This window comes from Dromaius novaehollandiae, chromosome 1, assembly GCF_036370855.1.
Source record: "Dromaius novaehollandiae isolate bDroNov1 chromosome 1, bDroNov1.hap1, whole genome shotgun sequence".
Lineage (NCBI taxonomy): Eukaryota > Metazoa > Chordata > Aves > Casuariiformes > Dromaiidae > Dromaius > Dromaius novaehollandiae.
The window spans coordinates 48171026-48315204 of record NC_088098.1 but is presented as its reverse complement, the minus strand read 5'-3'; the positions used below and the strand labels follow the sequence as shown (position 1 = coordinate 48315204).

General features: G+C 37.7%; 1 long non-coding RNA gene across 1 annotated transcript; it reads right to left on the bottom strand.

Moving 5' to 3' along the window:
* Window positions 1-38025: 38025 nt before the first annotated feature.
* LOC112997289 (uncharacterized) lies at window positions 38026-89977 on the bottom strand. Its single transcript, XR_010389475.1, has 7 exons — window positions 89848-89977; window positions 60397-60600; window positions 57958-58144; window positions 42103-42200; window positions 41499-41578; window positions 38771-38930; window positions 38026-38671 (listed from the first exon to the last, which is right to left on the bottom strand). It is a non-coding gene; the product is annotated as an uncharacterized LOC112997289 (long non-coding RNA).
* Window positions 89978-144179: the final 54202 nt, after the last annotated feature.

The window sequence follows — 144179 nt, the reverse complement described above, 5'->3', positions numbered from 1 at the left end:
ACATTTTAAAGGAACTATGAACATATATCACCAGTTCAGCGCATTCAAAAATCACACATGCATGAGTGTGTCCAGAAGTCACACATGACCTTCAGGAATCATAAATTTAGCCTAAACATCTGAGATGATGACTTATCTCACTGAAGTAGATGGTAGTTTTGGTTTCAGTGGAGTATGGGTTTCACAAAAACAGATTACCTAAAAAGTTTCATGCTGATTTTATTTGCAGGTCTGGTTTCTGAGCCTGCAAGGTACATTCAGGTTACATTTTCAATGTTTTCCCTGCAGAAGAGCTTAAAAAGAATACTCAGATTTTGGAAGAATTGAGACTCTCATTAAAAAAAAATTAAGAGACACAGGAAGGAAGGGACAAGCATTGCCAACTCTCTCGAAACCTGTTTTTGGGGGTGATTTTGTTGTTGTTGTTTTTAATCCCAGGTTCTAAATTAGCATGGTTAAATAAAAAGCTTAGACCTCATTTCAAGAAAAGTTGTTTTGGGGTACGGGAATGGAGCCTGACTAGCATACACCAGGGCCTGGCGTTTTTGAAATGAGCCACAGATTCTACTATCCCTCCAAACAGAAAAGGATTTTGCATGGGTATAATTCCTCTTCTACTCAGGCAGGTTATTTCTGCCAGCAACCTTTCTGAATAGAAGCTGTGCAGTGATAAAAATAATAAAATCACAAGCTACTGCATTTATCAATGATCAGATTCAGTGACAGGGAGCACAGTTTGTGCAGAGTAGTCAAATTTAGAGAATGAAGAGTGTAAGGGGCTCTAATAAATTTTTCTTGGGAATATCAACTATATGCACATACACACAAATGTAGGTCACTTGGGAAACCAGATAAATATAGCCTATCAAAACGGAATTTTTGTAGACTATTAAGAGCAACAGGTGACCGGCCTTGCAAAAGCTCTGAAAAGAGAAAGAAAACCCTTAAAAAAATGAAAGGAATAAAATATATTAATTGGTCCACTCAAAACATTACTTGACCTAATAACTTACAGCCCAATAGGTTACACGAGGAAATACAAGCTCTCCCCAAAATTGGCTCACTTTGGCTGCGAGATGCACTGGTAACCTATAATCATGCTGAATTGCTTCTCTTCACTATTTCTCAATTTCTGCTTTTATATCTCTCAATAAGTCTGATTAAATTGTGCCTGTTTATTGAAGGGCAAAGGAGAGAGGAGACACAACTGGCTAGGATGGAAAAGGAAAGCAAGGAAATGAGAAAGAGAGGAAAGAGAAGCCTGCTTGGACTTTTTATAAAACTTCCTATCCCCTATGACACAGAGATGTACATCTAACACTGTGCAGCTTAAAACAGGGAGGTTTTTTGGAAAAGCTCAAAACAAATATTATGAAACAAAGGAAAAAAAGTCAGTTCCATATAAAACATTTTTTTAAGCTTCATGCCCACATTACACTGTACATTACATTACACTGCCTTAAGCAGAGGCAGAAGTTGGTTTCTAAGCTACCTGTTAGACCCCAGACTAATCAGCTGTGCAACTAGCTTAAGGATGCGGAAGCTTTTCTCTGTTTTGAAGAGTTACAGAAGTAGACATCAGTTCTTCAGACTGCTTGTATAAGCTCTTATGTCATGACCACTCAAAAGAGTTCTTCTGAATACACTTCAGACACAGGCATGGAAACCCAATAAAGAAAAGAGTTTTTTGTTTTAATCCTCTGAACAAGAAATCATAGGCAGAGAGGAGAGTCAAAACTCAGTTTTCAAATCCCACATTCGTTCAGGGTGCAATGCTACTGTCAATTGTGTTGATGGCTGCACTGTAAAGGCATTTGCTAAGGGTTTGTTTTTTTTTTTTACAGAAAACTAATAAAGAAAAATCCCTGCCACTTGATCAGGTTCACCACACTTTTTAGCTGACTACTCCATATGATCTTTTGTCTGCCTCCACTCCTCTCCGTCTGTTCAGATGGAACAGTGCCCACTCACAAATTGGACAGTCCCTGTTGCAGAGATGCCAGATGCAGAATGAATGCTTGAACAACAGAAAAAAAGTAGCTTACAGACACTTTTGACTGCCGGCGAGACACGGCTGCATTGCAGAAAGCACGTACAAAAAAGCCAACTGTGGCTAACTTTTCAAAAAGATGTAGCTGAATTACAGTTGCAAAATAGACAACTGCCTCCCCGGTCATGAGCATGAATGCATTGGCTGCCCTGCAGATATTGCCAGCACATTAGTAAGAGTTAAGATTTGCTAGATGCATTAGTCAGAGAAAAGAAAACATTAGGTGGATCAGCTTGGAGGGTGCATTATTTTCAATATGTGTCTCAATGCTAGAGCAAGCTGTGGCTAGTAATTGTTTGTCACTGCTAACATTTCTCATGGCTTTTGCTGATAATCTAGTCGTAGGTTGCAAACACCATTAGATCCAGTGAGTAACATTTCTTACATTTTTGACTGTACTAGAGCCCCAGGAAATGTTATTTATCTGCACATTTACTTCAGCAAATGGTGAGACTGGCATTTTATTCACATCTATCCCATATGTTTGTCAATAATTACATAGCAGTACATTCTGCTGCACAATAGAGACACGACGCGAGACAGAGCTGTTGAAAAGTGCATCCAACAAAATTCCAAACACAGAGATGCTCCCTCCATCTTTCAAGAGTTTGCACCTATAAAAATATTTTTATTTTCAGATTTCTTCTGGTCTTTGTAGAAACGGGTTCAGGGAAACACAAAAAGCATACAGTCAGGTAAATAACCAGGGTCAAGTCCTGTCAGCAGTTCAGGGAAAGACCTCTAAAAGAAGAGAGCAGCTTTTGCTGAGGGCTGAAAAGGTGGTGGTACTCCACTGAACTGCTGCCTTGCCAGGAGGAGAGGTGAACTTGCAGGCACCATTTGACTGTTTTATGACCGCAGTGTAACTTCTTGTAAACAGCCGAGATACCTCTTAAGTTCCAGGTTAGACGATAAAACTTTTACACCCAGTCCTACAAGCGTGAGAACACAGTCCCAACTGAATTCGGTGGCCCAGCAAAAAGCTCAGCCATCCCCCCCCAGTTACGGTTTCAATTCTATGTCCTTTTGCCCAAATTGCAATGAAAGTGAATAGATAGGGAATACATTTTTAAACAGAGGCCGGTTATTAAGTGCTAAATTTCCACCAGTGTAAGTCTTTTAGTATTAATAACTTCACTTCATAATTAACTTTGCATAACAATAGTTGCTGGATCCCCTCATACTGTGATAAGCAACAGGCTAATAGCAAGCTGCCTCTGCCCTGGGGAGAGTACAATCAAAGCTGACAAAAGAGAAATACGGATAATGTACGGAGAGATGAGGTGAATGTCCAAGGTCACATAGTCTGTTTGCCATAGAGGCTGGAGCCGAACCTAGAGATTGGGAGTTATGCTGGCAATTGCTCTTATTTTAATGCTCCTAATGGACACAGCTCTGAGAGGGCACTGCAAAGGAAGGTGGATTAGGGATCTAACTTTCACCGGAGGATTAGTTACCCCTGAGGTCAACTAACCTGACCAGCAGAGCTGGAGCTAATCTGTTTGCAATTTAGAAAATGGCCCTCTGGCAGGCATAGCTCTACAGCAAGTGCTGAAATAGTTAACAAACCTGTACAGCGGCATCATTTAATCTGATATTATAGACTGAGTCTATTATGAATGTTACTGAGACAATGCAAGAGTAGATGGATGTTAATATCAATATTAATGTGGAGTGATGTTAATGTTTATTAACCTGAAAAGATTTGGGGAGCAATAAGGAATAACAGCAGCTGGGTGTCCCGCAAAATGTCTTTCCCTGCCAAAGCCTTCTCTCACTTGACTGTCTGCCACTGTGAGTGTCACCTGAATTGCTCTTTCTGGGTTTTGTCCCTGAATGTCTAAGCATTTTAAATATCCGGTGAGATAAGGACACTTCTTTATTTACGTGATGACAAAGAAAAGACAGGACAGGGTGGCACTGCTTATCTGCTTTTTTGTTGTTGAAGCAGTAGCAGGTTATCAGTATCTCTTAACGCCATAGCAATTTGATTTCAAAATTGGTTTCATTGCTGCCCTCTTCACCTCATTTCTCAGAAGATTTGGAGTCACATTCTCCATTGATTCTGATCCTCTGACCCAAGGTAGATTGAAGAGATACTTAGATTCAGGTATAATGTTCACTAAAAACTCAAGAAAATCTGCTCACTCAAAGCATCAAGGCTTTGTTTTGATCAGTCTGCCAGCCAATTTGTCATCTACTCAGCAAGTTACATAGATAGATGTGATGGTGATTTTTGGTCTATTTATTTCAGGAACTATCAGAGGGCTGATTATTAAGGTGTGTTTAAACAATCATCTGCTACCAAAATTCAATCATAAATGCATATAAAACTTCAACAAACAAATTCACCTATATTCCTTCTCCCATTGCTGTAAGCAATTCGATATTGTTTTTATTCTTCCATTGACTGAATTTCTCATTACAGATAACCACAAAAGAAAGTTCATTCTTCATCAGCCCAGACAGAGCTTTAAGGACACAACACACAGCAACAGTAACCTCATTGCACTGATATACTCTTTTTCCTTGGTGCCATCTTTATACTTAAATTTAAATCATGAAAGACAGACAGACAGACAATAGACTAGGGAAGAACCTGATTCTCTGCAAATGAGAAACTCTGCTATTCCACCAGTTCAGCTAGGAGCAAACTGAGGCTTTTTAACTCCGATTGCTCGATTTGAGGTGAGTTACCATCTCTAATGAGACATTTGCTAAGCTTCTGCCTATACACAGACAGCTAATTTACTTCTTGAGAGATCAGTCATGTTACCATCTCAATCTAATTAGAGCAAATTGTCTTTAAAACAATATTGAATTTAGATTAAAGTTTTCCATTGTAATACCAGCAGGCAATGTTTCCCTTATTTAACTTTGGTGATAGATAATGTCAAATTCAACAAAAAAAAATACTTACTAAAGAGCATAGTCAAAGCAATTTTGACTCTTAAAAGAGAAAATTAGTTAAATTGTGCTAATTGCTCTATCAAATAAATATAATGCATTCTATTATAAGGAGAAAAGATGCATATGCTTCTTATTTTTCTTAGAAAATGTTTCTGCTGCACATACTTGGTTTATTGCTTGTTACTATACCTTAAGATCATGATTTGAAGCCCCTGCTATGTGTCAAAGGGAAACCTGTTAACGATCACATTTCATTGTTAAGCCTTACAGTCGTTCTTAAAGGTAGGTAGTAACGAGTATTTATTCATCCATTGTAATGGCCGCCTAGGAATCTATTTTCTGCTTTCCTGAAGCCTGCTGGCATCAAAGGTAATGCGTCCTTCTGAAAGGGACAGGCTAAACCCGAACAAAAACACTTCACTCAGCCAGAGCATATGAACTTTGGAAAGTTAAAGTTGGCACATTTATGAACAAAAACCCAACTGCCTCAGCCCTCGTAGTTTGAAGAAATGAGAGAAGTTGCTTCAGTGTACCAGGAGAAGGGCTGCAGAGCTATTCCCGCTTCCATCTCCAAAAGCAGAGCAGACATGGACAAATGGGAAGCTGAAGACTGGCACTAGGCTGAGATCATTTATTCACACCAGACTTCTGCCAAAAGACTGCAGGTGGTCAGCATAGATAGATACTTGCCCATGGTTGTAAACAAGTCCTTATTTGAAGCAGCAGTTAAAAAATTTACAAAAGGGGGAAAAAAATTCAGCTTACTGGCCCATTTGCAGATTCAATAGCTGGCAGCCCAAACTGTGAATGCACACAGCCTCGATGATAGGATTGTGATCCATGAGTGTGTCAACTTCCTCTAGCACCAAGGCTGGATGGGGGAGGAAGCCTGGAAAAAGCACGAGTAGGAGAAAATGAGGTGAAAGAAATGAGCAAGGAGAAAATGAGGAGAGCAGTAGCAGTCAAGAGGGAAGAATATTTTGTTTGATTGTTACCTGAATATTTTAGCACTACTAGAGAAAACAAGACATTCAAGAGCAGCAGTTTTTCGGAAGTATGTTTGTAGGACACCCAATCTTGAAATTGCTTTGTGTATTCATGGCATGTCTACATCTCAGCTACCCTCATCACAGTAGACTGCAATAACTGCACTCTTGCAGGTAATGAGTAAATTCCAGTTATTTTGGTAATGTTGTTTTCAGTTCATCGTGGTTACAACCCATATTTTCTTGCCGCAGCCTATACGAATGATGGAGAATGTTGACAATTTTACATTTACTATCATTTTGGATATTGTTTTTGTGGTATTACAGGGACTTAGAGTAATAAGAGCAGTCACTGGGTATTGAATGTTTGTATTCGGGACAAATTAGTGGGTGTCTGATTCCCCAGAGAGGGTCTGGGAAGCTAAACCTGTCTTGAATGAACATGTGCAGATTACCCTTCCTTCCTGAGACCCTAAAATTCTTATGCATTAAAAAAAGTTACGAAGGGAATGCTTTCATATTTTTCCATGGCTGACCGCCTTTGTGAGTTACACAGGAAATGCTTCATGCAGCCAGGACACATGTAGCTACAGGGTGAACAGGCGCGTGATCACAGCCACGCTACTGTAGACGGTCCACAGGACAGAGAATGAGAACTGCACTGGTAAAACAGCGATGCTGTACCTGGGGGTAGGGATGAGAGCTGTGACATTTGGAGTCCTTCCTATGATCTTTGGAGTCTGATTATCATCATTCCTGATTCTCAGTGGCTTCATTTCCTCCCCTACACACTTAGAGTTTCACTAAGATAAGACAATTTTGGAGGCTGTTTATTATCTGAAGTTTGCTTTCTCCTCCATTAAAAGAAAAAAGAGGGACATTCCTCTTGAAGGGGTTTTTAGCAGAAAGCAAAATTTGATTATGGCCCTGCTATTTAATTTGGATGGCTCAACATTATTTTTTGTTTTAAGAAAAAGCATCTTCTGTAAAATCCAAATGTCCTGATCCACGTTATTAAAATTATATTATACTACAAATAGAAAGGACTAGAAGATCTTCTAAAGATCAAATCTTTACCAGGATCTTGAAGTGTATTTGCATGCTGCCCACCAAGAGCCCATCCTGAATGACTGACTGAGCCATCCAAGTTGCCTTGTCTTGCAACACTAAGTAACGACTAAGATTTAAAAAAATCTAGGCCTTAGATGTTAACTCTGTCATGGACTGGGCTAGATCCTCTTTTGTAACTTCTCCAGCACCAAGTATATTTTGCAGCATTTCTTTAACTTGCTGCCAGGCATTGATTAGCAGCAATAGGCCTTGTTAATTCCTAGCAGTCTTCGCTAAATGTTAGCCGAGTCCCCACACAAAAATCCAGAAAAATTAAATAAATGGTCTGAGTATTCAGTGAGCTCAACTTCTGCTTATCATTTCCAAATAATAAATGAGTAGGCTTAAACAGGCAATCCCTTCTTGCGGGTGAGAAGACAACACCATCTGCAACATAGACAAAACCAACATTTAACTCTTGTTTCTCTTTTGGAGTGACAACTGGGACCCCAACTACTGTAGAAACCAAGTCAAATCTTCTCACTCTTCTCGCCACAGCATAGGCTGAGTCAGGAGGTGTCCCTGCACCAGAGCTCACCCTGCAACATGACTGCTGGTTGCTCACCTCTGTTGCCTATTCTGGCTGTGCTAAACTGGTTCAGGTCTGGACCAGTTCCCTGTCTTCAGTGGCTCCCCATCCCCACAAGCTGACAAAGAGCTGCCTGCCCCGTGGCGCTGCTGTCCTGATGCCCTCTGAGGGAAACTACCCTTTGGTCCTAAGAAGAAAACGCAGTTACGCGGGAAACGAACTGGCCACTGAACCTGGATGAGGACGTCGGTGGAGTGTGACACCAAGAGAAGTTCCAGAATAAAATGAAACACATCGTCATGCAAAACAATATAGCTAAAACGTAGCATCATTTTTTAAAAGAACTTTTGAAAGACTTCAGTGCAAACAACTGAAAAGTTACTGGTGTTTCACAAAACAACAATAGGTGGAGCAGGCAGCAGATAGACTTTAATCACAGCATTTAACATTGGAAGATACTGTTCTACTTACAGCTAGGAAACCAGTCTTGCAGAATGGAGAATTTTACCTGGAGATGGACTGCAGATCAGACATCATGGGAGTACATTGTATTAATTCTTTCAAAATTTCCACTTACTACACTTACTACAATGTCTTTATTGAAAATAATTGTGGATGTTCTAGTGCCAATACAATTACTTTTAAATAGTCAAAAGACAAGGAAGTATTGTGCTGAAATTCCCTTTTAAAAGATATTTTCAAGCACTATATAGTCTTGCATTTAGTATTAATTTCTTTATTCCCTTCCAAATCTTCCAAAATTTTTCACAGCCAAACACTGGTAAAATTTTTCAGATTCTGAGTAGATACTATATGTATAATGAAGCAAGTTTTTCTTCCTAAAGGAGCAATATCTTCTAAAAGGAATATTAAGCAACTTAACAAGCAAAATTAAGAAACCTGAAAATCAGTTTTAGCACCAATCTTTTCCCTTCCAGTAGCAGCTGCTGTTCTTTCTACCCTAAATATACTTGTGGGTAAACTTTTGGACCAGTAGACACTGGATACTGTTTTCAGAATGACTGAAGTATACTAAATCTCATTGACTTTCCATTTTTGCTTAGTGTGGAATGGCCCCCTGAACAGTAAGTGACAGATAGGTCTATTGTCCTCAGTAGGACTTTAAAAGGCATCAGTGCTTTTTTGACAGGATTAATTTTCCCACCTAAAACATTCTGTCAAACAGAAGTTGGCAGAGTTGCTATGAAAATTCCTTCTTCTTGAATCAGAGCTGTTGAAACGGAGCTTCTGGAAAGATATCTGGAGGGCCCCCAGACATGGTATGTCATCACACGGCCAAGAAAATTGATGCATTTTTCTTGCTGATAGATTCAGGAAGAATCCAAATCTTCTGAACTCTGTCCTGTGAAAAAAAAGGACTAAGCCACAGCATTACTGCCATTTAGACTAATTACCAAGAAGGAGTAAGTCACCTTTGTTTTATCTCTGTGATACCATGTCAATCTATTCTGAAATAATGTGTCTATTTCTGGAATGACCGGGGATTTTCATGTCTATTAACAGGCAGCAAAGGGTTTTGTCTTTTTCACCAACCAGCAGCAAAAAGAAGAAGAGGAGAGTTTTTGCAAATTTTCTTGCACTAAGCAATTATCATGAACATTGTACAGATACAGCAAAGAGTGGCCACAGTAAGGAGCCAGGTTCAGCTCCACTGAATGGCCCCAGCAGAGGTTAGGACCACAACAGGGCTTCCTGATGCTGCTGGCAGAGCAAAGTGTGGCTCATCATACCTCCTAGTGCTTCTGGTTCAAGCATTAACCAGGCTGTCACTGCCAGCTTTATGCCCATATTGAGACCTTCTATACCTAGAAAGACAGGATTCTTCTCAGGAAATTTCTGGAGCGTATAATGCTCCTTAGCACAGGTTAATCAATCCAACACTATAGACTAATAAATTCAGCTTAAAAAAGTGAATTTGTGTGGCTATGACATTTTTCGTTGGAAGTAGGCTATACTGCAAATCCCAAACCTTGTGCGCTAGATTCTGCATGTAAAATAGCCAGATCTCCATAGAAAAAGGTTTTGTTCTGCAAAAAGTTTTTAACAGCAGAGGCAGAAAAGAAAACAATGGTACCTGGCAACTGACCTGCCTATAAATGTTTCTTCTTTCAAGTTGGATCTTCTAGCAAAGTTCCCTTTTAAGTTTGATGAGCAAATGCTGATTGCACCATGGAGACAGTTACTACAAGTTACTTTAAGTAAGGAAGAAGACAAAAATGTGCAGTATTCAGGGCATGGCTTCTTCTGCTAATCAGAGAAAGCTGGAAGATCAAATAGTTGTTCAGTGGGCAGTTGTTACTGGCTTTTCTTTTTAGCTGAGTTTGATGAATTTATTTGCCCACTTGCTACTGAAGTAGATTATTATTAATAGGCTTCTTGGCAATATTTTGGGCAACAGCACCTCTTGTTAATATTTTAATTAAAATGAGTATGTGTCACGTTTATTTTGGGGGGTCTAATACGTAATACTTTTGAACACTGACAGTGTTAAATGCCATTTTCTTCAATTAATTAGTACATAATTATATACAAATGGCTGGAAAGAGTGCAACTTTTTCCTTCATGTCACACTTATTACTTTGATCCTCACTCCACTGATTGCACCTAGTGCAAAAGTCACACTTTCCCCTATGAGAGGGGAGATTGTGTCGAACTCACACTGGCCAGCTGTGCACTTCTAGCTCCAAATGGTGAAGGGGCAATGCCAGGCACCAAGGGGACACACCTGCCCCAGGCTTCTCCCCGGAGGACTTAATGGTGGAAGTGGGCAGGGTTATCGCAGTCGCAGCTCAGCCTGGGACAGTTCTGGCCAGACTGGGCAACGTGGTGTACAGTGGTCCCAACTGGTTATAGAAGTGGAGAATACCATTATCACATTAAGTAGGATCAACACAGGCTTGTGAGGAAGAAGGAAATAAAAACACTTACCCAAAACAAATGTAGCCAGGCTCTCTAATCTTTTCTTCCCTAAGAGGTCTAACAGGAACACTCTGCTGAGCTGGAGCACCTAAGGGGCCACTGTTGCAAGGCACTCAGATACTCAGACTTTAATGTATTTAAACTGACACTACTGCATTTAGGAAAGTGGGTGCTATCTTCTCTATTTTACATGAAGGGAACTGAAGTACAGAGACTAGCTCAAAGTCACAAAGGTAATCTGGGCAAGAGCAGCAAAAGGACATGGGCCTTATGCGTTTCAGGCTAACACAAAAATCACTGCCTCACATTTCCTTTCAGCAATAATGACAAGCGGTCAGAATCACTGTTTTAGATCTCATACCACACATCTCTCTCCTGTAAAAATACATCTAATTGCTATAAATGATTGACGATCTTCTCTGGACCTATTCACAGAAGGGGGACCATTCTTTCCCCTTTGTACTCATCGTGCTATGCTAAGAACTAATGATCAAAAAACAGGGAGATCGTCTTGCTTGTTTAGTCCTGACATCCCACCATCATTACAAATATTTTTTCTATACTGTTGCTGTTACACAGACTCTGTAATGAACTTTTTTGTTCATCAGCGAGCCATCTTGTAAGCTGTAAAGATCAGAGCCTTATTTCAAAGGGAAGGGAAAAAGTATAGCATTTAATCTCATCCACATTTAGGTGAATTTGTAACTCATGAAACAAGTTACATGAGCTTACTTGAAAGGCGCTGATGCACAGAAGCGGTGCAGCAGAATTTAGAGATTTTAGATCCCTGAAAGAGGCTTGAAAGAGGAGTAGACTCCATTTTGCAACACGCATCTCCAATGATCAGAGAAGTTATTCTGTTTTCCATGCCCATAAACTGTCCTCTGCTGCAACCTTCTATTTGTGCAGGTGATTTTTTTGTTTTGCAGACACCTGTCTGCTTGGAAACATTTAAGCCACAAAACAGCTGTCAGACAGTAGCAACTTTGGTTATTATGAACCAGGGCTGGATGCAACCCAGCAATGACTGAGAGGTGAGAGATTTGGTATCATCTTATCAATTTTCTGAGCCATCTGGTTCCAAATGTGCAATTTAACAGTGAAATATTACCAAGAAGAATCTAACAGCATTTGTGAAGTTTAAGATTAGAATTATCCTTCAAATGATAGATACAATCCTACAGATACTGTGATGATAGACACTATTCTATAACATGCTTCAGGATACTATGCATTTAAAATATAGCTACCATTCACAGTGAAGCAAACATAACTGTGTATCATTAAATCTAATGAAATACAGAATGATCTTTGAGTATAAGTGAAATCTCCTCTAAATATCTGATCTGATGTCAGAGTAACACATGTAAATGCACCCAGGATAAAGAAGCTAGTAAGAACATCTATACTAACTTCCATTAGAGTATTTCACTTTTCCTACATGAGGTAGAAAGCATCATGTTGTGCATCATATTATCTGTGTGCAGTGACATGAACTGCAGGGGAGAGTTATAGTCTTGAAAAATTGAAAGAAAGAATTTAACAGATTGCTTCTATCAATCTCACTGCTACGACAGCCAAGTCCAACAAACTTCAACTTAGTTACAGCACTTTCTGCAAGGATATAATCTTTTAGCCTTCCTTCTTCCATATCCCCTTCTGCTCATTTCCCAAATGGAGAAATGAAGCCCAGACACCTACCAAGACCTGCTGATGATCACACAAAAAACCTCTAGCAGAGGACTAAGCCTATAGATTTCCTCCAGTTCCAGGTCTGCATCCTTGCTGGATGACTATGCATTGTAAAAGGATAAGGAAAAGTAGTATACATTATTTTTAGGACACATACTTCCTAGTAAATTTAGAAGCTTGGACATCACACCGGGTAGACAGTCCTTATGGTCATTAGGAAGCTCTGTTAAAGTTAATACAGATCTAGGAAGGGGACTGCTAACCTCCAGATTGGACTCTTGAAATAGTATTTTAATATTTTTTAAGATTTTATTTCAACTTTCAGTAAAATATTCATTCATATCCTGATCCTAATATAAAATTCTTTATTATGTGGGAATATTGACTTTCAGGCTCTTGCAGTTTTAAAGTAGGCCAAACGTTAGGTTTAAATACCCTGAAAATGTCTTCCTAGCACATAATAATCAGTCAAATGTAAAAATTGAGCTTGAAAGTTAACAGGTCAGTATGGATCAGCACAATTTTTTAAAACTAAATTATAACTAATTAACTAGGCTGTGATAGCAGCTTTTTTCCCCAATTCATGTTTCATTCAGTTGTTAAAAGTCATAATCTATACACCAACCAGCTCTCCAGCTAGAATATATGGTAATACTGCTTGCAAAAGGTTTCAAAATTGGACCTAAGATGTCAGACTGTGCAGTTCCTTACAGCTAAGAAATATGTCAAATGCTGCTCTCTGTTGTATCACATCCCTGACATTGGCTTTCAAGGAAGGATTCAGCCTGAAAACCCCTTTGAAGTGGAACATAAACTTTGAAGGCAGCATCAGAACAAAATCACGTTCCCTTCTTCACATCTGTCTGTGCACTTGGCAGATGCCGCACACCAGTAATTTAAATTAAGGCATTTTTCATTCTCGGGCTTTGTGATAATTCCAGGGCATTTCCTCCATCATGTTTGTAACCTATTCATTATACCATTTTACTGCATAATGAAGACAAATGCCAACAGTTTAGCAACAGATTTGGATAATGACAAGATGTACAGTAATACAGAGTAATATGACCAGGCCTGCAAGTCCTAATTGAATATTTTTCTGATCCTGATTCCATTAATCTTTCCTCCTGCTCCATTTCTCTAGCCATTTTACGTGTCCCCTGCCCCCTTCCCTCCTCAAAGTGCACGCTCACAGCATTTTCAAGAAATAGGTTCTGCTTCCACTGCGGAATCAGGTTTTCTCCTTATCAATAGACACTGTTTACTTGACGATGAGCCATTGAGCTTCTGGTGGAGGAAACAGAACATAACCCAGGCACGGTACTTAATTGGTATGCTGGCCCATGCAAAGCTATCTGATTGCATTCAGTAACTGGCAGGGACAGAAAGCATTTCCAAGGGAAATAATATCTAGCTGTGAATGTGGGAATATGTGTGTAAGAACTGAACAGTAAACACCAGCCTTAATTTTAATATCTCACATTATGCAGAACTTAAAAAAGATGAGTGCTCTGATATTCAAGCAGACCCCTGCGGGATGGGAACGTTATCATAAGAATATTATAGAAACCAATGTAAAATACCCAGCTGCTGTGAGAGCTTTAGGGGCATCAAACATTCTTGAATCACCATTTCCCTTCCACAAATGAAAGTATTTACCTATTAACACTAGCAGAAGTGTATTATTTCACTGGGCCATATGACCACAGGCAACATCGCCTTTCAGTTTAGGCTTTGATAGGTTAGGATTTAATGTTCTAAATAGCCCTTAAAAGCTGCAAGGTGAAAATGTAAAACCATAATCCAGCTCTAAATGGTCATTTAAAAAATGATCATCCCAAAGCTCAGGAGTGCCTTTATCTGTTTATGAGCCATTCCATTTAAAATAGTTACACTAGGAATGTGGGGAGGATGATACCTATTTAATTTTATGGTGTTTTTCTCTCTCTACAATGATAAAAGGTGGCTGGAACCGCAGCAAGAGCCAAATTCTGTTCGCCTTATTCACACAGCTAATCACATTGACTACAGTGGGACTGTTTGTGGAAGGGATTTGGCCTGAACTCTTACTGTGTCAATTATCTTTCTTTACAAGCAGGTTTCTCTTTTTGTCCTGCTCTCCAGCCAAACTGTTACTCATACGTTTCCAGATGAAATGTGTGACAGACAACAGCAAAGATGTGAAAGCAGCAAAAAGAAACCTCAATTCACATTTGTGAGTTCAGATTAAAAACAAAACAAAATACAAAGCACCTTGCTGACACATTTTTTAGGGAATTGGTCAAGGAAGATTTACGCAGGACTGTTCAGACAATACCTGCATTGTTCATCCCTTAGGATTTACATCTGCTTTCCCAGAAATGAGAAGGCAGGAAAGAATTTGTGATATTCTGAGACAATCCGTGTGCAAATCCTGACCTTCATAAAGATGTCCAAAAGTTTGCAAGTTGGGGGGTTTTTTTGTCCCCCCCCCCCCCCCCCAAGAAGCATGTGACAGAAAGAGAATTAACTGCCTATCTGGTCAGGCAGGTCACCGAAGCTCAGGCAATAAGCAAGCACAGACTGCCTGCGATGCACAGGTCGTGATTTGAACCCTGCCTGAAACGCAGCCTGGTGAGCTCGTGCCGAGAGCTTTCCGCACCTGGAAGCTAAATCCCGTCAGTCCTGATCAGCTCCTAGGTCAGGCGCCTTCAGAAACACGCTTGGAGCACGGGGCTGAGAGACAGTTGTTGCCCTGGATTTACTGGAGCGGCTGCTGTTATTGAAAAGGACCTTTGCCGCTTCAGACAGGTGTCCCCATTTTCTCAGCCTGGCTCCAGCTCTGCCTGCTAATTTCTTTCAGGGTTGCTACTGGAAATGAAAAATCCATTCTCCAGCTCTGCATCCAGGGCTCTCCACTAGTCCAGCATCCATTTGCTGAGGGTGAGGAAGAGGAGCTCGCTCGCTTCCTGGGCTTTTCTCAAATTCCCTGCTTTTGAGGGACAAGGGTTGTTCAGTTAACTCGCTTTTCAGGAGGTGGCTGAAGAAACCTCAACAACCTGGGTCGGCTAGCTTCTTGCAGATCCCTGTGAGAGGAGGGGAGCTCAGAATCACCTTCCTCTGGGATATACCTCAACAAGAAGGAAGAAAAATTTCTCTCCAAGAGCCCACACCTTCATCCTGAGAGACTGACGAGTCTGACAAAATGCCAGATCCTTTTCCGAGCACCTGGAAGTAGTGCAAAGAGGACTCAGGAAACTGGCAGGTCTAGGAATTGCCAGATTCACGCTGCTTAAAATCAGAAGTCTTGACACCTCCAAAAAAAGAAAAAAAAAGCCAAAATGAAAAAAATAGTTTATTATTTCCAGTGCATTAATATAATAATTTAAACATCTGTGATTATTGATTCTTCCATGAAAGATGTGGCTTGTGTATTTCTTGGCAAGCAGGTCTCAGTCATCCTCAGACCCTGCAGATCCCTTCTTTCCTACAGAATAGTAGTGGGGAAGGGTACAAACCCTAAGTGATATTTTAGCACTGGAGATAATAGCAGTAAATTCCTAGCGAATGGCATAAATCTTCAATTTCCCGTATTTAACCATTTAATTTTCTTCAGTGCTACATGTTAACAGACATGTGGGACAAAAGATTTGATAAACAGTTCTGCGCCCTTTGTGCCCTATTCTAGATGTGAGTGAATGCTGCAGCAATTCAAGATGTCAAGTCTAGCTGTCAAGCAAAAAAAGAACAGAGATAAATGGTCACCCTGTCACACAGCCATGCTTACTGCAAATGAAACACAAACATGGTATTCAGAGCCCTAACATTTGAATAGGTTACATTACAGTGGTGAATGAAAGAAAGTTTCCATAATTAGAGGATAAAGCTGACAATAGAAATCCTTAGCCTACTTGTGTAACACCTCTTTTCTAGAAGGTGGAATTTGAGGGAGCTGGGATTTGTCTCAGCCAGGTATACTGCACATTGAATTGTCTGATGCTTCCCCTGGTACATTTTGCCAATTTGATCACCAGTAGTAAATTGGGAGAACTTTTGAATTTCAATGCATGAAACTCCTCATGCGTCAAGATGAGATAATTCTGCTACTTGGATGATTACTTCTGAAGGCAAAAGGCCAAGGTTTTCTCCTTGAACTTTACATATGAATTGATCAAGTCAATGCATTTTACATAGTGTAAGGTACCTCCCTGCTTTGCCTAGCCAGATCAAGGGAACCCAGTGCTAAAAAGCCATTTTCTTTCTACTTGCAGAACATATTAGCATTTGAGAGGAAAATATCTATAAAAGGCCTTATAAAAGTCTTCAGAAAATCCATTAATCCCAGACATTTTGTCCATAGTTCCTTGCAGTGTTATCAGAGTGTCTAGGCTATTGACCTATAATCCATTAATAGGATTTTTAAGAGTTCTGTTATGGTTAATCTTCAGGAGATGAGTGAACAGATGGATAGGATGGTCACCCCCTTGCTGTAACCTTTGCCTAACAAAGCTGATTAATTCAGTCTTTCTAGTTGATAAGGTACCAAGTGTGGCTTTGTCTACAGATAATTAACTAAGATACAAGGCGGAGGGAGTCAGAGGAGGTGAACAGCAATGTGAACTCTAGGCTAAATCCTGGAGATTGAGGACTAGAATCAGAGGTGAGGTAAATGATGCTGTAAATTATACACCAGTAACCCACCATGAGTTAGCACAAGCATATGCAAGCAGAAGCAAGGTACAATAACCTAGAAAATAAACAAGAAGTAGCCAGGGTCCAGTGCTATGAGCACTAACTGGAGCTCCCACACTGTATCATTACTGCAGCCCGGCATTTTACTTACTGCTCATTACACTTACCTTGCCAACACTTTGAAGCCACCTGAAGGTAGTCTTTCTATGTTAGGTACAGCTGAACATGTGCCATACAGCAACAGTTCCTGCCCAGTGGAGTGTACTATCTATACGGGACAGGCCAGGAGCAAGCAGGGAGGCTGAGCAAACAAAACAGTAGCTGCAGACACCCTGCAAACCCCTACAGACGTGGTTTCCCTTCCTTTCCCACTTGCTTTTTTTCATTTTTTTTGGCTCTTTGGAGCCATTCAGTGGGCCTGCGTTAGACTGGAGGCTAAAAGCTGTATGCCTTGCCTCGTTAGATGTGAGCAGTAGGGGTTGCAGGCCTCTACCACACTTAGGACATTCAGAAGCTCCCAGACACATAATTGACTCTTAGCTCCTTTCAGCCCCAAAGAAAGCTTAATACAGCCAACAATGATGAAAAGAGAAAGGATTCAGGCCTGGTAAATAACCTGAAGTAGAACAGCTGCAACAGGAAGGGCAGAAGCCAAGTGAATTAAGCCTCCTATGTGCCTTGCTTTGCCTGTTTCTTTTTCTCGCTCTGACCTACAGCTGAATACTGTCTTTTATCACCGCCCCTTGCAGCTTGCAGCTGCACAGCTCCCAGCCTGCCAGGAGCCTCTTAGCTCTCTGCTGGTCATTAATAGGGAGGCTGCGTCACCAAAGCAGGTTCAGGTGCTGCCCCTTTACCTGCTGCTCCCCCCCTCCAGGGCCACAGCTGCCTTCCTAGCCTCCTCCACAGGCCAGCGCATTGCACTTCAGCATGTTCCTAAATCTTTCGTCCTGGTCAGGACACCCTAGGAGGCCGCCCCAGCAACCGCATTGCAGCAAGGATGATATTGCTGGGATGATGATGCATTGCCGCTCAGTTGACACTGCAAAATGTTAGCTGCTTCGTTGCCTCGCATTGCAGTGGGGAGCAGAAGGAACAGCAAATTCCTGCCTTGTCAGAAAACTGGAGGGCAAGCTGGTTTTCACATCTTCAGTTTTGAACTAACAGTACAAGCGTTGCACCTTACGAGCAGCTCCGTACAGGTTTTTCATTCTGTTTCTGAATGGAAAAAAAAAAAAGGAAATCATTGCACCAGAACCCCAGCTTTTAAATAGGCTGAAATTTCTTCAGTGCTGAAATAGGCAGTTATGTAAAAACTTGGGGCCACAATCCGCAGGGGATTTTCATGCATGAATCCCAAATTCTGATTTATAAACTTTTGATCCAGATGCCAAATAGCACTGTAGCTACAGAAGCGGCAGCCTGGGAGATGCAGAATTTTGCCTCAGGGAACTCCCAGAGACGTCTCAGCGCTGACAGGACCACCCAGCTCTGCGCCCGTCTCGCGCTCGTGCCTCTTCAGACGGCACAGACGCATCCCTCTTCTCCCAGGCTAGCATCCTAATTGCCGCAGTGAAGGCTCTTCTGGGCTGGCACCATGCTAAAGCCTGCTCACAAGCAATGAATTAAGTGTCAGTCCCAAGATCTGTTTCTGTATTTTATTCTGTCTCTATTTAAGGTACACTATGTAAGCAGCCCATAGCAGAGACGAGAAACCAAGCAGGTGCTCCAAAGCATGGCCACACTGACACACACTCCCTTCATGAGAAACGAAGATTGCCCCTCTGGAATAGGTTATACCTTTTTAGAGCATTTTCTTAGAAGCTGGAAGATACAGGTTCAGCTGCAAGCAGGCGGAGAAGAAACCTGAACTCAGGTCTCCCCTGCCCTCGAGGAGCACACTGGACACGGAAATGATGTATAAGAAGGTGCTAATGGCAGCAGTACCTACGCAACGTTTTATAGGTAGGCATGGAATCTCATTTTAGACACATTTGAAAATTTTATATATACACATACAAACTTATATCCGTGATATTATAGAGGCTGGATTTCAGGAGAAAGAATTTCCAGGAACATGCATAGTTAAGCAATCTTGACCAGTCAGTTATGAATGTTTAATGCATTCCTGTCCAGCAAAGGTGTGCTTGCTCTCCTCACTCAAATGAGCCGTACCACCAAAGACACTACTCATGTGAGCACAGCAACATGATTTAGCCCTCTCTGATTTTTAAAACTCGTAGTAATCATGATATGAGCTTGAAAATCAGGGCTGACGTGGATATTTATTAGCACAATTATGTGTGCAACCATTCATAGATGAACACAATTTTTGTGGCAATTTTCAAATCATTAGCACACAGTTTTAGTAACATCTTATCTCAGCTATTAGACGGGCTCTCTTTAAATGGAAGTCATTAGCAAACCCTCCACTACTATATTGTTTTGCAGTATGCATTCGGCATATTGGGCTATTTTGTAAAGTAAATAGCCTCTGCATATGAAACAAATCAACATATATCTAGAAAATGTAATTATAAGGCTTAACTAATCCACTTAATTTTGCGTTATATTACAAATATTTTCAACTTTTCTATGAAGTAGCTTCTAAATAATAGAGTTTATTGTACATGATTAATTATAGCAATGATGGCCATCTATCTGTGCTAAAATATGACAGCTTAATCTTCTAAATCACATCAGGAATGAAACAATTCTGATATCTCTTTATGCGTTTTAAGTACAGCTCATAAATTATTGTGGCTTTTAAATCTCGTCTAGATTTCTGCAGCAGAAAGGCAAACCAATATGATGCCCAATTCTGCAGTCTTCTTCAGGTAAAATTCCTGTCCGTTAAAATATTTTTAAGGTGTTTTCACAAGAACACTGTCGTATGACTACATATGACTTCTGGAAGAACAACTTCAATTTGTCAGAGATTTTTCCAGTGCAGGTAATTCATTTGTTGGCAATTTTTACAGAATGTCAGTGCAGTGTTTGCATCACACCCAACTCTTGTCTCTCTCACAAGGACCAATTTCTGAATCACGACTGGGTACTCTCTAAGCCCATCAGTCACTTCAAATTTTTCCCCACCTGAACCCCCAAGATACCCAAACAGCGCCCGTATCTCTCTCTACCTCTTTCCCACTTAACAGATTGAGAAGATTATGAGTTTGTTGGCCAAGGCAAGATGGCAGGCTGGTTAGGAGCGCAGTAGTTGAATGCTGGGGTTATTCTGTTAGCAAGTCACTGGGCTATCTTAATGAAAGAATATTTTCACCAGTGCACTGGGGAAGAAGATGGTTCACTTACATAGGCGAAGAGCTTTGTTTCCTGCCCCACAAGCTCTGCCACACATGTGGGCCAGTCCTGCCTCCCAGCACCAGCTGGGGGCAGCAGCAAGAGGCCACCTTTCCGCTGCTGGTTCCTGATGGGCACTGCATTCAAAAAAATATGCTAGCCTTTCTTTCGCAGAATCGGTGCGTTGTTACCCAGCAGGTTCACAGTGCATCTCCAGGCAATGACCACAGCCCCTCAGACGAGATGCCATGTCATGCAGGGTGGGACCTGCCTGCCCTGAGATGGATGCTGGTACAGATTAAGTCACCTGAGTGTCATCGTAAATCAGGTCTGGTTTTGGAGCCTGAAGCCTTTTGGAGCCTCAGTAGCCCAAGGGACCCAAAGTGTGATGGGTGCTGCAAGCTTTGCCTCAACCTGCTCCTCTGCCTAGCACAGTCTTTCCCCTAGCCTTCCCCAACCTGCCTCATCTTGAGAAGGACCCCTCAGACGGCAGCTTCACTGCAGCGTACAGAGCAGATCTTTTCTGAGAAACCTCTGTAAGATAAACCTTGGGTGTTTGGTTCCCCTTCATGCTGTTACTGCCTTTTCACTAGCATAAAAAGCTTATAGAAGAAGCAAGGATCTCATGCCTCCTGAGCGTCCTCGACTGTGATTTTTCCCTCTGGACCACTGCTGCCTATTGCTACCCATCTTTCCAGCTCTAATCTGGAGGGCGGGAGCCAACACTGACTGCAGCTGCAGGTAGCTGTGCAGCTAAACTCAGGAATACCCCGTCTCTGTGCCTAGGCTGCTGTCTGAGAACGTGCTCTATAAAGTGGTGCTTATATGTCAATTTGATGATCAGCTGAGAACCAGGGAAGTCTGCAAAGGAGACTGCTGTCTAGTGGCTACACGCAAAGGAAATAAGCACATATATTTGGTTCTTTCATTCGGAAAGAATAGTTGGCTAAAACCTGCCACGCTACAACCTCGGTTCTAGTTTTATCAAAATAATGCTGAATATTCTCTGGATTAATTTAGTCTGATAGCATAAAGCAGAGCAGCATAATAACTTTGATGAAATGCAAAGAAACAACATCGGACCACGGAACAATGCAAATTGGGAAAAAAATGGAAATCAACCTGGGATTTCTCAGCAACTTGTAGGCAAAACAGGAGCAAAGAGATGGGAAGTGGCCTCCCTGTGTGTGCACTTCTTGTGCTTTCCTATTCAAGCTTGGGTGACAGGGGAGCGCGCAGAGCGCGGCTGGCGTGTAGGGCCACCCAGGCTGGGTGCAAGTTCGGTGCAGACGGAATTCGCCAGAGTATCAGCACAGTTGTCTTCATTTGCAAATCTTTGCTCACATGCTACTGATATGAGAAAGACTGGTTTAAAGACAAGGCTGGATAATGTTTTTTTTTTTTAACTATAGCAAACCTATTTAGCTTTTATTAACCTTTCCCCAGGACGTGACTGTATCATTCACCAAAACAGTCACTTTCCCCCACAGGGAAAAAAATAATAATAATAAGTCTTGGAATTACAGACAAGTTCAATAGTGATATTTACAGCAAGTGTTAACCAACTGAGCCACTGACTTTCCACTCCATCTATAAAAATGTAAAAGACCAGCATGTAGCTGGTCAGAGAAATAACATTCACCACACAAATATTTGGCTGTAAAATATGAAAAATAGGTTGTCACATCAGAAATTCTTATCAGGGTGATGCAGAGGAAGTGCTCTGTAAGAGTTTGTTTTACAGCTCTTGGAATAGTAAGGACATTTCTCTGCCTCATGCAATGCAGACAAGGAATGCTGCTGCAGCTGCATATCAGAAGAACAACTTCCTATCACTTTGATCACCTTTCAAAATATTTTAACGCACACGTCATGCTCAGTAAGACGCTTGGCTGAAAGTTTTGGCTGGGCCTAAATTTTCATAATATGAATCAAATGAAGTTTCCATGTACTAAAACTTGAAATGGTTCTCAGCCATCACACTTTTATTTACAATTTTCTTCTCCAAGGTCAGAAGAACTACTGGCTCTATGCATAAATTTGCCACCTACCAGCTTTCCTCATGGCTCTCAGTAAAAAATTATGTTTCTGTTAAACAAACAGACTGCGTGAAGGTAACTTCCTAACCACAAGAGAAAAAAGTAGGTTTTTTTGTTTAAAAATGTTTTTTAAAGAAAACTAACATTGCTTCCTGAGAGGTTTTCAATGAGAATAACATATTCCAAAGCAACACTCTCTTTAGTGTTTTCATTTGGCTGTGTACTTTTACTGCTTTCAGCAGTCTCCTCCAAGTCATCCCTGATTTGAAAGCAATCACAAAGGAAGAGGAGACTGTAAAAAATGGGAGGGAAAGTGAGGCCTTGAGATGAAAAATCGCTGAAAGGGAAAAAAGTTGTTTTTTTCTAATCCAACCTGCATTGCTTTGTCTAAGAGATTCGTGAGAAACTAGCACAGTTCACTAATGCAATTTACCATTATGTGAAGTGCCCAAACACATAATCCTACACTGCTGCAAATGTGATTATTGTCTTAGAAGAAGAAGTTGGTTATTTTGCATTCCAGGCTATTTTTAAGACTTTTCTTTGCACTTCTATACTGCAGCTCTTGAATTAGCTTCAATTTTTGTTTTGTAATCTGCTGTGGCATAAGTTCATAGTGATCATTATTCCTTATTTCAGCATTCTGTATTCAGCTTCCCCCACCGAGGGCGTCCCCTTGAACTCTCCAAAGCAGCAGGGGAATAACTGTGAACGAGCCACCGAGTGTCACTCAGCAGACAGGGTCTAGGAGCAGAGTGTCCTCTGGACAACCTCAAGCGCTCGCTCCAACTTTGGCAGCTCTCACTATATTCCAACCAGCAAGATTTTGCACGAAGAGAAACACATTAAAAATGGCATTTTTGCTTCTTTACCCACTCAGCTTTAGGCAGACCCATTCTCAAACCAGCTGAAAGCTGATGGATGTTGATTCGGGAATTCAGGCTCTGCCAATTAACATCACAAGATCTATTTCTACCCTCTTCTATCTGCTGTAGCCAACAGATCTGGGGAATTCCTGTAATCAGGAATTTGGAAATCTGTCACAGTTTCCATCTCTTTGGGAATTTTCTGCTTTTCCCTAGATCTTCCTACCTAACATCAGTTTGAGAGATCAATATTGTTATTGTACATGTTATTAATGTCTGAACATACAACGTCTGAATGATGCTTGGCTGGAGAGGCTCCTTTGATTTATTGTCCTGAAGATAAAGCATCAGCTATCAAAGTTTGTGCTAGCTTAATCAGATATACATCTCTTTAGTGTATTAGCCACAGACGTAGGAACACCATGATAAATATCCACATGCCAGGGATAATCCCAAATGAACCATTACACACAAACTTACTGAGGTTTTCTAATAACGTAAGTACAGTATTCATTCTTAGTTTAGCACATTTTGAAAGCTACTGAGTGGTGATCTATGTATTTACTGAATAAATTGCACGTGATGTTCCTCATGCTGCTTCTTTGTGGTACTTCATTTTTCTTGGCACATCCTCTGCTACACCTCCTGATGTTGCTCTCTCCTCTGCACTATCTGGAATCTCATCTTTGATACACTATTTTAATTATTGTTTATGATTGTGTATAGAAAAATACACAGATTTTAAAAAGTTTTAAAATATACATTGTTTATGAGAACTGCATATTTTAATCATGAGGAGCTCAAATTTTCATCAGAGTGAAACCTGAGAGCCAGAAGATCCCATGCTACGCTAATACAGCAAGGAAAAAAGGACACTTTCTCAAATGGGATGAATGCCTCTGGATGTCAGTGTGTTCTGGCCAGCTGCATCATAGGTCTAAATATAGTGAATATGAAGGAGAATTTGTGTGTAAAAGAAAGAAGGTACCTATTCAACTCAAATGTGTCTACTCTGCCATCAGATTTAAGGCCAGTTGGGGATATAGAGTAATTTAAACTGAGACAAATTAAGAGCTATCTATAACTTGGTGTAAACAGAGATCAGTGGGGTCTGCAGATACGACAGGACGGAGCTGACAACCTCACTGGCTGAACTTGTGGTGTGAATGACTACAGCTTCCATCTCTCTTACTAGGAAATCACCTGTAGTTTTCCCTCCCTCTGCCTCCATTCAAAATTATTTGCACAGTTCCCACACATGGAATATGACATAGCAGGACATACCACTGTTGTCATATAACTCCTCAGGAGAAGTGTCTGAAACATAGGTTGCCCAGATGAGGAACAGAAATCACTGTTTTGGCACCTGGTTTTAGAATCATGTGGGATAAAACCTCAGCTAAGAGTATTAACTTGCACACACCTCAAGACTTACCTTCCCCTGCCCAGTAGCAGCTCCCCAGTAAGCGCCAAGTTAGAAATGGGGCTCTCATTGATGTCTCTGCAATGGCTTAGGTCTCACAAGTGACTACAGCAGAGCTGCCCAGCCAGCCCAGCTTCCTGCAGCACAGAAAAAGCAGGGCGTCCCGAGATGCCGGGCTCCCGGCTGCCCGGCATGAAGCTGGTACACCCCTGGTCCCTTGATGCAAGCACCCTAAAAGCTCCAGCACAGCTGGGCTCCCCAGAGGTGACAAACCTGAAAACTGGGGCATCGCCTGCACCCCATCAGGAACAAGTCAAGGGTCTCAGAAAATTCTGCCTTTGATTAATCATAGATTTGACAACAACAGCAAAATCTAAAAAAAAACCCTCAAACCTTTTCAGTCCAATAAATACATGTTTTTGTCAGAAAACTGTCAGACAGCAGCAGTTCCAAAGTCATAGGCATATTTGACTCTTGGCTTCAAACAGTGAAGAGGGGACAATTTTCTTGCACCTACCCCAGGATCAGATGCATGATATTATTTTCAGTGAACAAGCACTTGCAGGGCTGCAGTATTCTGCATTTGCAAAAGACATCACTGAAACATCAATAGAAAAGATGGTATCAGAGGCTAAGGAAGTAGTACACATTAAAATTACTGACCTGCAAAATTGAGAAATCTGTTACCTTTGGTAGGTAGGCATAGCTAGGAGAACCTGAAGAATGGCAGCTTATTGGGACTGGCACAGGAGATGATAGGATCAAATGACACGGTGTACTTTCACATCTCATCTTTCAGTATGTCCTGACAGTGCTCTAGAATGACACTCAGCATCTTCCTTGATACCAGGTAGAGTCTCATTACAAAGAGAACTAAACTAGCCTCAACACGAGAAAAAAATCACTGTGGAAAAAAAAAAAAAAAAAAAAAAAAGCCTTAAATGCAAATATTGCATGTTGGCTTGACATTTGAAGCTCTCTGCAGGTGCTGCTCCAAAAAAGCAGTATCCCTGGAGAATTAATAACATATGATCATTAAAATAACTTTTTGCAAGTCCTTTGAGCGTCTGTAATTAACGTGTTAAGCTGTACTTAAAGTGAATAAAGTATCATTATACACATAATAAATCATTTCAAATTACTGAATTATTTGCCTGTAAAATTACCAAGGTAATTATCTAAACTTTACAAATAAAAGGTTTCATTCACTACCACTTACACTGGATAGAACTAACCCATTGAGCTTTCACAGTCAAATATATCCACAATGCAAAGTGTTATGTACAATGCAAATGCTACTGCCATTTTAAAATAAAACCCAAAGTATATATGCTGGGATCAGTTAGTTCTAAGGCTGTATTTTTGTAACATAGGGTGCATTTCTAAACTTAGCTAGCTAGAGATAGGCATCGCAATGTAAAACATAAGAAAGGAACCTGAATTTTTACTGAAGTGTAACCAGCCAAAGTGAATCTCTGGTCTAGTATATAGAGTTGGAATTGAAGACAAGTGATCTGTGATACATTCAAGTAAGATTTCTTACTGACATGGCTATTTCGGTTTAAAACCACAGCCTTTTTTCAGCAACTTTACAGCCTAATAGAGGCTATCTTCATGATAGCAGAAAGTTTTATGCTAATACAGAGATGACAGAATAAAGCAGGAACTAAAACTGACAACCAGGTAGCATTGCCCAAAGGGCTAGAACTGATCCCGAAGCAGGGGCTTTCTGAATAGCACATTTGGCTCCCCATATCCATGTCACTGCTCTGTGGGCAAGGAAAGCTGAGGGTCTTGCTCTTTCTAGAGCTAAGGACACAAATATATGGCCAGCCGTCGAACGAGAATGAATTTAGCTCTAGAGAAATGGCTGTTATGCAGAAGAGACATATTTTTCATTTCCGTTCACAAGCTTTGGAGAAAAAATTTCTGCAAGTATTGGCTTAAATAAGTCTGACACAAAACTGCTGTATGATCTGATTATAGGTAAGATGTAAAAGCTTTGGGGGATTGTCCTTTTAAACCAAGCCAGTAATGATTTTGTCACAGCTAGAACATATTACATATGCAGGATTCAGATGTGCACTCGATATTCCAGCTATGACCCCAGGTTCAGCCCCACAGTCAAGCTGCCACACATCAGCTGAGCTGCCATAGCTGCTGCCAGCCCACAGCAAACGCAGATTAAAATGATTGAGATGGGATGTGTGTCCCTGTAAGTGCCAAGTCATATTTCCTTCCATTTGCAGCAGACTGCAAGCATGCGTGTGGACAGCTACAACACTACCACGGTCAGCTCTGCAGCTAGTTCAGCCACAATTCAAGCACAGTTATAAAACCTCAAATGTTACTGCGCAGCCAGGGACCCCCTATGTCTGGTCCTCAGGATTGCACTTCCAAGGTGCGCAACCATGGGTTTTTGCCACAGAGGAATTTATCCCACTCCTGCTTAGGTGGTCCTTAGGAATCAGGCACTGAAATGCCTTTGTTTTTCTGGCCGAGAAGCCTGCCTTTTCGTAAACTTTCTTGGGAGTCACAAACCAGCTGTTGCCCTCTGAGATGTTCCAAGTTCAGCTGCACAACTAGACACACTCAGAATATGCCAATCCCTCTGACTCAGCACCAAAACCCAGAGGTGGTACTAGTCGTGTTCACATTGTTTTTTATCCAGCTGATGAGCTACTAAGATGCTCAGGACTTTACCAAAGTGCTCCTGACCTCACTTCTCTCACACTAGATACTTGAGGTGGGACATCCTCAGTCTTTCCAGCTGGAGTTATTCCACTTCAGTTATTCCACTTTACTTGCCCTTTTAGCTGTGGGACAGGTTAGGACTTGATTGCCAGTCTTCACTGGCTTTATTATGTAAACTGGGACAGGCGATTAATGTGTAACTGAAGCCTGCATAAAAATACATGTAAAAGATGGCATCTCCCTTCTTCTGAGATATGTAGGGGAGTTTTTTTACACTCTTTGAACACAGAATTGGGCACCTTTGTTTTCTTCTTTGGTTTCGTTTATGTCAAATACTAAGTTTTTTTAATAACAAATTCCATCATAAGAACCATACATCGTCCAGTAATAGTGTTGGAAAGGTGGTATTTGGTGCACAGGTCCCTACCTCTTGAACTAGCATAGCAACACTGAAACATTTTTTTTTCTCAAATTGAGTTGTGGTTTTTGTGTTTTGTTTTTGTTTTGGAGGTTCTAAAATCAGCATTAAGATGACTCCAGCCATGGAAAATTTTCAGCCTGAACAACTTACCAGCAATTGAAAGCAACATCTTGTAATATAAAGTACTGCACAACCTTGACTCCAAGAATCACTACTTCCGATAAATAAAATTATAATCACACTTAGACTTACACAGTGTTTTTTCATCTTTGGAGTTCAAACCACCTTATAACAGAGGACTATGAGAAGCACTTTTCTAGCTTTATCTCAGCCAGAAAAATTGTCAAATTCAGGACAGACTTTGCTAACGCTTTCAAGCTATCAAGCCTCAGATTGCTGATTACAGGGATACTGCTGATTATAGTGACATTGCTCCTCACTCTCAGGAAGTAAGTATGACAGGTGAGAGCATGAGCTCTGAACCAGTGCTGGTGAACTGGAAACAAACTGAGATTCTCATGCACGCGAGCAGAATTTTGCTCCTTGGAAATGCATTTGTAGGTGCTGGGAGGCTGCACAGGTCTCTTGTCCCTGTTCTGTTTGGTTTTGGAAAATGAAAGGAATGAGGTCTTCACCTTTGTAGGGTTTTGACACACAGTCTTCCCTACTCAGAGATACTTCTTTGTTTTGAAAAGCACTGGCGATAGAGGTGGAGCACAACAAGTGGTGGTTTGCAAGGAAAGTTTTATTTCAGGCATAGCAAGTGGTTTGTATCATCCCAGCTGTTTGCAAACCCACCACATTTCAGAAACCCAGTCTAGACCTCCCAGAAACCTACATTAATGTTTTATTGCATGCTAGCAGCAGCCTGGAGAGCTGCCCCCCCGTTATCATGCAGGCACATGGAGGTGTTTTTTTTAGAATAGAAATCTTGTCATGATGACAGGATCATTGGAGCCATGTCCTCGCACTTGTGTAGCCCCAGACTGCTGTCCACAGATGTAAGGGAGGACACACGCCCCTCTCAGGGCAACTGTCAGAGCAATTTGACTAAATTCTATTTGTAGTATTAGAAAAGACACAAGTTTGAAATCAGGAGCCTCCTATCTACCACTGCCAAGGACCTCTGTTATTAAAATGCCCGATTATGAGATACTGAAGGTCTCACTTCAGGTACTTGCTACCTACCTAGCTTCCCCAAACTCATGCTGACAAGCAATGTGAAGCAGACCAGCCTATAATGTTCTAGGCATCCTCATGAGCTGTTTTTTCAATGGAGAGGACTATGCAGTTATGTTGAGAGTAGGATTGTGTTATCCAGCTCATTACTTGCCATTAAATGCAGTTAGATTATGCATTTGCTCACTGATGTCAAGCTAATAAAGGAAAATGACCTCCAATCTACCTGGCTATATCTGAGCTATGCCCAAACATTTTCTGCATCACATGGCCTACTTCCACCCGGGGCAGCAGAAAAGTGAACACTGCCACAAACTGGACAAAATCTGCAGAGATACCCATCATTCAGCTCAGCTTCCTTCACTCCACAGCCTAGAACACACCAGCAATGTAAGGGTTAAGAACCTCTCTGATAGCAAACTAGTCACATTGAATTCTTCAGTCATACCGTTGTGAGGTATATAAAAGTGTTTTTCAAGATTACATATCTGCATAGGTTATGCTGTCATTATAAAGAACTGCATTTACACAATAGGGGAACTTAAGTTGGAAATCTGACACTGCTAGTAAAAATGTGAACTGGAACAAAAATTACCCAGGAAAGAAGCACCTTAAACCTTTCATTTCAAAGAATCTGCACTAAGCCTGAAGAGAGCAAATAATGAGCAATGAAAGGAGTCTTTGTTATGCTGTGATTTCAAAGCTCTGCCAAAATGTCAAATAATCCATTTAATCAATCAGAAAATTAAAGAATGTGGTAAATTCCCAAGGTAGTTGAGGTTTTAGCTGTGCCAAGTAATTCAGCTACTGCATAAAGCTTATGTCACAATAGCAATTACTTAATAAGTCATTTTTGTCTAACCGTGTTGATGTAAAAATACAATTTAGTTTTCAAATTATTTGCAGCTGTGCTCTTATTGGGATACAGCATGCAATACCTCAGGAGATGTTTACATTTGTCGCTTCAACCACTGCTCTAATTTAATATTTATCACACTATATCCTTCAAAAAGTTCCTATTATCTCAACACACTAAGAAATTGATTTCTCAAAATGTACCTTCACAAGATCATATAAGAAAAGGTACTATCTGTTGATTCAGATACTAGACTCATTACATGCCTCTGACACCAATAGCAGAACTACCATTTAAAATAAAGATTCTTTATCCCGTTTATATTTCAAATTTGATAATTTATTTTAGGACAGACTTTAATGCTGTTGAGAAGCCTAAATTATCACCAGTTAAATTCCGGAAATCTAGAAGAGGCTACACTGAATATTTTTTAGATTATATACTATTTATTTTTCTGTCCTCTCAAAGGACGGACTGGTCACAAATGTAGGGTTTTTGCTTCCAAATACCCTAATAAAATTACAGATCCATTTTATCAATGTGAAATTAAATAATACAAATGCTTTATTAAAGTAAAAGGTTCAATGAGTATTTAGATGTAAAGTGTTAGGTTAGAAAAATTGTGAATTCATATATTTTCCACCAAAATAATTCACTATTGTTGCATACAAATGATGATATTCAGCTTAATTTTTGTAAGTCTTAATTTTAAATCAGACTATTTTAGATTTGGCTCTATTATCTACACATTTGCATACAGATTTCCATGGATCTCCTCCGAATGCTACCTTGTGTTAGTGGCAAGAGACACAGACTACGTCTACCTATAACAATACGGATAATATGTGTCTTTCCTCCTCATCGTTTAAAAAATTATGGCAAAAATGAAACTGAAAACTTGACAGGGAAGAGCTCCACCAACGGTACACTTACACTCCAGTTTTAAAGCGAAAAAAGCATTCAGCACACCAAACAAAGCCTGACCTGCGTTCATCTCAGCAGGTGGTGAGTGTCTTTGTGATCCTGCAGCCTATTAGCATGATCTCCTTCAGTGGCCACATTAATAGGGACCTTCCTTTCAGAAGCCACAGCGAGTTTCACAAAAGCTGGTGTGCAGCGGAGGGCTGGAATGAATCCAGAGTCATGCAGCTTTCTCTAACTCACTGGTCTTTTCTTCTGCTCTGTATCTTCACAGCTAATCCACCTCTCCCCATTCCCTCTCCTCATGTTTTCTGGACTAGTCTCATTTGCTACGGACAAAGACTATATTGAGAATAGCAAAAGCACCCTACAGAAATGAACTGAAATGGGCTGGCCACAGGTTGAGACCTCCTCAGGGTGACTGGGACTCACACTCGCAGCTTCTTCGAAAATTCAAGAACTTTGACCAAGCAGTAAACACCACATTTTATCAACTCTGACTACTGCTAGTCTCTGGATTTTATCAGATCAAGACATCTTTACACCACTCCCCTCCCAGTTTCCTTCAGGAGTACAAGCACCTCCATAGCTGAAGAACAAATGAGATGCCTTTGTCATTCTGTTTTCTTGTGTGTGTGGGTGGGGGGAGATTAACATAAAGAGCACGAAGAATCAGTGACGTATGAACAACAAAAATACTATCTATCCCAAGTAGTTTTACCCAATTAACTACTTTTTGCTATCCTCATTCTTCTAATTTCATCACTTGCTAAAGTGACAAAAGTAACCAAGTTTACTCATTAAAAATGTCGATCCAGGTTGACCAAATCAATAAAATATGTAGGTCCAATCAAAGTGTTTTTATTACAAGAATAAAAGATGAGAAAATGCCCCCAAAATGTTCAGCCACCCAAGGAAATAATTAGGAACATCATGCCACCTGGAATTATTCATAAAAGATAATGACATCATGAGAAGCAAGTCTGTAAGGATATGTATTATCTTTAAATAATATGATGGAGTTGGAAAAATGGGCAAGCTTCTGGTCATATTGTGCCTCTTCCCATGGAAAGAAAATTCTAGTTTTATGCTGGCAAGACTGGTAAAGAGTAGCAGACTAGAAACAAAGGCCACCCCTGTCAACAAGACAGGGGAATGCCAGAAATGCCAGAAATAATGTTTGCTATATGGTCACACAACATGTGATAGTCTGTAATTAAAAAGAGAGTGAGAGAGATGGCAAATAACACACTGTGTACAATTTTTTATAAGAAATCAAGAAAAAGTAAGTATTAAATATTGCAAAGGGTAGTAAAGCACTGGGTTGACAAGACACCTTTCAAACTAATCCTGGTTATTAAATATAATAATATACAATGCAGTACTTATTTTTGAAAAAAACAACATGGTGTTGTGGATGAACAGTCAACTGACACATCAGCAAGACAGTGATGATGCTAGGAGAACAGCTAAGTGCCAGTGTCCAGAAATAGCCTCTCCAATTTTGTATTTATATGGCTATTCCAAACTCACCTTCTCCTCCAGTGGCATGGCCCTCCCAACAGTTGACAAAGCCTTTCTTATATCCAGATAAAATTGCTGTAATTTATTCTCCATGAAGCTACCCGTGAAGACTGCCTTAAAGCACTACCTAGAGCAGAAAACAACCGTCCTTGATTTTAATTTTTCTGGCCTTGGAAAACACATTGCACTTGTTTTCAGATGCCTACACCCTTTCAGAGGTGACACTCAAGCTGTTTGCGTTGTCCTCGAATGACTTACAAAAGCCTGCTTGCAGCCCAGATTCCCAAGGGGCTGCCTCGCATGAAAGCTGGTATGCTACCTAAATCAGTATTTCAAATAGTGCCAGGCATAAGTGGCATGTTGTCTTGCTCTTCGTTTAGACTGCTAATAAATAAAGAATGTATACACCATGGACATTTACAAAATATTACACAAAATAGTAACTTTAACATTTCATCGCTGCGACAAGACCCTGCTTTTTTCTGACAAGAGACTACATTTTAGACACACACACACACATTTTTTACTCAAATTGACACTGACAAGAAAAATACTCTCTTTGCTATCAAGGCAAGGTGTCACTTAGGACTTGATTGTCAAGTTCTTATAACCCATAATTCAAAGAGAGATTTCTGATGTCATGTTGCACGATTTGTAAAAAAGCATCTCTCTTGCTCAGAAAAAAAGCTGATAAACAGATCAGCTCCATCGTGGAGGCAGAAGGAAGGAGAAATAATTAGGCAAGAAATAATGAAATATTCTGGAAAGAAGTGACTAAAAAAGAAATCTACAATCCCTACGGCTGAAGCACTACGAAAAACAGTAACAAAACAAAAGCACACCATAAACCTCCTAAAAAAGCATTTAGGGCATGAGGACTCCAAGACAGGTCATTCCTGGGTCACAACACCATGGCAGTTGGAGTTAGTTATAAAGTGAGGTCAGTGGAGTTACATCAGCAGACACACTTGCCAAGAAGAAGAAGTACAACGGGGAAATAGCACTATTAGGCCATTTTGGTGCCTAGTTTACAGGCATATATTTATATGGATGTTATTTCAGATGATCATAACTTTCCTGGCATTTTTCTCCATCTACTTCCTTGTATGGCTTTGCAACTTCCATTTTGATTTTATTTAGGCAGCTTCCAAAAGGCACGCTTCAATTTTTCAGTCTTATCCTAGTGGTAGTAAGTTTAGTCTTATCTCTGTGTTAGTAAGTCAGCAAAATTAAACCTCCTACAGGTGTGCTGACAGGCCTTCTTCTGGCAGACAGGAGCTGGCCCTGCTCGTGCTCCAAAGGAAGATGTTTCCTCTGGGCAGACACAGAGAGGTGTAGCTGCATTAGCACAACAGGCAAATCCTGTATTTTCAGCACCTCCCCCTGGCCACGCAGATAGAGTAAGCCCACATCTGTGATCAAAAGGCCAGGCAGGCAGCCTATATGGCTGACCAGGAAAAGAAAAATCAATTTTTCTTTACTGGCCAACCTGCTTCAGATCATGGAAAGTACGTATATTATTCCCTGAGTGAGCATATCACACTGTTTTGTAGTATTAAATTTCCCACACAAAAACACAGGTCTGACAGTGGCCCCAATGATAGCATTTGCCTCGTCAAGCTCAGTTCTGGGGGTCCCTCCTTCAATCCTTCCTATTAGCCAAGATGGACACAACTGTTTGCAAAGTGGAGTTTATGCTGTGCTAATAAAGTGCCTCAATCTTATTTTGCAGTACACCAAGGTTTAAAAACAGCATCAACATATTCAATAAATATGCACGTTGTATTTTCAGAATAATTTCTGCTTAAATGAACAGTGCTTGTTTGCTTCCTTTGGCCACTGCAGGATCAAAACTACTCAGGGGGAATGAGCTGGATTCTGCTCAACTGTTAACAATTAATAAATTATTTACCAAGTTCCAGTCACACCTGTGTAAATTCATTGAAAGCAATGGCATTGCAATCTGGAAAGAATGGTGGCTTGGTAGTGTTGAAACTGAAGACATAATTTTTGGTCAGTAGAGCCCTTCCAAACTGGTGTTGACTTACAGGAAAAGGGCTCAGCTTTGCTTTAAGATCTCAGGTTCAACCTTTTGGACTGGCATTTAAAAACAGTACTTCAACATGGAGAACATTTGACTCTGGAAATAATTTGGAGAAAAAATACAGGCTCCCACAGTTCCACCTGTAGAGTACTTTTCAAAGTATAGTCTGCAGTAAAGATGAATTGCATATTATTTAGGAATGACAACAATAAGTTTAACTGCAATTTATCTTTAGCTGAGAAACAGAGGGAAAAAAGTACAGGGGCCCATTTGAAACTATTTAAAAAACTCTGCCCCAGGTTTCTGAAAAGTAATTACCATATCCAAAGTAAACACTGAAAACATTTGGGGGCAAATGATGAAGACAATTTTTATCTTAACTAAATAGAAAGTTGAAAAACAAGCCCAGTTTATTCTCTTGGCAGTACATCCTGGGTACTCTTGGAAGCAATTTTGTTAAAACATAAGGAAGCAGATACTTTGTGTTTTAATAGAAGTGTGAAGGTAATTTGTTTTGCAGAGCTTTACAAATTTTGCTTCAGGTGGCAATATTGGTGCAAACAGGTATCTACCATCTTTGTAAACCAAAGTAACATTGAAATAATTCCCACACTGCATTTCTGAATTTAATCAAGGTTAAACCCAGGTGCTGTTGTATTTAAATAGGCAATTTAAATTTATAATATAGGTGAGAAAGATATTGAAATAAAGTGGGAAATACACCTCCTGCCTAATTACTGCTGGGGCTTTTCACCAGAAGATGTTCCTATTTATAATATTAAAAAATATATTTTTAACAGACAAAAGATTCACACCTGAGAGAAACAATAAAGGAGTCAAAGTACCCAAAATCAATACATTTTTATTAATGTGTGCTTCAAAGAAAGAATACAGAAAGAAAATTGTAAATAGTTGTATCAGAATAAGTCACATTCCCCAAAATATTCCCATAGGAAACGGATACCCAAGAGCGAAGCAGCTGGAGCAGTAAAGCTGTTTCCTGTCCCCAATACTATCAGCCTACATCTTGGTTCCAGAAAGAGAAGAGATCATGCACTTGAGAAAGACAAGTAGTGAAAAAGAACTCTTTTCTTAATCTCCTAAAAGTGATATGTTCTTGAACATGGAAACAAAGAAGCTGGACTACTTCCCACCAGGGTAGACCTTGCTTTGTTTCAATCTTAATTTTCATACTTTTAGAAATTCATTGGCTTTTCTTTGCATTCATTTCGGCATGAGTTTGTCAGCTATATTAAATTCTTAGCTTAGCGTTTCATATACAGTGTTATCTTTAGCAGAAAATGAAAAATGTATGAACAATTTAAACACTGAACACTGATGTAAAGATGGATCAGCTTATTACAAACTGAATTCCTCTCATCAAACTATGAGGGTGAGCGAGGAAGAACCAAAATGCAAAAACATGGTAGTCAACACGGTGACATACTAAATCATCTTCCAATCATTCTCAATAACTCTACAACTACAGCATGCTATCCTGATGGCCCCATCTGAGTTGATGATTTTTCACAATGTATTTCATGGCTTCCATCCCTACATGAGACTTTATTACTATCACATAGGAATAAAAAGCCATAAAACACTAGAGTGAATTTATCTTGATCAGATGCAATACTTATTTTCTTCACATGATTTCACCACCATTCCAAAACTAACCGATAATTTCATGCCACATTACTGAACATTTTAAACTACATTTCAATGACAAGAAACACACTGAAATGGTTACATCACAAATTAACAGAGCTTTAGCCTTTAAACACATTCCTACCTACGAGAATCAGGAAACAATCACAACACACAACCATTTAATTCACTGATAAAAGACAGGACATCACAGAGAAATATCACTTCCACATACATCTTTCAACACATAGGGAAAGACAAGAGACAAAAAAGAAACTGGCATAGATTAAAGCTATGAAAGAACCACTACCAGCATCTTATTAAAACTCTTTTCCATAGAAGCTTCCTGGCACGCATTATAAAAAATGCAGACACCATCGCTATGGATCTCTAAGACATCTGAGCTTAATCGGAGAAACAAAGCAAAGTTCCCTACTTCTAGCACTGAAACGGCTACTACCACAGAGCTGCTAGCTAATATGGCTCACTCTTCTCCAGGACTTATATATTCTGGGCTATGATAAATTTGCTATAGTTCCAAAGTCCCTATTTCTCCTGATCAAAGACCAAATGAGACAAATTATAATGTACCCTTATTTTCTAAGCCAGACTATGACTCTGAGGTCCTGGTCTGAATACAGTTATTTATTAACGTAATTACTATTCATCTTCTTATTACTACTAATTGGCCAAGTTGAAACACAAGTCTCTAGGGTCATTGAAAAGTCAATACAATAATTTAACTGCCATTTCAAAATAATTTTGCTTGTACACTTGCACACAAACTAAGCTGCATCAGAAATGTCTAAGTAAGCTAAAAGCCTCTGCTTTACCATAAATATTGTACTTTTTCCCAGCAATCTACTCCACTGGCATGATACCAATGTTAATTCTGATGTACTGTTGATATTAGAACTAAAAATTAACTCAAGTTTGATTTATATACTGCTATCCTTTCTTGCCTACCAAATCCTATTTCTTGCATAATATAATGTTGATAGCATAGAAAAGAGCAAGAAATCATTAAATGAAAGGAAGTGCATAAATAAATTCAATTATCATGCATAAAACATGCAAATGATTTAAAGACTGCATATGAAACTCTAGTTTATATTCATTAATCTCAGGTTGCACTTTTGACGGAGAAAGAGACACTAATTGGGTCCAGATTAATGCACTCCCAAACCTTCCAATTTGTTTTTAGGTGAGGGTTAAATGAGACGTATTAAAATAAACACAGCTGCTCACCTCCCCAACCCTTTCATTTGTGGGAGAAAGTGAAAACTAAAAAGTATATTGCAGGCTTGATACACTAAGAATTTAGGGTTTTCCTGGGCTCCCGACTGCTGCAGGACTTACCCACTGGCAGCTCTTTTTTTTCTAGGAAAGTAACTGTGATTCAGAAACTAGTCCCAAAATCAAGTTAGTCATTTAATGTGGAGCAGAGGGAGGGGAGTGTTTGCGCTTACCTAAATTCTGCACTATTTTCATTCCTCCCTTACCCCTAAACAGTTCTCACGACAGACCGTTTTAAATGGTGGGCTGTCTTTTTACATAAAAAAAAAAATTTGTCCAAAGTTGGTGCATCGGTGTGGCTCAGTTCTGTGGGAAATGTGGGCTCGTGAGAGGACCTGAGCTGTTTTGCTTCGCTCACGCAGCCAGTGGAAACTCGACACGTAACAGAAGAAAAGCTCTAAAGCCAGGGCTGCTCCGGGTTTCTCCGCCTACCCTCTCCCCTCCGCGCCCGGGGAATTAGCCCCACCGTCCACAGAATCGGCTTGGGATAAAAATAAGGCTCCCCCCTCCCCGGCCCCGACTTTCCCTCTCCTTTCACGCAGAGCATATTGCCGGTCCCCGCTGCACGCCCTGCTGGCTGACAGCCTGACGAGACACAAGAGGGACCGAGGGACAGAATAGCTGGAGAGAAATCAGTGCCCACAACAGCAAGTGAAAGGGAAGCTGTGTACCTGGGGCTGATCCTGCCTGAAAAGAAAGGGAGGCACAGAGAAAGGAAAACGGATTTTGGCCTAGAAACAAAAGCCAAGGGAAGGACCCATTCTCATCCGCTGGCAGGCGAAGGTTAAACAAAGCAAACAAAAAAGGTCGCCAAACTAATTTCATACTGAAGCCAATGAATTTGGATGAGAGGCCGAAAGGGGAAAGGTTAGGATGTTATCAATGAAATAATTTCTCTTTCCTTTTGTTCAAATGTCTTGGAAATTAAACCCCTTCGACACAATGGAACACACTTGCTGCAGGGTGGGAAGCACTCAAAATCTTATGTTTCTCCGATTATATTTTAAATGTTATCTTCCTAAACTGCAGACATTACACACCATGAAAGCACAAAAACACATACATGTAGACGCAAACATATATTCACATATATGCTTTCAGACACAGACCCACTTCTGCCAACAGCCCGACTCCGAGAGATTTTTATTAAAATTAATTTTTGCATGTTTGCAGATGCTAAATTAGTTGCAATAAATAACAACAATAAGGCTGAGATCTGTCAACATCTTGACAAGTATTCAGAGAGCCATTTAGTCAGGAAATATGCTTATGATATTCATTGCTCCTAAAAGAGAAAATGATTATACAGTAACTAAACCCTAGGTAAGAGCTAAAGATATTCACCTCATGAAGCCATTTCTCAACTAGCCCCTTGGCACTTGCTAGAATTATTCGCAGCACGAGCTCTACTTTTTCATTTTCTGCTGACTCCATGTGGGTAATTTCTTTCTCATGATTAAAAGTGAGCTTGGCAATTCCTTCAAAGCATTTCTTTAGGTGTGGCTGGACGTGGAGTGGATCCTTTGTGTCAAAAAGGATTCCTGAGTGATCATTGTTGCATCAAGAGAAAAACCTAAAAAATGATTTAAAAAAAGAAAAGAAATTTATAGGTATTTATATAAACATATTTTAAACCAACACCTACAACAGACAGATGAAATGGACTGTTTACCTTGGAAAGAATAGTCTTTTCTTCGCCAAATAATCATTCAAGGCCTTCCTGAATGTCATCCAAAAGCGAGTCTGCCTCCTTCAACTTATCCAGCATCTGGGGCTGCGAGATAACCCTCATGGCATTGGTCTCCTTCACTGACTCCTTCGTTATTAGCCTCCTGGTGGGTGAGATAGAATACAGTGAATGTAATAACCATACTTCACACAACAGGCTCTCTCTCTTTTAAATTGAAAATCCCCTTATTACAAAACAAGGGGTGTTCTTTTTCTTCTACCTTTAAGTAGGACTGCCACATTCATTGCTTTTCACAAAAACGCAGCTGCTTTTTAAGCTACAGATAAATAGAATCTGCTAGGCGGTAATTCTACTCAGTCTGAATGCATTATTTTCTAAGTCACTTTGGCAAGGGACTTTTTATTATAAACTGGAATGAACAAGGAAAGTCCTTTTCTCAACTAATTATGACCACGCTTTGTTCTATACTATTAACCTACAATGCCAGATTGATCAGCTACTTTTTGCTTCAGCCAGTTCAACAAATTAGTATGTTTTTTTCTGGGAAATTAGAGAGCTAATTATTAAGACTTTATAGGCGAATGATGAAAATATAAATAACACAGAACAATAAAGAATGGTGTATCAATAACATTCACACAGTCCCTTTGATGGGCACAATGCATCCTCCCATTTTAACACCACTGATGTATGGATGCGAGTTACTTTGACGTGATCTGCAGAATTTTCTTAGAAAGATTTGTTATATTGGATATTTTCTAGCAAGTGAAGAAAAATGGCAAAGCTGAAAGACCGTATTTTTCATATACCTATGCCTGCTCATTTTGCTTTGTTACTCTTGTACTTTCAATCCATAAAAATCAAGAATAGCAAAATAAAAGGCAATGCTATACAGATGTCAAAACAGACCACAATCAGGGCTTCTCATATTACTTTTTTCCTCTCTAAGATGTATAATATAGTATGTAGGATTTTAAAAACAGTATAAAATTTTTTTCTAAATCAGCTTGTTTCAAGGACAGCTTAGTTTGTAAAGAAAAGCTTGATATTCCCCAGTAATACCACAAAATAGAAAATAACCTTGAGGTTTCTGGGCCCTGTGTGATCCAGAACGTTTGCCTTTGACAAAGAAAAAGCTGTTCAGCTTCATTCCAAGTGCACAAAACCACATTTTGCTCAACTGTTGTCAACAACTCATAGCTACTGGTACACAAGCACTCCAACAAATGAATTTTAAACATTTATATATCACCACGTTTTCCTTTATGCAACATACACTGTGAGGAACTTCATGGGAAAAAAAAAATCCTTTCTACTTATTAGTTTGAATTCACTTTCAGTTAGTTGAAAACTATTGGAATTTTAGAAAGACCTGAAGAATTGACAAAACTGCATCTGTACAGCATTCAGAGTTACGAAAAAACAATCCTGGAAACAAGCACATGTGCAGTATAAGGAAACTCACACTGCCACCATCTCAATATCCTACCTGCATTCAAAATAATCTCATTCCTGTGTATTTCTGTCGGAAATACGATGAGAGGGGTTACTTGTTATACATTTTTCAAGGTGCCTACTGTAAGAAGATATATGCACGCAGCGAACAACAGTGACACTGCTTTGAGGTTTTAAAGCTTGCTAAGGCCATGGGGCATTTTTCAGCCCTCCAATACCCTTGGCAAACAACGGATCCTTTTAGGTTGCTGGTTTCAGGATCTGGAGGCCAACCTAGATACTCAAGTGCCAAGAGAAGCCTGATTCCTGTAGAATAAAGAACAGCAAAAACTGTTCTATGATGAAATAACTCTAAGTTTATCAGTGGAGCTCCCAAGATATGAGAGTAAACAAACACATCAACACAGTCATTTAACTGGCTACACTCTTTAGATATAATTTTAAAGCAGACCACTTACTACACTGTTTAAAAAGGAGCTCTATTTTAGTATAGAATTGTATGTGTCCACCTAAATTATGTCCTTTCATATTGTCTCTGAAACAAGGGCACTATCTACCATCGTGCCAATCTAGCCAAGTTATCCTTTGTACTGAGAGAATACAGGAATTCAGAACTGTTTATTCCTGTTTACTTAAACATGTATCTGGCTCTGCCCATTTAGCAACACTTGACACTAAGACAATGGAATAGTGAGATTATACTCCACGCTTTATGCCGAGTATCAGCCGAGAATTTTTCACAGAAGCAAAGGTTATGGTGCAAAATGATAACTGGACAAATATTATAGCACTGCAAGATGTCCATCTACATACAGGGTCAAGACCCATAAACTCCCAATTCTGTACATTACGCAGCTGACCAAGTTTCCCTTTGCTTCAGAAAGGAAAATCAAAGTACCACGAAGATGACTTCAGGAAAAAAAAATAAAAAAAAAAAATCACTGCATAATTTTACAAAACTTTAGCGTAGCCACTGCTTTGCCTTGAATCTACATGTAAGTTAGCTGCATCTCTTCCAAAATATTTCTCACATGGTTAAAAGCAAGTGCTTTACAGGTGCTTTTTGATATGCATACATTTTCAACACTCTGGTATGTCATTCAATAGCGTAACTCATATAACTAAACACAAATCTAGAGCCCTGGAAAAGCTACAGCAGCAAGGACCAATTTTTCCTACCTTTCCCTGCCTGAAATGAAAGGAAACTAAGTCCTAATCATATGGGGAGTAAGACATTTAACAGCCATGACCTTACCATTTCTTATTGACAGCTCTCCTTGTACTGTCACGGAGTCTCCTGTGAACTGGAACTTGAAGCCACTACTCCATAATTCCCTGCGTAAGTCACAAAAATGAAACTTCAGGTATTCAAAGCAATAAATTACTGTATCTGGCCCTTTACCATGTTATATCATATGACCCATATGAGTTTAAAAGAAAGCAATTTTTTCCTAGATATAAAAGTATTTGACATCAAAATATCCTTATAAAATTTTTTTTAAAATGTTCTTTACCTGTTTCCAGTTCTACTCCATGGAGCACAATGAAAAACAAGCCATGCACAAAAGCCTGTTTTTCTTTCTCACTTGAATGATTCACTGACTTACTGGGAGGCTGTCTCTATTGTTTCTGGCCTCGCATCATTATAACAGAAATCAATTTAAGACAATGAACTTTAAACTTTACTTTCCCCTTCAATATTCTATAGAGCAAAAGTGGCACCGCTAAGTTGGAAAAGTTTTAAATAATGAAAGTCACTGAAGCCTAAATCACATACAATAGTGAAAGCTGAGATGTGAGATGGAGATGAAATCTAAAAGCTAATTAAATTCAACAAGAGCCTCTCAAAGGCAACATACCAGCTTAGCCTCCCATGCTAATATTTCGTTTTGAAGGATGCAATAAATGGAAGGCCTTTCATGGCTGCAGATTTCACAATGTGATCCACCAGCTAAACCTGAGAGGGGAGAGGAACAAAAAAAAAAAAAAAAAAAAAAAAAAAAAAAGATTAGATGCATGGATTACTGTACTGAATAGATGCCAAGGCCAAGATAAAAAGAATAGATAAGTTAGGGCTTCTGAGGAACTAAATTTGAAGCCAACCGGCAAAACGGATTGAACCTTATTACCTCTAGTCACTGAGAAATTCCCTAGACAGTTGGATGTAATTTGAAAAGGTCAGAAAAAAATTTCCTTCACAGTATTATTGCTTCATGGTTTAAGGGTGTACATTTGTGAGATGCCAACTCCAATCATTTTTATTGACTGGCTCTAGAGAGACAGACAGATGCACAAGGAGGCAAGACAGATGGATAAGACATATCCTACCTTTGTTTCCACTTCTAAAACATATCACAGTATTAGGTAAGTTTTAATCATTTCAGTTTGTCCTTTGCCATCACTGAGAAGAATGTGCCTTGTTTCTCTCAGTTGGACGCAAAGGGGGGAAAAAACTGCATATCATTGAAAACTTACTACAATTTTTCATATTTGATCTGAGAGTTCATTGAATTCCATGTGAATCTGAAATGTATAACTGAAACTCAGTAAGTGTAATAGGATTTTCTAGACAATTTTAGGTATGCTTAGTTGGGTTTTTTTTTCACCTAAAGGGGAGCAGTTTTCACTGCACAGATTATAAGAATGACCTTCAACATACTGACAATACAAGCTTTGTTATCAATGTGGCTGTCCTGGGAAAAAAAGAAAAAGCACCCCAATTAAAAGCATTTAATTCTTTGACTTAGCATACACAGAAGCTTGTAATCAATACGAACATTTGCTAGCATTACAATTACAGTCAATTTTTTGTCATGCAATTAAAATCAAAGGAGATTTAACAGCATAAAGTGGAATTATCTGCCCAACCCCTAGAAAAGTTTAATTAACATTAGATTTGCTTTTACTCAAAAGACATTCGTCTTCCATTCGTAATACAAACATCAGTACTCACTATATCCTGGCTCTGAATGCACTGCAGAGGCAATTTTAATGGCCGTTAAAGTATGGCTGTGTGAGTGTCTCTACTGTATTATGTTTATGGACCCTGCCTGACAGCTGACTAAAACTGTTTCCACTTGGGTAAGAAAGCCATTTCCATATGGTCATATTCCCTCCCCGTAAGCCCTACACATTCAAAGCAACAAGAAATTGCAGCAGAATTGTTGCACATATATTCAGTCCTGCGGAATTTTATAGCTCTAAAGCAAATCGGAAAGGGTTAGTTGTAGCAAGGAATAAAAAGGACTGGGAATTGTTCCACTAGTGGAAGCTGATATTTTCAATTGAAATGGGAATGTTCCCCAGCAGAAAAGATACATGGACCTCTTAAACATAACACTTTCTTCAACAATTTAGGAAGGTTTCAAAAGAAGACAAGCATATGTGCATATTCAGAAAGGGGGCTGAGGAGACTGAACGACATCCTAGGTCTATAACAATTAATTTAGACCCCTTTACTACTCAAGCAATTTTTTTGTTTTTAATCAGATTTCCACTGTCATCTTCAGGATGATGCTGAAACAGAATGGGAATTTAGTATTTTAAGGTAACAGGTGTGTAAATACATACGAACTCTCCAGTTTCTGTGGCCACACAACAACATTTTGTTTTTTATTCCTCTAACATTTTTCCAACAGAAGGACCAACAGAGAAATTAAGGTCTGTCTCTCTCCTGATCTGAACTCAAAGATGAGCTCATCTACTCTATGAATCTTTCTGCCAAAAGAATGCCTGGATAATGAAAATAGGGAATGTTCAAGATGCAAAAATTTAATGGTAGAGACTCCATTTACAAAATAATATTCCTCCAATGTATTTTGATGCCATTTCTGTTTCCCCAACTTATTCCATCTCTGCAAGACCCTCACTTCTTTCGTTTCCTTTTTTTTCCGTCTCCTCAAGAGCAGCACAGGGCAAGTAACTTAAATTCTGATTCATCATACCAGAGGTACAAAGGAAGAGCAGCACGAATAAAAGCATTTTTGTTGCACTGTTAGGAAAGTCTGCTGTTTGGAGGACTCGAGTAACACTAGTGTGGACACGCTAGCTTGTCTTTAAATTCAGCAGCTCTGTTTTCTGTCAGAAAAAAAGATTCTGCTTTTTGGTGTTTTTTTCTCCCCTTGCTGATCATTTCTTAATAGCGGCATGGGACATTTCAACGAGCTTCCTGAAAGTGATGTTGCATGATCTTACTGATCGTCTTCTCTCCTAAATCAGCCAGCATGTAAGAATCATTTAAAGAATGGAGAGAGAGTCCTTAAGATTTTTACTACATTTATGACATCCTCCTCTCTATCTGAGCCAACCAACATGTGGGAGAAACTGGGACTTTCATGCAACAACCAACTCTTGAAGCTCTGTTCAGAGAAATCCAAGCTGCCACCATTACATGTGGGGGATACTACCCTCCCTCTCTTGATAAGAGGGTTTGCCTACCATCTGTGACTTTTATTAGCCTTACTGATGGTAGAATTACACAAAATTCAAACTGTTGCTAACTCTCACTCTTTAACAATAAGGCTAATCACTGAAACATTACTCAGAAAGGTGAGAGATTTTCAATTACTTCTAATCAGAACTGGATGTCTATTTTTAAAAATATTCCTGTACTTCAACCACAAGTTGTTTGGATAGGTGCAGAAATCATACTTATCTCCTTGCTAGCCTTGAAGTCTACAGCGTTAGGACACTACAGACTAGGAGACAGGTACTCCTTGTCCATCTTCCATCAACTGATTTGAATGTGTCACCTGCTCCATTTCAGATGCAAAGCCCCTCCTCCCTACACATCTGATATAAAAATGAAATCCCATCTGTCAGCACCAGCTGACAGCCAGTGTCTTCACAGAACTTAGGGGAGGGCTGGATTCTTGTTGCTATTTTACAAAATTTGGAGGTTGCCCCTGCCCGCTTCGATTTCATTCTGATCAGCAAAGATACCCAAGCTACACCCCTCCTAAAAAAAAAAAAAAAAAGATCTTGGCTATAGAGCATGTCTCAGACACAATCTTAGTATTAAATGAGCCTCAATCTCACTTAAGCCTTGTCCAGGTCGAGTTGCTCATCTATATATGACATACAGAACAATTAGCTAACTATTTTACAGATAGCGGGAAAGGCTCAAGGGATGGATATGGGGATAAAATCATTACTAGGATTAACTTAAATAAGCAGAGGTAGCTGGTACCTACCAGTTTTATTACTTCCAAGGTATTCCAACAGGTCCTCTCCTTTCAGAATAGACCATCTATCGGAATAGACTGACTTTTCTTTTTTATTTAGCACTACATAAAGATGCTGTTGAAAAAAGCTTAAAAAAATCTTTCAACTTCTTACATCATATTGGGGCAGCTAAGGCTGTTTTGCATCCTTCAGAATGGGTCAGTTAGACATTTGCTAACAATTAGCTCCATCTTAAAAGCCACTCTGTGAAACGTGGAATTTGAACTTGTCATTATTTGCTACACAGAAAAATGAAAGCCCTCTCAAAAAAGTTACAATTCATTTATTAGATGTAATGTTTCTGTCTTAAATACCAACTCATTCTTAAAATAAATTAGACCTTCCTAAAGACATAATAAAAAAAACAGCTTGTGGATTTATTATGTATAAAAGTCCATTTTGCCAAAATCTCACCTGTGAACACTGATTCAGCTTCCAGCTCTAATATCATTAAAATTAACTTCCAACAAATTAGGTTTGGGAACAATGAAATACAATTAAAATACTGTATGTACTGCAGCAGAAACAGATAACAGTTTACACATATTTAGTCAGAAGAACGAAAGAGAATTTCTCTTGTTATTAAAGGCACTAATGAAAGAATCTCTCCAAAAATATGTAAGTACAATAACAATTTATAACAGAAGTTTTATCTCAGCATTTCAACTAGAAATTCAATGTTGGTTGATCATATGGAGAATGCAAACTGGAATGTCATCAACAGCTGCTAACACACGAATTCCTGTGTCTTTACGAGATGAAAAGTGGAAATATCTTTCCAATCAGCAGTCATTTTAAGAGCATTCTCTGAAACACAGCTCTTAACAATTTGGGAATTGCACTTCAAACTTTACGTCTTCCAGATATTTTTCAAGACCAATATTTAACTCATCAGCCAGAAACAACCTTTCTTCAGTGTATTGTTGACTCCTATCCAAATTGTACACACTACAAATAATTATTTAACAAAACTGAATCTCAATTTTTGTACATTTGTTTTTTATTATTAGAACTGATTTCGAACCTGGAACATATGGGAGAGTAAGCTACTTGGCTGCCATACAAAAATAAAAAAGGGATGCAGCCAAGTTTCTCCTCATGATATTCATAATCTCATCAAGCAATGTAAAGTTTATATAACGCAAAGCAGAAACCATAGATTTCTTTTTTTAAATTTTATATTGATAAGATGCATGTCTTCTTCGGGCCTCAGACTTTGAGTTCATTCTCTGTGTGTTCAACTCTAAAAATTTAACTATAATGTCATTTATAATAGCTATGGTAAAAAAACAAAAAACAACTCTGTTTAAAGCCAGGCTTTCTTTAATGTCTAATGTTGAACTTACGAGTTTGATCATTTTATACTTTAACACAAACTAAATGAACTGCTTTTTGGCTTTCTGAGCTAGTAGAAGACTGATTCTTCTCCAGCCACATCAAAGCTATAGTAATATGCATTTTCTTTATGTTGGACTCCCTTTTTTGTCAATTCACAGCCTCTGATCTTTCAATTATGTAATATTTAATAAGGCCCAGAATCAATGATCAGGACCAAGGACTTATTGTACTTTTCACTGTAAAAACAAGAGTGGACATGGCTGTTGCCCTGAAGAGCCTTTCACAAAATTAAAAATTATGGTGTTTTGATTAGTTTTCCACTGTCCCTTGAAGTCTTGTGACATTTAATATTTGTTCATCTACAGTACATTTGTCACTGACAAACAAGCACAAAGCTTAAAATGGTACTGTTGATATTTAAAGATCTTTATGCCTCCCCTTGGTGACTCCTTAATTATATGATGGGATCATTATTTTTCATTACGTGTAACACAGTAGTGCCTGGAGCCCCCAGCTGAGAGCACCACATTGCAGTGCAAACTCGAACCCCCCAAATTCTTCTGCCTGCTCTCTCACAAAGCTTCCAGACTATCCAGATGAAACAAAAGTTAGAAATGCAAGAAAAATTAAATGACTTGCCTGAAAACTTCCTTTTAGCCCTCCTTCACACACACAAACATGCACACTTTTTTAAACAAGTGAAAGAGAGCTTACCGGGAAATGTATTGTGCAATTAAATAATTAAAGTTTGTATCATAACAAGGAAATGGGGAAAGAACTAAGATTGTGCTTAACATCTTACAGCACGCAGAGGTCATGGAAGGAAAACCGAAGTTGTACAGGTCTGAAAGGAAAAGTACAATCATAGCAAAAACATTTAAAATGCTATGATATAACTAAAAAAAAAAAAAAAAGAAAAAAGCAGATAACAATACCACCAAGATTTTGTTTTATATATCTGAGAGCTAATGAGTCTGAAAGCAAACATTTTGTTCTACAGGGAATCTGGCAAAGCCTTCTTCCTTCTTTCCAAAAGTATAATTTCCATTCTCATACCCAGAGAGAAAATTAACATAAAAATGGTCTTTGATTTAAACATGGTCTGATACTACTCTGGAGACTAATAAGCATACAGAAAATTTGCATCTAAGAGAGAAAAAACTTTTTTCAAGGTATTTGTAAAAAGAAACTGGTAATATTGGAAAATAATTCAAATTTTGGAACGATGGTCACCCAAAATGGAAATAGTAGGAAAAACAAAGGAGAGGTAGTGAGAGCCTTCATATATTCTCTGTATAACCTTCACAGCTGTTTTGATGGGCTATGCATTTATGCATACACATGTATATTGTGCAAAACCAAACTTTTCAGCCAGCTCCTTTCACTAGACTAAATACACTTGAGCATATTTTTATCTAGTCATGCAATTTTCATTTTATGAGTCTGTGTGCTTGGAAAAGACACTATCCAAAAACTACTGGAGTAGATATTCACCCAAATGGAATGGCCTGGGTTTATCACAACATTAAAATGCCACACTAAGTTCATAACTACCACACAGATGTCAGTCTGCACATAGCTATGTACTTGGGGAAGAATCCAACTAAATGCAAGTATGCATACTGCTGATTCTACTTCCCAGTTCACACAGTTGACAATTGATAACAGTTCATTAATGGACATTATAACACAGCAACACCTATTTATGGACGCTTCCAGTGATCAATTACATTAAATACCTAGATCATGGGATCTCTTCTGCTCTGTCTTGTGCTGAGGCTTTATTCATTTCAGGACAGCTCTGTTTGAAATGCGAACTAGCTCAAGTATACAAATATCATATGTTCAGACCCACTCATGCTCACACAAATGCACATATTTGCTAAAAGAGAGGACTGTATTGGGATCAATGGCCAACGCAGATGGAGAAAACGCAGTAATAAATGAGATGCCACTGGAGAAGATCTACTGAGAGTGGAGCTATGAAAGGACTAAAAGAAGACAAGAACTTCCAACCTGACGTGATTGACAAAGAAGCTAACAGAATGAAATGAGAAAGGAATTTACTTCCGTAGCTGAGTCCTCCTTTGTGAGCATTCCTCCCACACAGACATGGACAACCACAAGAAAAGCAGAGTAGCTGTAATCTGATAAAGACTCAAAACAGCTCTATTTTTCCTTCTCTTACTGTTTTATATATCTTCAGTTGAAAATAATTTTAGATTAGAAGTGCAGTGGATTGTACAAATGGGTAATAGGCATGATGTAGTGTGGATTACAGGATAGAGAAAATTTAGGAACTCCATTTTAAAAGTTGTAGCCAAGACCAGTGAGTGCAGAAAGAAGAATTTTCTTCATAATCAGTACGGAAAACAGTCTTTATTTGAAGGAATTTTGCAGATGACACAGAGTTGCACTTACCTTTTTGGACATACATACTATTGTGGTGGCTCATAGTTTATACATGAAGTAAACTAATAGGCAAAGAACAGTGGATTGAATCTGAATCTGAGCAGAACAGAGGTGACAGTCTCAGGCAGAGAAAAGCATTTGGAAGAGTTTACACTCAAAGTGACTGTGACTGAAAATATCCAGAAGTAGTTGATTAAGTAGGTGTTTGCAAGCCTTTTGAAATCCACGCTCATGACAAGACTCTTAGTCATTATTAATCATTGGTGCTAGTACTTCCAGATGTCTACCAGGTTGATGCACTTTGATTTTGCCTATCCAAAGGTCTTTTTGAGTTGACTTTTTGAAGATATTTTTTTCAGATGCCTAGCACCATTAGCATGCTATTAGAAATAAACAGGAAGAGCAATAAAGCAAGAGAGGTTACTAATGGCCAGCCAAAAGACCTTAAAGTAGAAGGGAAAGATGATCAACAAAGGAGATCATAAATCCAAGTTGTGTAAGAAGAATAAGAAGAAAGAGACAGAGAGAAAGAGTTTCAGGGAAAATAAAGGGCTAAGATATACACAGAAACATAAATTCTCTTTCTACTACAGAAACATAAATCTGGCTAAATGTAAAGATAGCATCGAGGCTATAAAACAAAGGGAGCCTGAAGGAGGAAACACACAGAGCCTAGACGAGACTAGAGCACTTAGCTTCTGCAATGGTCCTGAAAGAAGAGTTTCTAAACAGAGACCTATATACCAACAAACACTTAGAGATGGAATGACAATATAAAGAGAAAGAACATTTTCTAAATGCTGCTGTTATTTTGAGAGTGTCAATTGCAAAAAGCTTTGAAGACCAAAAATAAGTTAGCAACAGCAGAAACCTTGAATCCAGTGGAAATATCAGAACAGAGCGGATGAATATGTATCATCCATCAACCCACCTATTCACAAAGCAAGTAGTTGTATGCAGCACAATATAGTGCCTGAACCTTCCTCCCAAGCCAACTCGATATTACAAGAATTACAATAATGCAGACTGCACATGGCAAAAGAACATCTCACATACATTTGAGGAGGAGATGAAGACGGTCTTTCGGCATTAGTCACCGGTTGGCCTTTGTGCTGTAGAAAAGTCAAGCGGATTTCAGTATGAATTGTTGAGTAGGGAGCAAGACAGGTGAGCTGAAAAAGGAGGATATATATATGGAAAAATGTTTTAAAATATTTCTGTTCCTGGACGGGTTTCAACCTAACCACAGCTCTCACTGCACTGTTTGATGCGGGAATATAAGACTTGTGAAGGCAGTATTAGGTGAGGAAAAGCTAGGAATTCCTTTACTTTTCTTCCCCCTTGGTCGATGTCTACAGTTTTTATTAGGTACATTTCATGAAAACCAAATCTCTCATATACTTTAGGGATGTTCTTATTATAGTGATTATATCCATAGCTTTCACATATCTCCTGCTTTAAAGCACCTCAGTTACATTACTCCCAAATGTATCTATTTTCCATAGGAACATGATGACAACTCACTTTTACTGTTGAAAATTCTTTGTGAGAAATAATAATGAAACAGGGAAAACAGACATAGCACTTACTTTTCCTACATGATCTTTTGTGTCCTTCATGTTTTGGGATTGACCACATACTGTATCTCATAAGACACTGGGTAACTGTGGAGTAACAGTGCCAAACCCAAAGAACAAGATAATGCAGTTTTATCCCAAGGGATAGCAGAATGTTTCCTGTTTCATAACTTTCTTCAGCAATCTTGTGCACAAATTGTGAAATACATAGTTTGGACACCACAGGTGACAGCTTTTGGGCATCGGAAGATACCAAACACACCTTTGACTTGTTGGATGGAAACAAGAACTCAGTGTAATGCTGTGCCAACTCTTCTAGCTGTATCACGTAGATGCCCTGGGTAGCAGCTTATCAACCAACTGAATTAAAAGTTACAGAGAGATAGCAACAGTACTTGGGTTCTGTATGTTTTCAGAGATACTTCAGCTGCTTTGCTGCCCCTAGGATGTTGGCCTGAACTCCTGTTCTTAAGGCTGAAAGCAAATGCCACATACAGCGCCATTCCCTTCTCGCTGATTTTGAGATCCAGAAAGGATGGCTGAAGAAAAGACAAAGTTTGGAGAAATTTATTGCATCAAGTGTTGGCTTTCTCAGGATCTTTTACATGGAAGTTACTACTTTATTTTCTTTGAAAAGGTGTTGATAGCTTCTTTTAAACAATGGATTAATCTGTTCTTCCTTTCATCTACGAGTCTACGTGAAAATCATCACCTGCTCAGAACTTCTCTAGATGATTTGTTACAGTGTTTATTAGTAAAAACAATCATAGGGTGCAATTTCTTGTGAATTTTTCAAGCCCCATCTTAAAACTAGTTTGGATTTTGGTATCCCTCTTTCCCCATTCCAAATCCTAGAACATGATAATTCATTTATTCTTCCAGCTGCAATACATGTTGCATAAGGAAATCAAGCTCCATTAAGAGTGGTGGAATACATGTCATGAAATGGTCTGGCATAACATTTTCTGATGCAAAACTCCTGCTAAATATGACTTGTTCAGGATAAAAGCTCTTTACTTGGTCAGATTTCTGAACTGAAGAGACAACTCATGATAAAGGATCACTCATATTTTGCAACTGTAACGGGAACGCAGCAATTCTTTGATAAAAGTGATCCAAATCTTTGACTTGTATCACTACTGTTCTCCTCTTTAGCCTAAGTTAATTGTCAACTGAACAATGGAGGTATCTGTCATTGGTTTATTTAGGAATATTTAAGCACAATATATTCCATCTGAAAAGCCAACACCAGACTAAAGCATTCTAGTATAAAGCTTAGAAAATGGCTTGCAGAAAATATGATCATCAGCTGTCCACATTAACTTACACAAAAACAGAGCTACTGAACCTTTTGAAAAGGGGCATTGTGTTCCCAAACTAAGTAACCAGGCCAAATTCTATTCACTAAATCTGCATTAACAGAGACAAGGGAGTTCTCCCATTGCAACACATACACCCGCACACAAATTCTGGTTAGGTCAGAATATTTGACAGCACGTTTTATAACTATAACCATAGCTACCTATATAGAATTAGAGCTATTACAGGTATCTAGAGAAAGTTTCTGCAAGCACTGTCTAAACATGAAAATTAGAATATTACAACTGTAACTATTTCGGCACAAATAGTTCGGCACACTACTTTAAATCTTTGCTTTGCATTTTGACAAGACATTATGGGAAAAGCTTCTGGTGGAATTACTGAGTTTCACAGGGGAGCTGACCTCTGAATATTTAAGCTTTGGAGGAAAAGAAAGAATAAATGGATTGAAGAATGGGCATATGCAGTACAGATACTAATCTTTATTAAGAGCATGAGTTTATGTTAATGTATATGCTCTAAATATTCTTTTATACAACATTCAAACACATTTATAGTTTTGCATCCAACAAAATGATTAGGAGGGATAAAGTACATTACCTGTATACCTGAACTTGTACTGTTCTTAATAAAATTGAGAAAATCATTTTATATTTACATTTTACAATATAGCTTAATGTAATTAATAGCCTTTCCACAATAATTTGAAATACAAAGCACAGCATTTTTCAGTCTTCCTCTTCTTATATCCAAAACTGACATTTTTGTTCTTGTTGCAAAAGTAAAGATTTCTGTTGTTACAAAAGATCTCTCTGTTACTGAGATCTTTTTAACCTTTCTGTTATTTGGGTTGATTATACTCACTATCTAGTTTTATTAAATTTGCAAAATAGTCTGTTTATCTTCATTCTGGGAAAGTAGGTGGCTATAATTTGCAAATATGTTGGTCAAAAATAGACCAGTTAGATGTTCTTGGCTGGCATGTTGTCAACACACACAGTGAGTTCCTCCCTCCTCTCTCTCTCACACACTTTTCTCTCTCACATACACACACTCAAAAATGTCTCCAGTAGAGTAAAATATTCACATTAATACAGGAAGCGATGGAGAAGAACCCCGGCCGACATCCCATCTGTTCCCATGAATTAAATTTAGAAATCATATGTAATATAGACATTTCTGTCTGAATATCATAAAGCCCTGACACATTCAGGCTTTCATTAAAAAGCTCTGAGATGTGACTTGAATAACAATCTGTCTTAGCTAATTAGTATTTTCAGTTTAGCATATTCACTTTCAGACGTATTGCTGTTTGCACATGGTAATTTAGGTAAACAGAGCCCATCCACAGCTGCATCAATTAACACTGCTAATCAAAACTGAATTCAGGTAATTAGGCACATTTATGCAAAAAGTGTGTAATTTGTGGGGAAAGCTAGATTCTTCACTAATATTTCAATAAGTAGGAGTCTCTTTTTGCAAATAAGACAAGGAAATAATGGTAAATCAGCTCTAACATATACATGATGCACACTCAGTGACAAATATCTAAATTAAATCTCACTAATTGGTCTGTATTTTCAGAAATTGGACTGTATTTTTTCATATAAATGTTTTCCTCAATGTTTCTACATGCAGAAGTGGATTCATTTCTGACTAAAGGTTTAGTGAATATTTAAACAGGACTTAAAAAGTTAACGTTTCCCCAAGCATTTTCAGAACTGTTGAACATGAGGGTCCAACTTATTTTCAGAGAGGCAGTTTTTAAGGAAGATGGCCTCACTTCATTTTCAATTGAATTTCTTCAAAGGCTTATTTTGGCTTACTTTACAGAAAGCTTCTAGAAATTTCTCTCACCACCTCATTTTAGGAGTGTGAAGTAGTAAATACCAGGTTACTTCAAAAACTTTCTGCCTTATGCTACCAGCTTTAAAGCTTTTCCGTCCCCCTCACACCAAAAAAAAGAAAAAAAACCTCTCCAAAACCACACAAAAATTAAAACAGGGGAAGAAACTGTACATTCATAACAGAATTTTCATTTGTATTAAAATTCAAAGAAGAAATGCTCATTGTAACAATATATTCCAAGAGTTTGCATACGTAGCTATTGAAGTTATTCAAATTTAGCTCTCTCTGTTATGTGCACTTTCAAAAGGCTACACAGATCTGATGATTGACAAAAATATCATTGTCAACTTGTAGCTAGTCTACCATAAATTGTAAGATTGACAAAAAAACTGCACGGGTAATTACCGATTTTTAACAGGAACCTGAAATGAATCTACCATTTTTGCCTACTTCCAGCTAATTTATTCTTCTCATAACAAATAAGACAAAATAGCTTTATCCCCAAACTAGAGTAATACATTTACTCAGACGAATCAGGTTGTATCTTCTGCCCTGGTTTCAGGGTTACTTCTGGGGAGAGGGAGATACATTTTCTTAACGTGTAGATTTGTACATGGAGTGCACAGCTTTTGCTAAAAACTTCAAATTTTTTGATTTTTGGTTTTTAGGTTTTTTACAACTTTAAAGATAAAATATAACCCCATAAGGGCTGTTGAAACTGCACAGTGCATTTTGCAGTCATACACAGTACACTGCGTGTATCTGTATTTTCTCTATTTAGAAAAGCGTGATTTGCTCTATTATGAGCAAATATATGAAAAATGCTTATCACATACTGTAGTTAAAAGGGTACCAAGTCTCCAATTTTCACTTAGCTATTGGCAGAGCAGAATATTGCTTAACTATATTTACGTATTCTGAAGTGCATCTTATCCAAGCAGAGAGTTCAGAAGGGGGAAAAAACCTGGAAGAAATGGAATTTTGAAGTATTTTCTACTCAAAAAATCACAATGGCTACTGCTAATATAGTTATACAACAGAATTTTGAACAAGACAATTTCTAACCAATCAACTTAAAAGCATGTATGGTTCCCTCTGCCATCCTTGCTGCAGGCAGTGCGAAACGACATTATAACTTCACCTTTTTTCTACTCCTCTGCACTGAGTTGCAAGAGCGAATCACTCACCTATGTGTCACAGCATAAGCTAAGCAGCTGTCCAATCTCTCAAATGGCTTATTTACATTGACGTAGAGTGAACATCATCATCTTATGCGACCTGTCTCTAAAAGAATTTCCTCTGCTTGATAAATGCTTTATTGAAAGAGCAAAGCAGAAGCTGTAATGACTAACAGTGCTTAATTTAGATATTATACTCTATTGGATGACAATACAGTGATAAGATGCCAGCCCCCACCACTTGTTAGCACTTTTTTGCCTAAAGAAAGCCCAGTTAATAACTATTCCGACAGAACTTTCAGAAATACTGTGCTGCCCTGTCTCTTCTGCCTGACTACATCAATAAATATAAAGAAACACCTCTTGAAGCATCTCTTCACTGAATACCTACATAGCATCCATCATCACGTCACCATGAATGGTCCTGATGCTCCACCCATTTGAAAACTTGATATGGTGTATCATCATTCATTGCAACTTGGAGTTTTTATTTCATGTTGAGGTTTAATAAATGCATGGCAGTATAGCTGATAACAGACAAGTGCTTAATATATATTTCAAAAAAGAAAATATCATATGAAACATGGCCAGTACAATAGGAATTTCTCACATATGCAGCCCCACTCTTTTTCCTCTCCTGCATTGCTCTACCTTAAAATATGTAAAGGGATGGAAACATTTAACAACCAAAACAAAAAAATGTTGGATGCTATATACTACTATATATGCTACTTATTATTAACTAAAATATTATAGATACCTTTGATAAAAGAGATACTACACAATACTTTTCTGCTCAATACAAAAAGGTATTATCATATTATATGCACTCAAAAGCATTCTAGAATTATAAGGAAAACAATAATTAAAGTTCATATTTATTTTGTACATACAGAGTGCATTTTATTATTCATAACAAAAACTGTTGAAATGTTTCATGCCCCCAATATTCATAAGGTTAATCAAGTACATACAAAATATTTAAGATTTGAAGAAAGCAGAAGGAAGAGCCCATAGCAAATAATTAGTACTCTACACCTTACTAGAGGAAAAAAAAATAAGAATAAAAAGCTCAGTATTTTACAAATGTAGAATGAAGTCCTGGTTCCATAATTAAAAATCAGGCAGAGATCCTTTTGGCAAATGGATCTCTTTGTTAAACATTCTACTAATCCAAGCCTCAAGGTATAACTCAGTACCCTGGAGGATCCCCTCTATACTTTTGCCAGCTGTTCCATTTAGGTCACTCCACCACAAGTTTAGCTTTTATCTATTCCTCACTTTCTTCACTTGGTCCCAGAAGCAGAAGCCTGTCTCTCTGAAGGCTGTTTAAAGTGTAAATGAAAAGACTAGACAGAAGTGAGCCACTACTTCAGGCTCCTTATTTTCTAAGCTACAATTCCTTGGACTTCGTACCTCGACAGATGCAATATGAAGTCTTCCTTGATGAAAAGTGAGGAGGCAAACTGCATATGGAACGCAGATGTTCATTATCATTTTATATTTTGCAGTCATATGAAAGGATAGGAAATTTTAGTAGGCAGAAAGTCCACTTAAGGCAAAACAGTTGCAACAGCCCTTCTGCTCTTCAGCCTGATTCCCAACATTGTTATTGCTGGCATGCAAGAAAAAGGCTTCAGAGAGCCACTTTATATCATCTCAGGTTGTCAGGGAGAGGTGGAGTTGGCAAAAATGTAGTAGTGGGTTAATCCAGCACTTTGCATGCCAAAGACCAAAAACAGCACTGTGTGCAGATCTGATCCACTTGCCTCCCTCCCTGCACCAGCAAGTAAAGCAAGGAGACAGCAATGCTTCAAGAGCTTATTTATGCACCAGTTGAATCTGAACTAAACTGCTTGTTAAACCAAATTCAACATTGCTCAAAAAAAGCAACAGAAAGATGTGAATTTAAAATGGATCCAACTATAATGGTTCTAGCTCGTGTAAAATTAAGCCCTCAGAGAGTCACTATAGTCCACCAGAACTGCTTTTAGACAGTACGTTGCTTTTATAATAACACACTGACCTCTTACTTGGGGAAAATTAAGCATAATTCAATACAAAACATATCATTGTTCTGGCATTCACTTGTATTTTAAACAAAATAAGAGCAAGGTAGATAGTATGGAAGGGGTTTCCAAATGTCCAGCTTTTAGTGAAAGATTCATAAAAATGCAGCAAGCGTATTGCTCAGGTCTTTCCAATTTAATGCTAATTAATAAAGTTTGCACTCATACATAACCAACTGTAATGCGAAACACAGTTATAAAATCTATTGGAAATTAACTTGAAGACTTCTGAGGCTTTCAAAGGCTGTTCAGTAGCGCAGACATAGTCACTCCGTTGACCATCTGCATGACTTTATACACACAAGAATCCCATGGGCTTTAGTGAACAACTAAGATCCTGGCCTAATCATACCGATCCAGCAAGACAGTACTGCCTCCAGCCTAAGAAGCCACTTGCACGCATTTCATTCTAAGAGCTGGAATCAAAGCATTTAAGCAGCAGAACAGAAGAATTTCAGCGCTAACATTAAACTGCTCCTGAGGAAGTGCTCTGTCAGTCAAAAAATAAAGTTCTAAAATCTCGTAAAGCTGACTTCTAAATTTTAGTGGAAAAAAAATGCAGATACATGCAACTTTACATATAATTCTGCAGTGGCTTGCACAGGTAAGCAACACTGCTTGTATGAGTTGCCTTGCGAGATACAACAGGAATCCTCGCCTAAGTTGAACTGCTTGCTCATGTAAGCTTTTGCCAGCTCAAGTTCTAAATTAGCAGATAAAGCATATCAATAGTGTTTTTTATTGCTTACCTCACTGATGTATGTCCATGCATTTCCGCTGACATTCCTGCATGTAAAGATTAGTTTCCCACAGCTGCTCTCAAGTTCGGCATTCCTGTGCCATGGCTGTTCCACCGGTGACGAGCAGAGTGAAGTCAGGTTGCCACTGACCAGTCCTACCAGAGCCCAATCACGCGCCGTCTGCAATCACATCTCACTGAGTGCAAAAAGGAAAATTAAAACATTTTTTCTCTTACACTTGAATGACACAGCACTCTGTTCTGTGTTTGCATTTAAATAGGACAGAATAATTTAGCACTGGCTTTTAATTTCAGAAGGGTTAATCATCTCAGCAAAGGTCAATCAAACTTTAATCTCCAATAAAATTGCAGTAGCTTCAGTCACCTGCAGGACATTTATTATATTCTTATTTCCATGCAAAACAATGCATCACTAATCTTCTAACTCTTTACATTAGCACATTTGCCATTAACATTTTACTAAAATTATTAATTCCTCTGAAATTATTACAAGAGCTCATTTCCACACATCTCAGAAGATAATCCTGTTAAAAACCAGCCACATCTACTGTGACATTGCTTTAGTTGTCTGCTCTAATCCTCACAACCGTTTGATTCTCCAACTGAGTTCTAACAATGCACAAAGTCTCAATTACACAAAATATTACAGGGTTTACTTCAAAACAACAATATACGGTTTTAGTAACTTAATCTTCCCTATTGTCTGCAATTACAATACTAATCCATTTTGCCACTATTCACAACATTTTCTATTCAAAAAAAAATATCGATTTTTAATTTTGCTTAGCTGCTCTTGAAAAGCAGTAGATTTACAAAGATAAGTTAAAACCCATAATCTTTACTGATGATAGAAGTAATATTTTTCTGGCCTGGAGAAAAGTATTTCCCCACAAAACAGAAATCTCTTTTGAGGCACAGCCCATTAAGAAAGAAACAAAGAATGAAAGAAGAGTAAAGGTTGCAGCTGGTATTTCCAATTTAGTCTACTAATTAAAAACAATGCATCTGCAATAAATTGGACCAAGAACTGCAAAATCTCTCTGAAAAATACAAATCAGAATTAGTTTAAAATTACCAATACATTAACATCAGTTCAAAACTATAAAATGGTTCAACTCCAAACAGAAAATTGTAAATAGAAAAGAGTGCATCCCCAAAATATTTCCTGAGTTTTTAATAAACGTCAGCTACATTAGCAATACATTTCTTCAAGCATCTACTGTAACAATTTCATCTGAACGCTCAGAACTATTTTACCTGTAAAGATAGAAAGAAGAGGAGCAACAGAACACTCGGGGAGAGCTCATTACAGAACTGAAACACAATGCAAGGAATTCGCTTCCCCAAATTTTAGAAACTGGCACAAAAAAGTTGAAATTACTTGGGCAGAAAAATACTAATCAACCCAAAACAAAAGGGTCTCCCTTACTCTCCCACCATGGCCCTATTAACCCCTGTGAGAAAGAGAAGGAACCTCCATATGCTATCTCATTTATATTTAAAATGGATTTTTTAGCCATAATAACATTTTGACATACCGTAATGTAAATAAACTGTTCTTTCCCATCCCAATATTTCCTTCTCTCTCTCTCTGTCTCTCTCTGTCTCCGTCTCTCTCCTCTTTTTGTTTTAATACATGGCACACAGACAGACACACGCCCCCGTCACTGTCAATATGCACACTCATTAGCAATATGTCAGGCTGGCATTTTCAACACATACTCCAGAGCATAACTGAACTACCACGCAGAGCACACACACGTAAAAATACAATTGCAGAGAAGAAGAGCTCAGCGGAATCATTTTTAACTTGGAAAACTATGTAAACGTACAAAGGAATAAGTGAAATTCTCAGACAATATTTTATAAAGGTGCTGTGAAGTGGCTTTCCAGCTAACAGAACTGACATTGCTCTCACATTTCAAACACACGCACACAAATATGTATATACAAACATGAATATTTTAGCAAGATATTTTAACACTTAATTACAAGTGCATGAATATTGTGTTTTTCCTGCCTCTTTTCACCCTCTAAATTACATTCTAACTTACAATAATGAACCAAGGCAGATATTACAAAATATAAACCTGAACCGAACTACCTAGAATATATACTGTCAACATTTGCAATTTTTAGAACTGAGAAAATTAGCCATGAAAACAACTACATCTTATTTTTTTGCAAGAAACATCTCGCAAGACAATGAAGAACACTTAGAAAGGGTGAGCAGTACTGAACCAGGGTTTTGATTATTCGTCCTCTGATGCACTGATAAAACGTATTCTAGATTGCTATTATAACTGCTTTAAAATACTACAAAACAGCTTCATGTAGCACCCTGAAATGAAAGACACCACCAAAGGACCATTTACTTCATTTCCCAAAAGAACAAATACAGGAAAACAGTATGGGGAGAGAAACATACCTTTAGTTATACCCGTGAACGACTTCTCAGCACATCTACATAGTCCTGCAGCTCCACTAGTACAAAAGTCGACACTGCAGGGCTTGTGATCTCTGTGACAATGGCATCATACTGCTGGCAATTTTTTCGATTAAACTTCTCAGACATGGTAGCAACTTTGTTAATTATGATATTAGCCAGCTGGCGGGTACAATCAATCATCCACTGTAAGAAAGCCAGACAAAGAGACATCTAATCATTGCAACCAGAGCAGATAAATTTTGTTCCTTTCTTATACGTGTCACAGATTCTATCCCTCCTGACCCTCTACACAGCCATCGACTGTCAAATTTAGATTCAGCAAGCTCCCAGCTTTTCTTTATCCCTGCCTTAGATCTGCAACTCCTGGTTATCAGGAAGACAAGCGTCACCAGCTGTCTCAGAACAGGAAGGCAATCAGGTGAATAGTACTTATTATCTTTCATTGCTTTCTGAGGAGTGACAAGATTGATTTTGGACTAACAACGCATCCAGATTTCAGACACAGTTGCTAGAGCTTCCAGTCCAGGACGTGGTGCATATGTAAAACTACAGGGAGGGGATTTGACCCCAACCTTTATTAATGCCGCATACTAAAAGTTTGAGGGTTTTTTTTTTTCCCTTCTCTAAGAGAACTCTTAAATTATTTTTTTCCACAGCTGTACTGGCTATTCCCTTATTCCAGGCCTCCTTCCCCCCACCTCAAAAAAAAGCCAGGCAAGCTGACTACACTGCTACACAGGGGACTGTGTTTCACAGTTGGATAGTCTTAATTGGGCCCACAGAAGCAGTTAGCTACCATTAGAGGCTTCTCTGTATACATCTTCCTCTCAACGAGTCTGATAGTCTATAAATCCCAACTAGCGAAGCCTACACTTTGAGAAGGTTAAAAACGCAAATAAATGACAAGCCCATAACATAAAAGCATCCTAAGAAAATTTGAGCTGATAGTTAATTTCAACAGCGCTTTAGAAAACAGTAATATGTTTGAGCTCTTCGTTTAATACAGCATTGGACAACCATGTTTTCCTTCTTTAAGACTTTTTTTTTTTTTAACAAACTAAATACACTGCAAATACTGGTAATTCATATAAAGTAGAAACAAAGGATTCAACAGCATTAAAACCATCACAATAAGGAACAAAAAAACCCATTGTACATTTTAAAATGCCTGCTGACATTTCCATTGAACAAATTACAGCTGAGTACATTAGTCAATTAATACTAATTTATAAGGACACGCATAATTCTTTTATGACCACTTTTGGATCCATGATACAAAAATTGCTTTTTCAAAACTGTATCTTTTCAGACAATGCAATCTTACCTTCACTTCACTTTAATTCAAGGCTAGTTTCATATTAACGATGGTATCCAGCAATACTGCACACACTCATACGTACCATATTAATCGCAACCAGAAAGATGTTCTGCACGTTGCAGCATAAGATTAGCCCTCTTTTTAATAAATCCTTTGGAAGTAATACATTTTTTTCTTGAAAGTTTTCATATAATAATTCAGATAAAATTTTCACACTTTCTTGAAAACCAAATGGAAAATAGCGACAGTTAGAAAACAGCAGCTTGTGGGAGTATCAATTATACCCTGACTGCACTCCCTTAAAATTACAGTGTTACCAGAACTTGCTTTGCCTTCCAGAAGTCAAATTTTGCCTTTATGTAACTGTCTCATTTGCAAAGTTTATGAGGCCAAAAACAGTGATCACGATGGTGTTTGTTACTGGTCAAAACATAAACTGATTGTTTTCTGATATTTGTTGGAAAGAGTGCTGGCAGGAAAATAAATTACATCCTCAAATATACTGGAAAAGTGCTCTTCACTTACGGAATGTCATCACTGCAGTCATTTTGGATGACTAAGTAAGTATTTGCCCAGCTTCCCAGACAGATATTGAAGATTATGCCAGTTCTGTGCTGCTTCCTATACCCAAATTTTTAATGCGTTTAGAGCTAACTCAAGTACAGCTACACCACACTGTCACCAATGCAACAGCAGACACACTTGTAGAAAGCTCGGTCCTAGCCAACTAAAATGACTAATTCATTTTATTAAAATATTTACAACTAAGAGGATTTTACTCAGAAGTTAAAGAAGGCCTTGTGCATTATTCACTTTTTTTCTACTACTATACTTGGATCAGATCCTGCTTTTTTAGACAGGATTTAAATATGCACAAATTGTCTTGATCCCAGCATACAGCTTTAAGGCAAGATGAAATAACTGAGTATAGCTAAAGAATGAGGGACCCGGGAAGGACACAACAAGAGGGGCTCCATTAACAATTGATTCCTTTTTTTCTGGAAGGTGAACCAAATGCATCAGATACATAAGCCTATCCATAGTAATATCTCCAGTCAGCTACCAGTATGGACCTGATCAGCTTTCTGAGCTGTCACAGCAGATCTGAGCTCGCAGAACTGGAAAACAAACTGGATAGTAGCTGACAGGTATATGACAGGTTCATATTGAAAGCTATTTAAGAGCAGCATGAAAGAAGATTCAAATTTGGTACCCTAGCAGAACTCACATTTGGCCATTTTCTATAAATGTCAGGCTTCTCTCTCTCTCTCTCTCTCTCTCTCTCTCTCTCTCTCTCACTCACACTTTTTCATTACTTCAGAGTTCACCTCAAAGAATGGAATTAATCTCACTCAGGCTCAGCTATTTATAAACAAGGTAGCTAGGCTGGTCACTTATGTTCTCCTGTATCGCCAATAGGGTGAGGAAGAGTGAGACAGGGATCTCCGGAGCATGAGTCATTATTTGGGTGCAATGACTCATCCACTGCACGTACCGCTCACTCTCTCTACTAGTTATAATGCAGGCCTACGTAACAGGTCTGAATTCAGTGTTAACTCTGCTTTGAACAGGAGGTTGGACTATCTGACCTCCTGAGGTCTCTTCTGACCTGAATTATCCTATTAATCTATGAACTGACTAATTTCATAAGGCAAAAGCAATAGAGATGGCAAAAGTTACATGAGATGAACCCCACTCTACATGTGCAACTCTCACAGGAAGGTGAAGAAGCTCTTCTAGGTAGTCTCGCTCTCCTTAAACATTTTGAAAAAGCAGCAACTTTTCCCTTGATTTTTTTCCCCCCTCTCCATTGACACCTAAAGATGAGAATTACCATATCATCTATACAAGAGGTTCAGAGAAAGGAAAACATCTCAAAACATCTTTACCAAGAAGCCAGTGGAGGAAGACCTCATCAGACAACACGCTTGACACACAAGGAGAAAGGTGAATGGTAAAGAATAAGAAAAATCAGGCTCAGGTCAAAGAAAAAATATCCTTAGTAAGGAGGTATGTATAGCAAAGGACATGCCACAGTTAGCCTAAAGCGTGTCCAATTTAAAAAAATAAAAGTCACAACCATAATAATGATGGTCCAGTTTCAAAGAGGAGATTTATCCTGGTAAAGCCAAGATTATCTCAAGCTTTTCATGGAATTTGCTGCACTCACAGAGCAAAGAAAATTACCACAAAGAAAAAAACCAAACCAAAACAAGGGGAAGAACTCATGGAAGAGAGTAGGTTCTAAGACCAAAGCAAAAAACAAAAAATACTCTAAAACATTTTGATCAGTGTAGTAGTCAGAATTGTACTGCACAATGCCAGATTGGCAAAAACCATTTAAAGTTATATATACCTACTCATAAGCCTTACTTTAATAACACCAGTCTAAAAAAACCTTGCATTTGTACCCCAGTAAATCTTTCACATCTTCCACTCAACACTTCATTACAGAAAATTAAGTGAAATTAAGCAAGGATACATGTAAATTATATATTTAAAATAATGGGCAATGTAATGAAAGGAATACTTTTCACATTGTAATCCTGTGGGCTTTTAAATTAACTTTTAATGTTCACTGGCTGCCAATTAATAAGGAGCCTACATGTTTGACGGCTACAGCACAAACTAGGAGAAGGAAAGGAGCAACACGAGGGCATGAAGCCAACGCAGGGTGGTGCACAGATGCTGGTCGGCACATTTAGGGGAACACATGCGGCAGAACGTGAATCTGAGAAGCAACATCCCTCTGTGGTAAATCTCTTCCTGAAACGAGGATATTTGAGCACTCAGTGATACAGTGACCCTCTTACTCACTGATTCCCTCCTCGTTCTGAGAAAGAACATATGTAGCTACAGACAGAGAGCTTATGGTATAGTTTTTCATTTTGGCACATCATATGCGTCAAAAATAGACAAGGATTTACTTTATTTTATTTTTAGCAGTGCAAATCAAGAGTCAGCCTGCATCATAAATTGTACGTATATTTTACTGAACAGAATGAAACCACAAATTTTCACAAAGCAGAATGATGTTTGCCAAGGTCACATGTAGCTTCTTCAGTCAGAAGCTCCACAGGGCAGACGTGAAGAGGCCAAATGTTGCATCAATTCTTAGCATAGAATGAACAGAGGCAAAATATTAATGCATTGGAAGAAAAATAATCATGCTTACATTCTAGGGACTGGCAAGAAAGAAAAGCAGAAATGGACTGTTTCTCCTCCTGCACCTTTCATTATGACCAACAGGTTTGATTTTATCGTGTTATAAGAGTCAGTACACATGAACTAAAGGACTTTCATTTTATTCAGCTGTGACCAGCAGTAAGAGGGCTTGAGAACTGTGAAAAATCTTTCCTTGCCAATTCCTCTTTCTTGCACCAATATTCTGTTATTGAAGGTTACCCACACTAGTGTGTGTACACACACACACACACTCTCTCTCTCTCTCTCTCTCTCTCTCTCTCTCACTCTCACTCTCTCCCCCCCACCCCCCCTTATAAACTGGTCAATAAGGACTGATATACTGGCTCAAATACCAGCATCCTGTCCTTGACACCAGGAGCAGGTGTCTAGGAAGAAGAATAAGGACAAGCACAGAACAATTTTTCCCCAGGATACTCTCCCAGCCTCTATCCACATGTGGTTCAGAAGTTTACTTAGTACATGTTACATCAGCAGTGGCATAATACAACACATAAGGAAAGATTTCAATAAAGCTTTCCTGCAGTCCAGAATGATTAAAATCAGTACTAACTGTGCACGGTTAGATAACGAACAACATACCTGTACAACAGTGAATAAGAAACTAGCAGTATACTGAAAAGTACAGAAACAATTATATTTCAATTAAAAAAAAAAAAACAACAGGTCCTTCATTCACATTCAGACTGCAAAGCCTCTGCAGTTCTGGGTTAAAGAGTTTTCTTTGTGCCATTCTGTAAAAAGAGACACTAAAAAACTTCCATCGCATTCATGGAAAGACTTTTCCATGTGAAAAGCACATGGTCAAAGAGCCCCTCACTAGGTCAAGCCAGACACCCAAGCCGCATGGCTCCAGGAGCTGGCAATACCTCTTCCCATACAGGGTGGGTTTGCACCATTTTGCAAGAAATTAGTTTGCAGAAATTCATTTCCACAATTTTGTGGTTAAAAAGCCTTTTCTGAAGCCTGATGGCTTCTCCTGAGCAAAAGTTCCCACCTGCAGCAAACTGGGATGAATTACTTTATAGCTATGGGATCGCAGACACACATACGCACACACGCAGAGTGAAATTACAACTGAATTAAACAAATACTTCTTTCAGAGATAATGAAGGCAAAACATGCTGAGGAAAATATACTGCCTTGTTAGAGCAAAACAATCTTTTTAGATTATATGGTGCATATTTTTAATATATCATCATTTAATATTTTTTCTGAAAATAAAAATGCATTTACAACTGACATAGCCTCCTAAAAGAATCCATTCTGTCTGTACGTAACTGAAGCATGTAAAATACCGATAATGTGGCAGAAACAAAGTCTGATACAAAATGCATTGTAAGGTTGTATCTGCAATGTTTGAAACACATCAACAAACTAAAACACCTAAAGTGTCAGGAAATAAATTAAAGAAAAAGCCAACTAAAATTGTCAGTTTATAATTCATTCTTTAAATAAAAATTATAAGAGTTAATCTAGTAACAATTTGGGTCTGGATTCTCCAAAGATAGGTTTCAAATCATGAAACTGTTCAACATGGACATTTAGGATTTTAATAATTTTCCAGATTGACTTAATGAGCTTCTTTCAATACAATTAGTTAATTTCCTGACAGATAATGCTTTACACCTGATTAATTTCAGAGCAGTTAAAAGGCAATAGCTCCAAAGGCAAATTAAAAAAATGAGACAGGAAGGCCAAGTAACCATTTACTTCAAAGTCCCAATTTCTTTCTTATAAGCTCTAAATCTGGACTCTATATCAATGGCCATATTTACTGTTTTCAATAACTGAGGACAGCAAGCTTTTTAGAGGCTTATGTCAAGCAGTACCTAAACCTCTAACAATCAAAGAAACATAGTTGGGAAAAATAAGTGTTTACTACACCACGCACACATTTTCTTTTTTGCTGCAGGTGTAATTGCATTCTATCAAATTAAGATCCTTTTACTCCTCCATTACAGAAATTATTGTTGTGATCAGTGGCTACCTATGCCACAGTAAACTCAAGCCTAACATTAGTCAGTTCCTGAGGCATTTGACCAATTTCAGAAATACTCATGCTGCAAAGTCTTGCAGCAAGGAATACATGACTGTGTTACATGTCACTGAAGTTTTCAAAGCTGCCAAACCAATACGGATAGCCAAATCTTATGGATGTTTACATCCACTCTTCATGCAGCTGCGTTCTTTATAAACAAAGCCTTACAATTTCAGAAGGAACAAAGTTTATGCTTCTCAAAAATAAGTTTTATGCATTTTTCCTTTATAAAGACAGTAGTTTCATCAAGATATGAAAAGATTCCTGTGGAATATGTCTGAATGGTTTATATTTAGTTGACCACAGAAGCCTCACTCAAAGATCGCTCTCCAGCTGTGGACAGAAGTTTCCCCATCCCCCAGTGATCACCAGCCCCAGCTGCACCAAATCAAACAGTGAAGCGAATTTCAGCACAGGGAGCCCTTTTCTGAGGAGGTACAAAAACAACAACAAAAACCTCAATACCCCAATGGCACCTGTTCCCCAAGGGTTTCTCAGACAAAAAATATGGAGCAAATTAGGAACTATCCCTCCGTATACCATATATTTAAGAGGCGGCATTATGGTGAAACATATCAAAACTCTTATGAGCAAAGACCCCTTAAGATTTTAGCTGATGCAGACCAAAAGCTCTTTGTTCACTTGAAAATGTTCTTGCCACTCTAGCATTAATGACAGCTAGAAAAATTAAATTGCTATTGTCACTTAAAACTGAACACTGATTTAAATTTTGCTGAGAAGGGTATTCATTTAAACAGTATTGCATAAGTGTAAGAATAAACATACCATTACAAAATGCTCTGTTGATAGTGTTAGGTCAAGCTAAAAAGTATAATCTAAATCATACCTGGTATCATTGGGGTGGAGGGTAATGTCCTGTTGGTTGTTATATTTAAATTAAAAAACCAAAAAAACTAGCAATAACTTACCATTTAACTGAGCTACATCACGAAACTTCTGAGATCTTTAATCAAAACTGCCCTGAGCCATAGAAATCCACATTGCAAACCCACATTTCAGAAAAAGGATCCCTGCTTAACAGTGCTTAAGGAGCTGCTTAATTTTAAGCAGGAAGTTAAGTACTGCCCCTAGCAGGGATGAGCTTAAATATATGCTCATGTGTTACGCTGTTACAGCTCTACCTCAAGAAAGTACTGCATTATACTGGTTCTGTAAAATACTGTTCAATGTTGCTGTAGTTCAAATTTTGATATACAGTAGCAGGCTTCTCCAAACGTATATAGTGTCACATACTCTGATTCTTCAGTATTTCCTCTGTTTATCACACATATCAGATGCAATAATTTGCAAGTCTGTAAAGAAGTGCATGTATCTCACTTCAGGATTCTGATCAAGTCTCTAAAATGTTAAGTGCCAACTCCAAATAACCATGACTGTCTGTGTCTTTGCCTGTATTTTTGAACACCCATACCAACTTAATTATCATTATGTTAAAGTTGTGCAATCAAGTTCATTGCACATAAAAAGGCACACCAAAAAGAACAAAGTAAAACTGATGGATTCAAGTGAAAAAAAATAATAAAAAAAAGAAATAAAGCACTAGCTAGGAGTTAGGAAGATCATACATTAAGATGAAAGATGAAACAGATGCAATACACAGCAAAGATCAAAGAGCTCCATCAATTCATTCTGAGAGTCAAAATCCAGCTGAGCATGGGAGCCCTGTCCGCATAATAAGAAAGGTTGACTAAAACATAAGGATTAAATAGATGAGCTGTCTCCAGTGAATGTACGGCATAGGAAGCCCTGCTGAGCCACTTGTAAAGACACTTTGGAATTGTACACCTGCTACTCCACAGTGAAACCTACAGGAAGCCAGCCTGGAATGGGAAAAAATCCACTAATGGACTAAATAGCTATCTTTAAGAGAAGAAGGGGGGGGGGGAAAAAAAAGAGTCAGTGCAAGAAAACTACAGCTAACAGATTTGCTTTTCCCCCTCCATTTAGTTTATTTATCAAATATTTGCATGAAAAACGAACATAAAGAAACTGTTACCACCAACTTCTCATTCTCTTGAAATGCAAGAGAAAGCTTACAATATACCTGAAGTATGAACACAACCACGCAGACATAACAGGATCAGCCTAGAATTCTCAATGGAAATATCTGTAGCAATATTACCAGTTTAGAATCTCTTTTTGTGCTCCATCACTCATGTTGAATAGCCAAACTCTAACAACTTCACCCTTACAGGATTAAATAAGTCTGAAGATCACTAAAATTGATATTATTCCTAATGCTGATGGCATTTTAAATAGTCTTATATATAAATCTTCCCCTTTCTTGTCTTACTCATCAGACAGATGAGGATGCTGATATTTTGACGATCAAAAATGACAGATAATGACTAGTCATTTTGCTCGTATCTTTTCATCATTGGTAACAAGAAAAAAACTAGAAAAAAGTGTTAATAACCAGGTAAGAAACACTATTCAACTCCTGGCTGAAATTAATTAATTCAATTAATTTTAGTATTAAGGTAAAATCCCTATGTTGTGCATTTAGCCTTAAACACAACCCTTACATATGGAGGAAAAATGTACTAATAACAGTCACTTCAGTACAAGAGGGAGCCAAACTGCAGAGGTTTCTAAATCCGTGTGCTGTGCTGTACCTTATTGCAAGGAATGGATAAAGGAAACCCTCACACAACAAGACGGCAAACCATAACTTAAAACAATCAGTGAACAGAGTTAATTGAACATATATATATGCTTGGAAGTTTCTTAAGGCTCTGCTTTCTGCTAGATGTTCAATTAATGCCAACTGCTTGCTACAGGTGGCTCTTTATTTTCTTTTTAATAAACATTACTAACCTGCTTGTCCCACGAATGTTATTTACAATCACATCTTTTATTCTTGTTTTAGTTGACAGGACAATCTCTTCGTGGATCTGGGCAGAGCTGATATATTTGATTTTCAGGTTATCTACTGCCTGCAGATACAAGCACTTTGATTGTTTACAATGAAGGAGTAATTGGTAACAGTTAAATAACTCCAGAGACTGATTTAAAAGCCCTTCACTTACTGCATGAATGCAGGGCTTCATGCCACAGCCCCTAATTTGGCTAAATTCTTAAAGATTTCATTACAAAATAAAAGATTAAAAAATCTTAAATATTTAATTACAAAAAAAATATAAAAAGAAAATATAATGGTAATTTAAATCACATGCAAGCATTATATATAACTTTAGCTATTAAAATGAATCTATACTTTGAAGTGGAAATTTAAAAAGCAAGCATTTTCAAATCTTTCATTACATTTCCAAAATTAGTTGCAAAAATGGATTTGTACAGCACAGCTTTAAGTGCAATTTCTACAGAGTTTCTTTCAGCACACTAAACCAAAATGAGAACATTAAAACAAAATTCAGCAAGTAGTCCTATGAAGAATTTTATGTGTTGTTTCATTGGTAATACATTACTTCCGACTGCATATGTTCAAGCTGTGTATGATATTTAAAAAAATCTTTTAGAAACATTTTCCTAGCCTAAGGAGTCAAATCAAATTACTCTATTAAAAACAAATCAGGCTTATTTTCTGTTTCAGAAAACAGTCACGGAGCACATTTTAACTTTTATTTTCTGACGCCATTTTATGACCACTGAACTTCAATGCTTCACAAAATGGGGTGGAAGTACAGTACTGTGAAAGAATGCAACGAGTGCCAATGGCCAGGATACTATTTTACTATTAAAGTTGTCATCCAGAATTTTGTACTGTGCCACCTGGTGTAATTCAGGTCCCTTATTTGAGTGACCTGAATTATACCAGATAGTACAGTAAAAACTATGAAATATTGCAGATCCTAAAAGCAGCATGCGGAAATCCACCCAGTCGGTGGCAAGGGGAAGCAGCCCGTGGTCGGCACGGTTGATGGAGCAGGACCCGGGTATGCAGAAGGACGTGGGTATCCCCGCTATCTAGCGCAGCTCCCTCCAGGAGCACCATAGCAGGACTTTCATAGCAGGTTCTGCATAAAACTAAGCTGAGTCCTAACGGGCTCCACACACTGTGCAAACACAGTTCCTCCCTGCTGCAGGAGTGAAGGTGATCAGGGACACACACACAGCTACAGCCGGTTGCATGACCTGCTGGGTCTTTTCCAGCTCCATGCACAGCTCACTGTGGTATTCGGCCACACAACTCAGACAGCCTTCTCTCTTGTCATGATAGGGAAAAGTTAGGGAAAACTAAGATAGTGCCTAAATAAGGCCAATTTCCTATTTCTCAGGGCATAAACATGCTTGTTAGCATACCATCCATCAGTCAAGAAGCAGCCCATCACCTTACAATTTACAACCAACAGCGAGTGACACAGGGACTCCTGCAGATCTCAGGTGCACATCTTGCAAAAGTCATGCAAGATAGGTAAGCAGAGACTCAGCCAACTGCAGTTTCAAATAAACTGCTGGATACAGTATTACTAAAATTTTACTGCAAATGGGAAAATCACAATTCTTAAAGACCAAGTCACAACTATTTTCACAGAGACACTCCAAAGACATTCTTCTTGAGAGAAAGCTGCCACCTGACAAAATTTCAGCCTGTTTCCCCAGCTGTTTTGGTAGTATAGCTGTCATTTAAAAAGGTCAGAAATTCTTTTTATAATGAAGGCATTATTATGCTTTCTCTGCCTTTAAATACTGCTGGACAGTTTTAGTGAAACTCTTGTAATCGCTTTTGCACCGAAACTATAGAGCAGAAAATATTAGAGCAGTAGTTCAGAAGATCATAAGCCAAATGCAGAAATTGGCTCTGTTGTTATTTTAACTATTAAGCTCAATGCAAGTCCCATGGTGGGATGTATTTATTTATTTGCTTTTAATCTATATACTACATCATCAGTTCTTGGTATCTGCTGCTCTCTGATAACAAAATTTTCCAATATATATTTCTACAGATCCAGTAGAAAGGAAACAAGGTATTATCTGATTCTTTCAAGAAAAAGCACAAAAAAAGTCCTTTTAAGCTTTATAGCTCGCCGAGGATTTTAAAAGTACATTCAGATGATTGTTCTTAACTATGATAAACCGGAAAAAAATCGCCCTTGCATGTAGCTCTAAAACATTTCTCTTTTCCCTTTGGCCTCCGACCAAAATTTGTTTTTGCTTGACCGAAAATAAGAACTATGATTAAGCATAACTTTTTTAGGCAGGCAAGACTAAAATTTTTCAAGTTTTACTTACAAGTCATACTTGCAAGATACAGACAACTGATTAGTCTGCAATATTAGTCAGGCTGGTCTTTGAAAAACTTGTTCACTGAGTTCAATTTCCTCGACATAAAACATTGCTCTTAATATTTCTTGACTGAGATGATCAGAGAACTAAACTAAATGCAAAATATAGTGCCATTTAAGAGTCTCCAGCCACCAGTGTAATCTTTGCTTCACTGTCCTACCTCCCAGCTTGTCTGAAATTCTCACATCCATTATATTAAAAACCGAAGTTAGAGTACATGTATCTAATAGAAAAAATATTTTCTGAAGTAAAAATAATATCACAAATGATACAAGTTAATCATATTGAGTAAGAGAGGTGAGTTTTACAGTTATATCACACACACAAAACCATGCCTCTGTGAAAGTCTCTATAAACAGGTTTTGTTTTAAGATAAGGCAGATATTAAAAAAAACAAATTTTGAAGGTTATTATACCCACTATTAAATCTGTTGTTATAATTTGCTTTGATACAGTATCATAAATAATCTAACTTTGTGTCAAATTCAAATATTCAGTCTCTTCTTGAAACCTCATTTTGTCTATCTGTTCGGCTTCATTAAAGTAGCAGATAAGATGCTACACGAAGAGAACAAGGGTAAAGGAATTTGACTTACAGTTTGTATCTCCAGTAAAGGACATAACAACACCAGATGCAAGTGAAAAACGAACAAAACAGTCTTAAAGAAATTACTTTTGTTTTAGGTTTAAAATAAATACCCCTACACAAAACCTGACAACACTTCCTTGGTCTTTCAGACTCAGTTTCCAGTGATCAAGACAGCACAGCGGTCTTCAATCGTACATAAGCATACATACCTTAATACGTAGAAAAATATATCTTAAAGTCCTTTTTAGTCTGAACTATTCAAAATGGTTTACTAGCATTTCTCCAAATGATTTCAGACAGCAGACACATTTAAACTTGCCTCACTTCAGCAACTATCATGCATTTACTGTAGTTTTCATTATATCAAAAACGCTTCAGCTTCATCAGCAACAGATGAATTCATTAATTTCTTTATTAATTCAAATGATTTTTTTTTCAATTTTTTATAAGCCCCAAGATTTTCTCAGCAATATTGGCTCCCTCTATGTTCCATAAAATTGTAATCAATCTCTATTATTGTCATGAAAATGGTATTTGTCACTTTGCTGAGAAAAAAAGAATCAATACGTCTTGCAGGGCAGAACAGGCATTTAATGCAGTGAATTGATGCCTGTTAGAGAAATTTAGCTTGCCAGCAGTTTGGGACAAGCTAATAGAAAACCAGAAAATTCACTGAAGGTTGACAGATGAATATACAGGCACGCCACAAAAATTAATATTTGGGCATTTTGTATAGCCTGTCATTTCATATGCTGGGGAGAAAATAGATTTCGACAAGCAAATCCTTGAGGAAATCCTTTTGTTTTTTAAAAGGCAAAAGCCAAAAGCATATACAAAAAGAAATTCTTCACTGTAATATTTTTCTATTTATATACGTTTCTGAAAAATAAGTATTCTGAAATAATCTCCTTCCCTTTACATGCATTGCTTCAGACATGCTACTGAATATCAAAACACTGCTGAGTTGAGTGAAAAAACAGTACAAAGTCTCTGAGGTAATACTGAACTCCTGATCCTTCTGGAGAACACAGCATCATAAAAGACAGATCAGCACTGCTTCAAAAATTAGTAAATAATCCGCATAATGATGTTGTTCAGAAAGCGTTCTTCTGAACTATTAAAGAAAACAAAACCAAAATTGTTGTAAACAATATCTGAAAAGAAATCTAGTCATACTCTCCATGACAAATATAATATCCTCAAAAGAACTACTAGAATTATTTGAACCTTATTCATCAAAAGTTACACTTTAAGAATGCAATCCTTCCTTCCGTCTACTGCCATCTGCAGAGCTGTCAAAGCACTCCTCCTTCCAATTATGCACTTCCTATCTTTCACTTGCTCTACGATAAGCCTATAATCGGTTTAATTCCCTTGTTTGGCTGGTTTAATAAACAATGCTTTTAAGTTGCAGGGCTAGACAAACTCAACATCCAACAACTAGCTTGCAATTATCCACCTCTACAGGAACTCTGGAACAAGGGTGACCACAGAAGCATAACGCTGGCTACAGCCAAGAAGAAAGACCGAGCGACATCATGGACTTTTGCAAGGCTGCAACTTTGCTCCTGGCAAGTGGCGCATCTGAAAACGTCCCAGGAAAAGTCACTCGGGACAGGTTATCCTCTCCTTTTAATTTGCTGTAGTTTAGGATGGGCCACTCCCGGCTCTCCCAAGTGTAGAGAAACCCTCAATTCCACCTCATGAAGGCCTTTGAGCAACCTAACCAGGATGAAATCTGATGCCAGCCCTAGTGCTATAACTGCTATAACTGCTCTTCCATCATGTGAGGGTTGACAAGATTGTGAAGAAAAGCTGTCTCTTTTCTGAACTCCAGTCTGTCTAAGAAATCCTTCTCTCAACCTCCTCCTAATTCTGGGTTGTATGCATGTGGGACACCCTCTTCAGTGACCTGCCTGAGGCTCCTAGTAAATGGGAACAGCATGAATTTTAAGACCTAAGATACTTACCATGTCACAGAGCAGCAGAGAGAAAACATCCTTAGTGACTAAAAAGGCAACTAGCCAGTTGCTCACGGTAAAACACAATCATGCTCTAATTCCAAAGACTGGGCAAATGAGCATGGTCGATGAGTGCTGTTTGGGGAAGAGAAAGCTTTTTCACCATATGCAAAATAGTATTCTCAGGGAAAAGGACAGGCTTCTGAAGAAGCCAATAAATCCAAATAGCTTCTGAAGAGCCCAACACCCATGTTCAAACACAGGAGAACAGAAGGGGCATGATCCATTAAAAGAAACTGGGTGAAGTGGGTGAATTTAACACCTCCTTGCCCCTACTCCCTTATAAAACCGAAATAAGACTACACAACAGAAGTCTAAGCAATACAAGGTGGACATTTTGGAAAATCTGTATCTCCTACTGCCTTCACCATTCTGTCATGAATTTAAAAATATCTGTGTAAATTAGAGCTCTATGCTGCCACTATTGCAGTCATTCTTGACTACAGTGCTGCTAACACTGATCCATTTCACAGGTATTAGAAATTCACAGTATCTCCCAAAACAAGGAATTTAACCTATTTTTGTTCTCATTTGTAAAAGAATTTTACCTCAAGCTGACAAAATTTAGGCTGAGTTTCACTCCAGAGCAGAATTTAAGCTAAACAATAAAAAGAAAATAAACTTCTATTGTAATGTTATCACTGAATTTAATTTGCAAGCCCACTAGAATGCAAACAACAATAACATTTGCAAAAGTTTTGCATTCTTAAAAAAAATGGAAGCCAAACTCTGGGAATTTGACAACACTAACATATGTGTACCCAAAAGCCAACTGCACGTTTTTCATTTCACAACTGAGTTTTACCTGCTATTGTACATTATTGGAACAGGCAACTGGTAAGAATGACAGAAATTGTTGCTGCATGACACTAATAACATTTATATTTATGCTTTTCATGAGAGCAAAGATTTGTAATTCACCCTAGGAAAGCTAAAGGGTTATTACAGAAGATGATCACATGTTAGTGCAGATAGTTCAAAACAGAAGATACTGTGATCTGCACTGTCACGTCTGACATTCGTCAGATTTGCACATGTGGTGAGAAAGTGAACACATATGTTATGCCCTGGAAGTTACCCATGCATTTTAGTCAGAAGTGCAAAGCACATATCGGTGTAAATGCGAGTCTTCCCAAATTTACTAGCACTCGTAGGACTTGCAACATCATTTTCTCCATTTGAATGTTAGACTGGATCTGTTTCATGATCCCTTGTGAAGATGTAAGAAAAGCAGCAGCAGTAAGTATGAATATTGAGGAAAATATTCTCATTGATTTACTTTTGGCCTTTCTGAGATAATTTCTACAAGACTGATGATGAATTTGAATAGGATTGAAAGCACAGTCCTACTGAGAAAAAGGCTAAAACGTATTTCCCAATTAAACTCTTTCGTATTAGTTTACTGATAAAGGGACATAAATGTGAAGCTATCACATAGATAAAAATGAGATAAGCTTTAACTGAGCATGATAAATTTTCAGATGGATATTCCTGCTAGTTATTAATTTCACGGACATGCTTCAGTCATTTCAATATGAACAAGTTCAATATACCTATAGAACAGACTGAAGAGTAACACCATTGGCAAAGAAATGTTTTCTTTCGCTACTCTTCTCCACAGTCATCAAGTGATAATTAAACCATGAAAACAATGTTTTTAGCACTTGTTATACATGCAAATACCATCTGTAGGAATTATGATTTACTTTAAAGTTGTCTTCCTCATTCTTCAAAGACAACTTTAACATAATCTTTTTTGCTCTGAAATATTAAACATTTTCAGTGTCTATGTGAACGTTTTTCTCCAATAAGAGTCAATAAAAATCACGATATAAGCACTTTTCCTACATCCACTGAAGTTAGTAAAAAGTGTCCACTGGCATAAACAGCACAAGAAGAAAGGCAAAAAAAAAAAAAAAAAAAAAAAAAAAAGGCCCCACTAAAACACAGGCAAAATAAAGGACTTTCAGTCTAACATCTGGCCTCATTTACCATAAGCACCAGTCATGACCATTAAATAAAGGATAAATTGCAAAATGCCTCCAGCTTCATTCAGTCTGCAACGACAATATCCCTTAGCATCAGCAAATGCACTCTGCTTGAATTCAGATGGAAAAAGGCTATTCAAAAACACCAAGTAGTAGATATTATCTTAATTTCACATTTTACTATTGACCAAATAATAGTTGTTAACTGGTTACTATTCAATCACTACTACTCTATTACTCTAGTTTGGATTTTGATTTCTATAACGTAATGAAAGGCTTTACACCATACAGCTTCTCCTCTTAATCATCTAGTTCCCTTCCCTTCATATTTACAAATAAACCTAATTGATCAGCAGACAGCATTCATACCATACTGAATAAAAATCCAAAATGAATGTAAACGATCTTCGAATTCCTTTCAAAAATCCTACTACATTCTCAAGAACTATGATAGGTACTTGCCTAACACGTCCTTTAAATATGAAGATGCTTGTATTTTAAGAAAAGTCTTTGAATGATCTTCCTCATTTAGGGTCAGTTTCCGCTCCCTTTTTTGCAAGGGGCACTACTTTGAAGCTGCATGCAGAAAAACAGCGAGGAAAATGTAGTCACGTGTAGTTCTCTAACCACAGCTACAGACAATAAAAGGCAGAGGCGACAGAAACTCTAGCAAAGAAAATATCAGCCTACTTGAGGTTGGCTGCTTCTTGGGATCACAACAATAAACATTCTGTTTTGCTTCATCCTACAAAGTCTGCCAAGACTTTTTCTCATTTTGTGTTAAGTCTACACAGCTGAGTGATTTGAAGGCAAAAAATCATGAAAGATGTCCGTCTTTGCTGCGAGACAATGACATACACTGGAATTTCATTCATGTAGATTCTCAAGGAAAATAGCTGCACAGATTAGTTAGAAATGCAGACAAGCATTGGAGAGCAGTCAGAATGGGGTAGAAAGCACGGGCATCTCCACCCCAGGCTTCTCTTCTGATCTACTCTTAAAGGACTTCAAAACTTTTTTGTCGTTAACCTCAGGCCTGCCTTTTCCTGCTGCTTTGTACTTCTGCTCAAAGGTAAGTCAAGGAAAGCGGTCTGCCTCCATGGAGGCCAGGGGAAACAGACCACCACCACCCATGTGAGGCAGAATGGACAAACTCCAGCGGAGTCTGTGTGCTGCTCCCTCAGTCAGTAGGACTTTTGTTCCTCGCAGAGCACGTTGCTGAAAGAGATGGTCACTGGGTTTTCTTGGAGCTCCCTGCTTTGCTTCTGATCTTCATAAGTCCCTGTGACAACTTTCAGTGTGATGGGGAGCATAAGAACTGTTCTCATCCTTACTGGAGAAAGAGGTAATGGGACAGCAATATCAGCCGATGTATACTCAATGTTATAGGCTGATTCCTGGGGCTACAAGATTAAGACTTGATCCGCCTGCTTCAGATGTCACCACAGAGGGTATCAAGATGGGAAAGAAGCGTCAATGAAAGAACAGCTAAATCTAAGAAAATAAATTATTTCAGGGCTTTGTAGAGAATCTGACGTAACTAATACTGACATCACCCACAGTGCAGCAGAAAGACTTTACACTGAGAAGCAACAAACTAATAGTCAGGAATGTACAAAGTGAACAGTTTCTTCACTTCTAACTTGGTCAGCAAAGAGTTCATCAATTTATTTCTTGCTGCCTGGCCTGGAAACACAAAACAGGTCAAATTTCTTCCTTATCCCAACAGTAACACAATGAACTGATAGATCTTATTTTTGATGTTTCATCTGTCTTTCTAAAGGGGTTTTATTGGTACTAGATCTCCTCTAAGCTTTTCCCGTTCTTTACCAATAACACTTCTGCTGCAGAAGCCCTCTGTAGTTTGAAGGCTAGAAAAAGCAATACAAGGAGATGAAACCAACATCATGTTATTATTTGGCTAGTGGTGGATAACATCTTTCATTCTATCACCTCCTTCACTTTCTTAAGAAAGTGGTTTCAGATCTTAACTCCCTCCTTAAAGACTGGATTGCCAGATAAAACCACAGCTTAATAAACTTCTTTAACAAAAATTCTGCTTTATGTATTACTGGCCAAATGTTGAAGTCATTTTTGGTGTGATGCAAAAACAAGCTGTTAGGAGCCACTCTACTGAAATGTATGAAAAATACACTATATTCTCAAACTTCAGATTTGCATTCATTACACAACTAGTTTTGTATTGGTATAGATTACTAACCAAAATGCATTTTAAATTGTTAAGAAATTTAGCACCTGCATTTTGAATCTTCAGTGATTGTAATTAAAATTCAATTGTTCAAACTTCCCATATTACTTAACTGAAATCTTCTGCAAATTTAAATATGAAAAAAGTAAGTTACAATTATACCAAGTCATCATTGAACTTCAGTCTACATACCCTGGCAATACAGGTTAGGTATACAGGCTAACTAAAGTGAGGTCAAAAATGATCGTGAAGGTAGAAGTAAATGAAATAACTAGCATCCTTTCTCTATTGATAATTTCCATTCAACAATTCTATTGGTTTTCATGAGTCTGTAGGATAAGGGAAAGTGGACTCAAGAGTCAAAAATTGCAACAAGCAGAGTATTTAGCCTGAAGGCCAAGAACTTTGTTGGCCATCTGCCACAGTAGGTGGTGGTGTCTGACACATGTTGCAGCTGCATTGGTTTGACTACATACTGTGGACTCTGAAGCTGATAAACAAAGGAAATTTTTAATATCCTGAGACATTAGCACTGATTTCACAAAGCAAATCCTCCAACAACTCAAGTGCAGAATCCCTGGTAGTAGCTCAAGGGCACTTTGTACTATGCTTAGACAGCTGTGCTGCTCTAGCAATGCAAAGCAACATCAAATACAGCTCAGCTCAGAAGTGTTCTATAGATGTCATACTGGTGTAAATACAAATTCAAGTTAACACTTAAAAGAATGAAAGTTATAGTTCATACAAGGTTTAATGATAGTACATGTCTTCAGACCATCAGAAATACAGCAAAACAATCTAATTTAAGACTGTTCACAGTCAAAATACTTTGAAGTGGAATTAAGGTTATGAATTTATATTAGAAATACAAATACATATATTTTAAATAGACTAGTAGTTAGCCCAGAACCATTGACTTCTGAAGTTTAGAATAAAAGCAGGGTAAATAAAGATCCTCAAGCTGGTTAAACAGGGAAATAAAAAAGGAAGACACCCAAAAACTTAAACTCTGGACCAGTCATCTATCTTGAAGAACAAGAAAATATATGGGGAAAAAAAGTTAAATTGCTGTTCATTTTTTGAAAATGAGTGCTGAAACTTTTTAAACACAATGATATTATTCTACCAGAGCATTTCTATGGGACAGAATCAAGACAGCTTGGGCACTATGACTGTAAATTCCTCTGTTCAGATTAGTACTTTTTTAAAAAGTGGAACTTTAAATCTGAATTTATCAAGGCTTTTGTGCCTATATGTTTGTTGAAAATTCCCAATTTGAATTCCACATTCAAAAGATCACTGTTCTAAAAAGCATCCTATTCACCAGAAAATTTTTCTAAAATAGTGTCATGAAATACCATGAACTGAAAGCTTACCTATAATTTTCAAACTGAATAATTTCAAACTGAATTAAACTTCTAGTGAAGCAGATAAATACAAGATGAAATCACAGCATTAGTTTCCTTAATTTTTCTGAACACCAGTAATGCTATCCGTTTCTGTATGGACTTACTTATTTTGAACAGCAGAAGGGCTGCTACAAGTTATATATTCTGCATGGAATGGAATCTTATATTATATTTTCATTTGAGTCAGTTCTTAATACTGTTATCCTGCTAATGTGAAATTATACAATTCTAATGTATTAAAAAAACTTTTTCTTTTAAAAGAAACCTAAAGGTAATATCAGAAACTTAACAGCTACTCTCCCTGATTTTCTCTAAAACTCTGTCAATCTTCGGCTCAGAAACATCACTCAACTGTTTCTTTCTTTGCTGCTATGTAGGCAAAAGAAGTTTAATTCGCAGTTTGAGTCCTCACTACTTGCAAGAAGCCCACATGAGGACTTCTCCTTTTGTTTCGTTAATAATAGCACCAGACGAGAGATGAGGTGGTCGTCAGAATCACAAGGAGAGCGCTTTCCCGTGTGCTATTCTGAATGAGGCTCTGCTCAAACTGGGAAAGCAAGAGAAAGGAGATAAAGATTGAGAAAATGGCAGAGACCAATTAGTCAGCGCAGCCTGTCAGAGCAACCAAGCATTAAGAACCAAGAAGCTGTCTCACTGCACACTGAGCCACAGAAACAGCAGGTGCACAAATGTATATTTGGGCAAGTAAATCCTAAATGACATTCCTCACAAAGAAAACAAAGGGAAGGAAGCTACCTTTTGTATAACATTGTTGAACAAATCATATCAAAAGAGAAGTGCTAATCACCAAGCTGGCATCTGATTAAGATCCTGAAATTGTAATACTGGGATTACATGGAGTATGAAAAAGACAACCAAGAGAAAGGGATACCTGGAAAAGGACAAATATTGATGCCAGGTAGAGCACTGATGTGTTTGTTCAACTTACTTGCATAACGATTTTATCACTTAGCACTATCCATCTGCCAAAATAGCTAAAATATCAGTACTCGTAATAAAGTACCTGAAGCAAAATCTTGCACATAAAGCCTTCTCAGTCAATACTTGCCTTAAACATACAGGGGAGAAAATAAGCAGAGAAATTCTTTTTCTAATTTTCTGGAGAAGATTATGGTAGGAGATGGTGGTGGAGAAACAATCAGAAGAAAAGAAAAGTAAAAGAAAATGACATAACAGTGTGTATGTCTACGAAAGCAGCAGTTTTTGAAAGTGCAGGGGGAACAAAACCCACAGTTGAGTCAATGCTTGAAAGGTAACACTCATACTGAGACATATAAGAAGTCTGCAAGTGTTGACTTAACTTCTGTGCGTAGCATCCATTAGGCAGATATTAAAACATTAGAGCCAAGTGTAAAAAGACAAAAATGATGTGCTCACCAGTAGTAAATATTTTCACTTAAGGAACTAACTTCTGTGAAGCAGTTCCGCAATAGTATGGAAGAACAATTAATTACTAGTTAATTTGAAAGAGGAAAAAATACACTTTAAAAAAATAAAGCATAATAATGGGGTTGAATAACTACCAGAACAAATAAAAATTTCTCCTTGTGATGATGCCTTCAAGAAAAAACTGATCAATTTCCTGGAAGACCAATTATTTGGCTCAAATTCTGTCAGAAATTACATGGCCAACATCACCCAGAAAGTCAAACTAAATGTTCTACTGGTATCTTAAAATCTATGATAGAGGTCTTTGAGACTTAGTCATTCTCTCGTTTTGACTAGCTCAGTGCATATAAAATGCTTGGAGCTTCCTATGCTGCAGCTATACAAAATCTTATTGTAATACAGAATCTTATTGTAGACTTCAGCACAAGATGAGCAAGTGAAGGAAGAAAAAAAAAAAAAAAAGGAAAGCAACAAAGGATGGTCAATATGAGCTCTTTAACTTACAGATGCTGTTAATGCACAATTCTTTGGATGTGCTTGTTCCACAGCAAAAAGTGAATGAGAGAAATTATTTAACAAATTATTTTATCAAATTATTTCTATTAGCTCTTCCAATAGCTCAAACCCCCCTTGCTTTTCTATGCCCAGTCAGATCAAAAGTTGTCTTTCTCTGCAAAGTTATTAAAAGCTTACTGGACTTAGACTGACCTTCCTTGATCTCTTAACAAAGCTAGTTCTAATCTAGCTTTGACTGCATGAAATGACAGTTTACTCCTGCTACAGCATATATAGCTATGGGATGACACTGGCATGCCAGCGGAGCTTGTTCAGAAGTTCTCCCCCTGTTTATCGGGTGCTGATCTGCAAAGTGACAAAGGAAGGTGGCTGTGTAGATGGTGGAGGAACCTATCATCTCCCAGTTCTGCTGAACTCCCCCTTCAGAAGGATTTGAGGCAATATGATTGACCCCTGCATATATTCCACTCAGAAAATACACTTGCTTTTGACTTGTGCATCACTAAAGTGAAATTAAGCTAATTTTATAGGAAGTTACTAAAACAGAGTATAAATGTAGAAAAATCAAACACCTATTATAAAACTATACATTCCCCTGCCTATACAGTCCCTATTCCCTACATACATATTCCCCACAGGGAATTCGTAATTTCCAATTCTGCTCAATGGAAATCATTTGAATAGGAACTTTGAGGTCTTCCATATTTAGCACAAGACAGGAAAATATATGCAGAGTATTTTGACTCATTCAAGTGCCAAGAACAGTTGCAGGTGATAGGGGAGGGAAAATAATGTCAAAATGGGGGGAAAAAAATCAATTTCAAAAGCTTGAAGCTGTTGTTCAATTTATGGATGCTAAATACATCACATGATAGTAACCATTACACAGTTTCAAAGGCTTGCCTTTACTTGGTGCTTTAGTGATTAAAAATTTGGCCTATTAGGGCCCTAAATGACTCGAAAAATATGCTATACTACTTCACAGAAGTTTGGACTGAGGCAGTTAAAAGAGAAAGAACATCTTACATCGATGGCTGTCTCTAAAATTAATTTAAACATCAAATAGATGCAAAAACCCCATACACATACATATTTAAACCACTCTTTCAAAATATCAGGACATCTGTCTTGTAGGAGTTATTACTCTTGGTGAAAATACTCACAGCAGAACAGGGACTTTCGATAATTAATTGAGTCAAAACAGGCCTACGCATTACAAACAACACAAAATAAAACCCTTTCTTATATGTGCCTTCTACATTTTGGGTTGTTTTTGTTCTAAAACAGCAAGGCATTCCCAAGGTGGCACCCTGTTAAGCTGAAATCTCTCCTGTGAGTTTTGATCATAACGTCACAAGCACGTTGATAATGATATTGCTGGATTCAAAATTCTTCCTAAGCTTACTACAGAAATGTAAAAGTGGTACCTCTCATGATTAATATAGAATTAAAACACCTCTCACAAGCACGTTACTAGCATGCAACGGAAGTGCACCACCCATGATTAACGGACTAGAAATTAGTATTCTCACATGGTGCTTCATTGCGCACTTGCAAGAAATAATACCAAGTAATTCAATAAAGCAGTAATTAAAAACCTGCCTTAATTCTCCTGGTACTGTGGCAATCGTGCTCCCCCAACCTCACAGCTGAGCATGGAGAACTCAGCTGCCTGCACTGCACTGCAAAGAAACAATCCACCCACCACTGACTCCTGCTGTTTCATAGGGGATCCAATTACTGATATCATTCTGACACTAGAGATTAGCTGATTGCCATTTCAGTGTGCTTACAAAATCTTATGTGTCACAGGAGGCCCTTTACTTGTTTCTGTAAGACAAACAGTGTTTTTTCTAAATCTGTTAAAAACCCACTAGAATATAGTCTCTCTCATGTGTAGCACTTCAGCCCCATCTTGTTGGGCCCAAAGTGAATTCCTCCTCTAAAAACTGCTGTAGAACTGGTGTGTGGTGACAGCAGCAGTAAAGATACACTTTTAATTGTGCTGTTCAATTGTGCTTTTCAAAGAAGAGACTTAAAAGGAGCAGGAGCCATACATGCGGCTGTTTCAGTACTCAGAAAGACTATTGATCTATTGGAAATCCAAGATCACAATTAAATTTTTTCCCTAATTAAAAATATTGATAGACTTTGCATTGATCTTTTCTTACCAAATCTAAGAGCATGCTGGAACAAGCATTTGTGAATACAATGTTTTGATTTCCACTAAAAGGTGCTTTTCTCATCTTCAATGCTGCAAGTGAAATGACTTAGGACATAACAGTCAGTTAAATTCTCAGTTAGCATTCAATGAAAACACATGAGTGGGGACTCCAACACTGTTTTCCCATTCCAACTGTTGAACAGAACTAAAAAAGAAGAAACAGAAAGACAAACTACAAAAAAAGGTAAATTAATATCTAGCAAGAAAGGTCAGGTGCTGAGAAAAGAGAGGAAGAAAGACAATGATGAGCAAGAAACATTTCTTTTTTCTTACACCCAGCACTGACATTCTTACAAACAGACATCCTAATGACTCTGCTGATTATTCAAGTGTCTAGACCCTATGAGATACCGAAAATACCTTCTCTAATGCTCAACTGAACTTTACTATCTGTTCTAGAAAACAATGTCTTCATCAGCTAATGTGGCCATGCACATTATATTACTTTGAATAACATAGGATGTTATGATAGATAACACCTTCTCTAAAGAATAAAAATTTAAATTGATTTGGGAAATGGTGGGAGGCAATGCAGACTGAGAATAAAAGGGTCTTCTACTGACTTATGCTCCGATATCAAAAAAAAATCCAGAAGGGCATTTTGCAACCTCTATTTTAATTGTTTTCATCAGGTCTTCTTCAAACACAAATGGAACTTAAGCTATAAATTTCTAAAGTTCTTCTAATTTTACCCAATTACAATAGGCAATTTTTTTTTTTCAAATTAATGGAAAAAGACTTTATTCACAGTATGGTTACAAAGAAAACTGTGAAATAACACAAAAACAGGTTTTAAATATTATTAAATAGACATGTTGCATTTTCACAAGTCAAATCGAAATCGTGTTTGGATTCGACTGTTCTCTTGAGGCCCTTATTAGGAAAAGAAAGCTATAGAAACTTATAGCCAGGGTGGAAAGGGACCTCGAGAGGCCATCTCATCTACCCCCCTGCTCCCAGTTAAGAAACACTAACGTGCCTCTGACAGATGTTTGCCTAGCTGGTCCTGAAAATGTCCAATACAGACTCCACGGCACCTCCAATCAATCAACTCCTGTCCTTCACTAACCTTACATTTCAAAAGGTTTCTCTAATATCTAACCTAGATCTCCCTCCCTTCAGTTTAAGCCCATTATTATGTGTGTCCTATTCATCATAGATGAAAAGGACAGTTTATTCCTTTCCTCTTTGCAGCAACCTGTCCTGTATTTGAACCTAAATCCTAAATTTTCTCTTCAGCAGATTAAGTAAACCTCATTCTTTCAAATTTACTTTTGTTCACATTTTCTAGACTTCTGATCCTCCTTGTGGATTTCCTTTGGACTTTCAAAGAAAGCTATAGCCCAACTAAAGAAGTAAGATATGCAACTGTAAACATACTGTTAATTTCCACAGTGTTATCCTCTTTACTACTCAGGTACACAAATGTCACTTGCCTACCGCACTTACCCTTACAGGGTGCTGTTGTTTTAAAGTAAAACTCCCTCAGTAGTTTGTTACTAATAAAATAGTTGAATGGGTAATAAAAACAAACCTAGCCTAAGCTTAAATCAATTGAAGAAAAAAAATTCATTAATTTAAAATTGCATGGTTTTGTCACATGACTTACTATTACATCATTATATATCTAAAGTATATTTTTTCTAAATGTATCATTTCAATAGTGAAGTATTTATTGGGTTGTCATTCTGAGATGCTATTCAAAAATCAGGGGGCACAAAAATTTGTTCATACACCTGAACAAAGTTGGCTCCACTAAGCAAGAAATATAACAAAGTGCAATAGATTTCCCTTTCTCTTTGTATCTCACTTGAGTTAGGTGTCCTCACTCTTCTTAAACATTACCAGCTCAACTTGCTAGCCATTGCCCCCAAGGCAGGGCCACTACAATAACTTATATCACCAATACGCAAGGGATGACGTTCCATGTTAAGCACAGGTGAGTCCTATTAAATATTAAACTACACCATTAACAAGCCTCTGATATATATATACCCCTTATCAATTCCATGTTCATTGTTACTGATTAGTGATAGTAATTTTTTTTCACTGAAGCAATATTATTCTTATTTGATGTTTGCCATAAGGATTTTCCTATGCTGTATTGCCAGATTTGTGACATTAACAGATTGTGAGCATCACTGCACATTATTCCTTACTAGTCAAAGCTACATAGGAAGTCTAAGCAGATGTAATACAAAGTACAAAGATACATATGAGATAACACATTCCAGGCAGGTTTGCCATTCTATGGCACTGAACATTTCCAACCACTTATGAGCCGTAGATTTGCTATTTGCATTTTGTACTCTGTACTTGAAAGCATTACAGCTGCCTCTGGCAACAAAGAAAATGCAAAACTTGTGGGAAGAAAATAAATAAAACAAAACTCTTTCCTATGGGACAATTCAAAGTCTCACCTCATCATCCTGAGACATCAGGGATTCTGTGTTGTCTCTGTTTTTATTAATAATGCAGCAACGGTCTTTCAACCACTCTTTCTGAAGAGGTGCTTTTTCTTTGGAGGCGATATGAGTCATGTGATTACCTCACTCATCTAGAGTCAAAGGCTAAAAACTGATAGAGGTTCTCACTATCAACTAGTCTATAATTTGGCACCTAGAGAAGCAGTAATAAATGGGTGTTTATCCACTCAATGGGGAATAAACTATTACAGGCTTACTGCCTATACTGCATCTTAAAATAATTTGCTGTACCCACAAGCTGTAAGCTAACTATAATCCACAACATGAGAAAAGAACTTTGTTGGCATGCTTATATTGAAACAAATGGTATCTGCATCTCCTAAGAACAGAGGAGATGCAAATACCTTTATATATAAAATGTATAAATGTAACAGCATAAAACATTTATTTTATATTCCAGGTAAACAATTTCTGCTGTTCTCAGTATTGTTTTCCTTGGTGAAAAAACATTAAATTACCATTCTTTTTTGTTAGAAAAAAAGTCATTTGAACAGCTTTAACTATAAATATGATCAGTTTCTTCACATACTGAAACTTGAAATACATTTCCTATCTTGTTGAAAAATCTTATGTGTCCAATGGTATAAGTAATATGGTAAAATATTGTTCAGTTAACTTGGGATACCATTTACACTTGTGCTTGGACAGCATCTTGCCAGTAACAGAAACCTAAATCCAAAGAAATATTACTTTTAGCATAATATCCAATAAAAATATGCACAGTAACTTACTCAGAATAGTAAAATGTATTTTTTTGGACTCAGAGGATTACTAGGGAAGAAATGAAAATACTTGTGAATCAAAGAACTTTGAAAACGGTACACAGTCAAAAGCCTCTCTTTTTTGTGAAATGTATTATAATACTATTTAATGACTGAAATATGAAGAGCTAACAAAGTTCCAAGCAAAGCCACTGCAGTATCTTAATAATTTAGTTTCTAATCAGTGTTATATTTCTTCAAGCATGAAAAGAATAATTATTTTCTTTATATACTGTGGAGATATTTCAGTAGAGAAATCTAACATTATCTAGTCCCTTACTGATATCAGTTAAGTAGCTGTATAGTCATCCTGTGATCCTGTGACAAAATACAGCAAGAAAGGTACGTAGTCATTAAAGAGCAACTAAAAAGTCACACAAATTAGTGTACAATAATTCTAAAGCAGTTAATAAGAACAGTTTGAACATCATGCTGCTTATGTGTCTATGTTGCTTAACCCTTGAACATATTACTTGCCCAAAACTTGGGAAAGAGACCAGGAGACCACTCCTGCTTGATTTTAAGTAAATGACTCAGTGTTCCTGGATGTCTCAAATTCATTCATCTATTATAATTAGCTAATCTAATGTGTCTGTTGTTTCTTATTAGACTAAGTGACTTGTCTAACGTTAAACAGACAATACGTTCTCACAGCCCAACATACATTTTTTGTGTTGTCAACACATAAAGAAAACCGTAAGTGAGAAGTACACAACTTAAACCTGTCTCTAGCCTAAGGAAAGGAATATCGTCTGAAAGTATATTTGTTTATTTTTAAGAAAATATCAGTTTCCTTTCCTAAAATCTATCAAGATGATCATTTACAGTAGGTTTTCTTAGTCTGTAAGAAATTAAAGACCACTGAAAGGAACACACAGCTCCAGAAAAGTTGTAGTGAAAATTAAGTTCTCATCCCGTAAGATACCAATGATGTGCACAAGGTGCACAGCTGTCATAAATCTGGGTGACTTCCAGCTCATGCACTCTGGACTCTTCCAGTCATGTTTTCAGGTTCAGATTAGCAACAGTCAAATTATTTCACTATTGGATATTTATGCAATAAAAATGTTAACTAGATGGTTCACTCTGTTCATCAGAGGACAGCATTGTACACAGTAAAGTTTACACCTGTTGTCATTCTCAGAGCACTAACACTAAATGAACACGATTTTCCTCTTCAAAGTTGAGGGCTCCATCAGCATCAAACCTTATATTCCAAAAAAGTAAAGTGGGGAAGTGCTTTGGGGAGCAGAGGAGGAGGTTTTGTGTGTTTGGTTTGCATTTGTTTGACTGAAAGAATAGTGGATTTCAGTCTCTAGCTATGAAGCATACACCTTTCATTGACAATAAAACTGCAAATAAAGGCTTCAAAATGTGACCTGAGTGCAACCCACTCGCTTAGAAACCACAGCTCCTGAACAATACTGGAACTGTCAGAAATTTTTTTCTCCAAATATGAGGCCTGATTTTTATTTATTAGAACTTAATAAAAGCTCAACAATAGCATTCCCTCATTGGAGCTCAACTGTACTTAATGTCTGAAACTGGACTAAAAAGTCAGAGAGGGTGAAGGAGATATGGATAGGTGCAGCAGAGAATAGGACAGAGTAGAACAGATCAGGCCTAAGCATTCGTTCTTGCTCGCTAGCCTGAGCGTTTGTTTTTGCTCTAAGACTCACAAGTACGGCTTTTCAGAACATCAACAGGGAGCAGAAAAAGAACACTTTATTTTTTAAATAATTATTTCAGGACATACTAATTAATCATGCTCTGCCAGGAGGGAGGGGGAGACAAAATTTCAAAACCTTCACATTAACTGTGTGCATTAGAAAAGTGTGTGCTCTATGGAGGGCAAGCGCTGACATTTATTTTGTATAATAGGGCATGTCTTGAGGGTAATTGTCACTGGAATATTCTCCCCACTCTACATGTCAAACGCTAATTTAAAATCAATAACGAGTCATGTTCCCCACATTTTTCACACACCTGTGTTAAATCCCGGAGGGATTTGCTCCACTCTGCACGGTGCTCTCCTGGGATGCAGGAAAAGACTCCCTGAAGCCATTCTGCACTGAGCAGCTTCAGCACAGAGGGTCGATGGATGGTTCAATACGCTTGTGGTATCTGCAGAGTGAAAATGCAACGTGAGAGAAAGACAATTTCTGGTAACTTTGCTGCTCCATCAGCAAATCCTGAGAAATAGAAAGTATAAAGGTTGTTTTCCACAGTATATGTGACATCCTAGTTTGAAACAACACAGTTGGAGTTATTTTGCAACAAGCCTGGTGTTCAGACATGACAGAAATAAATCCCCAAGAAGAGCTATCCTGCCAAGTATGCCTAGACTCACATTAAAGCTTTGACTTGATAGGCCCCTGATTAATTTTTCCCAGAGAGAACATGGTTTCCTTTCAAATTTGTTATAAATTAAGCTTTTCTTCGCTTTACAGCCAAATTAGGTCTTTAACAGTCTCTACAGTTTACCTTAAGCTGAGACATTGCCAAGAATTTCAGACTTAATCAAAAGTGTCACAATCATGAGAAAAAAGCTCACTATTATCCTCTGAAAACAAACTGTAGCAGATCACCCTGTCTTGCCTCCATTCTCCTGAAACACTTCTCAGGCAGCAATTTCTAAGTCCAAGATTGCCTGTTGCAGAGGGGCTGCTTCCCCAGTGCTTTCCACATAATATGTGCACCCCTGTAACTTATTAGTACCTTTCAAACTGAGATGTGAAATGACTCCCACATACATTAAAAGGTATCTGAGTGTATAAGGATGCAGTTCTAATATGCTGCTTCTAGATCAGGCAATTGTATACCTAACTATTATATATAGTTCTATATATATGACTGATATATGACTATATATATATATACACACAGTCAGAAAATTACTACAGTATATCATCTTCAATTGAAATTACACCAGCTACGACTGTTCCCTACTCTTGGTTTCTGATGTCCCAAATCACCACTACTAAATCTTGTGATTGCAGGGATCAGAAATGTACTTCAATTCCTCTCTGTATCTTGTTCTGCATATTCTGCTTTATGAAGCAAAGTTCAATTATTTCTCTCTTTTTGCTCCACTTGAAGCTTCCAAAACTCAGGACCAGCAACTTGCTGAGGCACACAGGAGAAAAAGACAGCTAATTTCCATGGCACAGGTAGGAAAAAAGATCTTAACCACAGCTCCTCTCATAATGGAAAACCTTCTCTGACTGCAAAAGATACCACACACAGGTATCAGTGCCAGGATATTAAATACTAGCTCGCCAAATAAGATCAGTGAGGGGACTATGCAGAGAACCAGCTCTTGCATACCTTACTACTGAAGATGTTTAGGCAAACATGAACCCAATACTATATGAAACTACATATGCGGCAACCTCTACTGCTTCCTCAAGCAATCCACTCCACTCTCCTGCTAAAACTCAAGGTTGAGAAAACTTATTTTCCCAGACAAACACATTGGTCTATTTTTTTTAAGATTTTCAGAAGAGAAGGGATTACTGTGGAGAGATGACAGTATGTTTGGCCTCATCTGTGGATTCACCCTGGCAGAAAATCCTGTATGAGGCTGCTAACTGAAATCACAAACTTGCAGTGGCCTTTGTAGCTTGCTGCCTCCACTCATGGAAGACAAAGACTTTTAGAACAAAGGATCTTACAGACTGGACTCAGCAAGCTTAAGGGAAAAGTTTTGAACCTACTGAATTTGTGTTGATGGTGTTTAGCATGTGATGGGAAGTCATCTAACACACGAGAGCACACTTCCATTTCCTTACCTTGAGTGATCTTGTTTGTATCACTCAATGCCAGCAAGAGTATGGAAAATAGATTGCAACTTTTCTCCTCAAAGATCAGAAAGCAGCCTAAGAAACACTGCACAGACAAGTCATTTCATTGACCACTGAAATGCAACTCTGTTCAGGACGGCTGATGGAAGGGGGAGGTATATGTTGTATGCCCATGACTAAATGGGAGTTTGATCAAAAGTAAGAGCTTACTGTAGGAGCGTACAAAAAGAGCAACGATGTCTGTCTTCAGCAGACAGCATCCTGGATTATCAAGTCTTTATGAGAATGGCCTCTACAAAAAAAACTGAACAGAGTACACGCTATATGCTTCAGGATGGTGCAGGACCAAATAGTCCATACTTGGATTCAAACCCATGGTTGCAGACAAAGGATTTCAAAATCAATGCTTAGAAAATATAATTCTCTTTCAAAGCTTAACTGGTGAATGTATAACATTCTGCTGAAATGCAGGCCTCCCCACAGTGCATTTAAAGAAAGCTTGTCAAAAAAATGGAATACCTGAAGCAAATATTATTACATACTGAAAATAGGACATATACATTAATAATGCAGAGAACATTCTAGGATGAGAGGCAACAGGCACAAACAAACACAGGAAGTTCCGTCTGAACATACGGAAAACCTTTTTTACGGTGAGGGTGACTAAGCACTAGAACAGGTTGCTCAGAGAGGTTGTGGAGCCTCCAACCGTGGAGATACTTAAAAGCCATCTGCACACAGTCCAGGGCAACGTGCTCTAGGTGACCCTGCTTGAGCAGTGGGGTTGGACTAGATGATCTACAGAGATCCCTTCCAACCTCAACCATTCTGTGATTCTGTGAACATTCAATCAAGCTAAAATAATCAGGATGTCTTTACATTAACCATAAAGCTTCAAAGTGCTAACCCAAAACTACCCAACTAATCCCCCCTCTACTATCAAAAGTTGCGGTTCCCCTACCCACTTCTAACTAAGGGGCTTGGGAATTCCTCTGCAGTCTATTGCAAAACGTATTCTTCTATTTCTTCTATGCACTGGTACCTATACTGAGTAAAAGAAAACTACTGAAAGAACAATTCTGCTAGTGTTCACTGGCTGCAACATTAAACTTTTCTGGCATAGCTGAGCCACAAATTATTTCTATATCATCATAGAAATGGAAATTGCAGAAAGTAATTCCTCAAATCCTCATGGGATATGCATTAAAAGGTACAACAAAAGATATTATCTCAGCTGTACATTTATTATTAAATTATTGATGAGCTTCTATTGCCATTTGTACTTGAAATACTAGAAACTAAAGCATATACTAAACTTCTAAATACAGTATACCTAGAAAAACATATGCTCATAGGCTCCAGGATTCCCCCTAGTCCCAAAGGGATTCACATAACCTCACAGGTATCTTCAAGCCCTAGCATTTGCATCCTGCTTTCCAGCTCAGCTTGCAGATGTTTAAAAATACATGCAACAAGACAGCTCGGTTTTGGCTACACATCTAAGAGGTTCAAACATCTGAATTATTCTGTCTGAGGTCAGCTACGATATATATGCCAAATTAGGTTTAAACCCAGCTGGGAAGAGCTATGAAACACATAGATCTTTGATGCTTAGGCACTTGTGCCCATTTCTCACCATGGTACTTTACTTTAAGATCTTCTTCCAAGGAGAGGACATATTTTTGGGAAACAAATCTGTAACTTGACCAAACATGTAAACTTACATCTTACGTATCCAGGGACTTCAGCCACTTAAATTTTGCCATGCAAACAGATATAAAATGCAGATATGACAGCAAAATTTCACAGCAACATTCATTAGTTGCTGGAATTCTAGAAGACAAAGGTTATGCATGCCATCAAGTATACTCATGTGCAAACAAGATCAGCAGTAAAGATAAATTACAGGTTCCATGGGCTTTAGCAGTCTAATAGCTCTATGCTAGTCTTCAAAAAATCAAGTATTTTAGGAGTTTTTAAATTTCTAAAGAAAAGTCAAATAGGCAGCTATTTGTCTTTAGTGCTGCATCCCTCTCTCACACACCCTATCCCACCATCTCCCCAGTATTATATTAGTATGTTCCAGGAAAGTAGAACAGAATAATCCAACACTGGAGAATGGACCTATATGCACATTTAAATGTTTGTTTGTATCCTGGAGAACTGAAGAGTAGAATTTATTACGTGTAGGCCACTTTTCCAGAAAAAAACAAGCTACTACCCGATCTCAGGAATGTCAGCCTCAAATGTGCTTTAATGAATTAATTCTAAGGAGGACTGAAATTGCCCACTATCAAGACACTGCAGAAAAATAACCTGTGTAAGAAGCAACTTCTGGTATTTCCTTCTTTCTTAAATATCTGAGAACAAAATCTAAATAGACTGTGTTCAACCAGTCCTCTATCTATACCCAAATGAAACGAAATGAAATAAATAAATAAATAAGGCACATCACCCTTATCAGGGAGAGAAAGTGAGTCAGAGTAAATTGAATCTATCTTGTCTGACATGCAATTAAGTCAAAAACTTCACAATAAAGCTGCTTATGATCTATTTTTAAAAGACACAAACCATCACAAAAGAAGCAAAGAACACTAAGGCATGCTGTATCTGGAAAAACAGAAACATAAAAGTGAAACATTTTTTGGATTCATTCTGGAAGCAAAGTGTGCAATGCTAAATACATACTTTAATTTCTACCTGAGACTTGCAAATCTGTTCAAAGAGCGTAAGACTCTAGCAAAAGATCCTACTTCTCTGATCACTAGAGGTTCCTACTAAGCATCTGTGCATTATCTCCTTACCCAAGGTAGAGCAGAGGCTGAATGGTAAGATTTGGCTAGCTCTTCCAGTACATCCTCTTAAAAAAAACCCAAAACATATAAATACACATTTAAATGAGTATCTCCTATTACTGGAGAAAAAAAATCCAAGGCTTTGTGCCTCTAACCTGTAAGAATAGTCATGCCAGTACCCTGCACTTTGTCCTTGACCATAGCACATAGCAAACAGTTTAGGAAGATGCAAGAACAGGACATATTCCTTCTGCTTTCCTGCTGTAGGGAACAACCTGAATGAGCAGCTACATCTGGACAGTTGTATTTTACATTCGCCATGGAAACTACCCTTCATGAACTCCCCTAGTCCCGTTTTTAACTCGTACCTTTGTCTTCCTTAACTTACTCTGGCACTGCGCACCACAACCCAGGTACACACTGCTTCAAAGAGTTTTAAAATTTGCTTTCACTGGGCAGCCAGAAGAAACATTAAAGCTAGCTATACTCTGTTCACCTTCCCCACACAAGTCCTGGTGGAAAGACAGTCAACTCTGAACTAAGTGTGCCATGGGAGAGAGAGATTTTTTTCCCCAGTTCTAATTTCAACCTATTCCTACTTGTTCAGCCACTGCAAACGCAATAGCAATTTCTTGTTCAGCGAAACTCCTTCCCAACACCTTCTTGCCAGGAGATGCACAACTGCTCTAACAGCCAACTCTGATACACCATTTTGGCCCACGAGGCTTTCATATCTCTCTTCCTGAGCTGACAGCCATATCTAGTTATAGCTATATCTAAATCAGTCATAATATTTGTAAGTATTACAACAACAGTTCAGAAGAGCTCTCTGACCTGCCAGCTGGTTCCTTTATTTTAACGTAAGTTTAACCTGCCCAAAAAGTCCCAATAAAGCTGGAGGGTCAGAAACTGATTCAGAAGTAGTACAAACTCCTCAGAGGTGAAGTGTGCTAATCCTGAGCACTACCAGAAAGAATAAAATGGAGGACTGTAAAGTTAAAAAGTAAGGCACAACTGCTTTAAATTAGACGGAGCTGATGCCAACTGAGCATTCTTTGACTGAACCAATGACCAAGGGAGCACGGTTGCCCATACCTATTTCAAGGGATTCAGTAAATCACTTAATGTGATGCAGGAAGATATGACTAGTTTTAGTAAGATGACATTGAGAAGGGAAAAATTAGGATCCAACAGTAGAAAATATCTTTTGTGAGATTTATTAGGCCACAAAACAGTCTTCTCTGTCATGAAGTTTCATTTCTGAGGATATTTTGACCACAAACTTTTGAAGAAATAACTCCACACTGGGAGAAAAGAAACATGAAATCGACCTTCTAACAGGTCACTCTCCACCTCTAATCTCAGTGATTCTTTAATAAAAGCTGTATGAATCTGACCTCAGCCTGAAACAATGTCTACAGAGCAAATGCTGATGGATGGCTATGATATACTTCTGGGGTAGATGGCCCCTGTGGAACAGGAATAATTTGAGGGATGAATGGGATTAGCCCAAGGTACTTAAAAGAGCCCTTTCCCTCTCCACCAGCGCTATCTCGCATGACAGCAACATTCCAGAAGAACAATGAGGTTGGTTCAGCAGCAGAGGGAACCTCATAAGGATAGATTAAAAAATATATATTTTTTTATATATATACATATATGGGCACAGAAGCAGCAGAAACAAGGCTGTAAAATTGCCTCCTAACTCTTTCTCCTAAAAGAAACATTCAGAGAAAATGCTAAAATTTACCCCCCACACACCCTGAAATTGTCCTGCAGTAGAATTATCATGTTATCACTGTTCCCATTCTACAGACATGTGTTAGGACCTATTGCACTAGTATCTAAGCAAATCACATCAAAACTGTTGCCTTTTTTTTCTTAGTGTGACTCATGCCAGCTGGACTAGTCTAAATATTATTAAACATCATTAAATATATTATATTTAAGCTTAACTCATGCCAGCAAGGCTACTTAATAAGAAGAAAAGAAAAAATAATATTTTTTATAAAGCACACTCAGATGGATGGTGCTGCGATAAGAACACCAAGCATTATATGAAGTCTCAGATGTTTTCAACAAACAAAAAATGGATGGGTATTTCTACCAATTCTTCTGGCAGTATTTCCACTGCTGTCACTTGGTAGAAGATTTTAAAGCAATCCAGGAAAGCCTATGGTTTGCTATAAGAAAAGCGCGTAAGTGCCTAGACCACATTCCAGAAAGAACCTGCACTCTTACAAGACTAAATATCATCGACCGTCCCTGGAAAGAGAGCTGCATTCCACAATGCCAGCAGGACAACCTTACTTTCATGCAGGCATATGTATAAGATATTCAAAATAAGTCCTTTTGAGCACAGTGCTGAGGAAGGCAGTTATTATGAACATACTGATCATTTTACAACAGCAAAAACCTACTGGAAGTTGCTTTCACATATTATGGTATCTACACCATTGCGGCACTCTCAATATTTTTATGAATACTCTGCAGCCATACCTGTGTATATGTACAAACACAGCAAGCTATAGTGATTGTCGTGTTTTTTAGAAACTAATGATGTTTATAGTCTTACAAGGTTTTCAACAGTGACAAATACAACAATATTTCAAAAACTGCATGTCAAATCTACCATGCCTCTGGGAGGACAAATCAGCATGTGTTATATCTGTAAGTCTGCAAGCACAACTGTTAAGTATATTATGATCAACAGGAGGAATGCAGAGTACATCAAAGGGAAAAATAAAACTCATAGCAGATAGTAACCACTTTCTTTTTTCTGGAAAAATACTAAGATGGTGAAAACTGCTCATACTTTAATGACTACTAACTAAAACAAACCTTAGTTACTCCTTTCCCTCCCCCCGCCTCCCCCCCCCCCCGATACACAGGAAAGTTGAAATGTCTATGGAATGGAAACTTATACAAACTCCTCTGCAATTTGTATTTAGAGTTGAATTAAAATTCCTTTGGTTTGCACTATAGTGAATAAATTGGAGCTTCAGTTCTGGTAGCTTTTTTCCTAAAGGTAACTATTCTTCATATGAAATTTTAGAAAATTGTTTACCAAATGCATGGAAAAAATAGTTTCAATGCCTCCCCCTTAAAATATGGCCTTTTTCATCACAATAACTTTTCTCCCCCTCTACTTAACCAGCCACTTTCAACCAATATGTTCTCTGCCCCCACCTAGCCACACAAACAGATGGGTTTTTTTAATTTCATTAATTTAATCAAGTGTCCCTTAACCAAGATATCAAGTGCAGGAGCTGATCTAGGTAAAATTTATTTCCATGCAAAGGAATTACCTGATAGAACTCCCAGTTTCCACAAAACTCTCATTTCTGATCATTGCCACCACCTATTTTCTCTTCAAAGTTTACTCAGGAGCATTATCCATAGCACTTAACCATGCTGTAGCAGACATGCAGCTCAGCTAGAAGCGTGTCCCCGGGGAGCAAACTGGGCTCAAGGAACCATCTGGAGAGTGGGAGTATTCCTGTGTACAAGCCAGGAGAATAGAGAAGGCAGCGTCCCTCTGCCTCTGCCCAAGACTTCCCTGGATCACCCAGGCACTCGCCTTGGGATGGGACAGGAAAGAACGGGATGCAATGGGATAGCTGAGCCTGCAGAGAGGCATACAGATGCACAAGGACGTCAGCTAGCTAGTTACCTCATTTTGGTTTAGCATCTGCACCCACAGGAATTGCGATCTAAGTTGTGGATCCTCCATTCCTCTTGACTGTTTCTCTTTTGTTTAAAATTCTCAAATTGATTTTAAAGATTTGATTAAGAAGCTGAGTCACAATCTGATCAAGTCCCTGTATTCTAAAGCTTAATAAAAGCAGCCGACAGCCACATTAACATAACAATAGAAAAAATCAATTCATCATACCAGTGAATGCACTAAATTCAGCCTCAATGTCAACTATAACTTGTTGTATCCGTTTTCAATTTTATATAAGACATTTTTATCATCATAAATCCCCACTTTCTATACCTTTTTAAGAAAAACATCTAAGCAACTTAAATAAAACGGAGGACAAATAAAGAATTCCCTTTTTCACTGATACACGGCAACCTCCCTCCAAAACCCTCGTTACAAAATTATCTTGAAGCATTGTGGGTCTACAAAATCAGAACTTGCTAATGTATGGGCAATGCGGTGAAGAATGAAAAGAAATGAGACAGGTTAAAAGGAACAACAGACCTAGAGCCTATTTGTAATACAGATACAACATACAAAACAGCATTTCATATGCAGCAGAATACACATATACACAGAAACACATTCTGACAGAGTTAATATCTAGGGTAACTTCATGGGTTAGAGAGTGCCTTTGTGCCATCCTTGAAGCCATTGTATTCAAAGGGATGAAAACAGGAGCGGAAGAACACCTTTAAAATGCCTTTCACGTTTTCTTCTAGTCCAAAATTACAATTACTATGCACTTTATAAGCCGGCAGCCAGTTTTAGTAAACTGCTACTTACAGCTCTTGCATGACAGCCAACAGATGAAAGTGATGAGTGAGAGCTCTCATTCATTGCTGCTAGCAACCCACTGCCTTTCTGATCCCTTTCTTCAGAAACAAAGATTAGGTGGGGAGGAAATAAGGTAAAGGATTATTTTTAAAAGTCCGTATTTTTAAATCACCATCCAGGAGCTAGCTGAGTTGAGCTCTTATTAGTTGCTTCTCATCTCCCACTTCTGTTTCCATAGAAACCATTGCAGCAGCATTCCCTGTCTCACTATCCGAAGGTCTTCAAATTCAGCCAATTCTAAACCCGGCTGGGCAAGTGTGCTGAGGATAATGGCAGCATTGCTTAAGTGCTAAAGTCTGCATTGCTGGTCTCCCACCACCTGGAGACCAAGTGTATGAAACAGAGAAGTCATTCCTACTGTATTGCAGAGAAAGCGGCAGAAGGCTGATCAAAACCCTAGCTGCTCCCCTAGAAGCTGCTCCCTTTTCTCCATCGCTCTCTGATGGACGCATAGGTGGACTGAGCAAAGGGCATGCCTCAGCCCTCATAAGCTAAAACCCAGAAAAGTGGAGGAACAGTTAATTGGAGGGATATTGACCTATGTAATCAGCAGAGAAAAAGGCAGCTGTCAGCTAACAGCTATTTCTCCACTTGTCACTCCCCTTTCCCTACTTCTAGAAAAGGACTATGGAAGGTATCAAGAAAGGGATCTAGAAAAAAAATCTGGTTGATCTGAATATTCAGAGGCACACTGTAACAACACCTGTACTGTGGAAAAAATACACTTTGAAAGCCCTCTGTCTACAGTATTTGTTTACTTTAATTAGTTCCTCTAGGAAGACGAATGTTCCTTCCACTGTCATTCACTTGTTTTATGAAGAGCAGGTACTGGCAATTCCAGAGCATTTTTTTGTCTGAATGGTCTGCACATGGATAACCTGTTGCATATTTTACCTGCTGCAACTTCTGCATCACCTTTATCCCGACTGGAATATACCAAAAAAGTGACATTTTGAGATGACAAGTATGAGTCACCAGGTGATCAAAATTCACTAGTCAAATGCAAGAGATGATATTACTCACTGTAGACTGCCCAAGGAGACTACTAAAAGCCCCAGGACTGTGAATTTCCCTGATAAAAAGGAGCAGGCATGTTCAGTGAGACAGTCACTCAGTATGGCTTCTCCTGTCAACCATAGCTAATTTCATTTTATTTCAAATAAATCGTTCTTAAATCTCAGCTTCTCTCAGGCACACCCCGATAGGGAGAATTTGGTTATAGATATAAAAACACAATAGACTTTTACCAACTTGCTAACAACAAGAAAACCTGTGGAAATAAGTTAATGCTGAATAAGAGGTGGCAAAAGCTATCCTGTGGCAATCCAGAGAAAAGAGGGACTATCCATGCATGTCTGAGAACTACCGCAATAATACCTGAACGTGATTCCTCCTCTTCGTATCTATTAGGCTATGCAGACAGTTTCCCTTCGAAAGATGCTCCCAAAGTGTGCCTAATCAGCTAATGACCCAGGAGCAATAGAATTGATTTTTGATTTTTTCCAATGCATTAAAGCTCCAACCTCTATATGAAACATGTACTTACAGCCCCTAAAATGTCAAGCCCTACATTACAGTACAGTTTTCGCGTGTGGGGTAGGTCTAGAGGTTGCACAATAAACACGATGAACATTTGACTGTATCTGAATGTACATTCACAATGCAAAGATATAGGTATTCCATATAAGTTTTTAATGAAATGCTGCTGCAAACTGATAATCAAAATGTGTATCATATTGCAAGGATGCATTATGCATAACTAGCTTTTATTATATCTACAGTTGTAAAGGATTTCTAGATACAAAGAATGTATAAGGTCAAATGTTAGCTTCTAAATGAAATTCGGACATGAAAGGTGATGAACTGAAAGCAAAAGTATCAGTTTTGTGCAATAACAGTTCCAAATCAATATGCCAAATGTAGATAGTAGTGATCAGAAGTTACTTCTCGGGAAGACTGTTATTTTCTATAATACTGGTATACAATATTTTCTACAATATTGGTTTATTTATGCTGACAAAATTTTGTGTCCAAAGCACTTCCGAGTTCCTTCTTCCAGGAAGCAATTTTCTAAATTCATGTACTTTAGCCTACTAGTAAATAATTTATTTTCCAATAAAACTTTTCATAGGTATAATTTATGGTGCAATAATAGTATTGCGATTTTTCCAAATTTTTGTTACACTTCACTGAACAATAAGTGTTCATTAGTAGAGTTCCTATCTTGGGGATAACACAACAATCTCCCACTGAGGATATGCAGAGCTAAGAACTGGTCCATTTGATGGAGAAACTTGCACTTCCTGGCTCACATTCACTCTGCTTGCCATATTCCATCACTTACAGAATCCAAAGTTAGCACAATGGTTAGATGCCAGACTGAAAGCTGGTTCAGTTTCCAGCTCTCAGTTCAGTTTCCAAACCTACAGATTTCCAGTTAAAGGGCAAGTCAAGGTTTTGACAGGCCTCAGTTCTCTCTTCTCAGATGCAAGGGCATTGGCAAAATAACACAAAGTAAGATTTTAAGAAGATAAGCTATTAAACAATAACAAAAATAAGATTGCTACAAAGTATTGGTAGAGATCACTTTGCTCCCTGAATAGTGTGGTTTATGAGGTAAAGTTTAAGGATTTAATGCCAAAAGCTGAGAACAACACAAAGGAAATGGTTTCTTCAGAATCAAGCCTATGCCATCAGAAATGAGTACACTGCCACCATTTTCTGATGCTGCAGGCCCAGAGGAAGATGACAGCTACTACTGAAGATAAAGATGATTTCACAGAAGTGGTGGAGCTATTACTAGGAGGAAATGAAAGTGCAAACTTCTCTTGCCTCTCTGAAGGAGAGGGCTGGCACCCATGTAATCAGTAACAGCAGACAGAATAAAAGCAAAAGAAGCTGAAAGGAAATACCTTAATGAGCTAAAGAAAAATCCACAGAGGTAAGAGACACCTCTGGAAAATGTAAGTCACAAATTTTAGTTGTGTGCTTGCAATTTAATTGTAGAACAGCACACCGAGAGCATAAAGACTTGAATCTGGAATTCAAGGGGAGTCTTCTCTTCACATTCATATTCAAAGAAATAAGGTCTTTTTCTAAAAGACAGACCTACAGACTGATCTATGTGTTCTTGTAAGAAATAACATTACCAGATTCTAGCAAGAAAAATTGTATTGCATCTTTCCAAGATGCAAGCACAGAGAAAACCAGCGTACTATTCACACCACAGTCTAACTCTTGAAACCACCAAGGCGGGCAGCTTTTACTCCAGAAAGCGTAGCAGCAAGAGAGCTGCCGTGCCAGAACTGTATTTCACAAACACTAGTTTAGCTTATGCTCAAGTCTCCTGACTGCACCTGCCAAAAAGGCTGACCTGCCCTCTCCAACGCCTTGCTGTGTTACAGCTGCCTCTCTTGTGCTGACGCCGGGGCTTGAGTAGCCATGCAGTCAGCTGGATCAGGTGATTGATCTGTCTGAAAACCAACCCTACCAGGAAAAGAAAAGCAAGATTAGTTTTCAGTTGATCAGCAAGCTTTGGAGTGCATTTCTACAACAAAGAGCAGGCAGGACGGCTCTTTCAGTGCCAGCACTGGCCTGGGTCAGCTAAGCTGCTTGTAAAAGTACTCCTTCAGCCACACAACCAAAACACAGCTAAGCAGGTTACCATACGTCAGGTGACTCGCAGTAACCATCTGCGTACACACCCTTGAGAAAGGTATTTGGTTTAGTTTGGGGCAGCTTAGCCCACAGTTCAAGCAGAGTCAAATTACCTAGCAACTGCCCAAAACAGTGAGTTTTCATCTAACACACAGTAACTTGTTAAATCGTCAACACTTAGTCATGTGCTTAAGCCCTTAATTTTGTGCGGGAGAGGTGAATCTCAGTTTACGAGGGCAAAACAGTAAGTAATGTATTTTATTTGTAGATTTTCTGTCAGAGATGCCAAAGGACTAAGAAGACTAAGGGTAAACCGAGACTGCTTCCGAACAACTCTAGACTAATAAGGACCTTATAAAGGTTACCAGCCAAAGAGATCACAACTATTTCTTCTTTGTATTTCGCAACGAGAATTACGCTCAGTATTTGGGCCTGAAAATATTTGACAGAAGTGGTCAATACTATCATCACGATGATTAAAGATGATGAAATTGATACACAAAGACAAAGCAAAATGCTCTCAACTCAGCTAGGCTCTGGCAGAGTCTATTGATTTAAAACTAACAAAACAATATGGGAAAACAATATTCAGACAACCTTGACGGTTTATTCTAGTTGCCATTTTACTTCAGCAAAATGAATGTAATGCAAAGCTGTAATTCTCATAAACTGTAAGTTGACCCTGCTATATATATTTAATCATACATAAAAATTATCTTAAGGATTATGATAGAAACTACAGAGTTAACAAATAGGAGAGGTATCAAAACTAGGGCTGATCATGAATTCTGAACTGGACCTTTTGCTACTGTGTTTAAACACACAACTAGCTTTTTTTTTTTTTTTTTTTTTTTTGGCTAGGCCCCCTTGTTAAGTGTAGGGGAAGAGTGTAACTGAGTAACAGATTATTTCATCCAAATGACTCTGTTCTCAGGCATTTTCTGCCTGTAAAGCAATATACAGACAATAGCAAGAATCCAACAATGCGGATATTGAATGGGGAAAGACGTCCAGTGGGGAAAAGAGGTGACATACTAATGATAACTGGGTCAAGGACCATCAGATATTAAAAGGGTAAAAGTTACTACCATTCATCAGTGGACTTAAAAGCACTCATCTGGAGGTAAAATAAAAATCACCAGAATCACCCAGGCCCCTGCTTCCAGGGTCCATGAAAACTTAGTCTGTAAGACATCTCAAGAGAAAAACATGCACTTAAAATCCAGTGCATAGTCAGGCACTAAGATATGGCAAATTACACCAGGATAATTAAAAATAAGAGTAAATAAGTAGCCTTAGACCAATTGGATAAATGCAAATACCGGTCTGATGACAATGACAGTGATGGAGACAAATATATGGCCTTTATTTGTGGGAGAGGATTGCCCCCACCCTGCCACGAGGCAGCTGATTCAGTTGTCCCAGGTGAAGGAAAGAGCAGCGAAGGGCTTTTCCCCAAAGAGTTACTGATACCGCTCTCACTAATGGTGGCCACAGGCGAGAGCAGGCAGGGTGAGCCAGGATGCATCCGGGAGGCTGCTCATTGCCCACCATGTGATCTGTGCAAAGGCTCCCAGAAAATTCAGCTGCGGAAAACAATCTTTAGCTTATAAGTCCTCCACGCTGTTTTACAGTAACCTGCTATGGTGTAAAAAAAACCTTAGCCAAAACTATTTACCTTTAAGAAATTTATTTCATATACAGTTTTGCTTTCTTCCTGAGTGCAAACTAACATGGAAACTGGCTTTACATGTCACAGCTTGCTGATTCTGGGTATGCGTAAGAGAACATGCATAATTCTCATGCAAAATATGAGGAAAAGAATCAAGATTTATGATTATGCATTGATTTATATGTTATATTGTGATTTATTCTTCTACTTCTCTTCCAAAAGATGAGAAGTATTAGTTAACATCGTTACAGGAGACCACCATGAATATATACAAACTAAGCACACATATGTGCAAGATTACGTGCAAAATAATATTTCCTTCAAGCATAAAAATACAGGTTATACCTTTATTTCAAAACCTGCACTAAAAGACAGCAGATAATGTAGCTGGTGGCAAGAAACAATAATTATTAACTTTATTCACAGATGACCACTGATTAAATGACGCTTAAAAATATTTCCTATTTTCCTGCAACAATTTACACTTTCATGTAACTTAATTATATTATGTCCCAGAAATGGAAAGTCTGCTACAGAAATTAAAATTGCAATACCAGGAAAGGAAGCTTCTTTTATAAGCTGACGGGAGTCCCCAAAAATGCAGTGATTTTTTTCTCTCTCAATTGTACTCCAGTGAGGTAGTGACATTTTTATGGTTAATCAACACTGTTGTAGTATGCATTTTTGAAATAATTCTCTATTTTCCTCTTTTAAGTGGAATTCTGGAACTCTGAAGCAAGCATTTCAATTATGCTTATATTTTAAGACCAAAGCGTAGTAAGAACAGGAATAAGGACATACTGTGTCCTGATCCAGCAAACCCTTACTCCAAAAGCAATTTCTGAGTGCACACTTATGATTAGTAATTTTAAACGGCTATCTCTGACATTCCTCTTTCAAAAAACATATAAAACCATCTAACAGTAATTAGATCTTTTTTGCTTGGTAATGTTCAAATTAAAAAATTTTAAAAAGTCTATTTCAGAATGTGCAACATGGATGCAACAGTTTCTCATTGTTAAAAATGTCCAGTATATGAATATTGAACTGTTACAAAGCACCTTTACAAAAAGAACAGTCAGGTTAGTTTTGTCACTTGTATCTTAGACCACTTTTAGCAATAGCTAAATAACTGCTACTCTTAGAAGCCCTGAAGCAGTAACCCTATTGTGAACTAACCCCAAGGAACTGCCTTTGCAAATTCTGCTATCAATCTAACACTGAAAAGCAGCTAAATAGTTCCAAAAAGCTTTGCAAATTCCATTTCTTTGAGAATTTATTCCAGGAGCAATTATTATCTACATAGTATATTGGGAAAACCTGTCACCACTGTAAATTCCAATTTTAAACATTCACTTCAGGAAGAATTGGCTCAATGGGCTCCATTAAAATACTAAGCCTTACTCTAGCCTATTATCAAACATAATCTATGAAAAAAATAGGCTTCAGGAAATACTACTTTTACTTCAAGTACAGTAGCTTAAATCTCCACACAATTGAAGACCTATTTTGCTTTACGTGTGCTTAGCCATACTGAACTTGATTACAGCAAGCTATTCCTTATGATTTTAAAAGGCAAATTTTTAGGGTTTTTTTTGTTCTTTTTGTTTTGCCTTTTTTAAAGTAGTGCATTTACAATACTGCCAAGTGCCAGTATCAACAATTGATCTGACTTTTCCCTCTACGGTGTAATCATCTGCGGTAGCCAATCTAGTACAAACTATATTAACACACTGCTTCACAGAATTTTATTTATTTACTCCATCTGAGAAAAACAACAAAAAATTTTGCTTCTGCTATTGCGAGTTTATTATTCTGTTAGCTAGTTGTATATATAGCCTCAATGACTAATCAACCCAGTAATTTTAACGTTAGAAAAATATTGCTGCTCAGTTTCTAAAAACTCATAATTACCTCTTACAACATCTCCTAGTGAAAGAAATTCTACTATATGTGAAAGACTAAACACCATTAAGTAGTACATATCTGGCAGTAACCAATATCTGATATTATTTGAATTCAAGGAACTTGCCTCAGAAACTGAGAATTTCCTACAGCGAAGTCACAGTTTATTTGACTGCAAATATTTTCACAGTTAGTAATAACGAAGTGGCAGACAAACACCATTAGACATCATATTCCTGACTTTTTAATATTTGTACGGAATAAATAAATACATAATTGATCAATTATATATTCAAGTAGGGAAATAAAACGCTAGCCTTTCATTGTCAATTGACATACAGTCTCATCATCAGAGAGCACAAATGAAATGCTAATGGCAGAGAAGATGAATGCCAATTTCCTTCACTTTGCTCCAAGTTTCAGTGGCTCTCTACAATAAAAGATAGCTGTTTGTGGAGACTGGCTTGTTCCATACCATTAACTCAGAACAAAACATATTTTTAGTGGGACAGCAGTGTTTACTTGTAAGAACTGATGAATTGTACACCACCATTTATCACTTGTAGACAAAGACATTCAGGCACAATTTTGGACATAAATCAAGGTACATGCTCCTAAATAAAAAAGGGATTGCTTAAGTCCCTAAAACTGCATAGATTGAGGTCAGAACGGCCATAGCAACCAAGAATGGTACTTAGGCCTCCAGTAAGACTTAGCAACCAATAAATGAGCTCAGATCTCTTTTCATCTCCACTGGTGTGAAAGCCAAAATTAAAAAGATTAGATCACGCTGCACCCATCACAATAGACTTCACAGTGAAAAAGTCATTTCTAGCCTTTGATTCACATCAAATAAATAACATTCATCCCTTCCATAATGAACAACTTTCAAAGTAAATTGAATCTCCATAGTGCTGCTTTCCCTTGCTGCACCATATTTACATAACAATATATCACAGGAAGCTCAGAATGGGTCTTACAAATGGAAGACTGCATATAATGCATCTGTAGCACTGATTACAGTATATTCAGCTTTAAAATGCATTCCATTTAAAACATCATGTATTATAGATTATAATAAACAACGCTTTAAATATTGCGGTATGAAACTTTGTCATTATTTCGAAATGGAAATTACATAGTAAACAGCTCCCTCCCCCTTTCCTTTCCAGTCCCTCCATTTGAGGATTTTCAGAAAATGCTACTTTTTAGGAGCACTGATGATACTCTCTGTCCATCATTTCCAGGGAAAGGGACAGTAAATTATTTTGGTTTTACTGCCTCTTTTCACACTGTTTTTTATATATAGATACAGATATAGATATTTTAAAGTGCTCTAACGATTCTTTTTAACCTTCCAGGCACATTGGTAATCTAATATTCTCACACAAAGGTCTTCCTCTCTGTAAGCAGTAGTTATTTGTAAATATGTAGATCACAGCTGCAGGAATCTAACACAGATCTAACATATGAGATTAGAAAACATATCTACCAAATATTTGCATTGCATTGTCACCGTATGCCCTGTTTTTCCCGCACTCGTCGTTATTAAACATGGATCATCATCCCCTTCTTATTGCAGATTACATAAACTGCTGTTTAAAGGAAAGTGTTCTAAAGCAATATATTAAAATAAGAACTACACCTACATTAAAAATATGCAGAAATAATTTCAACCTTCTGCAGCAACAACTCATGTAGATTATACTATTTGAACTCAGCAGGGAACCTCATTAATTTTTAAAACTCTCTGACCCCAGTGCAGTTAAGGGTGTAAAAATAATTACAAATTAGGGTTGAGCGCGCACTGTTTTAATATTGCATGTGTACTGTCAGCTACACAGCATTTTATTGCATATGGATATTTATTATAGCTAAGGATAATTTTAACTTAGCTAAAATGAAGCTTCACAGTGAATTTTAAAAACGCAAATGTTAGAAATGCTACATTTTTAAGAATGTAATTATAGTAGCCACCACTTCTGTGAAAAAAATCTTGCCTGTTTTCTGCAAACACTCTCGTAACACAAGGCACTGCAATCACAGGTTTAAAAGCTAGTAACAGCCTGGATACAGCAGTAAACTAAAATATTTCTTTAACAAGACACATTTGAAAGCTAGCAATTTCTAACTTATTTAGAAGGCTATAAAATACTTGGCTGAGGGTATAAATATTCTCTCTTACCTAAAACTTGTCAGAAGAAAGATCCTTCTCCATTGTTGTCACCTCCAGTGCCCCCTCTTGCCACCATGGAGATTGGGTCTGCTATGTTTATTGCTCTGTGCCTCAGTTACAGCTGTGACACTAATCTGCCTGCCTAGACCAGCAAAGGGGTGTGTGTATATGTGTGCGCGCGTGTGTGTGCGTGTGCGTGTGTGCGCGCGCGTGCTTGCATGTGTGAGAAAAGAGAGCCTGCTGACTTCAAGACTGGGAACCTAAATCTCAGGCCAAGTCAAGGCTGAATGAAAATGATCAAAGCTCTGTCCTTCATCAACAGAGTAGACAAGATTTCCCCCCTCCCCCCCCAGTGAAAAGTAGGATGTCATTAGGGATTCCCACTAAAAAACCTCTACCAGAGACAGACCTTCTCCAGACTGCGAGTGCCTGCCCAGCAGTCCGTGCAGAGTACAGGTAGCTATTGTTCCCGAGACAGATATGTAGCCAGCCACTCAGACTCTGACAGATCTCAACAAACCCGTGAGCCTGCCTTCATTTTAACTCTTTATTTACTAGTGCTTTACTTTTTACAAAGATTTCCTTATACTCTAGAGAGGGAGGGGCAGAGAAGAAGAAAATATCAGCATTGGTCGTTCCATTTTTGTTAAGAAAATGTTTTAGGTTTATTATACATAGGAAGTAATGCTATGTAAATTTAGCAGTATTGATTTTAGTTTTGAAATCTGATCCAGTCTAGTGCTGGATAACATAGCAATAGTATACTTTAGCAGTAAAACAGGATTCAAATTCCATAAGGAAAATAACGCATGCTCTGTGTTCCTCTGGATGCTCATAATTCAAGAGGAAATAGAACAGTTTGAATAGTCACCATGCATCTTTGCACAGATATACTGTAGTCATAAATGAACAGAATTATTTAGTGCAAATGCCTCAGAATACAAACGGTGTTTTTCACTAGAAATTGATTTTTAGGATTGACTTTCAGCATTGGGAATGGCGGTAGGGTCTCCAACAGAAAATTGTTAGAGCAAGTACATAGTTAGCTGGCATAAGGTGAAGCAGATAACCATTTCAGTCTTGTACCAGTTTTATATTTTGATAAATACCAGTTTTATATTTTGATAAGCAAATGTTACTCACACAAAAAGTTCTTTTAATTTTATACAATATGAAGCTTAAGAATTTATTCACAAAGGCATAATCAGGGAAGCTGTTAGAAAAAATACCCTGACATTTACGCTCTGTGTTTAACTTTTAGCAAATAATGAAGTATTGTATGAAAAACTAATGATTCTGCATACTGTGTAAATATTGTTATAAGTTCAGTTCAAGTATATACTTCAGCTTTAAACACACATTTTTCTCCCCTTATTCTGTTTAAGCCAGTCTTAACTTTATTTTAAGCAGGTTGCAGTGGGATGTGTATGCACATGTATACTTGCTCTTCAGTGAGTTGGTTGGTTCGTTTTAAAGCAGTTTTAAGGTGTGAAGGGTGAACATGACACAAAAACTTTTAATACAACAGTACAATATGATTTAGAAGATGCTTTTTTTTTTTTTTTTTTTTTTTTTTTTAAACATTCAGACTGCTAACAAAAGGGCAAATTAGAGACAGGACTTCAAAAGCATGTATTTAGCCTGACAGAACCTATCAACTCAAAAAAGCTTTTACTAATTGTTACATAAATAATCATTGTTTCATCACTACCTTCATAAAAATATGTTAAAAAAGATGCATGCAATTTATTTGAAAAGTTGCCCATAGTCACTTTATAGTGTTTCAGGTGATCCTTTCTAAATATTTGAGAATTGTATTAAACTTCCACAAAAATGGCAAGTGTCCAGTGCCTTTCAAAATTCTTCCAGTGTAGCAAGAAAACAAGCAAACAAAAAAGCAAATCAGTCTTATTCAGTGTACTTCACCCTGCACAGCAGAAAACTCTAGACTACCAGATGTGTTTTAAAGAACCAGACCTCAGCGTTCACAAGGCCTGTTGCTGTTTTATTCCAAAATATCTCATTTCTGTCAATCAGAATATCAGCCTTTAAGGATAAAGCATCCATTGAATTACACTTTTTACGATCAGCTTACGTAAATGTCCAGCATTACGTAGAAAGAAAGCTTTCAATTAAAAATATATTTACAAATTAATAGGTTTCTTAGATAAAAAGAATTTTATTACAAATTCTGAAGCATTCTGCAACACTTTCCCTCCTCTCCTGAGCAAATTGTTAACAAACAGTTGTTATTAAAACATAAAAGGTAATTAAAAATTACTGGGGAAATATATGACAAGCAGATTTGCTGCTGCTGGATACTGGTGTAACTCCACTGACTTTGGAGGAGCTGTGCCAGCTGCTATCAGCTGAGAATCTGGCCATGAAGCTGTAACTCCAAATGACAGTGGAATATATGCAACAATGTGGTAATTCATCCTCTACCCAGCACAACTACACCATTGCAAAATGGAGACCGCTAATACCATACTGTGAAAAGAGCTGTCTAAAGTACAGTTGTTGACCATGTGACAAGCTTCTCGGCATGGTCATATTTGATTTCAACCTTTGACTAGGCCTTATTCATTATATTATTCTGGAATATTTCACCCTGCATCAAGTTTCCCACTCATCTTCCAACACTGAGTTATTAGAGTATGTTTGGTCAGCTCCTGGATTGATATCTACACAAATACAAGCACAATTAAGAAACAGCATAACGTAAAAAACACACGTTATAGGGGAATGAAACAGAAACTTCCTACAGTAAGATAATGACAGAGTCAGGTACTTTGCATGAAGACAGAGAAATCTGCACTTACTATGGATGCAGAATTCCCTCTCAGAAACCCTTGCTGTTTTTACTAGAACAATCCCCAGGCTGTGTCCACTAGGGAAAGAACATTTTTCAGGGTTTGAGACAATACGGGAGGAAAGTATTCTTTCCAAAGACTTTGTGCGCTCACTGAAAGTTGCCTTTGAGCAGGAAGATGACACTTCTTCCCAGTCAAGTCTATCACAAGTAACCGATCACAGCCGTCTTGCTGTATAAAGTACAAATTATTTGATTTATGAAAAGGGTGATGCTTCTTTATACTGATTAGCACTAAACTTTTTTTTTCTTTTAACAACAAAAAACCACACAAGCACAGACTGCTGCTTAAGGGGGAAAAAGTAGGGCTTTCCTTCCTTCCTTTTTTTAAAATTGTACGGCTCATCTAATCAAAGCAGGCATTGTGGGCACAATGTTGAGTATCTAGTCTCATGTACCGTAGGATATTTGAACTGTTTGAATGGATTTTCCAAAAGGAGAGCGTAAAGAAAACCATATATATCCTGTAGAATAATCCTGTGCCTGAGAATTTTGCTTGTGAATACACTGCTGTAGGAATTTCTTTCAGCTAACCCACACAGTCGCACATTCATGAACAAAGCCACATACCAGTATCAGGTATCCATTTTCCTTCAGAGATTCAGTTTTAATGATTCTGTAGTAAATAGCTTTGTATTAAGAAATTATTCATTCCAAATACAAAGAGGTATTTCAGTAACTAATTGTGTTATAGAGGTGAAATACACATAATGTATCTAAGTATGTAACCTCAATTAACCTTTTGTCTCAGTTCATAGACAAACTATCTATAAAAAGTGAGCTCTCCCAGTGATAGAAAATCAGTTTTACAACTTAACATTGTTTGTGGCTAGTTACCTATATAAAAGAACATAACACAAGGAGAGCTTTACGAGCTGTTACTCAAATTCAACGCACTATTATTCTTGATCTTCACTTCCTTAATACAAAAGCTATTGTAAAATGTGACATGAGAAAGCACTGAGATATTTTCTTTTAAAATGTTTAGGTACTTTTAAACAAAACTTTTATGTAAAATGTGGTAACTACACATTATTTATTGAAGCAAATACTTAAAAACATAAGATAGCATGTATAAAGATATATAAATATTTAGACTGGAGCCAGTGCCTGTTTTGCTTAGGATGTAAGCAAGTACAGCATGTAGTTTAGAAAAGAACTTATGATTAACATATGCTCAACTGTATTTGTACATTGTGCTATAAAGCAACCAGCAATTAAGATGATAAAGTACCCTGAGTCTTCTGCAAAAAAAAGGAAAAAAAAGAAAAAAGAATTATACATTAATTAAATAGCTTTTCTTTAAAATACTGTCCTAAAGAGCACAACTTTTTTTTCCTTCAACTCTTTTCACGGTAACATAATTAGGGTATTGCATTCTCCATCAGATTCTTTGTGAAAGCAAATGTCAGGGATTAGGACTCAGCAAGATAATTGCAAACGTTCTACATAATAACATAGGAAACCAGCATTAGAGATACATTTCACCAGTTTGTATTCCTCTTACAAATTATACTTTTGATATGTGATCTGTTGGGAGAAAGTGTAGAAGTTAATAATATCTCCCCCCACCCCACTCTGGTTACTTTAGAGCTAACATCAGCAGCAGACAAAACCACTCTTCAAAAAAAGGTTGGGTTTTTTTTTTTTGTAATGTTTCAGATTCTGAATCCCAAATACATATTTTACAAAGCCTCCCTCTATTCAACACTGAGCATGAACACTTTCCTACCTAACTGTTAGTACATGAATTACCACAAGAGGATATATTCATTCACACATTGTTGGGTAAATTAAACCATCTCTTTTCAAAAAGTTTACCTTTTAAATCCATTCTGTACCCAGTTCCATATCAAGACAACAAATAAGACATTTCCTAGAAATAACAGTACAAATCGGATGAACATCAATAGAGTTTTTCCCCTCAGTCCTTAAGTAGAGTGGTTTAAGTATTCAGACTACATTACAGATATTCCAGTTTGACAGTTCACTTGCTAACAGGATTTTGTATTTATCAGCTGTTGTCATCAACTTAGAGCCAATTTGGACCTACCGTGTTAAGTGCCGATCCATGGGAATCGCTGGTTTTGAAGGGCCACAAGTAAAGTAGCTGGATGGAGAAAAAACAGTCAGGACTGCCCCTGTAGCTTCAACCTGCCGTGTATAGTTTTCTTCCTTGGAATCTTTTGATAAAAGTCAGAATACAACATGGTTTATAAATGTAGCAAAGTCATTACAATTCAGAGCTAAAAATATTATTGGACTTCCCTCTAGCTAGTGCTATTTAAGGAAGCCTTTAAAAAGTAATTTAATTCCATTCCACAAAGTCAAATTTTCTCCATAGATAATTGGTTTTCATTATATGTATAAAAAGCTACAATGAAGCCAATATGTCAAACTGTATCTTTTTTAGGATTTACATTTATTGCTGGAAGACTGACCTGCTATTGCAAAAATGGTATTGTCTCTGTTTTCTGTTAACCCGAAAAGCTTTACTGTTAATAATATAATTATACACTACAGTAGCATTCACAATGAAATCTGAATATAATCAAGAATTATTCTGTCTTCTCACACTTATAGGCAAATAACTTCATGTCATTATAGTGTCATAATAATCTGTCATAAATTAAAGCTTCAGATACAAACTTGCTCAATAATAGTTAAAATATTCACACTGTTTTGAGACCTTGAACCACTTAGTTGGAAAACATTTGCCTAGCTTCAGTCATTATCGTCATATTTTAAAACTGCCATACTAAGATGAATATTAAATCTGTTATTTTATATATATAATATTCAATAATGCATATTATCACTGAGCATGTTTATATTGAAAGAGCCTAAGAACAGCAGTGCTGTTATTTTATATATATAATATTCAATAATGCATATTATCACTGAGCATGTTTATATTCAAAGAGCCTAAGAACAGCAGTGCTCTTCTGAGCGTCTTGAAACACCAAACTTGCAATGCTTATACACTAATTACAGCACAGCAATAAAAAAAAGAATTTCAAAAGCTACCAAGGTTGGAAAAGCAAAAATATACATTATTTTTTTCCATAAATAAAAAACTTAGCCAAAAAAACCCTCATCCAAGTCCTGATCCTGTTTATATCAGATACATACGACAAAATAATCTTCGTGCTAAAACAACCAAGTGCAATAAAAATACTTACCAAACACCTCATCTTGCTATGTTGCTTAGAATTCAGGTGCTTGCTTGCTTGCTTTTTTTTTTTTTTTTAAATAACACAAGGAAATTCAAGTTTGAAAGCTGTATTAAGTATTGCCCTCCTGTTCTTGCAGTTCTTCGGCTGTAGGTAGAGAGGAAGCCTGGCTGGTATTGTTTTGCGATAAAGACAGTGGCTTCTGTAAGCCAAGATATTCTGCACTGTCTGAGGATCTCTGCAGTGCTCTTAAACTCCTCCACTGAGACAGGTATTTGTTGCTGTCTGTTGTCCAAACAGGTTCATCAAAGCTCTTACAGTCACCTTCATTTTTCAGTCTTAGAGGCCCTATGTGCTGAAGGGAGAGAGGTTTCTTTCTTTCAGCATTTATTTGCTTTTGGATTGGAGGAAGAGGCTCAGAGATTTTCCATTTGAGATCAAAGCCAGGCATGTAATGGGACGAAACATAGTTTTCTGAATTGCGCTCAGAATAGTAGTCCCTGAGTTCCCACACGCAGCATTCCTCCCTCCATAAGCTTCATGGGGAAAAAAGATATATATAGAGAGAGAGACGCACACAGACACACACCCATTTTAAATATATTAGTTTTCCCCCTTGCAGCACTGCCATCTCTTTATTGTCAAATAATAACAATTTCTGAAAAGAAAGCACTTAATAAGGCTAAGGTCAGACTGCTTAGACTTGGCATTTGCTGCGATAACAAATCAGAAATGATAGCATCGTACAGATTTATGAATTTTTTGCCCCTGCAGTCACAAACATCAGACGTTTACTTTATAAAGAAAGCTTTTAGATTCTTCCTGCAGTTTCCATAGTGATTTCATTTTTTCCCTTTTATCACAGATTGGCTGAAGTACTGCTACCCTTTGTGCTTTAAAAGGCTTGTGCTACCAACTGTCGATATAAAGGCACTGTAGCTAAAGCACACATGCAACACATACTGTCAAAAATAATTGAAATAGATAAATGCCAGCTAAGAAAGGTTTCAGTATTTTCTCTGCTTCTCCTGAAGAGTACAGTAGAATAGTATTTCATCTGAATAAATGTAATTAACTTGAGCCAACCATACCACTGTTCTGCTTCCCATAACCTGTGATACTTCTAATAAAACACTCGACACACAAAAAATAATCTCTTCACAAAAAGCTTTAACAGAGCTTACCTCATGCAAAATGCCTATACTTGTTAGACACAAATGAAAGCAATTTCCTTAATTTTTTGAATCGTTTACAGGCAATGCTTATGCCAGTGATATTTTTCCTCTTTCTAATAAGTTTATTCTTTTAAGAACATAAGGGTTTAAAGAACAATTACACTGTTTCTGCAAAGTAAACAATGCTCTCTATTGCAGGAAAGATAACCACCTTTCAAAGTAAGCCTAAAGGATTAGTTTCTCTTTAACCCCTTGCTAAACAAATGAGACAGTCATTTCCTCAACAAAATAGAATTCAACTAAGTAAACAGCTTTTGATTCAGTTATCGTGCCTTTAAAATGGAACCTTTAGATTGCAGAATGTATTCACAGTATTTCACTCTCTTTCGACCAGTTTAATAGAAAGTGGGCGCATGGTTAATTGTAGCTAGTTGCTCTAGTCTCATGAGAGTTTCTATTCTTCTAAGTCAGAGATGGTCTAACTTATTAAAAATACTGAATTCACATCATGAAGTGGTAAATATATTACAAATAAACTCCGAGAGCTGAAAATTTTCCAGGTGGCTATAAAGATACTGAGATTGCTAGTTCTGTATTAAAATAAGAGAAAATAATGCAAAGTTCACGGAAATAAATATATAAAAAAACTTACAGAATGAAATACAGAAATAGACAAACAGATAATTTAGAAAAAGAAAAAAGTACACAACTTTCTTTTGGATATATTTCTGAAAATGAATTATCTATTTCTGAACACATTATCTTCTGAAAAACTGAAAAAATTATCTACACTCCCTATTCCAATGTCATCTATTTATTAGGGGAATCATGCAACTAGCTTTCATTGTTGGATATTAAAATCAGCTGTTAGACATTCACATCTATTAAACAGGCAGGAACGTTGAATGTAAAGTATGTTAATACTTACTGCCAATAAAGTTTCTTCCAGTAAAGTTTGCAGCATGGTGGCTTAAAATAAATAAATAACAGACCATTATTAAGATTAGGTTATTTACTGACATACTCTGTCAGTTCTCATAACAAAAGTTACTAAGGTTAGATCCAGCAGTTTGGGGAAAGATTCAGGTACAGCTGATCCTGCTTTGGGACACTGGACTAGCTGAACTCTTGAAGCTCCTGTTACCTCTGTGTAAGCAACCTCTAAACAATGACTCTTAGCAAAGAAAACAGAATCCGGACCTACTTCGAATACCAATTTTCCACCGCAGCCATCACAAGGGTCATTTAATGAACCAGTTAAGCACTGTATTCAAGTAAGCAACATCACCTGACTTATGATGAGGTATATTGTCTTTGCATAGTTTTTTCAAGCAGTGTTAAAAACAAATAACCCGTGCTAAACATTAGTGATCAGATCCCTAACTTTCTGAAAGGATAACAACTTTTCACAATCACTCTTCAGGATTATAGTTATTTTAAAAACCTCTGTGGCCACATACCTTAGCAAAAACTGAATCACTCAAGGAGAACTTCTATGCAACAAGTGGATTTTTTTTAAATAAATCATCAATAAAAAATATGAAAAGGTTTTGTCCCAGAAGAACAAGGATGAGAAGTCTGGCTTTTACAATACAAGAACCACTGAAGCCAGTTTCATCCTACCTAGAAACACTAAATCGTGTTCTCACAGGACTTTCTTTCCAAATATATATATAAGATATTCAAATAGTTTCTGCAACATTCACAAGAAAACTGATTTTCTGGAGCTTGTAAAAGACTTCTGAATTTATCCACTGCTTTCTCTAAACCAGGGAACCCTCAGGAAATTATTTTTATAAAAGGAAAATGCAAACTACATATTTCTAGGCAGTAGGGACTAAACAGGGCATTTAAAATGAATAGTTGACTAACAGTCAAAGTTAAAAAAGAATGTCATGCTCCTTTACACATGGGTCTGTATATTTTCCTTGGAGAAAACGATAAATACAGCAGAGCTAACTAAGTGGAATAAATATTTGTTGCTATGTATTTTTAGTTAAATCTCTTCTGGTATAAATGATTCTTCAGTCATGCAATTGATGGGGCTCCAGAACACTCTTTCATTCTCTTCATCAAATAAGAAAAATAGGTCAATTTCAGAGTTTGACATTCTTTCCCCCTCTAGCAATTAGACCTCACAGAGATAGTGTCTTTTAGCTTAGGCAGAAGAGGTTAATACTTTTAGCTCTCAAGGTTACTCATTAAAATACGTAGTAAAAAAAAAAAAAAAAAAAAAAAAAAAAAAAAAAAAGCAGCAATGAGAACCTTTTCCTCACCCTCTGAATGGAGAGAGAGAAAAAAACACACACAAAAACCCACACCACACAACCCAGATAGACAAAGAAACAGAATATTTAATAACTGGTTTCCTCATATCACACTCTTCAAATCAGCCCACAAGAGGAACGAAAAATACTCTTCCAGGGTAATTCTTGGACATGTAGAGAGGGACCATATTCTCCTTTAAAATAGAAAAGAAACTCATGTTGTTTCTTCCTAATTTCTCCTTCTGGGAAAAAAAATGCCTCTTTCTCCCAAGGAACAGATTTCCTAAGATTCTCCTGGGTCTCCCTGTACAGCTTCCCAGAATCCTCCTTCCCTCACGAAATGGCAATATCCATGGAATTCACAACTTCAAACATCCAAGTGCATTCATTCAAAGACAGAAGGAAATCTGCAAATTATCACAAGAAATGAACTAAAAGACAAAACATTAAAATTTACAATCCTAGTTCAATCAACCAAAAGCTTTTTATTCCTAATTAGACTTCTAACTTATTTATCCACCAGTTCTAGAACTCAGTACTCCATTTTCTACCAGCTGGTGTCAAAGCCTATGACTTAGGCATCATCAGGAATTCCCTAAGGCGTCAAAGTCATTTCCTGAGCTAGAACAAACAAAGCCCTCCACTGAGGTCTTGAAATGTATATATACACACACATGCACATATATACACACACACACACACACACATATATATATGTATAAAAAGAGCCAGCCTTTAGGACCATCTTTAAGATCACAGTGATGTTTCTGCTGTATAGTAGGTAGAATCTAAGAAGTCACTTGCTTTCTAACAAGAAAAGAAATGGCTGAAGTATAGGAAACGCAGCCTGAAGTGGTCATTGTGGTCTTCTCATCCTAAGCTCCTACAGGACAGGTAACACGTGCTTTATTTGGGCCAGTGTTAAAGCATATAAAAGTTCTTCGCTGCCTTGTTTTCAGTGACATCTCAAATTGCTAAAATATGCAGGTATAAAACTGCTGACTTTGTTGAAAATCTTCCTTAATGCATGAAAGCATCAGATGCATGTGTAAGAGTGCCACTCTGAACCAGGACATAACTTACTGCTGATGCCAGTTTAGTGGAAAAATTGCACACACTTTTTTCCCTTCAAATAGAAGGGTGATGGAGACATGACTGCGCTACACAGAAAATCAAACACATTTTATCCTTTCATTTTAAAAAGAAGTTTTTCAGATGCTATAACATTTCTACTAAAAGACAACTAATCTGAATGCCATTACTAGAGTAACTAAAATAACAATCAAACTCGGGCAGAAGGGCACCCTCTCACCATCAGAAATCAAGAACTAATCACCAAAAGATAAATCCTTTTTAAGCCATGCCTATTTGCACGTCAGATAGGAATGTGGTTATGCATGACTACATCTGTACATGCATCTAGCACAGCTGTGAATGCAACTACCTGTAGTTACCACAATGCATTCATTAAAAACAACCACCACAGATTTTGGCACATCAGCAAGGTGTAGACACACTGAACCCTCACCCTAATAACATCTGAGCATTTTCCAGGAGAGCATCCAGCAGTATGATTCATACCTATCATATGTTATGCGTTCCTTTGGCCTTTTTCACAGGCAAGATGAATGTTTGACAGATTAAGATGAGGGGAACTGTGGTTTGGGGGGGGGGGAGGGGGGACGAGGTTCTAGATACTGCTTTGTATTTACATAGGCAAGGTTAAAAATGTTCCTACCAATGAAAGGAGAGATTATAATGATATTTGTGATGATTCTTAGCTCTTGAGGGAGTTCCAGAGTCTTGAACTGATCCCTAAGATGTTACATGTCCTGAAGAGATGAGTTTGAATGCTACCAAAGAGACTTCCACTGTAGCAGAAGAATGACACTTACAACCACATCTTCATCTTGGAGCTTTAGGCAGCCTTTAGATGGAAAGAATCCTTGGAGAGAATTCACTGGAAATCTCTGACTAATATAAAGTTAATTTGAATTACATAGCATAATAGCACAAAGTGGCCTCAAGAAGAAAACAGAATCTAGGGGAAAAGGAAAATCACATTCAAAACACACACACACACACACACACACACACACACAATGGCTGACTTTACCAGAGGCACAAATAAAGTATCTGTAGTTTCTGATGTCAAGAAAGCTTCTCCTAAAGTCTTCTAAACTTTGCAGAATGCACATTGTTACTTGTTTGTCTGCCATGTCTGTTTATTCTATTGATGGATTTTTCCAACAATAGTCTTGATTTTTAAAATGTGTTTCTCTTTCCAGTGGGTCTGAAAGAAAAAGAGAAAACAAGCAACTGCAACTCCGGTATTTCAAGGAATGCTGAGAGAGGATCTTGGACCTACAGCCTTCCATGATTGATACCAATCTGATTAAACATGATGAGGCACAAAGTGAAGGTCAAACACCCCAAAAACCCAAGATTTGATTCTCCACCATCTCACCCTAGAAAAATGGAATCCATTTTCACTTTGCAACTTGGTGTTACTTATGTAAGTTAAAAGAATGAGAAGGAACAGTGCAGTTTTAAATTATGGTCTCCTTCATACTGGAGCCTGAAGGAAGCCATTTAAGAAAATATATCATCAGAAAAACATTTTACACGTTAATATAATAATAAGCATATATTCTACAGGAGGGTAAGACCTGAACAACATTTGCATTTCAAAGGCTATGTCATTCAAGAAAATTCTGATTACGTGCTAAGCTATACTAGTTTTATGCAAGCACAAGTTAGCTTTTTATTAAGAAGAATCATAAGTGTTTTCAAGAGTTATTTATTAAATCCTATATTAAATTCAGGCAATGCTTTGTGAATACCCAAGGTAATCAGTACTGAACCTTACCTCATAAAGCTGTGAATTAAGATCCAAACTTGATCCTTTTAGGATGCAACAGATCTTTTAAAATCATACTTAGCATTTATTACCCATACTAATTAAGCTTCAACATGACTGTGAGGCAGGTAAGTAAAACCTCATTTTAAAGACAAGAACATTTAGAGTAGACAGAGAGGTTATGTACATTGTCACTGATTAGGAGGAAAAATTTCTGACCCATAGTTAGAATTCTTTGAGAAAACTGTCAGCACACATCTACACTGTCAAAATGCTCCTTCAGCAATTTACACAGTTTGCATTAAATGTGGAACAATGAAAAGTTAGATCAATAGGGAAATGTGAACATACTCTCAAGCCAAAAAATATTCCAGACAAATTACGTAAGGAGAAGTGTTCAACAGCCACTGGGAAATGGGGAGAGGAAACACAAGTAAGTATTGATAATCTATAAAAATGCTCAGTCCTGTCTAGGGCTATCAATAGCATTCAGGACAATTTTCTTATTAGAGTTCTGTGATTACCTGCAGGTCAGGCACAGTAGAGAACGGCCTATAGAGGCAGTGTTGGATTCTTTTCAGTAGAAAAATATCCTTCATGCAAGTATTTTGCTCTTTTCTGAAGCAAAGCTGAAAGCCCCTGGTGTTCTCTTGGATAGAAAGAGAGATCTATTTGTGGTGTTTGCTTCCATCTGAAAAAGTGACTTGATCACTAAGTCTTTCCAAACTCAGCTGCATAAAGTGCTGCTCCTCTTGTTAACTTAATCTGGATGTACCATTCCCTATCTAGAACATACGCTGCTGCAAAAGTGAGGAGCAGGTGAATGTGCCACTTTCAATGACAGATGGCCTCTGAGCTGAAGAATCTGAAATATATTCCATTGTGGCAATTTATGTAATACACCCACAGTGACACTGTGTTGGAAAGAAAAGATTTAAATGTTGGTATGACAACTCTGTTTTAGTTCTTTTACACATAACCAGATCTCCACTTGCATGCAAAGCTAAACACAGTAAGATTTACCTAAATTCTCCACGTTGTTTTGGAGGCATCAGTAAGCAGAATAATTGGAAGAACTGATGTTTAAGAAAAACATGAAAGGTCACCTCTGGCCCTAACTTCAGCTGCCCCCCGTGCCCTCATTGAAGAGCTCTGTTAGAGCTCTGTTAAAAGCAGTGACTATAATAACATCTATGACCACACTTCTCTAACAGATGACTTTATTTCCCCAAGACCCAAAGAGATCTTAAGCTGAGCTCGGCAATACAGGACTACTAGAATAGAAAAAGATTATTTATTTCAGTTCTTACACATGCAAGTTGCAATGTGTCCAAGTCTCTAAATGTTGCTTTAAAAGTTTAGATTGCATTACCTGAGCAAAGCAAAGACCTTACAAAGACTTGGGGTCTTCTTGAAATGATAGAGTCTTAACCTCTTAATAATCTACAGACATCCTATAGGCCTTTTGAGCTGAAGTAAAGTTGTATTTCTTTCAATTTACTCACACATCTAAGAATAAAGAACAAGTAGTTTGGGGGCGAGGTCTTAAGAAAATTGGATCTTTGGGTAATCTGCACTTTTTTCTGCCAGAGATATAAGAATACTCATTAATTATGCCTTCTTCATTGAGCTGCTGACACATTTATTAAATATGCTAGGAGAAGTAAAAAGATGAAATGGCAAAATTTTGCATGAGCTGATATAACTCAAAGCAGAACCACAGCACTTCCATACCAATTTTGACTAAACCAAATCACAGAAAGAAAGCATCATTCTAAAATTCACTTTGCCACCTCCTTAGGGCTGCTGTCACTGTCTCTCTTGCCTCCCTCTTGGATTCGTCAGGAGAGCAAAATAACCACAGATGATCTTGTTTAAAGGCCAGAAGTCACACTGAACCAAGAGTACTTGAAAGTTTACAATTCCAGTAAGCTAAAAGGCAAATGAACATAACTTATGACTGAAATGATCCTACATTTCTCATATACCTATTCATTCTAAATGACACCTGATTCATTTCTTATTTGGCAGAAGGACTATCAAAGAAGGTGGCAGGGTACTGAAAAAGTAGAAGTGTCTTGGGAGAATCTGAAGTAACTGGCTTGCTTACGCAAAAGCTGACAGAACCCATAAAAACTACTGCGCGACTTGTTGATATCAGGAGGTAGAGGGTTATTCCATAACTACACAGAGGCTGCCCCCTTATTTTGGTCAGAGTTGATACTGAAAATAGGAAGCAACATTGACACTCAAGAGGAAGTGAAGGAACAGCAGGAAACAGAGTCCAGGCCCTGTCTGGGTCATATAAGACAATATTTTCTTGATACAAAGATTTCCTTTGTCCTAGATCATGGTATTCTAAGGTTGGGATTTGAAATGAGGCTCAAGGGTAGTTTGAATCTGACAGAACCTGACTCTCAAAACTGTTGCATGCTCCTCTAACCCACTAATGACTCAAAATCTTCTCTCAGCATTATCTAAAGTTAAGAAAGCCTAAATGAGATTACTGCATGTCTATGTTTATTCTTGTGTAGTCTGAAGAAGATAAATTCCTCGGCTTTATATTACATTTGTATTCTATGTACTCATTCCATTCAAATAATGCATTAAATAGTTAGCATATAATTTGGGTGCATATCAGCAAAACATGTATCCTACTCTCAATATTGGCTTCTCACATTAACATTGTTGCTAGCCATTCAAAAGATTGACTACGTAAGTGAAATATACTCATTAGCCTTCAAATGATCATAACAGACATATACCTTATCTTCAAATGGGTTTTCAAAGCTTGGCTTCTATTTTCATAATCAATTTCCTAACTAAACTACATTCGTCATTATGAAAACAAATCATGTAAGTCATATACACATTTTTGTCTCCTTATGACAGACATTGATTGAGAAAGGAACAACTAGTTTCAACCTCCAGTAAACAGCTGGTATCCTTAGATAAGGAAATCTCTGCACACGGCCAAGCTTCCAATATCATGAAAAAATGATGCAGCAGGAAGAAAGAGACAACAGAATCCCCAAGTGCTTATATGAGACAACATAATTTATAACCAATATTCATAACATAACTTAATCATCACATTCCTTTTTGTATTCTGTCATTAAACTGTAACCACAACTTCCTTTGGCATCTTTGGATTTGTTCCTGACAAAATTAAATACATCACAGCAGCAAAGACGTGACTTCTGGTATGAGAGGATCAGAGGAGAACAGCTGAAGGATAAACTTACGGAATAATTAAGCTTTCATATATGACAGTTCACCCTTCATGACTCATTCATAAGATCTGCATGTTCTGAAAAGTCAGAGCCAAGCCCAATCCCACTACCATATTAGCAAGTATCTCAGGGTAGAGTGCCTGGAGTGTCTGACTGTCATTTTAGCATAACTATTATAAAAGGAATTCAGATACATTTTACTGCTTAGAAACCTTATCACTGCATTTAATAATTTTATTTAAAGACATTCCTTTAATAAAACAATGACTCACTCTGATATCAAACTGGGCAAACACATTAGATAAGGGAAAATACTGACTAGAATTTGAATACAGATATTTATTGTCCAAAGTCACATTCTGACTGATTCATAGGGATGGCATATAAAAAGTCAAGCAACCAGCTTGCAGTGATCATACATACATTTCTATCAAAACAAATAGATGAGAAAATTGTTAATTAGTGATGGAAGGGTAAAAATAGGGTTTTGTGTGAACAAGAAAGATCAGTTTGGAAGGGTGGAAAAAAACAGATGCAGGAGGTGTTCAATGCCCTCCTTTCTTAAAAATGTATTTTCCATTTCCTCTGCAGGTATAAAAGAAAAACAGGAAAATGTTCCATATATGTTAAATGTAGACTAGGCCATCTCAATCCTTCCTAAATGAAGAACAGAGTACTGTAATCTTTTTGGCTCCTCTTTTGCTCCAGGATGCCAGTAAAAAAAGAAAGAAACCAAAGGAGCTGTTGTCCCTTCTATACAGTGCACCATATTCTTAGTAGACTATATAGGAACAAAAAAGAATGCATGGTCTTTCAATTAAGCAGTCAGGGCAGACAAAGTGGCGTTCAACTTCCATAATTAAAAAAGAAAAAGGCAATTAGCTTTCAGTCCATAAATTCTTGCTGAAAGAGCAGCTAAGATATGAAGCAAACAGGAAGAACTAAAGATTCAGATAACAAAGCTTCTAAGTAGGAAAAAAAAAGAACAAAAAAGAACAACAAAGAAAAATCATGCATATAGATAATAACCAAGAAGGGCATTTTAAACTCTTGTTTTTCTTTAACTCCTGGCTCTTATCCATTAAATGTAATTTATTTTGATTTTTAAGTAGGCATAATCACTTTTCAGAGATTGTAGATTATTTTCTCTTCTAAAGCAAAATTTAAGGTATTGAGCTATACACATCAAGAAGAATAAATCACACCTCCAACACTGTCAATCAACAACACCCAGCCCTAATTCCAAACATGTTTTCTGTTATACCATATCTCATGTCATTCTGGAGGTGTTTGTTTATTGGTATATATTAAAAAAAGACAGATGCCAGGTTGCAGGATGTTTTCCGCAATTTTTAGAAAAAGATCGTTAGAGTCAGGGCCTGCTAGTGGGATAGGAATAGGGATCTGGGCCTGCTAGTCAATGGGAATCTTTTTTCAAGGAGCTGATATATAAAGCAGCACATATAAAGCAACTGAAGGCAAAAATAAGCTACTTTTTCTTCAGTTACTGAAAAGAAAACCAAATCTCAGTCTCCTTTTATTTGGGATTCTTATTTAATAAGGTGTTGATTTCACATATGGTAAATCCAAAAATGACTGTGTTGTATTGACTGGCTCAAAAAAATGGCAAAAATTCTCTAAACATTTTTAAGGGACCATGAGGAGATGGAAAGAAAAAGGAGATTAAATTCATATGGAGTTATAATGGATCTTTATCTCTACAGTAAGCAGAGATCTTTAAAGATGAACTGCGTTTACAGACTGTCTATGGTGGTACACTAGTAGAACCATTTGGTCCAATACCTCATCTGGAAAACACCTGAAGCTTGCTGCTGTTGTCCTGCACAAACATTCAAAGGGTGATCTCAGACTGAAAAGCTAGCACAAAGAAACTTCTCCCTCGTCTCCTATGTGCCTGATCCAACCAGAAGCATCTGCTCATACTGTCTGCCAGTCTGTTCTGCAGACCTAGTAAAAGTGTACAGCTGAAGAGACAGACTTAATTTCAAATGCATTAAATCATAGCCAGACTGCTACTTGGCATAATGAGAAAGAGCTTGCCCACTCTTTTTCTGTTTACATATAAAAATGCAATTGTATCGCCTGTCATTATTTGGACTGACTGACCTTGAGGGTTTAGGTATTTTTTATTTTTGTTTTTAATGTGCATATTGAGTAAAACAATACTACACATCAATACATTCGGGGAAGATTTGGACAGGATGAGCTCACTGGATTGTTAAAATAGTACATCACAGTTGTGTTGTCCGCGGTAGGCTGAATCGCTATTTTACCCTAGTCCTTTCTAGCATATGTAAAAAGAACTGATTAATTGCTTTCAGCTTTAGAACATTTATATGTCACTTCTTCAAGCATTTTAACATGTTCTCCCTTCAGTATTTCAATCCTTAGAAGTACTGCATGAATGCTGTCGCACTTCAGCTGGAAAGCTGAACAATGCTCCTTTCAGAACAGGAGCTTTCTGAGGGACAGAAGCACTTCACCTGTGAAGACCAGCTTCTTTCTGATACTTAATACCACCAGAGCTACACAGCCTTTTTCCTGAGGTGAACACACAGTATGACATGACTTGTTGGAACTAGAATGCTAATAACTGCCTATAAGGACACTGACCTCTGGTTTCCTTAATGTTTCATGATCATTTGAATGACCACAGCTTCAAAAACCTCGTGCAGGAGAAAAGTTACACCTTGTGAATTAAGAACTGCCCCCACAGAGAAGATTGTGTGCACACATAAAATAGGCCTATATATATATATATATATATATATATAAAAAATATAGGTATAATTATATACAATCATACACTCCTAGTGTTATAGCTTCTCTGAGAATGTACACAACTAACAAAATGGTCAGACAACATCAATTTGAGACCACCTGCTTATGTTTTCTCTGGGATCAATGGTTTTGCTCCTCTTCTCAAATGGCAAAACAGTTTTTAAGAATTTTGTAACACACCAGACAGATCAAAGTAAGGAAAGTTGTATAGTGTGTTTTGCTTTATCATAAAAACCAAGACAGTTATGAGTAACTCGGTATGATAGAAAGACACAAATAAGCACCATTTGCCAAAGACATGCAAGCTGACGTAGGTTAGAAAAAGGGGATTAATGCAAATCAATGTCAATACAAGGAATTGTAACTTTCCCTCTAAAGTACTATTTCCTCCCTTTGTGTGTGCATGTGTGCGTGTTTGCATGTGCATGTGCATGACAGAGAGAGAGATGGGAGGTTGAGGAAGGTCAACTCTGAAAAGAATTTCTAAATTATTTCATATTACCTGCAGTATCTCTTGGATAGAAAGAGGTCTGATTTGAGTTTATAATCTCTGGAGATACACATTTTCATTCAAGTTGAAGGTTATTCACTGAATTCATTGAAGTTTTAAAGTTTTCCATTGCTAAATCTGAAAGGGGAAAGTTTTGACAACTGAAATTTAGAACTTTGCAAAAAGAATAAAAAGACAGTGAATAAATGTCTCTGAATATAACACTGCAGGTGGTCCTCCTAACAGACTGAAATATATCCAAATAACAGTTCTAGACCACAAGTCCTTTTCTTACATTTATCTGCCCTCCTGCTGAATAAGTTATCCCTTTTAAAATTCAAAATTCACCATCTCTAACTCAGTTTCAGGAAATAAAATGGACCACCTTAATCATATTGAAAAGTACCAAAAGCAGCCATCCCACCTGATAAATCTTAAGGATCAAAAGAAGTCCTGAGGGCACATTTTGGAACTGCTTGACCTTCAAATAATAGTTTAGCCAATTTTCTTTGATCTTCTGAAATTCTTTTGGTGAAATACATCTTCTTCCATGAATAATATTAATAATGTTATATCACTGTCTACTTGCTATTCTTTTTCCAAGGGAAGCAAAGGAGAATGACAACTTTCTCTTCCTGGTATACTTTTTTTTCTTGCATTCCTTAACAAAAAACAACAAATGGAGCTATCCTCATCAGTGAGCTACTGCTGGCCTTCACACAGATGAGGGAAGGATGCAAGGTCTCTCAGTTATTCACCTTCATATGTCAAACAACACCACTTCTCAGTTCCTATAGAAAACAGATGACCAAAAAAAAAAAAGGAGAACTAGTTAGGCAGTTTACTACACTGTGAAGCTTAAGACAGAAGAGAAAACTTACTATTTCATGGGGCAGCAAAAGTACCTAATACTGGATGGGAGGTTTTCTCCTTCAGTCCAAATAGAAGTTTTAAAGTTATAATAAGTATATTACAAGACCCAAGAATCTTAAAGTATCCTCAGAAGTTGACTTTTCTCCAGCTCAGTTTATCCCTCAGCTCTATTAGCCAGTACTCCATATACAGTATCAGCTCCTAACTTTCGCCTGCCAACATTAGTCACTGAGATCAGAAGTTGCCATCAGATCTGCAATGTTCAGATCCAGGCTTCTTCTGCAGATCATAAGAAGTCCCACTGTATGATTTTTATTGTTGGCCTATAGAACCAAATGTTCTTGGGGAAAATTTCCCACTTGTGTTAATTCCACACATCCTGGCTCCATTCTCACATCATTTCATAGCATTGAAGGCAGGAAAGCTATAAACTATATCTACACAGTTATACTTTATAGAGAAAGATAATGTCTGAGCCCTGAGGGAGGTACAGGGGCTCTGTAACTTTCACCCCCACCCCTCCCTGGCTTTAGCTACCTGTGCACAAGGCTGGCACTGATAATGGTCCTGTTGGGTAGCCTTGGATCAGACTGCTGTGAAAAGAGCTGCATGAGAAAGTCTGCAAGAAACCTGACCCTGCGCCTGCTCAGGAGCTGCATGTAACCTCAGGCCCTTGCTCTTGGTCTTTGTCCAAACTACACTGTTGGTACGCTTGTACTTGCTGATCCTGCCCCACTGACCCTTGCTGGACTTCAGACCTGCCTCGCCCTGCAGACATGCCCAGCAATCACCAAGCCGTGACCAACCCCGGTCACTGTCTCCAGTCCAGCTCTGCTGTCCTCGTGCAGGTCCCTCCCGAGGTGCTGCACCTCCTTGGAAAAAGGTTCCTGATCTGGGTGAGGGACGTTCATGCTGAACAGATGCTGCAATGAGAAGAAGATAAAGCAGCAGGGCGCAGCACACTCAATGCTGAGGATACCTCTTCAGTCCTCAAAAGGGCAGGAAAAAAGCAGAGAAGCACATTAAAAAGTCCTGCTATAAGATTTTTGTCTAGCTTCCACTAGCCAGCACAACTCATGAACAGAAATATGCAGAGTATACTTTGAAGTCTGTAACCATTTTAATTTAGAAATTATAGAGCTGAAGTTTATATTATGTATGTTGCTGAATAATAATTATGGGTGATAAAAAAACTGTACCTTGTTGCACAGGGGGCTAAAGATAGCTGAGCTATGTGTGGTGGCAGGGAGGTAAAGCTGAGATGCAGGAGTGAAGTATAGGATACTGAATGGCTTAGCTGCTTATTTCGTTGCTTTTTGTTTTTCATTGGAGGGACACACAGTCTAGCACCTTTCACTCCCGGTTGCTGACATTTTTGGATGTGCTATTTTATATTTACATTTCAAAACTTATATACTGTTAAAATTAAGTTTACAGCCATATCATCAGCACACAAGACTGAAAACCTACTTCTACTAACTGGGTTTGTAGGCTGAATGTCCCATCCTTTAATCTTTGCTATGAGTAATGTTTAGCTGTAGACAGTGTACAGAAGGTAACGTATACCTTGCGAGAAAGGCAGTTTCTTCCATGCAGAGCAGAACAAATGGTAACATAATAAGTATTAGAAATCATACAAGAAACAACAAAAAACCCAGCATTTGTGCAAAGCAGCTGAGCTATTGTTACCATGAGAACCTTCACTTTTTCATTTCCTGACTTCAGAGTGTCAAGAAAATTTACTTTTGTTAGAAAAACTAATCCAAAAGTTATGAGCTCTCCCAATTTTATTTGTTTCTCTTCCATGATGCAGACATGTACCACCACAGCCTGGAATGCTAACCCCCACCTTTTGGCTCAAACAACATATAAACCTAGGTCTTTCCCAAATTTCTCTAAGTAATCAAGATGGGACTTGCAACCTGAGATAAAGCACCTGCCCCATCATACCTTCCTCAAAGAAGAAAGTCAAACGCTATGTTCTTTCCAAAAGGATTCAAGGGAGAAAGGGAGAAGTCTTCTGCACTTGCTTTAGTTCCAGCTTCTAGTATAAACTAAAAGAATTGGATGAGTGATTTAAAACAAGGTAAAATGCCAGTATCTCACTTTCACCAGAATTTTGCTGATTCATTACAGGAAATGATCTGTGATCCACACTGTACAGTCGTTCTGAGACAGAACAACGACTTACTACTAGGCAGCAGTGAAAGCCAGCCTACCTAACAATATTTACATCACACTCACCATAATGGCATACAACTGCCTTAGAACTATTACTTTGACTGATTCACACTTCCTACACCACATGACAGGGAAGTATTAGAGGTTACATTTATTTTGTTGCTATTTTAACCTGGTTTCCTGTCTAAACAGGTTTGTGCAGTCAATACTATCTGCTCTGTCAGCCTGCTTGCCACGCTCATTAATCTCGTTTCAAAGTGTTAGTTTCAGTCAAATTTAACTTAGGAGTGGAGGGGTTAAACACACTGTTTCTACAGGTACTGTCAAAACAGATTGCTGGAGAAGGAGAGAGCCCTTCAGCAAACACCCCTAGAGATGGAAAGGCTGTATAGTATGAAAATATAGACTGGAGAACCCACCATGGGAGAGGTCTCAGACACAAAACCTAGGAAAAGGTTTCTATCACAGTGTTTGTATCCTTCCAAGGGTCCAAAGTAAAAGCAATCACAAGATAACTCTGTAGAAGAAAATTTCATTACTACCAGTGCTCAACAAGCTGTTTGTTTTTGCTATTCCTATAGAATGCATGAAAAGTAGAAATGGTCTTCTTACGTAAGAAATACTGTGTTTATCACGTAGCATAAAAGGGAGGTAAATGGTAAAATGAGGGTATTGTGAACAACTTTGTATTTCTTTTGTATGTGCTGAAAGGAAATAAATTCTATCATACTGTTGACTTTGCAATGGTTTTTCATTAAACAGTAAAAAAGGATATTGTTAATCTATTTTCTCTCTCTTTCTGATTCCTTTCTGCCAAAAAAAGCAGAATGCAAAAAGCTAAGGCACCATTAATATGTATACAGCTTAATAACAGCTTTCTAAGTATTAAATGTGGACTGCTGTTTGTATTAGCATAGACCATTAAGGAGACTCCACAGCTAAGTTAAAAAAAATTGCAACATATACAGCTAAAATTATTTTAAAACCATAAAAATATTGTGTTTCACATAAGGAAGAAATATTTTATCATTCTTATTTTAGTCTCTTAACCTTTGCGTTGTTTCAAGGAATGCTGTTGCGTTGGCATCCATGTGGAAGCATATTCATTGTGCAACTTCAAGGTAATAATGAGGGTAAATAAAATTCAAGGAAGTTAATATCTCTATACCTAAATTTTGTGAACATTGAAAAAAGGCAAATTCCAAGAAAGATTTTAGTGATCCAAACTAATTTGAAGCATCTCACGTACTACTTTGCACTGGTATGAGTTCCTTCCAAAGCTCAAAAAACAGTGTGTACAGGAATAGCCTCATGATTTATAGCCTCTTGATTTGCATCCACTTGTAGGGTGGGATTTTTCAAACTTAAGTTATAACTGCATTTATCCTATATGTCAAGGAATCTCATAGGAAACAAATCAAACTTCCAAATGAAGAACAATATTGCCTATCCACAAAAACACACTTGACAGATTTTATAGATACACAAAACTTTGCAGAAAACAGGATAGATCTAAACTAGTAAAGAATTGTTAAAACTGTGTTGTGAACTCCACTTGGTTAAACAGCTTTAAATGGTTCTATAATATAAAAAACTCCTTTCTTTAACAACCATTTTAAGTCATTAAAAATATGTATTTAAAATATGACCATAACAGAATATATATACAGGATTTTTTTTGCCTTCAAAAAGCAAAAGGGAAATGGAGAAGGCAGGCAGTAGTGCAAACACAGTTTCCTATGAGCTCATTAAACTTCTACAGTGAAGAATGGCCATAAAGCATTCAGCTGACTCACCTTCCCAAGCACAATTTCTGAAGTGTGCTATTTCTTTATAAGGCTACAGCCATTCTCCTGGAAGTCCCATATCATGCTGCTGCTTCTCATCATATTCTACTATTGTACATGTTTCAGAACAGTAGTTCCTATATTAGGGCCCACGTACTGTAAGACAGGATGCATTTACAAATAAATGGGGTCACTAACCCAGTGGAAATTCAATAGCAGCAGGTGAATCACAACCCAGACATATGTCATGATGCCCTGAGAGGGAAACTTTGGGAAATGCTGTTCTGGTCATAAAAATTTTAGAGCAGTAGTCAGCAGGGACGTGGGCCTAATGCAACAGCAGCAGGTAGTACAGAATTCCTTGACTGCAAAAGGCAAAGGAGATGGAGAAAAAGCTGAAGAACATGGCTGATTTCCTAAAAAACTTCTCATTTTTGTAAAACTAAGTGTCCCAAAGGTTCAATATTTCTGTTTGCAGTATTCCTGCCATAACACTCCATAAGAAAAGAAATTCAATTTCTCCTGTCCGCTTTCTTCTTCACTGACTGATTTACACAGACTGATCTGCCTTACTCTTATGGAACTGTCATGGTGCAAACCCTGCCTTCTCTAGGAAGGGAAAAAACAAATGCATCAACAATGTTACAGTTCAAAAGGTGATTCAAGTTACTAAGGAAAATAATAAGAAAATTGCTGCCTCCAATCCACAACCCTCTCAAACCCCACACCATCATGCAGAGATGAAAAACACTTGTGTTTTTCATTACAGAAGGAAACAGCAAGGCACACAGGTCTGGAGGGGAGGGGTAGTGGTTGCAAGACTGCTGCCTGCTACCAAGAAAGAGGCTGCAGGACCCTTCCCTCCCAGTGCCAGGTACAAACTACGTTACGAATGGGTGGGGACAGCCCTTCAGAGGCAGGGAAGGGCCATAACTTTATCCCCAAAGGCTGCCGTCATCCAAACAGGAGCAGCTGAGGCGATAATAGCTGCAGGGAGAGAAAGCAAGTCCTCCCAAGATTTACCTGCCTGTCTTCGGTAGCAAAATTGAAACTGTCTTCAGAGTGTTTTGAGACTGAATCACCCAAAAGAGAAGAAGAAAGTGGTAGGAGTGGAATATGCTAATACCGCATCCCTTTTATTGGTATGCAGATGCGCAGAATTGCATGCACAAAGACATTGGAAAGCACCTTAAAGACTGTATTTTCTTCCTATAAAATATTTATGACTAAACTAATCTTACATTAAATGTTTCCTAATAACGGCAAACATTTGAGGCATTATAGTCAGTGAATTGCTAGGGAATGTCATGAAACTAAATGCTTAAAATGTAGAAATTACCTTTAAGTCATCTCATTTGAATGAAATTATGAAATAGAAAATGTTCTATTCATTATTTTATGTAGGTTTTATTACAATAAACAATGTGGTTTGGTTTATGTAACAGAAGTATCTTAATTAGACTCTTTCTTAAATAGATACAAGTTTATTAGTTAATGTATCCTGCATAAACCATTCCAGTTAATGCAGCTATCACAGCTAATACAATGTTTTAATTCTTGCTGGTTGCTGGAGGAGTTATTTATACGCACAGCATGGAAGCTTATACTCATGCTTGTCTGACTGCACATGAAAATAAAGGACATTTGACTAATAAGAGAGGAGAAAATTAAAAATTTTAAATCTCAAACTACACTTTCAGTGAGTGAAAAAACAAATAGATGGACATCGTATGATAAATTAAAGATGTACTTTAGTGTTTCTGTTTCGGTAGATGATTTCATTTCTCTCTCGCTCAAACAAGAGACAACAAAGAATACTTCGTTTTTAAAAACTGGCATAATACTTCAAAGCCACATTTATTATTTAATTGGTATAACTGTCTATTAATATTCTAATGTATGATAAAGCATTAAAAGCTCCTCCTTGCCTTTCCTCATTCCTAACTGTGGACAAATTTATCTCTGTCACAAGGACAGTCAGTCTCCCTTCCTTCCAACTCCTTTCTGTCAACACAGTTCAAGTTAAACACAATAAGGGAGAAAAAGAAGAGGAAAAGGAGCATTTTGTTTCAAAGTGTCTTCACCTATGTTACCAATTCACAAGTATGAAAATAAATGAAGAAGAACACTGATTGAGTATAGATGGCAGGTGTTTTCTATAAATCACTCAGTAATCAACATCACCGCCACCAGAAGAACCCTAGGTCTCTTTGAAAACATTGATCTAAGTACTTCACATATTTCCACATTTCCTTATATAAAGTATTTTATCTTTTTGTCTTCTTTTAACACTGCTTTGGCCTGATTTCTGAAGAAATTAGGCTTAATGAGATCATGTTTTCTCTAAGTACTGTAATTTTTAACTCATTGGCCGAGTTCCACCAAATTTGATAGTGGGGTAATAATCTTGAGCCCAAACAGTGCATATTAGAGGTATTTTATGTTTTCAATACAAAAAAATCCAGGATTGTGAGTAGTTCACAATATAGAACATACATGGGGAAATGTGACATACAAGCCACAGACCCCAATAAATAAGAGAAAGCAAGATTAGCCCTGTTCCTCACTGCAGTATGCCTTTAAATTATCACTCACCAGTGTCAGAAGCAAGCACTTTATTGTCTATTCGAGGATCAGTTACTTTTCTTCATTGCCTTTAGATACAACATATTACTAGTCAGGTCTCTCAGGCTATTTACTGGCTTCAGGTGGGCAACTCCCTTCTCTGCCCTCTTGCCATACTGTAATCTCACTCTGTGTCTTCTCTATTTAATTCTAGTTTATATAAAGGATGCACTCTCTATTACAGCATAGGAAAAATTATAAGAATGTTTTCCACTGATTTAAAAAAAAAGATAAATAATATGCACCATATTTTATTTAGATATAAAGTATAAATAAATACAATAACATAAAGAATTTAAAAATCCAGGCTACAATAGCCGAAGCAGCTAAATAACAATACAGTTAGCTAGCTAAGGTTTATTGCAGGTTTTTTTTTAACTCATTGTTTAACTCATTGTTTAACTCATTGTTCTCCAAAGATTTCAAAGCTCCTATTCAAGGAAGCAGCCACTTCACAAGTGTAGACTACATTGATTTCATTCTCTAAGACTCAGTATACACCTTAAGTATCTACTGATTAACATAACCATACACATTACACATTTCATTGAAAATATTCAATGGCTGCCTGAAAGATTTCATGTAGGCAAGAATAAGAAGGGTTTTTTTGTTTGTTTTAGAGGGGAGGTGGTTAACTGAAGCGACGATCTATTCAAATATTTCTGTTCTGAAATTTTGTGAGAGTTTAAGGCAAGGACAGGAGGAGAGATTTAAGGTAAGCAAAAAAAAAGTACTGTTTAAGTACTGTTTGAATTTGGTCTATGGAGCACTGACAGCACAACACAGAACAAAAAATTTTAACACAGTGAAACACCTCTGTGCATAACCTGATATTAAAAAATATATATCTTCCATGAACCATTATCTGAAAAGACACTTCCTAAAATATGCTGTAACAACACCTCAACAAACCAAAAAAATTCTGGAAAAAAACTCCTGATCTATCCCTTCTAGGCACAGCAGCAATTATTTTCAAGAGTCTTCTTCTGAAGTAGAACTTGCAGCAAGAAAATTCCTTAACACCACAGCATACAAGGGCTCCAAAAGTTAAATTCTGAGACCACAGATAATGACTAAAGGGGGACCAAATGTTTTATTAATAATAGACTAATTTTAGTGCTGTTCCTGCACCATAACTGCACACTCTTCACTGTTCAAAACTGCTAAATTCCTACTTTCCGCCTCTTTACGCTCTCACTCCTTCATATTTTTTATATTAAGTAATATCTTTTACATACTTTCATACACAGTAGCTTTGGACCAGAATCAAAAGAAAACTTCTCAAGAAGCTATTATATTTTTGGCATATATGAAACTGTAAGATATTAAGAGCCTCACAATCAAAATCCGAAGTGGTTATTCCAGCCCAATTTCCAGACTAGGGATATGCATCAGAACATTCAATCTTTGGGAAGGAAGGAGTTTTCTGGAGGAAGCACTATAGGGGAGTATCACTCCTATTTATTTGCCTGATAGATCGCTGCAAGGTATGTGAAGAGTTCTTATTTGCACCCACCAGTACATACTTTTTGAAAAAGATTTCTCTATTTCAATAGCAAATTGTAATACAAAGCTGTGTTTTAGGGAAAGAGAAGCATACCTTAGGAATATTGTTCCAACCTTATGCTGTCTACATTGTATCACACCTTACTAACCACCAAGATCTTGCTATTCCAAAGCATGGATCATGTTAATTTTAAATGCTGAAGTCATAAAATTCTTACATGAGTAATATAAAACATGTATATTTCTGTAGACCAGGCAAACTAACTCTTTGAATTCAAGACCCATTCATAAGGAAATGCGGATTGTTGTACAATGGATAAAGAATAATAAAGAACTCAAGCATTTGCTCAGTTCTTAATTTCCTCTTCAGTTTCCTCCTCCTCAAAATTGCACAGTACAACACACTCAAATAATGATAGGAGGTATCGTTTTTAGTAAAAGAGGTTATAATTTAACAACACTACCACTCTGTTGAAATTTAAGAACTTTAATTCATGCTACACTTAAGTAAAATATCTTTGCTTATAAAAACAGCATTAGCAAGCATACTATCCAACTGCGAATCACACATTATATGTATTTTAAACAGATTCCTGAGAGTAGCAATGTTGGTATAAAAAAAGAGTATCACCACAAAACATACGATCTTTCATTTGTCATTACTAAAATAAAATCAGAAAATTATCCATTTATTCTGTTAAAGCAAAATGAACACGTGGTATGAATACACTTACCCTTCCTTCAACAATCCAATCCAGCCTCTCTTTCTTTATATGGATCAGTCTAAAGCAATGACACACCTTGATCTCTGTCTCTTTTGATCCATTTTTCCTAGACAGAAAAATAGCAGAAGTAATGATCCCCCCCAAAAATTACAAATTTCAAATTAACCACCAAAGACATATTTAAAACAAAATTGTCAGTTTGTCACCACAAATTTGGCACTACTATTCCAGTATGGACTAGAATTCAAACCTTGAGGTCAATGAAGCATACAATAGATTGTCAAAAATACTGTCTAAAATACAATTCCACAGGAAAAATAAGGCTTGAAAATACCTAACATAATTTTCTAAAAAGACTCAAAATTGGCTGAATATACCTCTGAAAAGTCACTACCTCACTTTCTCACTTAGCACATGGCTTTCTCTTATTTGATCATTTCATAGAAATAGTAAAAAAAATAAGCTTCAGACTTCTATATTTGAAAGCACTGTACATTTTTGTTGTAAGTCAAATCACTTCTATTCTTAACTGGAAATTATTTACTCTGTAACACAAACTAACAGCAAAATAGTAAGCTTTCCTTCACATTGAAGCTGCCTTCTCAGAAAATTCAGGAGACTGGCAAGAAACTCACAATGTACTAAGCAAGATGTTGTATGAAGTAGGACATTATTAGAGAAGGGACAGTATGTCTTGCTTTTCTTGCCATGAAGTGGCTAACTGAAATCTAAACTTTTTTATAGCTGTAACCCAAAATGGAATGAAAAGGGGACTTAAAAATCAAACTGCTTATATTTCAGTTGACAAATACTCATCTGTCAACACACACCTGAATTTTGGTCAGCCTGAACTCTACTATTCCACATTAAAGATCATTAAGGATAAAGCTGGCTACATCAAGTTGCAATAGTTCTCTTACCAAATTGGCTGACTTGACTTTGGCTAGATAACCTCCTTGGGCCTATTTCCACAGTATCTGAACAAAACCAGTTTTTATGAAGCTCTGTGTATTAGCCTTTGTTGGCATTTTGGCCAGACAGTTTTGTGTCTCGTGACACTGTTCTATGACTGGGCTATTCCTTTGTTTGTGGTTTTCTTTTTGTTATTAAATGAGCATGTTACAGCATTTAAAGAAAAAATATATATATGTAAGAGCATTTGTGTCAAGAGTGAAAGGGTAACAAATATCCCTCTAGCACGATGTATAACCCACAACCAATAATGATAAAAAAGAGTATTTAGCCAGCTTTGAATTGCTTCTTGTTCTGATAATTCATAGAAAATGATCACAAGCTAATCTGTTTGATATATCAAGTAAGAAAAATTCTACAAACTCTGACTATATTTTCCCCTCTAAGAATAAGAAAATAAAACAAAACTTGCCTGGAATTATTTTTTAATATACCAGATTCAGTAGGAATGAAAACAGCTGCATTGATACTGTAAAATAACATAGAGTCTCTACTGAGAGCACCCAACTGTGGCTTCTTTAAAAACACTGACAGTCTCCAACAGAGAATTCCTGAGTTTTGTAAACAATCTCTCACCTTTGTTTTCAGCCACTGGAGAAGAGGCACTGGGTGAAGGAAGCATTATGAACAGACTGCAAAGAAATTAGACTGTCACTGGCAAAGAAAGATGGCAATGCTCCACGATTGAACCAAGCCTGCTTCTCAATGCCAACTCATGGAGGGACACGTTATCTGGAACTCAAAATGGGGGATGTCTGACGGGTGATAGAAAAACAGCTTATGGTCAGGTTGAAGAAAGGAGACTGAAACACTTACCCTTTCATCACCCAGCTACTATAAGACACTCCAACCAACACTTTAAACTTCTTGCCTATCATATCTGACCCCTTTCTCCCACTACATTCAACCCCTGTAATCACCTAATATCCAGAACACTATGGTCCAAAACATTTGCCAGGGAGGGGATCAGGGAAGGTTGGGTTTGGGGTTTTCTGTCTTCACTGAGTCCCACTGGAAGAGATCCCATAGCTTTTTCCATTGTTTACAGTGATTCAGAAGCAGAGTTGGAGGAAATAAGGTTAATGCTGATTTGAAAGTCTAAGAGGCATGCTAGGAATGAGTATCCCACTGCAGATTTCAGCCCACATTCAGAGGCAAAGACCAAGTAATTCTCAGCTGTGAGCCCTGGGACTGTAACTATAATGGCAATCTGTGAGGGTTATGTTGTTGATATCTATAAAAATTGTTCAGTGATGAAAATTATTATATAAAATGTTGTTTATATGTCATGTTATCTTTTCCTTCAGGGTTCAAAAATTTGCAGATCTGAGAAGCAGCTAAGTCTTTTGGTTTTGCATTGCATTTATTCCTGGAAGTTTCACTGGAATAATTAAAAAAAAAAAATCTTTAAAAGTTTAAATAACAGACTTCAGAAACATGCCAGTCTACCTGAACTCACATTTAATGTATTTGGCAGCGACAAAATTACCGTCAGGTTCCTGCAGTGCATGTTGCTGTATGGGGTATCTTTATTTGCTCATCTTCAGGCAAGGACTTGATCTCCCTGTGATTGATAGAGGCACTTACCACAGTGGAATCATAATCCAAACCAGGGTCCTCTGGAGAAATAAGAGCAAATAATAATGAAGGCTGCTCTTTAATATCCTACTACGCCAGAATCATCTTTTCCTGTAACTGAACATTTTTGTCCTATCATTTACCTTCACAAAATGTTGAGGCTAATTGGTATCATTGTGACCACAGTCTGGTCTCCTACAGAACATAAGCCATAATTAAACAGCAGCATGATGGAATAGCACACACATTCAACATCTGTTTTTTTTTTTTTTTTTAATAAGGTTTTCGAAGTTGAAGATCTTAACTAAAAAGCAGAAGCAGAAACTTGAAAGAGCAAAGAAAGGAGAATCTTATCATTCCAAAAAGAAGCAGGAATCCCAGCATTTCAGACCACTGCTGTAAATGGTTCCTGAAAACTGATACATTAGTAAATTCTGGGGGGAAAGGGACTATAGGAGGGAGGTTACATAAGAACCTGTAGAAGATCTTTGTGTTTGGAGGTATAGGAAACACGCGTTGTCATTGGCCAGTGGGGAATGTTAGAAGCGAGAGAAAGGCTGGGTAGAGGGGCTGAATTTAGAACAACAGAGGATGAATTATTTTGGTGGAGGAGAAGAAGCAGTTAATACTGATGCAAAGGGATTTGTACTTCTTTCAGCCCTGCGTGCATTCTGCAGTCTGTGGACATGAGAGGCTGGAAAAACTGAAGTTTATTCCAACTTCTGGTGCTAAGCATTTTGAGCAGAGGGAAAAGTGGAGAAAAGAAAGTGGTACAAATGGATAGCGTAGACTCTTACATTGCAGTAGTAAGTAGAGGGAATGGGAGGACAGCATACCCTACCAAACACATAAGACTTACTTATTGTCCCCCTTCCCACTCTGAGGTCCATCAGACACCCACCTTCCCCATTAACCCTGTCACGTGATGAGACCAGCTCTACTGCCATATGTATCTAGAGACATCTAGAGATGAGTTTGGTCTGTAAAATACCGATAAAATACAATATCTGATAAACTCTCCAGATCTCTCTAAATAAAAGCATACCAACTATCATAATGGCAAGGAATATACTTATTACAAACAATTCTGTTAACACAATGCAATGCACTTTGCAATCTCATTTGTTGACTTCAGAACAACATGTCTGTTCAGAGCTTCTAATAAACAACCAAATGTTCTTTCATCAGAAAGTGCAAATCAACCAAGTTAGTTAAGAACTATTCTAAAAACACTTCACAGCATCCAGGTTCAGTGACTGATTTTCTATTTTAAGCAGGAAGAGAGGTACAGCACAAACAGTCTGCATGATAAAAGCCTGACAGAAAAAACTCCACACATACCAAAGAAAATAATGTGTCTATGACAGCTACAACAGCAGCAATTTCAGCTTCTTACAGTACTCATGCAATGCACTTTGCAGTCATCCCTCTTGCATAAATCTGTACATTATAATTTTGTGTTCCAATAGATGAGTTTGTACGCTCCGTATCTGCAAATGAGCTAGATAATACAGAACGTGAGAAGTGATTTGTACTATCAGTGACATCAGGAGTTTTGCAGCTGTAGTTATTAACAGATATTTTTTCATCCAGCAGCATCAACTAAAATCAATCATTGTGATAACTAGGCATGGCATGAGCTGTCCACCCTGTCATTTCAATCTGATTAATCACACATACACAGACCTTTACCTTAAAGGAGCAATTGTTCACATTTAATCACAAAGATACATTCAAGCATACCATCATACATTACTAAATTTAAGTGCAATTTATGTCTTAAATTTTGGCAAATATGTTTATGATAATACAGCTTTGGCATTAGATATATTGTTTCACTCATTTTACAAACATTAAAATCTAAGCTAATATATTATATTTTGAATCATTTATCATATCAGATTTGCAGGTTTTGAAACTTCCATTATACATGTATCTTTATCTGCAGATTTATCCTAATAACCCAAGTTCAGATACGTTATTAGTTATGTCTTCTTCAAACCATGCTTGCTAGACAGTAGGTATCATCTTCAAAGAAGAAACTTGACTTCATTTTACCTAAGCAACCTACATTTTTTTAACTGGTTCTGCTTTTGTTTCCATTTTCCTTTTTAACCTTGGAACAAAGCACAGCTCTTCCCATAAGAGTTAGGTAGGAGTCACTTTTTCTGTCTTTTTTTTTTTCCTTTTTAAAAAAGGAAAGCCATACAGGAAAGTCCTTACATAAGCACAAAACTCGATAAGTAAAAGCAGACTGCGCTAGTGAACATGCACTCCTGTGTCAAAAACAAGCTGTATTTGAGATCAGTCAAATCATTAACATATTTGACTGTGCTAGAAACACTCTACAGTCTAGATACATGTCTTGATTGGGCCTAAATGCACAAAAGCTTTCCCATGTCCTGAAGTCCATCAGTATTCAGCAAACCACATAAGCACATGCTTCCCTTTCAGCTCAGAAGCCAATGAAATTTAAGAAAGTGCTCAAAACTGAGCACAAGGTTAAATGCTCTGCCGATACAAGGGGACAAAAGCGTGATCTTTGGCTCTGCTGTTCAGCTGAAGCCATAAGTAGTAGACAACTGTTTTAGTGATTTGTATGTGCAACCTTGATTTGTATGTGACTGTATCTTTTTAGATTCTTCAAATGTATAAACTGACAAACATTTTCCAATTGCATCTGTTTTTCTGTAGAGTCAGACTGTTTCTACACCACATAATAGTTATGCGTTACAATAGGTACTTAATTTGAAAGAAAAATATTTTCCAAAGACTGTTGAACTCTAATTTATATCTGAATTACCTGATATGCAGGCTTGCACATTTAATACATACATTTTACAAAAACTAATTTAACAAATATTTTACCCAAATAAGGCAAAAGGTTATTAGTTAAAAATATGACACAATGGATATAAACTGGACCTTTCTTTAATTTCATTGATCTGTTATAGTGCAGGAGGCCCCTAAATGGCAGACATCAGTTCTGAATGCTGCCCAACTGGGCTCTCAGAAAATGACAAGATGAATAGGCTGACAAGCAACTAAACATTTTCAGGAGAGGAGGAAGCAGTCCTCTGCCAAAGAAATTAGAAGAGAAAAGCCGAAGTGTTGGAGGCAACTAGAGAATTTCTTATATTCAAGTAAATTGCAGAGAGACAGATTCATGAGCAGAGTGCAAATAATCTAGTCAAAACTGCAGAATGCATTTATTTACTCAGTCCTCAATAGGAATCTAAAAGGATATTGCTTTCTACTACATGTCATGCACCAACAGTATACATTATAGTTCCAGAGGTTCAGTCACCACTTTGCAGTTCAATCAACAGTAGCTAGGCAAAAATGTTTTCCATAAAAACAAAATTCTTTGTAATGTGAGTGTAATTCCACTTGCAAGTGTTACATGTAAAGTGTTCCTTAAGATACAGGTTCCTAAGACAGATTCCTAAACCTTCCTCTTCATCACATCCTGAAGTAATTTGCTTATGGCAAGAATAATTTTTAATATTACTATCTCCACACACTTTAGCAAGAAAATGCTGTCACTTCTGGTCTTGACATTGCAGTGCACTGCACCTTTATCCAGTAGAAAAAAAAGATATCAATGAACCACACAGCAACCCATTTTTTACATAGTGTATCTTCTTTCGATACATGACACCCAGTGCTTTTAGATCTTCCTCTACTGGGCTGTCGAAAAAGATTAAAGCCTGGATTTTTAGATATACAGCCAGGTATGAATTACGAATCTGGAAATTGCAATTGCAGATCAGAACATTAGTCCATCTAGGACGTAGTGCATCTGCATAATTGCTAACATCAGGGGAAAACGCAAAATACCTGTCATTAAGCAAATGAGGATAATATCTCTTGAGTCACAGGTTGCATCTGCACCACTGTCTTTAACAGCTACTACTTATTAGACAATTGTCCATTAATTTTCCAATTTCTTTCTTACTCAGTTTAAAATTTTGACCTTCTCAAAATGCTACAGAGATGAATTCCACAGTTCATATTCTGTAGTTTGGGGAAAAACTGCTGCTTTTTCTCCTGTCTAAACCTATCACTAATAATTAAATCAGATTCTCTTAATTCTTATAGAAGATGATACACCACTGGTTCCTACTTATCCTCTCTGCAGCAATCATCTTTGTAGTTCTCTCTGCTATAGCACTTCCCACATATGTACCTCTCTTACGCTTAAAAGTTATAGTCTATCCAGCTTGTTCTCATATAGGAAGTTATCTAGGTACACTTTCTAGAGCATTTGCTAAAGAACTTGATAAAAAATAGTCTGAAATTCCAGGTAAGTTAGAACTATACTTCCCTCTTCAAAAGCTGTGTTAAACATTCTCCACTATATCATATTTATTCATTTAGTTTATTCTCAGTACTATACCGCAGCAGTTCAAGAACAACTCTTTCAAACATTTGGCATTTATCACCTTCCTGCTTTACTGAATATTCCTGTGTTATGAAAAAAGGGTAACAGAAGCTCTCAACCAAAACCATCTTTCTGTAGACAAGAAGTTTCAGCCTGCCTTTTTAATTCCTCATTGCAAGAAATTTTTGCATGCCCAGATTTTTCTGCATTCTCTCCAACATTTTTGTGTGGAACAGGTTGATATAATACCACACCGAGTATTTG